This window comes from Mugil cephalus, chromosome 7 (assembly GCF_022458985.1).
Source record: "Mugil cephalus isolate CIBA_MC_2020 chromosome 7, CIBA_Mcephalus_1.1, whole genome shotgun sequence".
Taxonomy (NCBI): Eukaryota; Metazoa; Chordata; class Actinopteri; order Mugiliformes; family Mugilidae; genus Mugil; species Mugil cephalus.
In genome coordinates, this window is record NC_061776.1 from 22,451,714 (window position 1) to 22,585,435 (window position 133,722).

The 133,722-nt window shown below is 42.5% G+C and overlaps 8 protein-coding genes across 16 annotated transcripts in view; 5 read left to right on the forward strand and 3 right to left on the reverse strand.

Moving 5' to 3' along the window:
- The first annotated feature begins 6,522 nt into the window (after positions 1 to 6,522).
- On the forward strand, positions 6,523 to 18,581 carry dis3l2 (DIS3 like 3'-5' exoribonuclease 2). 2 transcript variants are annotated; one of them, XM_047590300.1, is made up of 21 exons: positions 6,523 to 6,647; positions 7,159 to 7,928; positions 8,048 to 8,172; positions 8,346 to 8,399; positions 8,587 to 8,688; positions 8,819 to 8,984; positions 9,137 to 9,201; positions 9,625 to 9,854; positions 9,944 to 10,117; positions 10,271 to 10,350; positions 11,194 to 11,306; positions 11,480 to 11,587; positions 11,710 to 11,943; positions 12,501 to 12,580; positions 12,743 to 12,926; positions 13,191 to 13,277; positions 13,770 to 13,917; positions 14,194 to 14,324; positions 15,795 to 15,899; positions 16,249 to 16,353; positions 16,724 to 18,581. In XM_047590300.1, exons 2-21 carry the CDS (start codon positions 7,178 to 7,180, stop codon positions 16,823 to 16,825), a joined length of 3,144 nt encoding a protein of 1,047 aa, XP_047446256.1. In that variant the 5' UTR covers positions 6,523 to 6,647; positions 7,159 to 7,177; the 3' UTR covers positions 16,826 to 18,581. The 2 variants fall into 2 exon arrangements, with proteins under 2 accessions (XP_047446256.1, XP_047446255.1); XM_047590299.1 differs by having other exon boundaries at positions 6,542 to 6,647; positions 7,153 to 7,928.
- Positions 18,582 to 20,096: 1,515 nt separating this feature from the next.
- Positions 20,097 to 39,716, forward strand: LOC125011269 (unconventional myosin-VIIa-like). Of its 3 annotated transcripts, none has more exons than XM_047590392.1 (48): positions 20,097 to 20,389; positions 20,567 to 20,668; positions 20,790 to 20,942; positions 22,021 to 22,089; positions 22,204 to 22,319; positions 22,411 to 22,538; positions 23,368 to 23,510; positions 23,863 to 23,976; positions 24,069 to 24,222; positions 24,685 to 24,761; positions 24,878 to 24,997; positions 25,238 to 25,380; positions 25,497 to 25,707; positions 25,830 to 25,965; positions 26,061 to 26,227; positions 26,987 to 27,127; positions 28,166 to 28,324; positions 28,511 to 28,603; positions 28,756 to 28,850; positions 29,094 to 29,166; positions 29,315 to 29,416; positions 30,117 to 30,323; positions 30,415 to 30,621; positions 30,700 to 30,855; positions 30,959 to 31,027; positions 31,122 to 31,243; positions 31,350 to 31,476; positions 32,012 to 32,131; positions 32,266 to 32,439; positions 32,577 to 32,804; positions 33,970 to 34,137; positions 34,310 to 34,427; positions 34,770 to 34,893; positions 34,975 to 35,141; positions 35,229 to 35,410; positions 35,623 to 35,732; positions 35,981 to 36,135; positions 36,269 to 36,422; positions 36,530 to 36,685; positions 37,268 to 37,373; positions 37,741 to 37,854; positions 38,039 to 38,123; positions 38,215 to 38,321; positions 38,421 to 38,606; positions 38,697 to 38,813; positions 38,890 to 38,973; positions 39,115 to 39,234; positions 39,370 to 39,716. In XM_047590392.1, exons 1-48 carry the CDS (start codon positions 20,378 to 20,380, stop codon positions 39,460 to 39,462), a joined length of 6,264 nt encoding a protein of 2,087 aa, XP_047446348.1. In that variant the 5' UTR covers positions 20,097 to 20,377; the 3' UTR covers positions 39,463 to 39,716. The 3 variants fall into 3 exon arrangements, with proteins under 3 accessions (XP_047446348.1, XP_047446347.1, XP_047446349.1); XM_047590391.1 differs by having other exon boundaries at positions 20,098 to 20,389; positions 30,412 to 30,621; XM_047590393.1 differs by having other exon boundaries at positions 20,098 to 20,389; positions 28,166 to 28,306; positions 30,412 to 30,621.
- Positions 39,717 to 42,692: 2,976 nt separating this feature from the next.
- LOC125010301 (serine/threonine-protein kinase tousled-like 1-B) lies at positions 42,693 to 57,879 on the forward strand. 3 transcript variants are annotated; one of them, XM_047588827.1, is made up of 22 exons: positions 42,694 to 43,402; positions 45,054 to 45,175; positions 45,798 to 45,866; positions 46,044 to 46,082; positions 46,204 to 46,279; positions 46,369 to 46,412; positions 46,495 to 46,584; positions 46,687 to 46,767; positions 46,862 to 46,954; positions 47,107 to 47,217; positions 47,842 to 47,978; positions 48,134 to 48,325; positions 48,402 to 48,468; positions 48,876 to 48,973; positions 49,531 to 49,612; positions 49,722 to 49,813; positions 49,916 to 50,005; positions 51,270 to 51,439; positions 51,645 to 51,780; positions 51,995 to 52,106; positions 52,198 to 52,305; positions 53,530 to 57,879. In XM_047588827.1, the coding sequence occupies exons 1-22, from the start codon at positions 43,276 to 43,278 to the stop codon at positions 53,677 to 53,679; spliced, it is 2,286 nt and encodes a 761-aa protein (XP_047444783.1). In that variant the 5' UTR covers positions 42,694 to 43,275; the 3' UTR covers positions 53,680 to 57,879. The 3 variants fall into 3 exon arrangements, with proteins under 3 accessions (XP_047444786.1, XP_047444783.1, XP_047444784.1); XM_047588828.1 differs by having other exon boundaries at positions 46,501 to 46,584; XM_047588830.1 differs by lacking the exon at positions 46,044 to 46,082 and having other exon boundaries at positions 42,693 to 43,402.
- On the reverse strand, positions 56,915 to 62,344 carry LOC125010302 (Golgi reassembly-stacking protein 2-like). The gene is made up of 10 exons (XM_047588831.1): positions 62,166 to 62,344; positions 61,515 to 61,595; positions 61,207 to 61,410; positions 61,034 to 61,120; positions 60,798 to 60,928; positions 60,494 to 60,626; positions 59,974 to 60,097; positions 59,744 to 59,851; positions 59,244 to 59,366; positions 56,915 to 58,220 (listed from the first exon to the last, which is right to left on the reverse strand). Exons 1-10 carry the CDS (start codon positions 62,226 to 62,228, stop codon positions 57,964 to 57,966), a joined length of 1,311 nt encoding a protein of 436 aa, XP_047444787.1. The 5' UTR covers positions 62,229 to 62,344; the 3' UTR covers positions 56,915 to 57,963.
- Positions 62,345 to 64,242: 1,898 nt separating this feature from the next.
- Positions 64,243 to 79,625, reverse strand: LOC125010537 (glutamate decarboxylase 1-like). Of its 3 annotated transcripts, none has more exons than XM_047589233.1 (17): positions 79,399 to 79,625; positions 77,807 to 77,923; positions 75,915 to 75,968; positions 74,213 to 74,350; positions 73,338 to 73,580; positions 71,999 to 72,089; positions 68,640 to 68,752; positions 68,388 to 68,503; positions 68,115 to 68,194; positions 67,940 to 67,994; positions 67,701 to 67,817; positions 67,533 to 67,597; positions 67,377 to 67,455; positions 66,684 to 66,833; positions 66,471 to 66,578; positions 66,275 to 66,364; positions 64,243 to 66,146 (listed from the first exon to the last, which is right to left on the reverse strand). In XM_047589233.1, the coding sequence occupies exons 2-17, from the start codon at positions 77,880 to 77,882 to the stop codon at positions 65,973 to 65,975; spliced, it is 1,749 nt and encodes a 582-aa protein (XP_047445189.1). In that variant the 5' UTR covers positions 77,883 to 77,923; positions 79,399 to 79,625; the 3' UTR covers positions 64,243 to 65,972. The 3 variants fall into 3 exon arrangements, with proteins under 3 accessions (XP_047445189.1, XP_047445188.1, XP_047445190.1); XM_047589232.1 differs by lacking the exon at positions 79,399 to 79,625 and adding an exon at positions 78,940 to 79,250; XM_047589234.1 differs by lacking the exons at positions 75,915 to 75,968; positions 79,399 to 79,625 and adding an exon at positions 78,940 to 79,250.
- A 1,631-nt stretch (positions 79,626 to 81,256) lies between these two features.
- LOC125011086 (glutamate-rich protein 2-like) lies at positions 81,257 to 85,107 on the reverse strand. Of its 2 annotated transcripts, XM_047590088.1 has the most exons (12): positions 84,872 to 85,107; positions 83,817 to 83,859; positions 83,582 to 83,624; positions 83,467 to 83,503; positions 83,341 to 83,374; positions 83,206 to 83,254; positions 82,465 to 82,501; positions 82,278 to 82,366; positions 82,084 to 82,214; positions 81,905 to 81,962; positions 81,739 to 81,810; positions 81,257 to 81,652 (listed from the first exon to the last, which is right to left on the reverse strand). In XM_047590088.1, exons 1-12 carry the CDS (start codon positions 84,877 to 84,879, stop codon positions 81,408 to 81,410), a joined length of 846 nt encoding a protein of 281 aa, XP_047446044.1. In that variant the 5' UTR covers positions 84,880 to 85,107; the 3' UTR covers positions 81,257 to 81,407. The 2 variants fall into 2 exon arrangements, with proteins under 2 accessions (XP_047446044.1, XP_047446045.1); XM_047590089.1 differs by lacking the exons at positions 83,467 to 83,503; positions 84,872 to 85,107 and having other exon boundaries at positions 83,341 to 83,355.
- Positions 85,108 to 105,519: 20,412 nt separating this feature from the next.
- On the forward strand, positions 105,520 to 110,974 carry LOC125011190 (kidney mitochondrial carrier protein 1). The gene is made up of 9 exons (XM_047590276.1): positions 105,520 to 105,763; positions 105,879 to 106,026; positions 106,367 to 106,461; positions 106,687 to 106,772; positions 107,514 to 107,609; positions 107,719 to 107,843; positions 109,006 to 109,129; positions 109,570 to 109,650; positions 110,179 to 110,974. The coding sequence occupies exons 1-9, from the start codon at positions 105,700 to 105,702 to the stop codon at positions 110,218 to 110,220; spliced, it is 861 nt and encodes a 286-aa protein (XP_047446232.1). The 5' UTR covers positions 105,520 to 105,699; the 3' UTR covers positions 110,221 to 110,974.
- A 19,857-nt stretch (positions 110,975 to 130,831) lies between these two features.
- ednrba (endothelin receptor Ba) overlaps positions 130,832 to 133,722 on the forward strand; it is a 5,866-nt gene continuing 2,975 nt past the window's right edge. The window contains exons 1-4 of the mRNA XM_047589066.1: positions 130,832 to 131,084; positions 131,614 to 132,096; positions 132,815 to 132,927; positions 133,565 to 133,722. The exon at positions 133,565 to 133,722 is cut by the window's right edge and continues 47 nt beyond it. Coding sequence (XP_047445022.1) covers positions 131,683 to 132,096; positions 132,815 to 132,927; positions 133,565 to 133,722 — 685 coding nt within the window. The 5' untranslated portion in view covers positions 130,832 to 131,084; positions 131,614 to 131,682. The remainder of the gene's footprint in view (positions 131,085 to 131,613; positions 132,097 to 132,814; positions 132,928 to 133,564) is intronic.

Consider the following 133,722-nt stretch of genomic DNA (forward strand, 5'->3'; position numbering starts at 1 on the left):
TGGTTGCTGTATTAGAGTAAGAATGACGCAACTCATGGATATCAACTTACTTCATTAGACGTGCCATTGCCTCAGACTAGTTGTCTCTGAAAGGCCAGAAAGCATCTCCAATGTAAAAGACAAAAACAAAGGCTAGGATGAAGAAGGGTGACACATGGCTGTTTTAAATGCGATGTGAACTGAAGTTCTGTTCTCCATCAGGACCAGCTCATAGCTTATAACTCCAGTGTATAGACCCCATTTCCCCTGACTACAGAATCAGTCACAGTTAAATGCCAGAGCTCCGGCTGCCAGATCAGCTCTAGCTGATAGAGATGAAATAGCCGACCGAAAATCTGCTCGCTGATTTCCCAAGGTGCGCTCTGCCAAAAATGGGACAATTTCTCAGCTGGTCAAAAAGTTATCTGCCAATATCATTGCAATGTTCCAGATTAATGGCCAAAGTATATGGTGCAACCAAAAAAATGTGTCAGTGAGGATTTTGCTTGATGTCTGTGTGGAGCGCCTCCAGTTTCCCAAAAGCGTGCATGTTAAAAGGGTTTTGTTCTCACCTGGTCTCTGGACATACAGACAGTCAGGTCCATTCATGTTTGGACACTGTTCGATTCTTTTGTTACGTTCTTGAATGACTCTCAGCTTTAGTTTCAGGCTAGGGTTTTATGTTCCGTTCATTAAGTAGCTTAAAATCTGGAGTCGTTTCCAAGTGTGACATTTGTTGCCATGATTTCACAGTGCAGATCTTAAACAAGTCATCCATAGGCTGCAGTTCAGTAACACAAAAAACAACAACAACACAATGGTAAGCTCAGCAACATGAAAAATCCACAGAAGACAACAATAGAGGATGATCACAAGATCCATTTCATGGATCAAGAGGAGCCTCTTCACAGCACCCATCTAAGTGAAGAACACTCCCCAGGAGGAAGGCATGAAATTATCCAAGCCTTACACAAAGAGAAGACTTCACAAGAGCAAACACAGAGGCTTCACCACAAGGTGCAAACCAACCACAACAATCAAAAATAGAAAGAGAAGATTAGACTAAAAAGGCTTAAAAGTATGAGCAGTTGTGGAAGTCAGATCAACCCGGACAGACAGACAGACAGACAGATGGAGGTGTGTGTTCAAATCTTTTGCTTTGAGCTGCAGCTGAATCTTGATTTCTCTAGTTTCTTTACACTTTCTCCACATACATTTTCATTATACAAGCACAGAGCAGAATTATCTTACTCTATATCTACTCTTTAAAATAAATATGCAAGATGTGTGCCACGAGTGGATATTTTTCTCTTTTTATAGCTATTCATTATCAGTTATACTGTGTCGTGATGAGTTACTGCACACAACTGATCTTACAATGTTAAATAAAACACTGAAGTAAACATTAATCAGGATCAACAATAGAAAGGCCAGATTAGACTTTGTCCAAAAACATTAAAAGACACCAGCCCAGTTCTAGGACAGCGTTCTTTGGACAGATGGAACTAAAACCAGGGTGATGGGAAGAAGAAAGTATGCAGAATGCGTGGAACAACTGATGATCCAAATTAGTCTGCACTACGTCTTCTATACAACATGGTGGTGGCATGAAAATGAAGGAGCTTCCAACAGTACTGGGTCACTAGTGTTTTTTTATTTTATTTTTTTTTCAAACTTTATTTATTGAAAGGATTTTGTTTCTCTTCCCCATACCCTTGTACATCCTAACAGTTATACATCTACACATCAATTATCCTCTTGTCCCCTTCCCTTCCGAAACAGATAAAAGAAGGAAGCTAAAGGAGAATATAGCGTATAGAGAAGCTTATCCTCCTCTAGAGCTGGTGATATCAAGAGAGTTTACCACGGCTAAAAAGTCACTACTGTTTATTGATGTTGTGACAGAGGCGATGAAGTGTATAGGGATATATTTTCTGCTCAGATTCAGCCGGATGCAACAAGGTTTATTAGACAGTGCTTCACAGTACCACTGGACAACCCCAAAACATACTGCAAAAGCAACCCAGGGGTTTTTGTTTAAGGGTAAGTAGCGGCATATCCTGCAATGTCTGAGTCAGTCGCCAGATCTCAAGCCAATCGAGCATGCATTTCACTTGCTTAAGACAAAACTTAAGGCAGAAAGACCCACAAACAAGTGACAACTGGAGACAACTGCAGTAAAGCTCTGGCAAAGCATCACAAAGGAGGACACCTTGCGTTTGGATGCCCATGAACTCCAGACTTCAGGCAGTCAATTCCCAGCAATACTTAAAAATGAAGATTTTAGTCATGGCTCATGGAAATGAGGAGACTTTGTTTCAAAATGGCTGCCATTGCTTAATGTTTCACAGGATATTTTTGTTTAACCACTCAAATTAAACCTGAATGTCTGCTCTTCAATTACCCCTCAGTTATTTCATTTGAAATCTAATGTGGTGGCATGAAGAGTCCAAATCATTAAGATTGTGTCACTGTCCAAATATTCCTTGGCCTAATTGAATGATATGCTCTGGTCACATTAGTACAGCTGTGATGCTGATAACAGCCATCTGTATACGCTGTTTGAATCCCACTTACATCTAATGGTGCAACAGCAGGTGAGACTTGTTTAATTCATTTAAAGAATCCAATCACATCATCCCTGCTTTGCAAACGGAGCTGCTGAGGTGGTATAGACCAGATGCTTCCTCAGTAAGTGGTACTGCTGTCAGGAAATGTATGCATTGAGATGTAAACAGCTGGAGGAAGTTAAAGAGTACTCGGGACGTTGAGCAAAACATTTGCTATCAGGTGTTTCTTCTTTGAGCCCTTACTAACATATGCTGTTATGAGATTTAGCTGGCTTAATTGCCATCTCAGCCAAAGGTATCTGTGAGTGTGTGCCTGGGCTGCGTGAAACTCTGGGCCCCTGTCAAGTTTAGATGTGACAGCCTCATTTACGTGACACACGCAGAGGTCTGAACGCTTTCTCTGACTTCCTTTGACTGCACACGTACACTGAGCTTGTGCCATCCCCGGGGAACCGCACTGACAATGTGCGTGAGTTTGGAAAAGCCTTCATAAGTTGTCTTGTACCGCGGAAGCGTGAACAGACAGGTGTGAAATAAGCTCCTTGGGAGAAAGAGGAGACTCTCCAGCTGATAGTTCTGCGGTGTTACCCTAGATCCTTCATCCTGCGATAAAACACTTCACACACACTTACACCTAGACATTACACATGGCCGACTATTTGCTTTACTGCCTTCTTTATCTTCTTCATTACACAAGAGGAGCTGTTTACACAACTGACACAGGGAGAAGGCCAGTTTAAACACATGATAAAACGCTGTCTCTGCTGCCATCTGGGGGCAGAGCTTCGCTCAGTGGTTCAACAGAAGAATCACAGAGCTGACAGGAATCCCCAAGTACAATCACTCTCACACCCAGTCGTTAGAGGAGAGATGATTTCTCTTTGAATTGCCTCTTCCCCTGATCCTTAGGTCACTCTGAGGTTAAAGAAACATTTTTTGAATTGTTCTAGTCCAAGGGTCACCGACCTTTTTGAAACTGAGAGCTAGGGCTACCTGTTTGATACAAACCTCCTGAAAAATACAGTGACATAGTTCACCTTTACTAATAATAATATCAGGAATTATAGTAATAATAACAAATTATGTGTGACGAGATTGTCTGCTCGCATTAGTGATTGTTGTCAGAATGAATGAATATAATAAATATTAATGATTTACATGGTAAGAATCTATGCATTTAATTGTATTTAATGCAGCATTTCTCATTCTTTATTTTTGTTCATATAATTCAAGATCACATCTCTGACTCATTTGTGACTGCACTGTATGAATGAGCTCATTTAGAGCATTTGGTTTAAATATTTTATCTTTGTTCAAATTAACAACAGACATTTTTGAACGAATCATGAACCTTTTCCCATATCCTCATAAACAGTAATGTTATATAATTATTAAAAATATATATATATCACATTTGTACCAATCTTCAGATCTGACACAAAACACTGTGTTTAACTCATGGACATTTTCCGCCAGTAGCTGCTGCCAGGAGGGGAGTTAGCATGGAGGCTAACGTGAGACGTATTGAACGGAAGTATCTCTTCACATACTGCTTCACTTACTTACTGCTTTTCTGTTACTGTTGTGAAAAAATAACGATAATTCAAAATCACTGTAAGCTTTTCTGACATGTTTTTTCCACATCCAGCTCCTCAACGTGGCAGCGCCCACCTCCATATATCGGTAAAAATAGACACTGCCGCGCAATATTGAACTTTGACACCAGATGAGTTCATATATACATTTAAAAATGTATATAATTTTATATAAACTAATGCCATGTTCAACTCTACATTAATGCAGGTGTTAGTGATACAAAACGAACAGTAACACTGTTAAACACAATTTTTAGAGGAGCTCCTTGGTGACAAGTGCTATTTTTAGAACATACCCTGCAGGCGACCACTGAGATGGTTAGGTCATAGATGTGTGGTTAGGTTAACCCTGTCCATTTGTAACATATTCCAAAAACATTAAGTTACTAAACCTCATGCAGACGCGCAGCTTGTGAACAGGCAAGGCAGGCAACTGCTTGGGGCCCCCTGGCCCATGGCCCCCCGAGAGTCGACGCCCGAGGGCTGTTTTTATGTACCGAAATGTCTCAAAAATATATATACTTGAAAAAAAAATTATGTCTGAAAAAACAATGACAGAGAATTGAAAAAGCCATCTTGCTCTCAACCGACCTCCCTGTTAAAAATAAAGGTTAAATCAAATAAACAACAATGGGCGATTTGCAATGACATCTTCTCAGTAGGAAACCTCCCGAACGGGGCCCCACATCAATCCCACCTCACGTTAACCTGTGTGACGTTAACGGACTGCAATACAAAAGAAACTCAGGGAAAATGAAGATGAAATAAATAAAAAAGAGAGTGAAGAAGAAAAAAGAAAGACAGACAGTGGTAAGTGGAGCAGATAATGATATAAGCATAACATTACCAGTAAATGACTACTGTTATTGAACAAATGGTGTTACTTTGTGTGAGACCAACCTGTGCTAACATTAGCTTCAGGACGTGAACACTGTATAAAACTGACGGTTCCAAAAAAAAAAAAAAAAAATGAAAAAATAAATAAATACAAAAAAGGGTCACCTAATGTTACTGTCCTGTCCTCCTTGACAGGAAGTAGCAGCAGTCTATTTCAGTATTGAAATGTGGAGTATTCAGTATTACAATATCAGCATTGAAGCCTCTTTAACAGCTATTTAGCCTATATCGGCAACCGTTTTTCTTAACTTTTTAATATTTAATTATTTATTCAGTCATTGCAGTTCCAGCAACATCCACCTCCAGCAGGACAGCAACTCCTACCCCTCATCATGACACGTCACCTGCTACTAAAACAGGTTTTATTTTATTTTATTTATATTTTTATTTTATATTTATATGATGCCAAATTATTTACAGTGTACTGTAACATCCTTGTTGTTACTTAGTTATTTATTTTGTTTTTGTATTGTTCTTTACCATTTCCTTTTATAGGGCACTCACTGAAATTCTTGGAAATTGTCATTAAAAAGAAAAGTCATCCCTCATCACACAAATGGAAACATCAGAGGCCTCCTATATTGACCAGCTGACTTAGAAGGCAACTGAGAGCAAGGAGATGGAGGTCGATCTGCAGAATTTAAAGGAGAAGCTGGAAAGTCCCTATATCAAATGCAACAGGAGAAAACCTTTATCAGGCAATTGTAAAGAATTATATTCTATTATTTATGCACCTTGTAAGAAACAGAAACCCAAGGAAGTTCAAGGAGATGGACTGGATAGTATAGTAGTAGAATAGTAAATAGTAGAAGTCCCTAGGTTTGCTTTCTTGAGGGAAAACAGTGACACCCTTATTTTAATGAAAAACTCTGATTTTTATATATTTATTAAAATGAAAGTAAATCTTGTACCCTTTAATGTCTTTCATGTCATGACCAAGTGGCGGCTGAGTCACTGATCAAAGTGCTGGAAGATTTATATCTTTTAATCAGTATGAACTGGGTGTCTGCGACAATATTCCTGGAAACAAGCCGTATTAAGTTGAGCTAATCTACATGAAAAGATATCTTGATACAAGTGTGGAATGTAAAATCACCATCAGACAGTTCCAGCAGGGCCAGAGGTTTCTGCTTATGTAAACCCAAAGTTTGATTTTCATTTTACGAGATCACTTTGAAATGTTGCAGGTGTGTAATGGAAAGAGAAGATGAAGAGCTGCCTGCTGTTTACTGACTCATGGTGTATACAGCATGAAATCAGAATACAGTTCATTCCAAAAGAAAAGACAGATTATTATTATTATTATTATTATTATTATTATTATTATTATTATTATTATTGTTATTATTATTATTATTATAAAATTGCAGTTTTACTTACCCCGGTAGCCCGTGACCATTGAACCACGCCTGTTGCCACTTACAAAATGACACGGCGTTATATAATCTTGTACAGAAGGGGGCGGTATACACTATAAAGTTGTTTGCGATCCGACAGAGAGCCGAGAGAAGCCGAAGAAGAAGAACAACAAGAAAGAACACTAGCCATCATTTTATGTGAATGACACAGAAGAGAGGGTTACACAAGTTGTTTCGTAGTCTAAGAGGTATTGTGTAACATTTTCGATTTGACAGTGGCTGTGATTATTTTCGTTATGTTTGTTTATTGATGTTAAGATCGCAGCCTGTCTCACGTCCAAATTTTCTGAACGTTAAACCAACACCTGCCGTTAGCTGACTGGTGCTAATAACTGTTGTTGGGTAACGTCAACTTACACAGGAGGTTAATTTAGACGTTAAAGCCGTTAAAACACTGGACTAACACAGGACTTTTGTTTTCTCATACAATTAAACGTAACCTCAGATAGTGTTGCTTTAGATTTCCTGCCATGTCGCTGTTTGTAATGTTTTTTATTACTAATATCGTTAACTATAAATTGTAACTTCAACAAAGCAGCCAGCGAATTGCTTCCATTTTTGAGCTAAGAAACGACCTATTCTTTCGTTCGTATTGTCAATTGTAGCCATTGTTTCTCTTTGAAACATATGTTTATTGATTCACGAGTGAAGGGCAGCACTCAGTGTTTTTTTGTTGTTTGTTTGTCTTTCTAGATACAGCATCTAGAGGGACTCCCTTATGGATTCACCAAGGCAATCTAAGAAGCCTAACGTCGGCCGAGAGCCAAAGCGTGGCCAGAATCAGTCAGGCATTCCTCCTCAGAAAGACGCCTATGCCCGGCTTCTAAGCCAGCACCGCAGCCCCAGGTTCAATCAGTATCTGGAACAATATGCAAAGGACTTGTCATGTCCAAAGGAAGAAAATGGGCCAAGCCCCCCACTCAGAGCACAGAGTGAAAAGATGAATATACCGCAGCAAAAATGGGACCACGCGTCCAATGATTTCTCTGACTCAAAGGACTTCTCCCCGTCTTATATGAAAAGTAAAGGAGAGGAGAGCTCGCTGTCTTTGTACATGGAGAAGCTAAGCCTTCGTAACGCACAGCAGGATTATGAAAGGAAGCAGGGTGTGTCTGACAAGCAGCGGCGGGGACAGAGAAGGGACACCACCACGAGCCATGATGGAGACATCGAGTCTGGCGAGGAGCTCGGTTCTTTCAAACCTAATGAAACAAAGAAACACCAAAAGCAGCAGAAGAAGAAGAAGGACTGTAACAGAAATGTGGCCTCCAAAGACGCCGACTCATTCGTCGGACGTCCCCAGTCCCCGCAGAAGGCCAGTGCAAGTGAGCAGGAGCATGACAAAATAAAGAAGTCGAAGAAGAAAAACTCGCCAAAGCACCCAGAAGAGGGGACGGTCAAGTCTGGGGTTGATGCTCAGGTGTTGAGGCCCAAATCCCCCAAAGACAAAAAGCTGCAGCAGCCCCAAGGTAAGGTGCAGGTCATTTTTATGGAATGTATTCTCAGTCACTATAAAATATAATATATATAGTATATATAACACCTTTTACTCATTTATGATTGCTTAAATTCATTATTTTATTTTCAGCTTCAAGTTCTCCTGCTGACAAGCGTAAGAACAAAGGAGGAAGAGGATCTAAGCAACAAATGTTTGAATCCTACCTGAGCTTTGAGGAGGTTTCCCAAGGCCTCAAAAGAGGAGAACTTATTCAGGTAGAAACATGAGACTAAATGAGTATGGATTAAGTCACTCAAGATGATCAGATGTTGTGGAAGTATTGGCTTTATAATGTGTTTATTTCATGTCATGTACTAATAAAATGTAATAGTCATCAGCAGAATAATCTAGTTAGGTTATTTCTGACAATTGTATATTTTCTTTACAGGGGCAATTAAGAATCAACCCTAAGAAGTACTATGAGGCTTTTATTCCATCTCCTGTAAGTTTCATCCCATCTCCTCTAAATTCCCTTTCATTTTTTTTTTGTCCTGCTAACCAGCACAGATTCTTGCTTTTCTCTTCATTTGGTTTTTCAAAATGGCCGCCACATTGGCATCCATCTTTGATAGGTTCATATCAAAAGTGAAAGTCGGGCACAAGGCAAACCTTTACTTTTATGCTTGCAGGATGACAAGCGGGATATATTTCTGGATGGGATTGTGGCTCGCAACAGAGCCTTGAATGGAGACGTAGTGGTGGTGCAAGTCCTCCCTCAGGAGCAGTGGAAGGTAAACATTTGTCTTTACTTTCACTTTGCGGCAGCATCAACCTAATTCCATTTTTAGATGTGCCTCCACAGGACAGTGAAAATGAGTAGGGGTGAGTGGATCAGCAGATGATGACTGTTTTCCTGTCTAGGTTGTGAGGTCTGATACTGACTGTGATGGTGCCAGTGAGTCCGAGTCCCAGAGAGAAAACGCTCAGAGGAAGTCAGAGCGCGTCCGCAGGCCTGATGTTGTCGTGGAGGACCAATGCACCGACCGTGATGAAGTCAACAGCAAACGTCAGAATATCACTGACACAGGTATTATTATACATGTATATTAATCTGTTGAATTTGGTAATGGTGAAAAGACTGTTCGTTTGATTATGTAACGCACTGAAGCAACCACAAACCTAAACGGTTGTGCCAAAGTTCTGCTAATACATCTTAATATTTTCTTGTGATGGAATTAGGGGAACCTCTGGAAGACCCCTCAGCCCCAAGGTCCAATGGGGAAATCCTCCAAAAGACAGCTAAAGTGAGATATCTGAATATGTGTTGTGCTGTATTTCTTACTCTACTCTTCTTTTTCCAAAAAGATCAAAACAACTAATACGTAAAACATTACCAGGAGCCTTAAAACCACTTCTAAATGACTAAATGCGTGAACAAGTTTAATATATCTCTACTGAACTCCTCTAGAACCCCGCTCGTTGTCTAACAAAAGTCTTTTGTGGAGCTGTAAAGTGAAACGGTGTGACTAAAAGCAAATAAAATCCAAATAGGTTGCACTAACTTGCTACAACAACCAGATTTGCATAAACATTAGCCTGAGATCACAAAAGTGCTATTTATTTATTTTTTTAAGCAGTGATTTGTAATTTGTTCTCTTGTATTCAAGATGTATATAGAGAGGCAGATTTATTTCCTTTTCAATTTTTCCTTCTCATTTGTCTATCAGGTGGTGTACATTGTCGAGAAGAAACACTCGCGAGCTGCGACTGGTTTCCTGAAGTTCCTCCCAGACAAGCCCTTCGCCATGTTTTCCCCCGTAGATCACCGGGTGCCGCGGATCAACGTTCCCCTTGCCGACTGTCCCCAGGACTTCTGTTCCCGCCCCGGTGACTACGCCAACACCTTGTTCATCTGTCGGATCACAAACTGGCCAGCTGAAAGCACCTTTGCTGAAGGGTGAGCGTACTCATTTTGTAATCATCTCACAGGGGACTGTGTACTCTGGTTTGCCGTCAATCGTTCTGACTCCTAATGTGTTCCCTCAGGCACCTTGCTAAAACGTTGGGTCAAGCTGGAGAAATTGAGCCAGAGACAGAGGGCATCCTGATAGAGTACGACGTTGATTTTTCCGAGTTCTCAGATGAGGTGCTGGACTGCCTCCCTAAAAATCTCCCCTGGACCATCCCACCTGAGGAGCTGAGAGAGAGAAAAGACCTGAGGTAGGACGCCATAGCCCAAACCCATTTATGTGGTTCTCTTATTCATGTGTTCTTTAAGTGAGATCATGTTTCGTGCTTGGTAACACATGACATCTCATATTCCTACACATGATGTAGTTGATGATCTCACAAAGAACTGTTTATAATTTTTAGGAAGGAGTGTATCTTCACAATTGACCCTGCAACTGCCCGAGATCTGGATGATGCCTTGTCCTGTAAACAGCTTCCAGACGGTAAACTACTTTTTCATGCATAATCATGTGTTCACAACATTTTCTACTGGTTGACAGAGGAACTAATGCAGTAGATTGACTATGGATGGACTATTCTACTGTGACAATGAGTAAATATTGTAGAATAATCCAACACTTGTAGTAAAACGGGTTTGCATGGCCCCGTGTTAGCGCTGTGTGCAGATGTGGGGACCAGGGACCAGAATATCACCTGTGCACTTTAATGTAGAAGAGTAGATAAGTAATAGTAATGTAGACCTAATTCTCATTAGAATATGAGTCTTTTGCAATTTTATTAAGAGGCGTGTTCCAGCTCATACAGACAAAAAACTTTCTATGTGATGGTCTTACAACCAGTCAGTCATTTAGTTGTAAAAGAATCTAACTCTACTGTGCTTGGATGATGTGCGTGACTATGCTGTCACTCTCTCGTCCTTCGCCCCTTAAGGCCCACCCAAATGATTTGATTGATTATGATCCAGCAAAGATCAGCCTGGTTCTTTGCTGGAGCACAATCTTCTCCCAACGCAGTGATAAGGCCACCTTTGTGACACAAACGGAGGAGGAAGTTTGTCTGGCTTCCTTCCAAACTAGGGCTATCCTGTAATGTCTGCCCTCGAACTTTCAGAGTAAAAGGCTAGGATTGTGGTGTTTTTAACCACCAGATGGGGACAAAGAGTAGTATTTGATGTATGTATTTTTTGAAATTGGATTGCGTGAACATATCGATCAAATATATAATTTATCTTCTCTTGAAACTTTTATTGACGATATAACATTTTACCGGGAGTGGGGAAGGTTTGGTCATATTTTTGTTTTGTTTTTTTGTTGTTTTTTTAACAGGCAACTTTGAGGTTGGAGTTCACATTGCTGATGTGAGTTATTTTGTGGAGGAGGGCAATGCTCTGGATCACATTGCCAGTCAAAGAGCAACTAGTGTTTACATGGTTCAAAAGGTGAGTTAAATAAAAATGTTGTGTATTTATTTAATTTGATTTATTTTGTTTAGTTTTTCTCGTTCCATCCTTTGTCAGTGGGACATTTTGTTGATCAGACTGATGATGTTTCTGTGAGTACTCACCTCTTCTTCAGTTCTCAGTCTCAGTCTCTGTGTTTTGTCGTTCTCCAGGTGATCCCCATGTTGCCCAGGCTGCTCTGTGAGGAGCTGTGCAGTCTGAACCCTCTTACGGACAGACTCACTTTCTCCGTTATTTGGAAAATTACACCCGAGGGAAAAGTACGTTCATATTAAAATGGCACATGGTGGCTCGTTGATCGAACTCTTCTTTTTAGTGCCTTTGGTTCCATGCTCTTGTCTGGTCCATTCATTTAGTTCCTCTTCACTTGCCCGTCCCTCAGATCCTCAGTGAGTGGTTTGGCCGCTCAATCATCTGCTCCTGTGTGAAGCTGAGTTACGACCATGCTCAGAGCATGATTGAGGCCCCTGAGAAGTTATTCTCTGCTGAAGAGCTGCCACCTGTGGACGCCCTGCACCCAATTGATGAGATCCACCAAGCTGTGCTCAACCTGCACTCCATTGCAAAGAACCTCAGAGCTCAACGCTTCACAGGAGGAGCACTCAGACTAGACCAGGTTAGTGCTGCTGAATAACACACGCTTTCTTTAACGTAGGTAGGACATAATCTATAGAAAATGCTTTTATATAGATTTTTAACTATTTATCATTATTATCATGATTTTAACCTTCCACACACACATGCTGGCTTTGGTCCAAGAAACACTAAGTCAACAATTAGGCATTTTCTGACTGGTTGTACTCTGATTTGCTCTTCAGCTTATAGAAACCAGAGCACAAGAAGGGAAGTGAACAAAGTGACCAGGTTCAAGGGCAAGCAGAAGGCGTTTCTCATTTTACATCTTTTTCTAATCAGAACATTGAAACACATTGATTTATCATCTAAAATTAAACAACTGATCAACATCATTCAGAAGAGGTTAGCCCTCTATGATGAGTTGTTGCTCTTTCTAGCTCCTACTTGCTCATCGGCTTAACCCAAAAGAGTTATTTCCTTTCACTCACAAGATGGCTCAGCGACATTTAACAAGCTCCTCTGAGACAAGCTCATATTCCCACAGTTTTATCTCCATGGTATTTTCTCTACATTTTATGGTTCTGTTGTTTCTTTCAGATGAAACTTTCCTTCACACTGGACAAAGAGACAATGATGCCCCAAGGCTGCTACGTCTACCAGTACAGAGACAGTAACAAGTGAGTTACATGCACCCTTCAGTTCAGTCTGTCTGTATCATCTCATGCGTAATTGATTTCACAGATAAATTATTCTAGAGTTCATAAATATACGTCATTCCCTCTTGCTGCTGTTAATCTATAAGGCATTAAACTCTATAATGCATTAAAACTGTCCTCTAGATTGGTGGAGGAGTTCATGCTGCTGGCGAACATTGCGACAGCCAACCACATTTACCGCAAATTCCCAGAGTTGGCCCTTCTCAGGCGACACCCTCCCCCAAAAGCCAAGCTGGTGGATGAGCTGCAGGAGCTGTGTGACCAGCTGGGGATTGACATTGACCTGTCGTCTGCAGGAGCATTACATGTAACGCATACGTCATCCCATTTCTACTTGGACAGAAATTATTTTCAAAACTATATATTTGCCTGGTGTTAATACTTACATCAAATCTTAGGCGTGATAAACCACTGAAACCAGCGAAGGATGTTCTCCCTTAATATTAAAACCATTTCACTTTGGAGTAACGTTTGTGCTGTAGCAGATTACTGTTGTGTTGTGGCTAGTTCTGCCTCCCATTGCAGTAAGTATTAATAAGTAAAATCTCCTTTGTACGTCTTGAACATGCAGAAGAGTCTCAATACCATCCTCGGGAATGATGAGTATTCCAAGGCCAGGAAAGAAGTCCTCACTCACATGTGCTCCAGACCAATGCAGGTTAGAGCTTTTATGTATTTGTCATTACGTATGTTTCTCTGTTTACCAAGCTTTCTTAACTACTTTCTGCGGTATCGAGAATTTCCCCATTGTGGGATGAATAAAGGCTTATCTTATCTTATCTTATCTTATTAGGAAAATGATTTGCCCAGTGGCATGTAATAAATCTGGCCATTTCAGTCATCAGCAAGTAAATAATTGGGATTTGAATATGTGTTCAAATATGTTTTGTTTAGATAGAGCTTTAATATTAACCTGTTAGTTAAGGTTGCTTTCACACCTCGTTTGTTTTTCTGAAACCAGGAACTTTTCTCTGTGAGGCCTCTTTGTTTGGGCTGGTGCATGTTACACAGCTACTGCTTCTGAGTTAATAATCCTAGAACCAAGCAGTTTATTTGATATGAAACAGGACGTCATATGCTTTCAGGGCAGTTTTGAAGTGTAGTGTTGAAGGTGTTTACTGGATTTATTTGGATTATTGCTTTTTCCCAGATGGCGATGTACTTTTGTACTGGTGTAATGAAGGAGGAACAGTTTTTTAAGCACTACGCCCTCAACGTTCCTCTCTACACACACTTCACATCACCCATCAGACGCTATGCTGACATCATTGTGCACCGACTGCTGGCATCTTCACTGAGTACGTCCTTTTTTCCTTTTTCCTTTTTTTTTTCTTTTACAAAACGCTCTTTGACACGCAGAAACAGGCTTTTAAAACAACAAGACAGGGTTTCTGTTGTTTCAGAAACTGCTTCTGTTGTTGCTGTGCTAAGACCGAACAAAACGCCCTCAGACCTCGCTCTCAGTTGATTCATTGTTTGCTCTGTTGCCTTTGTTATTTCTAGCTCTATTCTGCGTGTGTTAATTACTGTATGTATTATTTAGCTCATACTGACATTAATGACTCTTCATACAGAATGCGGGCCTCATTTAGGCCTGTCGACACAGGACGTTCAAAAGCAGGCATCACACTGTAATGACAAGAAGACCATGTCCAAGAGGGTCCAGGAGCTCAGCTCTGAGCTCTTCTTTGGAGTATTTGTAAAGGTTTGTAACCAGATCTCACCATTCTAACAACTGTACCCAATGAAAACAAACGCATTCACTGTAAAAGCTCTTAGTATTTGTTTGTTACAGTGGTCACAATTTAACAGAACAGTTTACTCTGACATTATATGCTTGACTACTCAACTGTCAACACAACTCAGCCTTTATTTCTAAATCACCTTTAAGACGATAGCAGTCGGTCAATGTGCCAGTTAACAATTGTTTATATTGTGAGTAATTCTTTTAGTTATATTGTTATAAATGTTAATTGTGCCAAGTTATAAACCAGTTCCAAATTATACCTCTAAATTATTTTTTCTGTTAAAAATACCACACATATCACATTCTGCAATGTCTGCCATGCCCTACTGATAAGTAGTTTCAGTGTTCGCAGATTTAAACACCAATGAAACAAGACAGGACAACCAAAATGTTTATTAATGGAGAAGATGTTTTGTGTCCCCATATGATGCCGTAAGGGTCAGGACCTGAATTCTTTGATTGGACATGGTTTTCGATTGCGTTGGCTGTAAAATGTAGGGTTGGGCAATATTGGGAATTGTGGTATCGATCTGATACCAAGTAAATACTGGGCTAGTATCGCCGAAACATAATGACTTGAAACGTCATGATCATTGAATAACTCATAATTTTGTCTTTAGTTAGTTGATTATGATTATGAAAGAAAACAGGACAAATATTTAGGCAAATAAACATTTTTTTCTTAACTAATTACAGAATAAAACAATTTAACAGTATACATTTTAAATAATTCCCCTTTTACTACACACAATTGTTTTAAAAAAAAAACACATTAGTGCAAAAGAAGAAAAAAGAACAATCTCTGTCCATATCCACCGTTTACTACAAATGGGGATGGAGAAGGTCCTGCTGCGCACAGACTTGAAGCTGCACTCATATGAACTCTGTGAGGAGTATCGGAGATCCGATACTTATATATAGATATTTAGATCGACACGCCCAGCACTAGTAAAATGCCCATGCGGAATTGCCAAAGACTGCAGTTCCTCTAATGACCACTTGAGGCTTTCTCAAAAAGCAACTAAATCTGTGTTGATGGCCATGTTAAAATAAAAATGGTCATGACAGCGTGGTTAAAAAAAATGGTCATGACAGCTGTACATGAGGTGAATTTAGACTTCAGGTTACACGTGATTAACAGTGCGACTGCATTTGTGTACGTAACATCATGGGTTGCTAGCCATCTACCCAGGCAGTACCCACCAACCTCACTTCCACTTGTTCTCCACCTCTTCGCCCAATTTTGAATTGGCAGCGAACCCAGCGTTGTCAAGATGCCGATGAGACACACCCTGAGAGTCACAAACAGAATCAGGATTGTTACGGATGATGCAGGATTCTTTATACAGTCACCACTGAGCACAGGAACAGGCTTTGCCACAATATGCTGCCTTTTCAGGTGAAACTGTCTTGGTCTGTTCTCCATAGGAGTGTGGCCCACTAGACTCTGAGGCCATGGTGATGGGGGTGCTGGACCAGTCGTTTGATGTGCTGGTTCTCCGCTACGGAGTACAGAAACGCATCTACTGCAAGGTCAGCTCCAGTAACCTCATCTAACATCAACAGTTTCAGTCCTAAGATATGTGCATACCTGCTTTAAAGTTCAAATCTACTCACTTAGTATTTTCAGCTAATATTTTTAGTTTTAAAAACTCAACTAAAAAGTGTTTTTTATTTGGTAGTTGATCTAATTAGAGCTTGAGTTTTGACTGTATAGGTAACATTCTGTTCAGCTTTGTCTTTTATCTTACACAACATGATTATCCACAAAATATGATGAAATGTCATTCAAGAGAGAAATGTAATAGCCCAAACATTAAAACCATCCAACAGGTCACAATGATAAGAGAAAGAGTTTAAAATCATTTGTTTCCATCCTTAGTCTGTTGTGGGCCTGGACTCATTCCACCATCGTAAGGTGGGGAAGAAATCAGAGCTGACTCTGGTCTGGGCACCAAAGGACTCAGAGAGTCCCGCTGTAGAGCAGGTGAGGACCACACACACTGAAAATTCATTCCATTCTTTGCTATGGGATTATTGTTGCAAATGAAAACTGTACTCAGTGTATGTGGAAATGTAGGTCATGTTTTTATAGTTCTTATCGAGGCAGTTTTATTGTTATGGTGGTATAGATAGATCAACAGCAAAATGTTCTAGAAACATGGTTAGCAGTTCCAAGTTCTGTGTGTTAGTGGGTTACACTTAAGGATTAAAAAAAATAAAAAATAAACGACTTTTTCTGTAGAGAGTAGGGCAGCTAGAGGCGGTTTAGATGGTAAAATAGTGTCTCTGATGTAACAAGTGGACAGCTAGTTACAATAACACAAACACTCATAATGGGTTGTTTCTGTTTACAGGTCATTTCGATCTTCACGTTGGTGGAGGTGCAGCTCCAGTCGGACAATGCGCCCATGAAATACAGCGCGGCGCTCAAGAGGCCTGAGGACAGCAGGTCTTAAACACTTGTGTGTTTCCACCGATGTTTACATTGCACATTTTCTTTAGTTGGATGAAAGAAATGGCCAGTGTCAACAGTGGTAAGCGTAGGAATTACCAGTCAGACCTGAGTCAGTACAAGTCCCTTGAAGGTTTGGTTTTTCATATTTTAACTCACTTGGAGCACATGTCTGTTCATTTTCCAGTGTTTATTAGATTGTTTCCTTTGGGGCCATCCAATTAATATATGGAAGTGTGGCAAAATGTCTGAGTAAGTGTCTGGTTGGAATATAAAATATATAGTAAGTGGTTTAAATGTGCAATAACCAGATCCTAATACTGCTGTTTTGGCTCAGGTCTGAAGGTGAACAAAACTGCAGCAGTTTTATTTTGCTGTTGATTTATTGATCTAATGAGGTCAGCTTAGATGTGATTTGATTCTTTTACACAGTCTAATGTGTGACAACTGACTTTTTAAACTATTTTTAGTTTGATATTACTGACTGGCTTCTTGCTTTTGCCTTGCAAAGAGACCAGTGTTTGTGTTTTTGCAAAGCAGTGTGCCACACTATTGAATTTTACTTCTTTACTACTTTGATTGGCTGTGGTGGGTTTTAACTTGGCCTGTTGTGGCACTAGTGAAGCTACGTGGCTCAGAGGATAAAAATGCAGTAGTGAAAACTTTATTTTTTTTTCACTTCACAACAGATGCGTGTTCACAAAGCAGAAAAGTTACAACTGCTATATGCCATATATGGCAGCATCGGTTTGATTTGACTGTGTTTCATACAGGACCAGTTTTCTTTAGATTTCCCTCAGGTGTCAGTCATGTGATGCAGCAGCTGAGCCGCTTCAGGTTGGTCTTGTCACAGTCACAGAGGAATTTTCTTTGATTTCACTTCTTCTAAGGAGGGTGTGCTGGATCCAAGTTGTTGTTCTAGTGTCAACGACGCTACATGGTCTCTGTATTTATTGTGAAAACCGACGCCAAAGCTTAATATTTTATTTACTCATTAATGTTTTAATGGGAAACATAGGAATAACTTGAATATGAATTGCTGCTAAAGTTGTCGGTGGCCTTGATATCGTAATGAATTTTGTCCTTACTTTTCATCCTTCAGATTGCTTCCAGCTGCATCTTCTTTGTTTCATGTTGTCAAATTTCATTTGCACGGCTCACATACTTAGTGGACTTCCTTAATATCAAATGTGAATTTCATTATCTTCAGTAAATCTGGACTAAATACAGCTGCACAATTCTTAATGCGTGTCGGTCCCACCTGGGTTGCCGCTCATCTAACTCTGAATAAACAGTGCCATGTAGTTTCTTATAGTAGCTGCTACGTCTTCACAAATTATTATTATTTTTTATTTGAAATTTTCTGATGTTTCAATTCATTTTTGTCAGATTGGTTTTTAGTATTGTGTCAGATTTAGTTTGAAACCCCACCGAACTATTTTTTAGAAATGATTTTGTATTACGTGAATTGACATGATCTTTAGATGTATTTTAACCCAATGTCTCGAGTGCTAGATGCTAGATTGATGTGTATTTGTGATGAGGGTGGAAAAAAAATATATAACCTGGGACCCTTCAAATGCAGTTAACTAAAAAAAAAAAAAATTCAAGTACAATTTCTTTGGATCTTTTACAAAGTTATATTGTTAGTGCAGCGTTTGTCAGTATTCACAGTGGATTCTCTGTATAGTCTGTTGTACCTCATACAAAGCAATAAACAGTCGTCTGTGTCTCTAGGAACGAACGTCATGAACCACAAACGGTGTGTTTTGTTTTGTTTGTTTTTTTTGTTGTTTTGTTTCTTGAAAACTACTTTTTGCCATCGGTGCAGTGGTGCCTTCTGTTTAGTATACAGCGCATAAACACAGATAACGTCTGGGGGTTTCATTGCCAGCTACACAGAGTTATTCCAGCATGACAGGTCTTATAGTATAGTCCACACCCTTTTCAGTTGAAATGATTCTCAATTAAATGTGACGTTTGGGAAACATTTTTCCTGATATTTCTCTTCAAATGTATTTATTTGGCTGTTAAACAATAGCATGTTCCAGTCAGTCATTTATGTTTGGGATATCTTTTTTTGAACCCACAAGGGCAGAAAATATTTATTATCTGTTAATTCAGATTTACCTTGACAGCAAAAGCTCCCTTTAAATCAAGTCTTGGATAGATGTAACGTTCCTTAGTGACTTTTGCCACAGGAGCTACAGTAGAAGATCAAATAAGGAGGCGCCCATAAGCCAGTGGTCATAGTAAAACCCTCACCTCCAAAGGACTGCTTTATAGCTCATAAATCCAAAGGTTTTAGTTGGATGTTTGAGATATTTTTTCACTTCAAAGTGAGACAAACCTGCTGCTTAAGATTGCGTCAATGATCTTAGGCTTAATGACGCAAAAAAAGTTATACATTATATACACAGCAGCACACACAATGAAGCTGTGTTTATGATCTTTTTATTTTCTGCCTGAACTCTGTTGCAAGGAGTTCCTTATCAGAGGCGAACACGCCGACGTCACAGAATAATCAGCGGTGACTCCCACCTCCGTCTACTATGACTTAAAATCCAGAAATACGTGTTATTTCTAACCTTGCAACTGGGAGAAGACAGAAGCTGACAATAGAATTACTTGCCTTATCACGCACCTGTTACTGTGAGACCTGACTGAGCCACAACCGCAGGCTCACTGCAGTTCATCAAGCAGACTGTGCTGTCAACTACAGCTGCAACAGGAACAATTGAGGTTCAGTTTGATCCACACTTTCATTTCCTCCGTCAATTAAAAAGATGATAAATTTCATAGTTATACCTTTATTGCATTGACCGTCATCTGCATTCCTGGTTAACCCAGGCAGGGTCCAAAGGTTGCACATAAATTCATTACCCCTCTCAGTGACCCCGGTAAATTTATATCAAGGGCGTGTGTGCGCAGAGCTGTTTTGATATCAATATCTGATATGTCTTGTCGTCATAATGTTTTAAAATAGCTCCATATATATAGTCAGCATGACTGCGTATCGCAGTGCTTCACTTGATAGTACGACTGGCTAACACCGTACGAGAGAGAGTACTCTCTGCGTTGTAAAAACTTCCCGACAAGCCAAAACTCCATTATTGTAGAGAATAATTGTAGAAGAATCAAGAAGACCCCCCCCCCCCACACACACATTTAATGAGCTGACAGATATTCACCGCCGTGTAACTGATCACTTAAAAGGTGGTGAATATCCGTCTTCCTTGATCGCAGCCGGTCCAAAGTCAAAGTGCCATAAAACCTCAGTACAGTGATAGTTGGGCTGCGTCCTCCTTTCTCATTCTGATAGGAATTTCATGAGACATCGAGACAGAACCAGAACGGGAATTAATGAAGATCACGGGCTGAAGAGATGTTGGATGTGTTACAGTAAATGTTGTTTTGCATCCACCTTCACAGGCGGCACCAAGAAAAACCGTGGATTATATCAAGTTCGTTTAACACGGCTGCCAGAAAACCTTGGGGACTGGGAGTCAGTATTCGGATTTCACTTTTTTAGGGAGTAGGACAGAGGCAGAGTGGGATGCTGAGGAAGGTAAGGCTGAAAAAAGACTCGACACTATGAGGTGTGGATTTTCTTTAAGCGCCTGGTAGCGCTTGCTTTGTGTCATTCAGTTGTTTTTTTACATATAACGCTCATAAACTGTGGACTCTGAAGCACGGTGAAGACTTAATGTTGACGCGTCACGTTTATTGTGTGTTGCTTCTGAAGGGGGACTGGGTTTGGGTGGACTCAAACATCGGGGTACCCATCGGAGCCAGCGTCAAAGAAACATCGTTGGGTCAACGGGTGCTGGTGGACGATGACGGGAAGGTAGACACCCTTTTGCTGGTCTTAGGGCAAAAATGAGAAAGAGTGTTGATCACGTCACACGTCAGATAGCGCCAACACTTGCCACACCGTTTATTGTGTTGCCCCTTTCGACCCGTCTCAGGAGCACAGGCTGTCCCGGGAGAAGGAAGCCTCTCTCAAGATCATGCACCCAACGTCGGTCGAAGGCGTGGACGACATGATCAAGCTCGGGGACATGACGGAGGCCGGCCTCCTCAGGAACCTGCTGATCAGATACAAACAAGACATCACCTATGTGAGCCACATGTGCAACACACACACACACATACCGCTTCAACAGTGTTAACATTTTTTCTGACACACGTGTCTTTATTCGTAAATCCCAGCATTAATGTTGCGTCATATTTCACAGTCAGGGGAAATCAAGTAGACTTATCTCACACTATGTCCCCTAGTCCCCAAAAGTGAAAGTGAATGTCTATGTTTAACTTTCAATATGTCTTCCATCTTGCACTTTACATCGATCAGGCATAACATTATGACCATCTGCCTATACTGTGTAGGTCTCTATTGTGCCTCCAAATCAGTTGTGGGTCATCAAAAATGGACCTTCTGAGGGTGTCCTGTGGTGTCTGGTAACACAATTGTGTTACTGGGGGTCTCTGGGTCCTATGGGTTGAGGGGAGGGGCCTCTGTGGATCATCCCACAGATACATGGTCAGTTTGAGGTCAGGTCAACGCCTTGCGCTTTTTTTTTTTTTTGTGCGTTTATTACGTTGTTCTAGAACTCTTTTTTTACGTAATCCTGATGGGGATGGCTGCTGCCATCAGGGAGTGGCATTCCAATGGGGTGTGGGAGCAGTAATATCGATATGAATGAATGCCAGGTTCAAAAGTTTCCCAACAAAACATCATGTTCTCACAAGATGGCCAGTGTTATTTACTACTCCTGTCAGTGGTTTTAATGTCGCGGCTGATCGGTGTACGTGCAGAAATGTATATTTGACAAACTGAAACTGAAAAATCACATCACAATACCTCACTTAGTCCCCATAAAATCAAATGTTTGTTTAACTGTTCTTATCTGTTGTGTCTAGCTCTGTTTGTCTGTGTATATGGTACAATATGGTATAATTTTATAGGCGTCCTCAGTGGTATTTTGTTGACTGACTTGAATCAAACGGGCAAAATATCTAAATTGTTGACTTTGTTGTAAAATGAATCTTTCTAGAGGTCAAGAGCAAATAATTTCTGTGCTCAAAGAGATATTGTTTCTGGGGAGTTGTATTGTTGTTGTTTACTTTACATGTCAGACGCAATGATATATGATGAAGTCCCGGATGTCTAATGCAACAATCACCCTCATTGTGTAGACCTACACAGGCTCTGTGCTGGTGGCAGTGAATCCATACAAGGATCATCCAATATACTCACCTGAGCAGGTAAGGCCGTGCATGACGTGGGACTTTCAGCATCACGGACCTGCACCCGTTGTAGGCCACCGTCATTTAAGCTGTGGGCTCGACTGAAGACGAAGGCTTCTTGTCGTCCTTCAGGTGAAGTTGTACCACGGTCGCAGGCTTGGGGAGCTTCCGCCGCACATCTTTGCCATCGCTGAAGCCTGTTACTTCAACATGACGCGCCACCTCAGAGACCAGTGCTGCATAATCAGGTCAGAGCAAAGCGCATGTTGTATAGTCTTACAATACGTGCTGTCAGTCAGTGCTTTGCAGTCGCTCATTTATTCTGTCCGCTCCTGACAGTGGGGAGTCTGGGGCAGGGAAGACGGAGAGCACCAAACTAATCCTGCAGTACTTGGCAGCAATCAGTGGTGAGCTCTCTGAACAGCAGATTGAAAAGCAGATCCTGGAGTCCAACCCAATTCTAGAAGGTACTACACAAGCACAAGACACTGACGTACATGCATTATACTTCTTCCATCCATCCATTACCACTTATCCTTAGAGAGTCACATGGGGTCGGAGCCTGTCCCCAGACTGAAGGTGTAAGGTGGTGTACACCCTGGACAGGTGGTCAACACAGAATGACAAATGACCCTTCACACTCACATTCACATCTATATCTTATTTAGAATAACCTAACAAGTGTGTCTTTGGATTGGGGGAGGAAATTGGAGCATCTAGAGCACAGGTGTCAAACATATGGCCCGCGGGCCAAAAGTGGCCCACCAGAGGGTCCGATCTGGCCCGCAGGATGAATTTGCAAAGTGCAAAAATTACACTGAAGACATTAACTGCACATTTTCCAACGAAATTTACTACTTTTCCTTTCACATAATTTTAGTAAGAGCTGTGGACATAACATAACATTGAGACATACAGAAATTGCACTACTTTTCTTAAGAAACATCTGGTTGTTCAAAGATTTTGTAATAGTGCAGGTCATTAAATGTAAACACTTTCGTTATGTACTTCTTTGTGCTAAAACAAAGGGAAACATTTGTAGTTGTCATTATTTGAAGGTCTGGCCCCCTTGAGATCATGTTGTTCTGTATGTGGCCCCTGAAGTAACATGAGTTTGACACCCCTGATCTAGAGTAAACCTGCATGGGGACGTGCAAACTCTGCACAGAAAGCCTTCAGCTGGCCAGCTTAAACCCACAAACGTCTCGCTGTGATGTGACAGTGCTAACCCCTGCAACGCCGTGCAAGCCTCCAGCAAGAAAAGCAGTAACGTTTGCCCTTTGCCGTCCCTTGCAGCTTTTGGAAATGCCAAAACAACCCGCAACGACAACTCCAGTCGCTTCGGGAAATACTTGGAGATCTTCTTCAACAAGGACGGAGTGATCGTAGGTGCTCGCGTGGAGCAGTATCTCCTAGAGAAGTCCCGTGTCTGCCATCAGGTGAGACAGCCCTGGCCAAACAAATCTACAGTTGTTATCTTTACGACGAGCAGGTATGTACTGTAAAACTATAAAAGCACAGAGCTTTATCTGTCGCAGTTTTATTATTTATTCATATTTATAGAGTGGTGGACACAATTAAAATTTTACCCAGTCTAATATATGACATATGTGTGGAAAAGTCTTTTTTGTGCTCCAAAAGGTGTGGCTACAAGGAAAAAAAAAAAAACTGTGTTACTGTGATCTCAGTAACTACACAGAAGGATATTTCACTGTTAATTTACATCATCAGAAAACGCCTTTAATTCGTCTTTTTGCAAAAATAATAATTAATTATTCATCACAACTTCAGGCCCCGGAGGAGCGCAACTACCACATCTTTTACTGCATGCTGAAAGGAATGTCAGCACAAGAGAGGAAAACTCTGAGACTTGGAAATGCAAAGGAATATGCATTCCTTACCAAGGTACTGCAAGTCATTTTGGCACAGTTTCAAAATTAGATGTTGTTTTATGTGTAGTTGTATATCATCCAATAACTGTAAAACCTGTGCTTTAGGGTGACTGCACTGTGTGTAAGGGCAGGAACGATGCAAGTGACTACATTCGTGTTCATTCTGCCATGAGACTCCTGATGTTCTCAGAAGACCAGTGTCAGGAAATCCACAAGCTGCTGGCGGCCATACTGCACCTGGGAAACCTCTGCTTTGAGTGTATGTAGTTTATGATAATGTGTATTTAAGGTTATTATAAATGTATGAAGAGACAAAGAAATTAAAGGCAGCGGTGGATGATGATATTTGTAGATCACTTGATTAATCAATGAATTTTTTTTTTCTCCCTAGAAATACAATTGAAATGCATAGGATTGGGTCATGTTTGGGAATTATTTGTTAAACACATCCAACGGCCACCTCTGATAGAACAATACATCAGACAAAAGAAATAGAAAAAGAAAAGACTGAGTAAAAGTATTAGGGAATAAAAAAAAATGTTTTAAACAAGTAGCAGAAAAGCTTGACCTGTCACTTTTACTCACTCTTCTGCTAATTTTTTAGCAGCTTTATTACATTCCACTGTTGGATTGAACATCTGACACACACACATTTAATGAAATATCATCTCATGGGTCTGTGCTTTGTTGTTTCTGTTCTTACATGTGGTGTTCCCATCAGCCTCCACTGAAAATAATGTGGAAAAAAGCGATGTCAGGAAATCAGAGCATTTCGGCATCGCAGCATCACTACTGGAGGTGGGGTTTTCTTTCTCTATTAATTAATATGTGCTTCATTATATTATATAGTATTAAAAAAGACTCTAATTATTACTATTATTGTTGTTTTTATTTACTGTGTCTGGTCCCTGCAGGTCAATGAGTCTTCCCTGGCATCCAGTCTGACTAAACGCTCCCTCATGATCACCAGAGAAAGTGTGACAAAACCCCTCAGCTCGGAGCAGGCGTCTGACTGTAGAGATGCTCTCGTCAAGGTAATGAGGTCGAGTTAAGACAGTGGATACTTCAAGGCATTATGTGTTTCCTTAGTGGGCTCTCACACTGGATGAAAAGAAAGCAGCCCGGTAAATGCTTCACATGCCTTTTGTATGCAAGTGCTGTATTTATGAAGTCAAGCCGGATCCAGTTGACACTGATATTGTTTGGTTAAGTTTAGTTTGATTGATGGTGCATGTAAGACTAAATTTGGCTGTTATCACTGGCTCCCCTCTCAGGCCATCTACAACAAGCTGTTCATATGGATTACTGGGAAAATCAACAGTGTCATCTATAAGAAGGTTGACGACAACCCCAACGCCTCCTACCTGTCCATTGGGCTGCTGGATATCTTCGGTTTCGAGAACTTCCAAACAAACAGGTCAAGAGACTGCCTAACTTTTTGATGACCTCACAGTGATAGTTTATTCTAGTTACTTATTATTAGTTTACAGTGAGTTTATACTAATGTGGACGTACAATGCTCTATTGTTACAGTTTCGAGCAGCTTTGCATAAATTTTGCTAACGAGAAGCTGCAGCAGTTCTTCGTGGACCACATCTTCAAGATTGAGCAGGAGGAGTACCTAAAGGACGATATTGTGTGGAACAACATCACGTATACTGACAATCAGAATGTCCTCGACCTCCTGGCAGGGAAACCCTGTAACCTGCTGGCTCTGATCGACGAGGAGAGCCATTTCCCAAAGGTAGCGTTCTATTGGGATGCTTTCTAGCTCGTTGTATTACTTCATTAAAGTCTTGTGCTTATACCGTCAAGCCTGGTAATGAAGAGAAAAACTTTCAATAGAAATCAACATTTGTTTTATAGGGATCAGACTTGACTTTGTTGAACAAGATGAACCAGCAACACAAAAAAAACAGCGTCTACATCGCCTCCAGGAGCAACCGCGACACAGGCTTTGGGATTTGCCACTTTGCAGGCGTGGTTCACTACGAATCAATTGGTAAACAGACAAACTGCAACTGGAATCTTAACCAATGCAGGAATCCAGCAATGTACTATATGAACTATATATGCTTTTGTTTCTTTCTTTTCCAGGGTTCCTTGAAAAGAACAGGGATGCTGTCAGTTCTGACATCATCAAGATGGTTGACAACTCCACCAATGAGCTCCTGCGGCAGATATTCGAGAAAGAGCTTACAAACAATGAGGCGAAGAATTCCAAAAACAGCAAGGTCACCATAACGTACAGGACCTTTCAAAGGGTAACACTGCAATACATGCTTGTTGCTGAATATTATTTTTGTTAATGTTTCTTTCTTCCCGGCTCAGGAAAATGATCTTAGCAGATATTTAAAACATCTGCCAATTGTAGTTGGTTCTTTTATTTGTTTTGATTAGGGATGTCCGATAATATCGGCCAACCAATAATATCGGCTGATACTAGTCTATTTTTGTAATATCTGTTCATATCGTTATTGGTTTTACCACCGATAATGAAAACAGATAACATAATGCCCGGTTTGTGCTGCTGCTGCTTGTTGTGGGGTCCTGAGACATTTACTGGCGCGCGATTGATGACCTAATCAAACTGCACATGCAGCCAAAACAACAGAGTGTAGCTAGTGTGGCTAACAGGTTGCTTGCTACCTAAAATTAGTCTGGGCGAGAAAAAAAAAAAACGCCTGCATATATCAGTATATGTCTGTGAAGGTTCTCAGTCATCCAGGTCACGGTAATCCAAAAAAGCGTTGAATAAGGTCAGCTGGACTTGTAGAATATATACATATATAACATATATCGGTATACCACATCGGTTGATGTCGGAATCGGAAATTAAGAGTTAGGACAATATCGGGTATCGATAAGGCAGATCACTATTGGACATCCCTAATTGTTTGATTGATATTTATTGTACAGCTGTATACTGTGGACCTGCACTGATAATGGCCCTGCTGCCACAGTTTCCACTGAACCAATGGCTTGGTCTCATCAGTTTATTCCTCTCTCCGCCGTCATTGCAGGGTCAGTTTGACAACCATAAACAAGTGCCGACGCTCACTGGACAGTTCCGTCAGTCTCTGGACTCCCTCATGAAGGCCCTGTCCATCTGCCAGCCTTTCTTCATCCGCTGCTTCAAACCCAACACTGGCAAGAAGTCTAAGGTAAAAGAGCAACTACTACAGTATAGATGACCACAGCAACACACGACAGTTGTTATGTGCACTGAGTAATCTTGTGCTGGATATAATCAGACGAGATGAAGGGACAAAGGTTAACTACACAGAAAGTATGACATTTCCTCCACCTGTGTTGTTTCCTGGAACGATAAGGATGTTGCTGTGAGTCTGCCTCTCCTCTTAGCTTTTGTTTTTATCCCCTTTGAAAACAAATTGTCAAACAAAGGGGATTTTCCCATCTGCCTTGCTCTCCTTATAGCATCAGTCATTGCGCTGGATAATTAAAGTTCCCTTCCTGTTCTGTGCCGTTAACCAGCAGAACGAATTTCCTGCACGGTGTAAAGTGCAGTGCTGTGGTAGTAATCAGAGATCTCTTCCTTTTAGATTAGAAAAATGAATTCTTTTTGTGCTTTTATTGCGCTATGGTTCTAGGTTGTTGGTCGATCCGGCGCTTTAGTCCTGACAGAAATATCTGTTAGGTGGATTTACATGAAAGTTTGCACACTCATTATCTCCAGAGGATGAACGTAGTAGGTTTTCTGAAGAGTCACCAGTTGGTCAAATGTTTGTCCTTCACTAATGTTTGTCCTACTAGTAAGATTGACATAAATACAGTCATGGTATGTATGGGCCATTTATGGTTTTTAGTAAAAAGTCGCAGTAACTGTTTGATGGAACCCCATGAAAACTGCCGCACATGATCATTGCCCATTTGGCAAAGCGCAAACCCAACCTTGATCCCTAGTGAAAAGCTTTGTTAGCGCTGCCACTATTGGCGAGTGACTGTGTAGGAAAATAAGGAGCACTCTGGGAAATAAGAAACATATTACTCACAATATACAAAAAATAAAGTAAGTAAATAAAGTAAAGCTTCAGTAAAAAAAAAAATCAGAAACAATATACAAAAAAAAAAGAAAAACACAAAGCCTGGTTTTAATTAGCACTGCTGAATTTGACATTATTAAACATTCTGGATGCCAACATGCGTTACTCACAACCTCTTTTTTATCTCCTTCACTCTAGGTGTTTGACAGAGAAGTTTGCATGCGTCAGCTGAGATACTCAGGCATGATGGATACAATCCGTATCCGGAAACTGGGATATCCCATTCGACACACCGTTACGGAATTCCTGGCGCGCTACAGGGTGCTCCTGAAGACGCCCGTGTGTGACCCCAAAACTGTAATGTCACAATGCTGTAAAACTGCTGACCGCTTGAAATCTATTTGGTGTTTTTATCACAGCAAATGTTGCCCTAATGGTCAGATGGATGAATGTGATTCTTTTGACTTCTCCTTAAGGGATCAAGGGCAATGTTAGCTTCTCTTTTTTTGCACTTATCAAATAAATGTTTTATTGTCTCTCCAGGCGTCGGCTATGGCTTGTTGTCAAGCCATCTGCAAGGCAGTGATTGGACAAAAGGATGAGTGGAAAATAGGCAGGAACAAAATTTTCCTAAAGGTACAGAAAAATTAGAATTCAAAACGCGTGCGTGCTAGTTTGTGTAATGTATGTAACAAAATCAATCGCACGTTACATTCCTTAGTAAATGATTCCATTATTAGCGTACACTGTAGTTCACTACTATGAAACGTTTTCTTGCTTGATTTCAGGATGCTCATGATGCTTTGCTGGAGCGGCGGAGGGAGCAAGAATTCAGCAGGGTCGCTATGGTGATCCAGGGCGCCATGCGGGGATACAGAGTCAGGTGCATTTGCTAAGAACAATGGAGTGACAATGAGAAAGACAAAAACATAAACTAAGATCTGAATAAGCCAGAAAATATTATCTCTCTCAACATTATCTCTCCCTGTGAGAATGGGTGTGTGAGTCACTTTAACGCAAATGCTGATAGTGTCATTTTATTGGCCTGCGCGATGCCAGTTCATAAAGTGCTGTATCAGGCAAATCATGGCAGTGATAGCTGGGTGTATGTCACTTCTTTTTTTAGGAAGGCTTTTCTGAGAAAGCGGTGGGCTGCCATGGTGTTGCAGAGGTACTGGAGAGCTTTCAGGGAAGGGAAGGTACGGAGAAATGTCTGACTTGATAACCTTGTATAATACTCAAGGCATGCTGCTGATGTAACACATAACGCTTTGGCCTTGGTGTCAGAGGTGGACTTATCTTAGGGTCACTGACCTTGTCCTGTGTTTCCACTCCTGTTCCACCTAGATCCAGCGCGGCTTTCAGCGACTGGCATCGAAGATCCGAAGTCGGAAGCTCCAGTCAATGTACCAGAGACAACGATCAGCAGTGCTCACCATACAGGCTCAGGCACGTGTACTCAAGACACTGCAGCGTAGCATTCGTTGTGCTTTTGTCATATGTTGCCTAAAAATTGTTTGATGTGTTAGAAAATATCTGTACTTTCACGAGGGCCTTATTGAAGCGCATTTTAATGTGCCTTTTAACGTATTTGAAATATTCATGGGGGATATTCCGTCATTAGTAAAATGCATCCAAAACGGGGCTTGAAGGGTTTATGGAAGATGGCTCACCAAGTAGCCTCCTCAGTTCTAAAACACTGGTGGGGAGTTTTAATGGGAACCTCTGTGGGAGATCTGAAACCCACACGGCTCGGGTCTATCAACAACACGATACTCCATCTGTAAATGGGGGAATCAGTTTCTGCTCATGTTATTCTTTCCCAATGAATGGTAGAATAACAACCCATTATTGACCAGAGACTCCAGTCTCGAGGTGTGAACAGGGCTGCAGCTTTTCGGCAGATGCTAAGACTGTGTTCTAAATTGACTGATAGATTATACCTCAGTCCACCTCCCCTGTTCCAAGAGCCTACCTCACCTATCTCAGTCGGTTAGAGTTGAAAAAGCTACTTGGATGAGTGTTACAAAAAAAAAAAAAAAAAACATTTTCAAAAAGCTGATTTTTGCATATACCATGTCAGGTATTACATTTAGTGCAAATTTAGCACGCATTTGTTATTTACCTTAAATTGCGCAACGGGGTGTAGGTACGAGGCCACAGCGTAAGGAAGGACTGGAGGAAAATGAGAGCGGCAGCCATAGTGATCCAGGCTCACGTCAGAGGATTCCAGGCCAGAAAAGCAACTGAGAAAATGAAGAACGACATGGGTGACCAAGACGGCTGGAAGATTAAGCAGGAACTGGACAACTTGGTGGAGGAACAGCTTCTTGAAGTGCAACGGCGGCAAAGCGCTGTGCGGCTGGTAGAACTGAATTTGAGATTTCCTGTCAGTCCTGGCGACTTGGTTTAACTGATTTAACGTATCTCTTTTAACTGTGAAGAAGAAGATCCAACGCAACAGAAAGTCGGCCACATCGACGCCTGCCCCTTCGCTGGATGGAGACGATGATGACATGTTTGACGATGACAGCGATGAGTATTCGTTCTACAAGTTCAGCGTCCTTCACTTCGAGAACAAAGCTACGCACACTCACGTCAGCCACAGACTCAAAAAGCCCCTCCTGCACCACGATGATGAGGGCGACGTTCTGGTGAGAGGACACACAGACGGCTGTCTTAATGTGAACTCCAAAGACTTCTGTCTCACGCTTCTCTTCTCACTCGTCCAGGCATGTCTGACCGTATCGTGGATTATTTTGCGTTTCATGGAGGACATGTTAGAACCCAAACCCTTGGACCCGTCATCTCCGGGGATAAACAACATCTCCCGTAATCTGCCGTCCAGACAGGGCAGGAGGCTGAGCAACCTAGTGGGACTTGACCAGGTAGACTGTTACAAATATTTCAGTGCCTTATGCTGTACACTAAAAAAACACAAAGAGCAAAATGAATGCTGTTACTTATCCTCCACTGATCAATTCTGAACAGAAAATACTGAGGAGGAGCAAGAACATGCTTGGAGGAGGGATCAGAAAAGCCTCAAGCACTGATGAGGAGGTTGCTACAATATTCACCTTTCAGTCATTATACCTCTGTTCATTCATAATGTCGACTGTGTCAAAGCTGTTCTTATTCTTGTCTTTTTAACCAGCTAATGGAAATCTCCGAAGAAGACGTTTTGATTGGAGAGGGTCCGACACTGGACCGGCCACTTTCCCCTTTGGAAAAACTTCACGTCATTGTTGGATACGCTCTGTGGAGACCAGACATACGGTAAAATGGCCTTCTTGTCTTTCGTGTCACTTTGCATGAATAAAAATCTGGCATACAACAAAGTTGAAAGTTTTTTTTTTCCTGTTGCGTTTCTCTGCCCGTGAAGGGATGAAGTCTACTGTCAGATCTGTAAGCAGCTGGTGAACAATAACAGGATTAAGAGCCGCAAGCTTGGCTGGATTCTCCTCTCCATCTGTCTTGGGGCCTTCCCTCCAACAGACCTCTTCTTGAAGGTCAGACTGCAGGAAGTCGTATAGTTCACCCTCAGTTTGTTGTCAAAAGTCTTATTCACATTATTGCACATTGTAATTTGACGAATAACTCTATTAATTATCACTGTGAAGGACGACTTTGACTTTGTATTGTTCAAATACTTGTAGAAGTTCAAGTCCGCCTGGTACTGTATATATTCCATAAACTGAAATATTCTGGGTCTGCTTGGATATGTATTTTATTTGACTAAATACTATATACATAAAAAATATTTGCCTTTCCTCTCAAAGTCCTTGTACAGTTTGTGCACTGCTTTAGTTTCTGCAAACTAATACATGGACAAAACCAGCCTGCAAAAGCTTAGTTCAACACATTTTCAACAAGTTTCCAGTTAAAAGTTATTATTTAAATAGCTGTCCATCCAGTCCTTTGCTGCACTAATCTTGTGTTTATTCTTAACCTGTTCTGAGCCAGTTTTTATCAGTCCTCACTATATCTAATTTGGCCAGATCCTGCCATCCTGTTCACTCTGTCCTGTTCTCCTCTGCCCCACAGTATTTGGAGAGTTTTGTCCGCAGAGCCCCGAGCACCTACAGGGAATACTGTATGAAGCGCCTGCGTCGGATAGTAGCCACCGGAGAAAGGAAGGAGCCGCCCTGTTGGGTAGAGCTTGAGGTAAAAACACACCCAAGCTGTGCTATGCTGCTGAAGTCGCCATTTAACTTTGATGTGTTTTTGTGAGCAGTGGCCGAAATGAAAGATTTTCTGTGGTCTTTATATTAACCGTTCTCCCTCCTCCATACTGACAGGCTGCCAAGTCCACGAAGCCCATAGTTGTGTCTGTGGCTCTGCCGGACGGCCATGCTGTTAGTTTACATTTGGAGTCCGCCTCCACCTCTGCTGAGGTCTGCCAAGCTGTGGCTGACAGGATTGGTCTTAAAGACACCTATGGGTTCTCCCTGTACATCAGCCTCTACGACAAGGCGAGTGACGGCTTCTTATTCGATCTCACTCTTGATTATTCCGCACCTTTCGATTCCAGCTTCTGAACTTGGTGTTGAAAGTGGAGTACATGCCGACAACCACACCCGCTCAAACCTTGCTGGTCTTTTGTTTCCAGACGTGGTCTCTGGGCAGCTGTGGGAATCACGTGTTTGATGCAGTGTCTCAGTGTGAGCAGGAGATGAGGAGCCAGGGCGCCGAGGAGGGGCACGCCCCCTGGAGGCTCTCCCTCCGCAAAGAGCTGTTCACACCCTGGCACGACTGCTTCCTGGACCCAGTCAGCACTGACCTGATCTACATGCAGGTCATCAAGGGGATCAAGTATGGAGAGTACACCAGTGATAAGGTGAGGAGTGAAACTGCTTCGTTTACTTAAGCTGTACTCGTGGATAGATAATTCCTAAAGTGTTATGCAAAGCCACTTTTGTCTCAATTCGTTGTGAAATTTCCTGTCAAATACAGTGCAAAGAAAGCAAGCGGTGCTCTTTGCAGTTAGATTAAAATTTAAAGGCTTTTTATCAGGAGCAAATAATGAAGGTGTGTGTCCAGTTCTTCTTCCTAGCTGGCTGAATTGTGTTGACCTGGTTGATTAAGTCTCAGGGAGGCTCATGAATAATGAGCTAGAATTTTGAAAACCTACTGTATATAATCTTATGAATATTTTAACATCAGCGCAATGAAGATTTTTTATATTAGAAATAGCACAAATAGCTGTGTGTAGTGTGAGGGTTACACACGAAGCCTTTGGACCCGACCATGCAGTTCTCCTGAGCTGTACAGAGAGCACTTTAGTGTCTTTCAATAAATGGCAGACAGACACATTGTAGTTAATAACAGCTAAAGAGTTGGAACAGAACTACAAGGACATTAAATAGAGTCAAACTGGGTTATACCAGGTGGGAGGATATCAGTTCTCAGGCTCTACTGGAAAGCTACAGTATGTGGGAAACTGTTTTCTGACTATTTTGCCAGATCTATGTTAAAGGTGTAAGTATTGTGTTTAGAGGAGTCTTACTCTACAACAAACGAGCGTTGATCATTCATTTGCTTTGCTCAAGACAATGTGGAAATAATTTCATCCTTATCCTTGACTTGTTATGTATTTACCAGCCAGTTCATTAGGTCCATGTATTCTAATATATCAGTCCTCCACTAAATCTTGTCGTCATGAAGGTTACGGTGTTCAACATTTGCTTAAAATAACAGAGATCTGTTGATTCAACATGTGGAGGCTGTGGTTTGTAGTACTGTCGACAACCTTTTCTCACAAAAGAACTTGCTGCTGTTCTTCAATCAAAGCAACAGTAGAATATTTGTCTATAAAATCATTTTCAAATATCACCCTCTGCTCAAGGATATGGCGATAAGCGTTCTTGTTTTTCAAGGTTTTACAGACCAAACTTGTAAACTGATCCATTATTTCTAATGTCTTCTTAAATGATATCACGCTTGAATAAGCATTACAAAGAAAGGCTGGTTTGTTTCAACTGTGTTAATTAACTCCCTCGCAGGAGGATGAATATGTTCAGCTGGCTGCGAAGCACTATTACATCCAGTTTGGCCTGGCGTACAACAGAGACAACGTCCGGAAGGTGGTTGAGGAGTGCATCACCACAGAGCTCATTGAGAATAAATCCATGTCCAAATGGATCCAGCTCATCAGCACAGAACACTTACAGGTAAATAATAATAATAATAAAGAAAAAGTATGTGTCCCATGTCAAGTGTAATATAGAATCTCTTAATTTCCAGGGCGCACATTTCATTTTCTGTGTTTACTATTTATACCCTTATTCTATTTTATTTCAAATGAGTAGAAGCGAAGCACCTTTTTCCTTTCTGATCTTGCAGAGTCATTATGCCAAAGGGATGTACACCACTGACAGAGTAAAAGGAGAACTAGTCGACAGCGCCCGGGAGAAATGGCCAGTCCACTTCTCTAAGTTTTACGAAGTTACGGTGATCTCAGGTCAGTCACTGTACAGCTTGGCTGACATGCAGAATCTTTACTACCATCACAGGTTGTGATAAAAACCCATATATATGTGTGTTTTTATATGACCTAAAAATGCTTTAGTTTTATACGTACCTTTTTATTATGTTAACAACATTGCGTGCGCATTTAGATGCGTATCGCAGCTCACAACATTTCTGGCCCGACGCCACCATGTAATGCAGTTAATATTTTAAGTATGTAGTCTATGTCTTGCCACGCAACACTCTAATTTTAAAGATCTGTTAAATTTGTAGACATGACAGACCACACACGACTCTGCTCCTGTAACATTTACATTGTGATGTTTGTTTACAGGACCTTTGCCCAAAGGCAGGTACATCGTGGCTGTAAACTGGAGTGGAATCTTTTTCATGGAAGGAAGAGACAAGAGTCTCGCCCAGATCTCTTACATAGAAGTAAAGAAAGTCCAAATGATGAGGTACTTCCCTTGCAAAGCATTTTTAATTGTACCTGAAAAAGAATAACAGTATTAAAACCTTGATGTTTCTGATCTTTCCAGTGATGGCCACTTAGGTGCCCAGTTCATAAGTTTGTCCACAGTCAGATGGGACTTTGTCCTGAGGTGTGTGCAAGCTCTGGACATGAATGCCCTGATAGAGGAAAATGTGGAAGGGCTGAGACAGCGTTCGGTGTACGCTATCGTTCAGCGGGACACCACCAAACCATGTGAGAGTCTGCAGCACATACAGCGTAGGTAGCGAGACTCACACCGAAAACACTCCTTCATTTATCCGTCTCTTTCTGCTTCTGCAGACGACCCCGCGCTCCTGGTTTGTAAGCGAGGGGACCTGCTGCTGGTCGAGAAAAATAAAGAATCCTTAACTTATGACGGACTATTCAGAGCAACCAACCAGCGCACCGGCATCAGTGGCGTAGTCAACAAGGACTCAGTGCAGCTTCTACCAACTCTCCACAGGCCGTCTGATAAAATGCTGGTACAGTAACACTTTGATCTTGAACGTCTTAGTTACTGCTAGACAGCACACAAGATGGCAAGTGTCAAGTAGGAGAGACTGAGACCACGTAGTGTAAAGATATGAAACTGTTCCATTTTGAGCTTTCAGGTCTGTGCAGCAATGTTATTATAGTCCTCCGCTTCACTTGAGCCCCACCATGTGATGTAACCGACACCCTTCTAACCCTTCAGGAATTGCTCAGTCTGAGCCAGAAGAGACCTCCGGTCACAAAGATCACAACTCAGGGAGAAGACGTGGTGGCTTCCGCATCTTTGAAAGACTTCGCACTAGAGAACTTCAGGTAATTCTTAAGCCGTACGAGAGTCGCTTTTCAAAATGGCACCTCTCCAAAACAGAATATTGACCCACCCAGCACGCTTGGATCTAGACTGAGCTGGCAGCGAGAATGAAACCGCAGTGATACAGAGCACATGTAAACAAATATATCATGCTGATTCCCTGAATGTCTGTGCGAATGCCAGGCTGTTTTGAATATTGCAAACCTAAGAAAGAAACCTTTAATCACTCTGCAATGCTCCTGTGTCTCAGGCCTGCGGGCAAAGATGCCGGTCGGCATAGTGCATCCAAAGGGGTCAGCCAGGAGAAACTGTGGGCCTATACCAGGGAGCCTCTCAAGCAGCCACTCATGATGTACCTGGCCCACAACGCCGACCTCAGCAACGTGGCCTGCAATGTTTTCACTGATATCCTTTGTGCAGATTAGGGTGATGTTGTTTTTTGATTGACAAATATCTGCGGCTAAGAGCAGAGAGGAAAGAGCTCCTCCGGATCAGGTAACTGGACCTGCTTGTTTTTGTCCTTAACCTTGGCTGCTACCTATCCTGAAGTACATGGGCGACTACCCCATCAAGCAGGACCGCAGTGTGATGGAGCTCACCGACGAGATCTTCGGTCAAGCCACCCACCACATAGAACTGCACGATGAAATCTACTGCCAGATTATGAGACAAATGACCAACAACAACAGCAGGTGCGCCTTTCGTGTGTCGGTCACATTCGGATATGAACGTCGCACCGAATCAGTAGCCAGCATGCCTAATCTTCTCTCTCTTTAACCTCGCTCTGCCTCGCTCCCAGACTGAGCATGGAGCGTGGGTGGCAGCTGCTGTGGCTGTGTTCAGGCTTGTTCCCGCCCGGTCCGAAGTTGATGAAACACGCTAAGCGCTTCCTGGAGACGCGGCCCAGAGACCCACTGTCGGCCGGCTGCCTGCAGAGGCTGGAGGAGATAAGCAGGTCAGGATGGAGATAGATAGAGGAAGTAGAAGTAATGCGAGGAGATGAGAACAAATCATCTGATCACAGAATCTGAAACTCGAGGAACTGCTTGTTCATATTTGGGTAATAATGATGTGGATAAACTCTGAATTAATTGCATAAATACAGCAAAACGGATGGAGCTCAATTCTGGTCCAGAGTAAAGTCTGACGGCAGAATTAATATATGCAACTTGGCAGTGTCTTTAGGATATCATTTGAAACAAGAAGATTATTAAGATTATAAAGCTATTTGAGGTTGAGCCCTACTTTTTAAGACAAATTAACAACACCGAAACTTCTGTCTTTGGAAAAGAAGTAATGCTTAAAATTAGAAGTACATAAAATTCAGAGCACAGCAACTTGCAGTACATAAAAAAAGCTGCAGCCTATGTTTAAAATTGATTATATTTAATGAATGGCTTTTCTGTTTTTAAGCGTTAGCTTTATGTCACTGAAATGTCACTTTCTGTCACCTTTTTATAAAAACTTCACTTCAGGTGTATGTCTGTTTTAGGGTGTGTATGTGCAATAAATGAACATGGGTGCTCTGTATCCACAGAAAGAAGTCCAGGAAGCTTCCTCCCCACGTGGCAGAAGTGGACGCCATCCAACAGAACAGCACTAAGATCTTCCACAAAGTCCACTTCCCAGATGAAACCAGTGACGTAAGAAACAATGACTTCTGTTCATTCTGAGTTATTATTCGTACACCTGGTGTCAGTTGATTGTCGTTTTTACTTCTTTTTGTTTACTAATGGAAGAACTAAACTTATCTTTGTCTCGCTCTGAATCTGTGAATCTGTCTTTTTCCTTTTCTAATTCTGCCTTTTTTATTAATCCTCTTGTTATTAATATCCATTTTTTATGTATCTTTTATGTATTTTTGTATGTATGTAGAAAAATATCTCATTCTGCATGTAATATATGAATCTATAGCCAGCTTTAGCTTTGCCAGGAGGACACATGGGGAAACAGCAACCAGGCTGTGAGGACTTTCAGCCCAACACTAATACGTCTTGTCTTGCTGTGCAGCTATTCGAGGTGACGTCAACAACCACAGTCAAAGAACTGTGCGTCAGCATAGCCTCTCAGCTCAAACTAAGCTCAGCTGATGGATTTGGCCTGTATGTGAAAACAGCGAGCAAGGTGGGGTCGGTTAGCATTCCAAGTATATTTGTCAGTATCCGTTTCATAACCACTGCCTACATTGTTCTGTGACAGATGATGTGATATGCAATATAACAATGATCTAAATCTGAAGCTATATGAAAAAGACATTTACTTCTTTTCCTTTTGTACATGTTGATTTTATTTGAATTTCAATGCTTAGACAACCAGCCTGGTCGATCGGAAGTATTTCTTTGACAGTCTAAGGCACGCGACAGACCCCAGAAAATCTAAAAGAATGAAAGAAGGTAATGTGTGATGTTGACGCCTTGAGATTTTTTTTTTTTTTTACATGCCAGTGCCTCTCTGTATTTATTCAATTCAAATCTTGGTTCTCAGTCTATCAGGCCAACACGCCGTGCCTGGTGATCTTTAAGAGGAAACTCTGGTTCAATGTGACCCCGGGGAAAGACCTTATCGCAGATGTGAAGTTCCATTTCCCCCAGGTATGTATCGATAATCACACTCTCTATTCTGACATTTTATTCAAACTTATAACATGCATATTTGTCATGATGTATGACGCGTGTTTTTCTTCCATCCAGGAGATGCCCAAGTATTTGCGGGGATACCACAGGTGCTCCAGGGAGGACATGTTTGATCTGGGCGGGCTGCTGTTCAGAGTCAGAGTGGACTCAGACAGGTCTCAGTTTGTCATGATCCCCAGAATGCTGAAAGAGCTGGTTCCTGCTGACAAGCTAAAAATCACATCCTCTGAAAACTGGAAGAAGGTAAAGAAAGAGATGCACAGATGTGTGAGAGACGCTAGTTCCAGTGTATGGGAATACCCACAGTGAGTTCCTCCTGTGTTCTGCTTGCAGCAAATCATCTCCTCGTACAACAAGCAGAGTGGCATCACAGTCCAAGAGGCCAAAGTTGCCTTCCTGAAAACCATTTCAAGTTGGCCCACCTTCGGCTGTTCCTTTTTTGAAGTTAAAGTAAGTTAACATGTTAAAAAGCGACAGCTACATTAACAGACGGACAAACTAATTTGTCCTGTTGTTTCATTTGCAGCAAACGAGTGATAGTACCTATCCAAGTTCACTTTTGATTGCCATCAACAAGCTAGGGATCAACTTAATAGACCCAAAAGATATGGTATGTGTAAAAATAATTTCACACTGTTCTTGCAATTTAGTTACATTCCATCTCAATTTTATGTATTTCTCTGCTAGGTCTTTGTGGTTTGTTGTCGTATAATTAATGGAACATATTTAAACCGTACTGAAACTCATTTAGGAGCCGCTGGTCCTGTATCCGTTCAGCCGCATCGCAGAGTACCACAGCAGAAGCAGCTACTTCATGATGACTGTTGGCACCGTAAGCAGAGGCAACAACTTTGTCTTTGAAACTACACAGGTGAGTAGATTGCTTTAACTCTTATTTTATAATTATTTGAGTATGAATTTCATACATACTCTAGACGTTTCTCCCAGAACGATAAGCGCGTTTGAGGGATTTTCTAACTAAAACGTTCTTTTCCTCCTTTCTCAGGGGCACACCATAGAGGACCTTCTCAAATCGTACGTCAGCATGTATGAGGAGCAGAGGCAGGCTTACCGATCAAAGAACCAGACATTCTTCTGAGGCTTCAGCGGCAGAGCGATACAAAGGACCGTTGCGATTATAAACTTCACATGAATGCATGTTTCAAATGACAAAATGGTCTCAGAATGGTGAAATTTCAGCTCTGAGTGTAACATTTTCATTGTTATATTCTTGATTCCAGTTCTTAACGTTTACCATCTTAAGAACTGTTATGTATCTAGAACCTAGACTAGAGTTTATGTATATTTTCTGATGTTAAACTTATTAAACATATTTACCAGTGATTAACTGCAGATTTCACAGACGTTTGACTGCGTTTCTCTTCTTCATGTACTGAATTATGTCTGATCTTCTATCACAGCTTTTTTTCCCCTCACAGATTATTATTAGATTCCTCTTGACCATTATCCCCACTGTATATTTTACCAAGACATATTGTCCACTTTTCTTCTTATATTTTCTTCTGGCAGTGCAATTAGTCTTTTACAATGAGCCCTTTTATGTTTTCATTTGGAGACATGAACTGCATGCTTAGTCGTGTAATGGAACTACATTATTCTGTACACTACACATATGTAATCCAACTTAACCAGAAAATCATGAAAAGTGTATGGTCTAAAAGATAAAAAAACAAACAAACAAAAAGGTTATGCATTGTTTAACCTGACTGAGAAATCCTGTATGAAGAAAATTCTCATCCAGCTTCAATTAGCTTTACAATTAGTGATTTTATCATTATGCGAATGTGTAAATAATTTGTGTGTGTAAATACTTATCGTCCACCAACTGGAGGGCTTCTACGCTACTTTGTATGTTACTGTTGCTAGATTACACTAGCAACAGCCATTTTGGGGGTCCATTCAGAAAAACATTGTGATAACAGAGTGTGGAGGGTCCAGCGTTTACATGGAGGTTTTTAGTTTTTGTGTATGGTTCTCTCCTCTGCTGTACCCACACCTGACTGTGTGTTTTTGAAGAATCACAATTATGAGTATTAATGTTGACCAAGTCTACATGACAAAGAGAAGGAGCCCTCTGGTTGGGGATCAGCAGACAAATTATGATGCCAACAAAGGTTCAAGTGGAGTTTTAGTTATAGTAACAATGTAGATTTAATTTTTAAAAATAAGAGGGAAATAACATTTTTTCCCACGATTGCTTCTACAATACAGACTTTACCAAGCTGAATGTCGAACATATTCCGTGCTGTGTGGCAAAGGTGTATTTATTTTCTTGTGCTCTCAGAGAACAAAGAAAAGAGCCAGGTGGTGGAGCTTGAGTCCCTCTTATTGTTAGATCTGTTATAGCAGGAGCCGCACCGGTGTAATTATTGACACAAATTACTGTTTGGGTGGGCCACTTCTAGTTTCAGGGGTTCTGGACTTAATGAATGTGATCAGTTACGCCTGTACTTTGCTTTTTAAGACGGGTCGAACTGAAGAATGCCGATAAGGGGCAAGCTAACAATGATAAATGTATTATCATTCACATTATGTATCTTGAACAATTGTAGTATAGCAATCCTATTTAGATGCACATTGTGTGGATTATTTAGAAGGTATAATCTTGCCAATGTCTTCTGGGCCTTTTGTGAACAAATGTTACCATTTTATTTAACTAATAGCATTCAAATGTTTCTGTCTTCTGGAGGGACTCTACGTGTTCATTTCCAGTAATTAATAACCTAACAAGATGACACCTATTGAGATAACTTTAATCAATCTTTTTCCATATTTGATACTGTCTCAAAGTTAATTGTCATGCTTGATGTGTTGTAATTAAATCTACATCAGTCATTATTTGATTGATGATCATACATCAAGCTGAATTTAATTAGCTCATCCATTTACGTCAATATGGGAGGAGGAGGTGCACCATGTAAAATTCAGCAGAAATCCTTGTAATTAATATATAATAATAAAATAAATAATAAGTCTGACACTTGATGTTTTGGTGTATTTAGCTCAAGGCTAATTCATTTATTTCGCATAATATGTAATTTTCAAATGTGATACCTTTCAAGCTGTGCGATTTGTACACATCCACTTCTCTTCCTCTTTGACTTTCACTACGTGTTTTAACTTTTATTATTATTATTTTAAAGGCCATTTTTGAGGGGGGGCCTAGCTGTGTGTCTGATACACAAGCTGGAGGCAGTTTTCAAAATGTCAGCCAACATTCACCGCTTTCCATCTGGCATTTGATGCTTGTGGAATGTCCCGACTGCTCCGTGCGCACCAGCCACCCGTCACACCTTTACCCCAAACACAACTCCAGTTTCATAAATGAAATTACATGACAAACTCCCTGTGTGTGTTTGTGTACGTGTATGCAGTAGTAGTGTAATATAGTACACTGCTTATACAACTGGCCTCATTGCCTGTCAAGACTATTGCATGGTTACCATGGAAACCGTGTGACCAAAAAAATCAGGTTACCATGGGCAGGTGCATATGAGGTGCAGGATGATCGTTTGTGTCTCAGTCTGTTGCCTGATGCAATCAGACTGCAAGGGGAGAAGTCAGGCAAAATACCTTTTACGGTGTGTTTACTATCACTTTGAATGTTTATCTGAACCAATCACACTACATTAGAATTGACTTTTCAAACATTAGAAGTAAAGAATCTTGCCAATTTAACGAAACACACATGTTTGTTGTGTCTCATCACGCAGCATAGGCACCGAGATGGAAAAAAAAAAAGGAAAGGAAAGTGTAATGCAAAGAAGATGTAGGCCAAACAGTTGAATGTTGGGGGGAGAAAGAGAGAGACTTTTGTGTGTGCTGCCCTACAAGACGGCGAAGGCATTTTGATGCACTGCACCAAATTTGGAACAAAAGACCTTATAGCCCAGACCACATCACTATCCTCCCACCTGCACCCCCCTCCCTGCAACTTGTATTTCAAGACTGAAAAACAGCATATCAAGATCACAGCTCTACCTAACACATACAGTATTCACTGCGCTCACACTCTCTCTTCTGACAAACTCAATTGTGCATGTTACACTTACAGGAGTGTGCCTCATTAAATAGTTGCTATTCTTCTTCTAATTACTGTATTATAATGATTATTGTGAATATTATTAATAATAATGTTATTAATACTAATTATTAATATTACATTTACATATGTGTATGCATAGAGGGAGAAGAAATAAAAGCATACATGCATACTACACATTCAGTATACTGTATATAATTGTAGGTATTTATTGTAGATATAAATACAATAAACTGTTTGTGTGTGTGTATATATATATGTGCTGTACTGTATATTGTGTGTGTGTGCTGTACATATATATGAAGTGTGCAAATATCTGCGTGTCCGTTTTCCTTCCTTCTCCCAAAGCACGCAAGAACTTTCGGCCATTTTTTCGGGGTGTTTGTTGTTTTCACCAAAACACGGAGCTGTTCTGAGGTCGACGCTGAGTGGAGGCTTCCGGTGAACCTTCGGCTACTTTGGAGGAGGGTAAAATGATCCCAGATCAGTGTGTGTCTCGGTGTCATGCCATCCCCCATCGCGCTGCTCAGTGCTCGCCAGCCTCGCGATAGCCTCGCCTACCAGAATCAAAGCTCCGCTCGCGAACTGGATGCTGCGAGCGAGGAGGCGCGCGGTGCGGTCACCATGCAAAGGTTACACTGGATCCGCTTCAGCGAGTATCTGAAGAAGCCGCTCCTCCGCAGGACCCGCACGGCTCACAAAATGCGAGACGTCTAGCAACGCGAACGCGGACTACACAACGTTTACCGGCCCGTTTGCCTTCGCCAGGTGTGAAACGATGGTCGCAAGTTTGGGATTTCCGCGAACGGATGTGTGTACGCTGGCTCCTCTCGGCGGCAAAGTGGCTTCATGAGTGTCCAAAGTAACAGTGGAAGTGGTGGTGGAAGTTTGGAGGCGACGCCATCTTGGTCGCAGCTCTCCTCGTCCCCAACGATTTCTCAACAACATATAACGGCGACCGCAAAGACCAAGGAAGGTATATCAGCTCACCAAGTGCACGACCTACTCTTATTCTCCTTAAAGTGTGTCCTTCGCGGTAGACGTGGACCGTCGGGGCCGTGTCGAGCTAGCGTTCGTAGGAGTAAAAATGGATGTCAAGTTCACTGATGCCGTGAATTGGAAGCCAAACGTCAGCTGTCAGTTCAGTTGATGGCCAGTCTGAGTAGCAGCAGGCTATCATGTTTGGACAAAGGCAGCGCTAGCTTGTTGTTTTCTTGGTGTTACTGCCAGGTTACAAGGTTTCTTCGTCGCCACAGATGCGACTGTAGTGTTTGTTGTAGCAGTTGTAACGCTCGCCTCTTATCAACAGCATTTAGAAGAATATTAAACAACGTAGCTGTGCATGCGTCCATTAACGTGAACGCACAGCTATAAGGTGCCCGAGAACTAGGAAATGGGTCGTGGATGTTACTTTTTGACCAGTTTGGATGCATCTGTTTTTTTTCCACGTAGTTTTCAACATATTGTTGACATGATGTTATTTACTCCTGCATTGCCGAGTTGCAGGGTGTGTTGTGACATAGCAGTGATAAATGGCAGCTGTCGGTTATAATGTTCCAGCTAAGTCCATTAGTTATCGGACATGGCATGTCACGTCAAAATGTTTAGACAGAGACGGTGTTAACAAGTTGAGTCAAAATCAGCGTTGTCAGCAACTGTACAGAGGATATATTTTAAAGAGGCCATTTGCAACTTGAAAGTCGTATCACCGCTGTGCTAAGGAGCAAAACTAATACTGCAACGTGAAGCTTTTACTGCATCTATAAATTAACCCAAAACATTCTTTGCTCTGTCCTCAGACAGACAGAGCAGACTCACATAGGCCTTTTGGTGAGCTCACTGTTGTACTGCTCAAGGGTTTCATAATGTCCATTATGCCTTTTAAGGCTTGCCCCTGTGCCAGAAGCTATGTAAAGATGACAGCCAGGAAATGTCCAATAAGGAAACAAAACAACACTTGGAGCAGTAGTCATAAGGGAACAGAGGAGCTACATTCATTTCTCCCTGGAAACCCTGTGTTACAGAGCAAGGCCCAGTCAGGCAGCAAATATGTGTAATACTATGTTAGTGTGAGTCTCATTTGATGCATGTTGAGGTTCTGATTCACTGCTTAAAGGGTCTGGCTCTGGTACTGTAGCCGTATGTGGATACAATTTAAAGGTAAAGTTAGGTGTTTTCTGACCTGGTTCACCACTGTGAAGTACACCCATGCACATGTGTGATTTGTCATTTTAATCACACACGCACCTGCTGACACTGACATTTCAACGTGTCAAAGCATTTCACTTCGGCATAAAACTTGGCATCAAAGTCACTGTCGCAGCTCCTGAGGTGCTGAGATGTAGACATTTTAGAGACGGGTTTGTCACCTGTGCGGTGAGGCCAGTGACGCCGCCAACCTGACAAAATAACATTGTAGTCAGGCTGGTTGTAAGATTTCTGTGTTGACAGAGTGGTAGATCCCAGTGTTACAGTGAGCTGTCTATTTAGGTTAGAAGCCGTATCCTCTCCACTATTTCATTACTCGTGTGTTAATGTGATTTGTGGAATGTCGTCGTACTCGTCGAGTGCCAGCAAAGGTGATAATCCGTGTATCTTACCCTCCTATGCCGATGTGCTCATGCCAGGCCCCATGGACGAGCTGCACAGTCTGGACCCCAGGAGGCAGGAGCTGCTGGAGGCCAGGTTCACAGGGGCTGTCAGTGGCAACACGGGAGGCAGCACCGGGAGCACCAGCGGGGGAGCTAAGGTAACCGGAGCACAGGAAGTCTAAAGCCTCCATTTTGAAATATGTCACATGCAAACACGATTGGCCCGGGAACTTAAAAAGTGCCATGAACTTCCTTTTATGGATCCCTGTGTCATGACTGATGAAGGATTAAAGGTTAAACTCTTTCAGACATTTTTTTCCCCCCTCATAACCAGAGAAGTTGGCTTGGATTTCAACGGGAACAAATGCCAAGCTCTCTTTATCAATGCTAGCAACAACAAGCTGTTGCTCGCAGAACAAAGCAGTCTTGCGTTCATGAGTGACTAAATCCAGCATGACCACAAGTTGTGAGAATATACCGACTACGTCATGCGCACGATCATTTTGATGCCAGGAAATAAAAACCCAGCCTAGATTCACAGGGTGGAAAAACAGGTACAGAGTTCCTGTTTTCCTGTAATGCATTCAGTGTTCCTGGAAATTTATGTGGCGGATAATAATAACTAGATGTCTGAATTCCTGTCAGATGTGGCAGAGTAGAGGCCTACCTGCAGGCTTTGTGTCACTGTTTACATTTCATGAGGTCATTCAACTTGAATACCACAACACACCTGTGCTGGCCCTTTTCCTATATCGTTTGTCCGCTTGTTTGTTTTTGTAGGGTCTGGCCAATGAATCCTCTAACCACAGCTATGGAAGTCTGGGCTCATCGAGTGATAAGGAGTCAGAGGTAAAACACATACACAGCCGTTCAGTCTTTCAAAAAGACAGGAGAAAAGCCGAAAAATATTTTTTCACCAAGTGCGCTTGTATGTGTATCCATACTATCGGTATTTTTTTCTCGCACGGCCCACTCCTCTTTCTGCTTGTCCCACTACCTCCACCTCTCTCTCTTGTCTCTTCCCAGAACTCTGATTTGAAAAGAGGGAGCTCCCCTGCCTACTCAGTATGTACTCTTTCTTCCTGCGGCTCTTTCCTGCTGAACACCACCTCTGGATCCTGCTTTGTTAAGTAAAACACAGGGGACTTAGACATTTTTTTTTTTCTCATTTCATATCGACTCACAGACCCCGGAGAAGAAGCACTCGGAGTCGTCCAGGGGGAGGAAAAGGAAAGCTGATACCTACTCAGAGAGTAGTCAAGGTACGATGGGTTTCTGTAAGGAAACAACACCATTGAGGCAAATATAAATTGGTGATAGCTTACATTAAAACTTTTTTTTTGTCCCCCAGGGAAAACCTCTACACGTGGACCCAAGATCAGCGACTACTTTGATGTGAGTTTTATAACATACCAATGTTGTTCTTGTGATTCTTATCGTTTTGAACCACATTTTTAAGTGTGTACTTTTTGCAAAGTTTCAGGGTGGAAATGGCTCCAGTCCAGTCAGAGGCCTCCCGTCAGCTCGACGCTCTCCGCAGAACTCGCACTCTGCCCCAGGCTCAATCGTGAGTATTTCACAGACAGTTGAGTCTGACTCTGAGTTATCTGTATTGAGTGGATGTGAGTCTGTGTTAATAAAGGGTTTTCTGATACTTTGGTGTCTGTAGATCCGACAGAATAGCTCCTCTCCCACCAGTCTGTGTTTTGGGGAACACAATCCCAAAGCGTCCTCGAGCAAATTTGTCCAGGTAATAGATCACACACTGATTTGACTTTTTTTTTTTTCATGATTCAAGCACTGTACATTATACATTATACATGATACATATCTGGGTCTCTTAGACGGAACTGACAGGCCTGAAACTTGCTGCCCTGGAGAGCAACAAGAGTCTGGACCTGGAAAAGAAAGAAGGACGAATAGATGACCTGCTCAGGGTGAGTCCAGCGTCCACATCCTTCAGTCAGTGGTGGAGAGTGTACAAGAGACCAGAGCTCTCGTATACACGTTACCATGCCAGTGTTGTATTAAAAGTAAACCTATACAACCACATGACATGTTGTTCTTGCTGTATGTTTTTTTTTAACAGGCTAATTGTGACCTGCGGAGACAGATTGACGAACAGCAAAAACTCCTGGAGAAATACAAGGAGCGACTCAACAAGTGCATCACAATGAGCAAGAAACTGCTCATAGAGAAGGTTTGTGTTTTTGTATGCGTGCACACTTTTCACTTACATACACTAAAAGAAAACATCAGAACAGTAGAGCTGCGTTATATGTTTTTTGATCTGTAACGTGGAAAAGAAAATGGGACCCGATACTGCAGCTTATCATCATCTCACAGTTTATGTTACAGAGTAAACCAGAAGCTTATTTCCAGGATTACAGAGGTGCTGACATTCAGTAGAAATAATGTAATAATAAGTCTAGTGTTCTTTGGTGTTTTAGCTTTGCTTCGCTGCAGAAGTGCTGATGGAAAAAAACTCTTTTGCGGTTGGTAGGTTTTTAAAACAGTTCACCAGCCACATGTTTTTGTCTGGTCTCCACTATTTCGGCCTGGAGATGCACATGGCACCAAACTAGTAGTGGTGGCGGCTAAATGTACGCACAGTCTTTCTCATCACAGTCAGTCATTTCATTTAGATATATTAATGTTTAATGAGGACTGTCCTGAGCAACCACTAGAAATCTCACACCTGATCCAGCTTTATTCTGCGCAGAGTTATCACTGTGGTCTGGCATTGGCGATGGAAACTTCAGTTGGATATTATTGAGACAATCCCTTTTCAGCTGTGTGCGTATGCCTACCTGATTTTGTTCAGAGCACCCAAGAGAAGCAGTCCTGTCGGGAGAAGAGCATGCAGGATCGCCTTCGTCTCGGTCACTTTACAACTGTCAGACACGGAGCCTCGTACACGGAGCAGTGGACTGACGGATATGCATTCCAGAACCTGATCAAGTAAGAGATCCCACACACTGGTTTTCATCCAGCTCAGTTAACCTTCACTAAAGGTATTTTTGTTTGTGTTAGGCATGGTGTATTCCCACGCAGGTGGATTGTTGGGAGACTGCTTCATTATTTGTGGTGTAATTCATTCTTTGTGCCACGTGCAGGCAACAGGAGGGCATCAACCAGCAGAGGGAGGACATAGAGCGACAGAGGAAGCTGCTGGCCAAGAGGAAGCCTCCGAACCCCGCGTCTCCCTCCCTCTCTGTGGCCTCCACGTCTGAACCCAAGCAACGCAAAACTAAGGTGGTCAACGGCAACGATTCGGACCCCTTCCTGAAGCCCTCCTTGCCCCAGCTGTGAGTAAAACACAAACAAATGCAAGTGATCAGTTGGGAACCGATTTATGATTCGTCCTGGTCCATGTTTTGGCAGACTGACCCTTGCTGAGTACCATGAGCAGGAAGAAATTTTCAAGCTTCGCCTTGGACACCTGAAGAAGGTCAGTGACTAAACACGTCAACCGGTAAACAACCCATTCAGTAGAAGACTGATTGGACATTTCAACTGGTGAAGTGGTTATATGGCATCTGATTAGAGCAAGTTATTTGTGCTTATAGTTTCTTTCTTTCTTTCTTTCATGGGCAGCTTGTAAAAAGAGACATTCATATTGATGCCGGTCTTTCTAATTGCAAGTCATTATAGTCTCATGCTTCAACTGTTTTACCGCAACTCTGTATTAAATAGACAAATGTGTGACAGGATCAAAGAGGTATTTCTCGTGGACGACGACTGCTCTTATGGCTGTTCAGCAGAAGGGCCAGACTTCTGGCATCTCTCAATTGCCACACTTTTCAACAAACAGAAAAAGAATCTGAAATGCCTGCCTTTTATATTGTGTACGTCCAGGAGGAGGCTGAGATCCAAGCAGAGCTGGAGCGGTTGGAGCGTGTGAGGAACCTTCACATCAGAGAACTGAAGAGGATAAACAACGAGGACAGCTCGGCGTAAGTCCACTCCACATTATGCACGGAGTGATCTTGTCTAATAATGGTTCAGTCTTGAACAAGGGCTGCACAATAAGTGCCAATTTAAATGTTTACTTTCCACAGTCAATATGGAGCAAATATTAGTAGACCAGTTAAACAGAACACACATAATGATCCATTTAGATACAGGTCTAAAGTGACACAGGCGGGAACCTTTTGACCTTTCCTCTTGACCAGTGCTGTGATGTGGGTTTTGTGATGCAATTTTTACATGAATGAGTTGTTGACTTAAGTTGACATTCAGGAAACTGATTGATTGTCTTATGTGGAATACAGGTACAAACATGTACCCAAAAAAAATGTAGATTCACAGCTTTGAAGCTGATTGTGGAGCATTACTTGTTGTAGTGATGTTTCATAAGATGGACTCAACAATGAACATTAGTCTAAGAAATAAGTTCAAGCAACGATGACACATTTTTATTGATGTCAGATGTGATGGCCAGAGTTCATAGATCAAAGTCGAGCACAAATGATACAATTTCCGTTCTGGTGAATATTTGTGCCTCATGCAGATTTAAAGACCATCCCACTCTGAACGAGAGGTACCTGCTGCTGCACTTGCTGGGCAGGGGCGGCTTCAGTGAAGTCTACAAGGTACTGGCTGCACGGCTGGACGATTATTTTCACAGTCTCTTTCTATTTTTCTATGAAGTCAGTGTTTGAACTCAAAGTGTGTGTGTTTTTTTTTTTTTGTCACATGTAGGCTTTTGACCTGTTTGAGCAGCGCTACGCAGCTGTTAAAATCCACCAGCTCAACAAGAACTGGAGAGAGGAGAAGAAGGAGAACTACCACAAGTAGGTCTCCTCACAAACACGTACGCACACGGTGCTTCAGCTACATGAAGACATAATGTTTCTTTAGTTCCTCACACTGTGTTGACACTTCTTCCCTTGCAGGCATGCATGCAGGGAGTACCGGATACACAAGCAGCTGGACCATCCCAGAATAGTCAAACTATACGACTATTTCTCTCTGGATACCGACACGTGAGTTACCTTTGACCTCTGCCAGCTGCAGCCCTGCTGGGTTCACATATCCTGAGGTTGTTCCTCTCACAGTAGTGCGTTAAAAAGCTTCATCCGAGCTGTTTGCACTGATGTGCACCATGCGGCGTTTAAAGCAGCGTGGTGCACATCAGTTAGTGTCAACCCTTTGTGACGGCTCAGCCCGGTGAATACTGAAATAATGCATGCATTGTTTGTGTCTGACTCAGGACTATGGGTCAGTTTGCTATTAGAAAGCAATTCCTAGAAAGAAAGTGTCGGCATGTCCTGACTTACTGACCGTAATGTGTATTTGTACACATAGTGCAGATAGACACATTCTTTACGCTGTACGTAGGCCCAGCTTATATTGTACCAAAGCAGCGAAGCACATACATGAAGGGAAAGATAAGTCTGGCTTGTTCATTAGCAGAGGGTCATGACTCTGACCTGTGACATACATATATGGGGGAGGGGAAGTGTCTGCCTCTGTGTTCCCAGCTCTCTGGACGTACCATCCAAGAACTACTTGTAATAAAGGCCTCAAGTCATCTCTTTCTGGAGCAAAAAGTTGCACTTGAACACACCATAGAAACTACAGCAAATGGCCAACTTGAATACGAGTTCTGCACCTTTGTTAAAAGAAATAAATGTCCTCACCAGCAGGTGGCAGTAGTCTGTATTTGTCATTCAAAAGGGGAAACTGGAGAATCTAGAAGAAGCTAGAAAGCTTCGTGCAGGACTGGCCTCTCCTGATCTGTCCTGATCTGTTGTACTGTATTTTCATCTTCATGCCGTGAAAGTCTGTGTATTTACACGTTCAGGTGTGATGAAGATGAAAAGGGAAAAGAGTGGTCTCTGTGCCCTTTTGACGTTGCCATTTGTTTTCTTTCATCACTCTCTTGCTCTTCTTGTGCACTGGTTCACTAAGCTGAGCAGACAGTCGGACTGATCTTTCTCACCAAACACGCTCCACCACTGAAAAGCTGCCAGCAGAGGTCCGATTAATGCGAACAGTGCGGGACACACCACTAAAATTAGAATGAGGGTCACAGACACTCACGGACTGTCCGGCGCTGGCAAACCACTGTCATTCTGATGCGTCACGGCCCTTAAGATACATAAAGATGCTACACAATCAAGTTGTCTTCACTAGGAGTAAACTAAAAATAAACACAAGTTGCAAATATCGTATTTATTCATTTGTTCATTGTCACCAGCTGATGTATTTCTCTGTATGTGACCGTGTGTGTGTTGTGTTTGTCAGGTTCTGTACAGTGCTGGAGTTCTGTGAAGGGAATGACCTGGACTTCTACCTGAAGCAAAACAAGCTGATGTCAGAGAAAGAGGCCCGCTCCATCGTCATGCAGATCGTCAGCGCCCTGCGTTACCTCAACGAAATCAAACCCCCCATCATCCACTATGACCTCAAACCTGGTGGGTCACGTTCCAAAGGGTTTTGTCACAAATTCAGTTCGAGATGCTGGAGACACACGTTACATGAGAATGAGATTACCTTCGGTGTTTTCATGATTAAGCTGCCGTATGTTCACTGATCTTCCTTCAGGTGTTTCTGTTTGAATATCACAAAGCGTCGACCAAATTTTCAACTTTTTTCAAACCGAATCTCACTTGGTAACAGGAAACATCTTATTGGTGGATGGTACCGCATGTGGAGAAATCAAGATTACGGACTTTGGCCTGTCGAAGATAATGGACGACGATAACTATGGTGTGGACGGGATGGACCTGACATCACAGGGAGCAGGCACCTACTGGTGAGACTACACATCTCTCTCACACCAGCAGACTAATGTTAAGTTTGCAGCTTAATTAAAAGAGTCAACACACTATATCTGCTAAATGCCCTGTAGTAAACAGGATAGACCAGAATATTAAGACATTTCCTCTCCTTTCTCTGCCGTTTTGTGGTCTATCTTTCAAAAATATGTGCAGCCTCAATAATGCAGTATTTGATGTGTGTATACTCAGGTACCTCCCTCCAGAGTGTTTTGTGGTGGGGAAGGAGCCGCCTAAGATCTCCAACAAGGTGGACGTGTGGTCCGTAGGAGTGATCTTCTTCCAGTGCCTCTATGGACGCAAAGTATGACGCTACACGAGACATCCAGATACAGCTGGCACCATTGTCAACTCTGGTTTGGGATCGGTGGTGATTTTGCGTTTTGTTTTTGCAGCCGTTTGGTCACAATCAGTCACAGCAGGACATCCTGCAGGAAAACACCATCCTCAAAGCCACAGAGGTCCAGTTCCCAGCGAAGCCGCAGGCCAGCACAGAGGCCAAGGTAACACGCACTCGCTGACAAATTTATAGACCATCACATCCAGCCGCTAGAAAGTGTTAGCAGCATTGGTCAGTTTTACTTCTGTGACCATTGTATGAAGATTGTGTTTGTACTGAATACGACACGCCAATAAATATTTAATTCTTATCGTACAAGTGACATACAAAATATGTATAGAACAAACTACTACTAGGTTAGTTTTTGGTCAAGGTATTTATTTAATATATACAGTTATCAGTTCTGCAGGGCACAGTCCACACGAGTTACAGATGATTTATCCTCGAGTTCTTCCCTGATGACAGTAATCTGAAAAACCTGGTCAGGACCTCATTAAGTATTGAGGTTCAGCCCAGATTATCTGGTAATGTGAGGGTTTACAGATGTTCTCTTAAACCTTGTAAACCGCCAGCAGACTCATCTCGGCCACCGCAGATGATATTAAACATGTTTAGAATTGAAAATCTAAATGACTAAATCGGTGTCTCCACAATAGCCTTTGAGCAAAACCAGCTAGAACAACACGGAGCAGCCGGTGGTGTTGTCAGGCCGTGGTAAACATCTAGACCTCAAGGCTGACGTTAGCCAGTAGCTGTTACATCCTCACTTCTAGTCCTGACTGAGGACAATCACACAGTCTCCCCACAGTCTAATCCACAGTTGTTTAGCCTTCTCTGTCTAGTTTTTCTATTTTTTTTTCGCTACAAAGTCCTAAAACGTTGGGACAGCTTCTTCCTCTACTGCTCTGTCTTTTGGTTTGGATGATGGTTAGCGAGCTCGCAGGTGCAGAACTGAGATTTAGTTGTTGCACCACAGTCTCCATTTCCCTTCCTCTTGTGATATCACATGTGATATCTAAATAATATCCTGTAGAGTGCGTTGATCGATCTGTTCAAATATTTTTGTTTGTGCAAGTTTGAGAAGAATGACATTTCATAAAGTAAATGATGACCTAACACATTGCTAAACAACAGATGAATTCATAGTGTTGGTTGTTGTTGACTCCTATCAGATCGTCGTTTCTGCTTAGTTGAGTTGAAACATGTGGTTTTGCAATTTTAGTTACAGTTATAAAAGGCTGTATTTGTAGTTTGCCAATCTTCCAGCGACATGTTGTCACAGGTTCAGCCGCCCGAGTCAAACATAATGTTTAAGCCACAGACGGTGCAGGATCTTTATAGAGTCGCACCACCACACTCACACAATGTGCTCTCCTGTGCTGTGCAGGCGTTTATCCGGCGCTGCCTGGCCTACCGCAAAGAGGACCGCTTCGACGTTCACCAGCTGTGCTCGGACAGCTACCTCCTCCCTCACATGAGACGCTCAAACTCCTCGGGCACCCTCCAGCCCTCGGCCTCATCTCTCCCCGCCTACTGACTCGCGAGCCTGACGGGACCCACCGGCCGATCTCGGGGCTGGATTATTAGAATCGGAGGATAATAGACGTGGATCTTTTTCCTTTTCTTTTTTCTTTTTTTTTTTTTTTTTTTTTTACCTGAGCTCGTCCCTCAAACGGATGAATAAGCAACGAAACGAAAACGTCTTATGGAAACGAGAGAGAGAGCGCGGGAAGGGAGGACGCAGCCGCTGCGTTGTACAGAGTTGTGCCCTTGAACTCAAGCGTCTGAGAGACGGGACGGAATACGAAATGAGACTGAAAACTAGAGGTGGAAAGAGAGCGGGGCGGAGACGACGGAGGCTCGTTGTTGTTCGGAGCGAGGACAGAAAGTGATGAAGCCAGTGGATTCGTTTATGGACTTAAAAACTCCTTAGGAGTCATTACAGCAGTATAGGACCTCCTAGACGCCCTGTCCAACACCACTTCACTAACATGAACACATATATATGTCATTATACACCTCTGAGGTGGTTAAGAATTATGTCAACATAAAGCTGCAGTAACAGTTTCATTACTTATGAGGGTGGAGGTTTAACAGAAGAGTGGTGCAGAGGAGGTATGAGTGTTTGTATATCAAATATTGACTACCTGCCATTAATGTTAATGAGGCACAAAATGCTACTTAAGATGCTCACTGAGCTGATTCTTTCAGCCGCGCCTGCACGAAGCAGGGGCCGATTTAAAAAGAGCTGGTGGAACCTTGACGGGACTACGTTCCAGATTCAATTTCTGGGGTCGATTTTTGCACTTCCAATCAAGTTCATCTGGTCTCAGATTTGGTGTGAAGTACCACAATGTGGGCTAGCTCTCTCCTTATCCACGGTCAAGTCCTCCGTTCAGATTTTAGTTGTCGCCAAGCAATTGTGGTCCGCAGAGAGTGGACCGCTGATTCTGTCTTAATCCAGTTTTTGTCGTTTCGAGGGCAGAGTGTCAGTACCATGTCTTCGTAGATGTGCCCGTCAGCCCGCCTGAAGAACCGGACTTTCATCAGAGGCTGAGTCGGCTGTTACCGGGCGACAGTAGCCGTCGTCCGGGGGCACAGAATTCAATGTACATTTCATGTGCAGGAGACATTACTCACTAGCAAATATATAATAATGAGGCTTTTCCTTGCTTCTCAGTGTCTCGGTTTGCTCCGTTTATTTGTGTTTTTCCTCCTAAAAAAGCTGTTCTCAGTTTGCTGCTATAAATGTTGCTTTTAGTTTGTAACGTGTGAATGATCTTCACCGCGCATATGTGCATACTTGAACTGTGTTAAGAGGAAATTTCCAGAGCCTCTTTTGCTGAAACAGACCACCCTGCTGTGCTGTTGGAGGGAATGCCATGCATTCTCCTGCCACCGACATCAAGTGTCTATGTATTTTTTTTTTTTGTTTGTTTTTGTTTTTTCGTTTTGTTTACGTCCATGTAAAAGTCCGACAAACGTTATGAGGAGCAAAGTCCCAGTGCACAGTGGCCACGACCTGTAGAAGTGTGTGTGTGTGTGCGCGCGCTCGCTCCGGAGCTGCAGCTCGACTCCGCTGCAGCCAGAAGTTAAGTGGATATATATCCAAATGTTGTCATCCTGTAAATAAAACACTTACCTGTATGTTGTTGTGACATGTTAAGCCCTCTCAAACGCAGGCGTCCTCCCCGAAGCACTCCCCGAGAAACAGGCGCGTCCTGGGCTGAGAAGTCAGATGAAAGACCGGCGGGAGCAGTTCACAGCAAGATGTGGGCGTCACTGCTTTCGCTTGCTCCCACCTGCTTTAAAAAAACAAAAACAAAAAAAACAAAAACAGCAACTGTTGATTTCCTTTTGTGCGAGTTGTTTGATGATGAAAATACTCCATGTAGTTTCAGTAACATGACAGGTGCATTAAATTCTCACAGCTCGCTGTTCCCAAATGAAAGCAAGTGATGAAGTGCAATGAAACGTAAATTGTGTATTTTTTTCTTTTTCTTTTGGTGTACTATGGCACAAACCGATCCCCTCCTGTCCAGTCCCCCCCCCCTCGCCCCTTCTACTTGACACAACATCAGAAAATAGGTGCTAGCATCAAGTGCATATATCACGAGACTGACGACAACCCTGTGTGGACAGATGTAAGTACAGCCATTAGTGAGGTACATGTCGGCTCACATCAGCGGTGGGGGTGCAACGCTAAGCCGTGTCATTCACATGCAATAAAGATTGCCTTTCAAGTATTAATTCCTGTAGTGTGACCCATATTTCCTGCGGAGGGTTATGCAACCTTACTGGAAGCGTGGCAAGATGGAGCGCAGAGGTGGAAGATGACAGCCGCGTGCAAATGAACACAAACGCAACGTCAACATAATACAGATTCTTGTATTTGCAGATTTAGAGTAAGTTACCTGGTCTAAATACAACTTTGAAGTGTTCCATGTGTGGTGATTTCAGATTTCTCTTCGATTTAGAAAGCGAAAGAGGTTGAATTCAAATGAAAACCTCGGTCCCATCATACGCCAGATGAGCCGGTTGTCCCTCCAACATCAAGAGGACGCACTATCCCGTTCTTTGGCAGCTCCAGTGTTCGAATGCGAGATTTTCATCTTAGATTTTTCCTTCAGAAATCTACACAGAGCATCCCAGTGTCATTTATTTTAGTCAGTTGCTCCGTTGTAAGTTTGCACCACTTCAAATTATGTTTGAGGCTCACGCTGTGATCACAGTCTCAAGATGACACTATTTTAGAGTATGTGGTAGTTCGGCCTTTATTTATGCATCAGGAGGAAGCCGCCACTGTGTCGTTAGATGAGAAATCAAACCACATAAATTAAGACCGCTGATTTTTCCTTTACTACAGGGACACATTTCCACGCTGCAGTGGCTACATTTAAGAGAAAAGTGTTCACTTGTTGAATAAATGTGTATTACTCTGACCATGATCACTCATATCTTAAATACATCCTTCAGGTTTTGTCCACTCTCACCTGTATTTCACTGGAGTCTCGTGTTTATTGACATGATTATTTAGGATCATTATCAGGACTGGAGAGGTATTTTACCCCCATCTGCTGCCATGAGCTGATGCAGGATATGACCCTCTTGGCTTCCCGTAGCATCGTCTTAACTGCTTCCATTTTACTCCCACGGCTGCTTTGTTCTTCATCTTCCAATTAGTTTTTATTTGCGTGAAGCTGCACAGAGGGCGTAGAGGAGCCTTTAAGATGAGCAACAAACTGCACATTAAGACACAGAGAGAGACCATGTAAAATTCATTTGGCTTTATTGCTTGCACTGTGCATACTGTAGATGATTTCAGAAGGTTCAGTAACAGTGACACCTTGTGGCTGTACTACAGCACTGCCAACCGATGCCATCGACTGAGGCTGAGCTGTGTAATCAATAACCTCGCGGCCATGTTTCAGCCTAAACTCAGTCACCCAACACTCCGCTCAGTGGCTCGTGTGTCTCCTCTGGCATGGCCCTCAGGCTGGTATCGACTGTGTGGCTGAGATGGTGTTTACTATAGAGTTCCGGATATACATGGATACATACAGGGAGACTAATCATTTCAAAACACAAAGCTGGTGCAAAATAATGCAGGTTCATTCATTGGGTGGAGACATACAGCAATTTCAACAAAAATGAATCAAATAACCTACAGGTCAGGGGTCTAGTAACTAATATAAAGGTTATATTTTAGAGCTGGATGATAAGACAAAGTCTAAACCTCGATGAAGTCATAATCAAGTTTAAATTTTAATATTAATCTCTGGATTTCTTCTAACACCACAAGTTATATAACTGCTGCCCTCATCTGAATTATGTAGGATTCAGTAAATTGTGTTTATCGCCCAGCTCCATTAACATCCACTGGTTATAAAAACAGAATTGAAACGGAGCATTTCCAGATCAGAAAGGGGGAAATCATTTCTTTGCCTCACTGTAACCGCTGAAGTGCAAAGCAAACTACAAACGAAGAGTAGACCTCATCCTCATCATACAGTAGCTCAGACAAGCTGCAGTGCTACCATTTCCTCAGCCTAATGACAATGTGGCAACGCAGACACGATGGTCAGACCGGTCCACCCCCGTCCCCCACTCTTCACATCCCTCGTCCATCCACACAAGCTTCCTGACCACTAACCGGAGTGTGCTGACCCATGTGTCTGAACTGTAGCGTCTGTCTGCTTGTCCCTCTCGGCCAAATAAATAAAAAAAAAAAAAAAAACACACACACACACAGAAAGACAGATGGGAGAAAGAGAGAAACCAGGTGTGTTTTTGTTTGATGGCGATTACGTCGTGTCCCACATTACGACGACGTCGTCGTTTCCGTAGGGGCGAGGGATTCCGTGTTGGCGGGGAGAGCATCTGTGGGGGCTGTGACGTCGGCCGCGGGCGCAGCTGTGACTGTGACGGAGGCTGCGGGGGCGGAGGTGGAGGTGGGCAGGAGGGGGGTCACGCCCTGAGAGAGAAGAGGAGGCAACTGGGAGGGCAGCATGGTGGGCAGAGGGGGCAACGGGGCCAGACCGGGTATGTTCAGGGGTGGGAGTGGTGCCAGAGATGGGACTGGTGGAGACACAAAAACAGAAAAGTTAGGATGTTTTGATTATTTTTTTCAGGCTGGAGTTTTTTTTCAGGCTGATGTTCATAGCCAACCTCACAGTCTCACAGTCATGTTAACCGCTCACACTTAGACAAACCAATCATCGCTGAGAGTAATTAGCGAATAGCTGTTTCCAGAGGTTGCATAATCGGATCCATGTTATGTGGAAAGCAAGAGTGTGGTTTCGTAAACTATCTGTGTATGAAGTGTATGAAGCACAAAATGTCCCAGACACCAGCGGCACCTTGGATCATCATGGATCATCCCACAGATACTTGATCAGTTTGGGATTTTCAGTTTTTCCTAAATGTATGTCAGGCTGCATCCTGCTGGGGATGGCTGCTGCCATCAAGGAGTGTCACTGATATGAGGTGAGGGTGACTGGCCTGGTCTAGGTGGGTGCTACATGTCTAAGTAACATCCACTCAAATGTCAGGTCCAATACTTTTCCAGAAGAACACTGAATTGTCACAAGATGGTCAGTGTTATTTACGTCTCATGTCAGTGGTCATAATGTAGTGGCTGATTTGTGTATATACATTCCAATATTGAAAAAGATAAAAATCAAAGCCCAGATTAAAATAAAAATAAAATACACTATAAGACACACTGGAAGCCACTCATATGGAGTTCAGTATATAAACACACTCGCTGCAGTTTAGTGGAACGAGTGATCCTGAAGCGATAAACGTCCACAAAGGCCACATTTATGGCTGCATCAACCAGGGGTTCCTTTTGGAGGACGCAGTTTGTCGTACAACACCAGTACACATGTGTTTCTGTTAATTTGTCCACATCCTTTCAATCGCTGAGGCCAGTCTAAACATAACTGAAAAACGAACGAGCACTGCAGTCGCCCACTCTCTTAAAGCTTTGCAGGGCTGCTGCATTAGGCTGCATTACTTTGCATGAGGTGTGCCTGATAAAGTGCCAGCCGTGTGTATATGGTCTGTGATTTCCAATGGAGGTGAGACTTGTTTGCTCACCTGTGGTTCCTGCTGGTAAGGCGCCGGCGCCCGGTAGTGACACGGCACTGAGGTCTGGGAGTGGCAGGTTCAGGTTGGGAAGGTGAGGGAGTGGAGGTAAGCCGCCTGGGAGAGGCATCAGCCCTGCAAATACACAAACACGCACCACACTTGTTCATTAGTTAAACTGACAGCGTCTTATTTGAAATAACGCGTGCTGCATTAAGGCACTGGAAATTAAATTTAGGCAAATATCACAACTGAACACATGTTGATGACATTTCATGTGAGGTAGCAGGAATTTAACATCAATAGTTTTGCCAACAGTGTGTACTCTGCAGACAAGGACTTAATATGGGCTAATGCATTCAAGGTAAACCTTTCTTTTGTGGAAGGATGTGAACATATCCTCAACCTGCACATAACCTGCACATAAAGAAATGTGTGCTGCTGAAAGCTGACTGGCTGAGCCGGCAGGGTCGTGACATGTGTTTCACACGTTTTAAAAAACAACCTCTCACCTGGTAGCGTGGTGGCGGGGTTGAAGCTAGCGGCAGCAGGATTGAGCGGAGCGAGGGGGCTGAGGGAGGGATTCGTGGAAGAGGGCAGCAGAGGGACAGTAGGCAAACCTTGAGGGTTGACAAGAAACCAAAAACACTTTGAGTAAACACAAGATGTGGTGACAGTCGTTCATGCGAGATCGAGCTGAAACTGCTGCAGCTAATGGACGTCTATAAAAGCTCACAAATACCCGTCTGCAGCTCGCTGGGCATGGTGGGCGGGGCTGAGCTGATGGACAGGCTGGAGAGGGAGTCTTCGAGTCCAGGTGGGACAGCGGACGCGGTGGTGGGGGGGGTCACCGCTGAGAGCTGGACCTGAAGGAGTTAAAAGGAGAACATGAGGGAGGCTGAGGAAAAGATGCTGCTATCAAACAGATAAGGTCACATTCATTCAAATGTGCAATTAAGGCCAACGGAAAACATTGCTCGTCTTCCCCGCTGCATGCCTGGCTGCATACATAATGAGGACACTTACATTCATAGAGTGTGAACACTTGAAAAAAGAAACTTTTCAGTGCTGCTGTCTGCGCACGAAGCATATTAATGGTAAAGTTTAGCTTGAAGCAGACTGCAATACTGAAAGTATGTGGTTTTCTTAGATACAGGTTGAGCAGGTGATAGTGTTGAGAGTCAATGATTTCAGTGAAGACAGAGTGGTAGAGTAACGTAATATGAGTTTAAGGAAGATGCACGGCGTCCGTCTGTCCTAACCTCGGTGAATCCATCCTTCAGCGGACTGACAGGTTCACTGGGAGAGTTTCCAGGGAAGCTGATCTTCTTCCCCTCCTCAAAAGGCCGGGTGGGGATCCTGTGGAGGTATCCGTAGCCGATGCCACACCCAAGGCTGAGACGGGAAGATAGACGGTGTTTATTATCCAACCAGCAAATATGTAGTTGTCAGCTCAAAATACCTACACAACTGTAGGTTACACAAACTCAAACCGGCAGGAAGAGATGTTAGATATTTGCTTCTTACAACATCCATAAGTCCAACAGAAGGATGTGCATGTATTACCTGCCCTCTCCTCCCCAGGCACTGTTTGGTGTGATGACCACCTCTCGGCAGTTGTCTGTGTCTGTGTTGTACACATAGAGCTTCAGACCCTTCCCCTCGTGGCTCTCTATCAGAGAGAAAAGGTCCTCGGTCTGCAGAGAGTCAGAGAGAGGTGGACAGAAACAGGAAGCACAAAATCAGCATCACTTCCAGGTGACGCAATGAGCGGCAGCAGCGAGAACCTCATTCCAGCCCACCTCATTCATAACTGTGTCCGCTCCGATGATGTAGTCAGTGTGCGGCCGCAAGCCAGCGAGGGCCGCTGGAGAGTTAGGCTCCACTTCCTGTTTACAGAGAATATTGAATGGATGTTTACGTGTCACATAAACGGAGACAATACGACGGAGATGAGGCCTTTGTGGATACCCACCAGCACGTGCCAAACATTCTCATTGGCCCCCTCAAAGCTGCAGAAGCGAATCGACACACCGAGCAGACCCTGGCCCCCCCACAGGTTGCTGGGCGTCACCGTGGACTCCCGCAGCTCCAGGGTCTTTGAGGAGTAAACCAGCATCTTGACTGGTTTCTCCACGCTGGCTTTGAGCAAGTCCTTCAAGGTGTCGTTGTCTTTGTTCTGTAGAAAAGAGGGACCGAGGGGAACAAAGAAGGGGTTAGCAGTGACATTAAGTAGCCATCCCGTGTCACAGCCGGTCGTACTTGATGCAGCCTCATCTTTACCAGTCTGGTGTTATTGATGGAGACGATGAAGTCGAAGAAAGGCTCCAGTCCTGCTCGGTGTCCAGGCGAGTTCTCCTGAACCTGAACAAAGGTGAGACACAACCTCAGCTGCATTGTGATTGAATTTCTAGCCAACAATGTGGGTTGGACACACAGGTGCAATGCTGTCAACTTTAGCATCTACGTTAGCCAATGTCACTTAACGTTAGCTCCAGCTTGGAAGCTCTGCTAGGAGGGGCAACATTAAATGGCCAGAGTTAGCTTGTCAGCACAAGCCACTTAGTCCAGAGCAGCCGCAAATGCACAGGAAGCGCGTCCGATAATTGATGCACCAGTAAAACCAGCTTGGCAGCTGTCATTCAGTAGTTACGTAGCTTCAGTTAGCTCCAACACTACTGATGCTTAGCTAATGGGTTGCATAGTAACTATTAGCTGACAGGCAGACACAACCAAAACATGGGAAACGATGCGTGTAATTGACACAAGTCTTATGAGCAAAGCATTTCGGACACACAATGTTGTGCTATCCAACAATGGAGGCCGCAGCAGTCATCCCCGGCCTCTCGTCAACACAGAAAGCCGGGATTCCTCCGCCTCTGACCGGATGCTAAGCTAACGGCTAACAGCGGGCTGTAGAGGTTAAAAACTCACCCGGAGGACGTGGTAGCCCTCTGAGCCTCCCCCCGGTATCTCCACGCTCTGCGATCCTCCCATGGTCTCGCTGTTTTAAGGCCGTTTGGGTTTTTATGGCAGCTTGTTTACCCTGCAGAGGTGAGATGCCCGGACGCTTCCACACACCGGGTACACGTCGCCAAATGACCAGTGATGCGATGCGCATGCGCCGTTACGTGGCAGGAAATAACGCCTTTTTCGAAATCAAATTCCTGTTATTGAACAAAGAGATATTAATATCAAAAAGAGGACACAATCCGCTGATAACGACACATTTAATTACAAACCAGTCTTCTGCCACAATAAATCCATTGAGTTACACGGTTCTGATCAATATACTACTGTTGCTATTTTTTTGTGTCTTAGCCGAAAATGTTATACTAAGAAAGTGGGCTTTGCTGAACGCTTTCTGATAAATTAACTATCTTATAAAGCTTTTATTGAGCCCAGTGTTTCAGTTTTTATGGTCTGCTAATTTGACAGCATCTAACTGTCTAGAACTAATTAAAATGGTGCACTGAAAATCACCAGTAGCATTGAGGGCATAAAAGAAACCGACCGTTGTGACAGTCAAAAAAACATGTCTGCTTTATAGATTAAAAACTGAAGCACAAGAAATTGACTCAAAATTAACTAATTAAGATAGAAATAATTAAGAAACTGAAATTTCCTTTAAAGGCATATGTGCAGTCTAACAAGAAACCTAGGTCAGTGTTATGAGCATATCCTATTGTATTCCATGTGTATAATGTTTACTTTTCTAACATACAATGAGGTGTAACCACCTCGTGAGGTGAGGTCATCTTTTACCCCTTGAGCAGCTTTTCATTCCCTGACCTATATAGAGCAAAGGACAAAGCTGCTCTGTGCAACAAATTCAATATACTCTGCATTCTGCATCATCAGTAAAGTGTGGCCTTACTGTAGCATTGAGATTCAAGCTCTTGGAGCTTAAAGACCTTTAACTGAGTTGTGAGCACAGCAGTTATGTTCTCTTTTCATTAGCTTTTCAGCTATTTTTTCAGCCTTTTTTGTTCAAGTTATCAGGAATTAGAGGGAAACACCTGCCACCATACCAAGCCATGTGCATATCAGTGTCCTCTCTGTGCAAGAGCTTTCAATATTATCACATCGCAAATGACGTTGTTCTAAAAAATATGACATTCATCTGTATCCGTTTTGAATGTGCAGTGTCACATACTATAGCAAACAAATCAGAAGGGACCTCTTTTACATCCTGTATTAGTAAGGTTTTCTTCTTGTCGTGTGTTTCCCGCAGATTAAATTGTATTTTGAATGAACACTTCCATCCATCATTCTTCACAGTGACCAGAAAACTGATTCTCTGTTTTATATTTAATTTTCTTCCTCCTCTTAGATATTCCTCACAGCAGATTTAATGACGTCTGATAGAGTGGCACTTGCAAAAAGACTGGTAGATGTAAACATCCAGCTGAGGCCTTCTTCTCGGTCTGTGGGGGATTGTACAGACAGAGAGACACCACCAGATGGTGCTGGCAGCTCATCTTGATTGTGGATCTTATAGGAAGTTGAGCTTCTCTTCACAATTTCTCCTCTGATATTTGTATGCCCTCCATTCAAACGTTATGAAACACTGGAACGTAATGGTGTATTATCATTGATGCTGAAGCACATCACACACTGATATGTTATTAAAATCAAAATAAACAGAAAGCTAGAGGGTAAAATTAAAGAAAGGTTAAAGGTAAATTGTGTGGGAGACAGAAGGGAGTTAAGAGATGAAGTGAAAAGGAGCTGGGGAGCTGGGTTTCCACGCTGGAGAACAGCCAATCTGACACACAGCTGGGGGGCAAATAAAGCCTTCTCGAGGATGATTAGGCAGAGCGGCAAGAACATACTTGTGTGTCTGTGTATGCGTGTATGCAAGTGTCGTAGAACAGGATCCAGTAGAGAACAGACCATAATATGGGCACATTTTTAAAGGTACATTGTGCAGACACAGCAAGGGATTGGTTTTGTTGTGAGGTCCAAACTCCTTTGTGTTTGTGTGTGTGTTTGAAAAAGTCGGACAAAGTTTTCCCTTTAATAGCCTTTATTAAAGATCTTTTTAAACATGTTTTGATTCTGTTAAAGTGCCTACTGAAAATCTCCTGGGAAACGTTCCCTTACAGCTGATTTCATCAAAAACCAGCCAAGGGACGCGCACAAGAGTCATTGGCCACATACAGTACACAGATTACTTTAAATATGATTTATGCAACAGTGCCATTTAAATATGGTCCCTAATTACCTTAAATACTTTGTTAACATAAGTCTTATATAATATACATACATTTACAAATGGAAGAAAGAAAGGTGAACATTGTGCAAAGACACAAGCAGGAACTTTTATATAAGATATTCCATTGAGCTCCTGCGACACTGAGGATACAAGTAATATGTATTACAATTAATATACTATATTACAGTTATGCATTAGGATTCAGACAGGTACAACAATGCTTTCTTCCTATTCTCAAGAGGAGAGTACATTCTCACATCCTTGTGCTTCTCGCTAAAATAAAAGTCCGGCATAAACCAGAGGATCACATAGACTTCCGTCTCAATCTCATCAGAAGGCCAATCAGTCATCTCAAAACATTCAGTTCAAAAGACTCACAACACAAAAAGAAACACGCTATAGAAATTGCATCAGTCCATAGGTAACATTTTACAAACACCTATAATCTATAAGAAGTTATACGCAAAGGACAATGGATTGCTCTGTTCCCGATTCTCTTTCTTTGGCTGACAAAATCACTATAAATACACTTTACTCAGTTTCCGTGATTACATTTACAAATGTATTACCATGTAATACACATAAAGATACATTTACAATAAAATACCTGAATCTGCAAACAGTGGAAATGCAATAAAGAGTTATTTCTATATAATCAAATATTCATCTTTTAATGTTAAAAACACATATTGGCACATGATTGCATGGAACAGACAACGAGCCAGCGTTTTACAAGTTAAAGGTTGCCACAGACTGGGGATGTCTGAAGACGTATTAAATCTTAATCTTAAACTTCTATGAGGGAGACTATTGCAGACTACAACTCAGTAGCTCTGGAGGTCACTAAATCCTCACAGATTAACACACTTTGCACCTATGCCGTACACTTTAGCTTATTTTTAACACAGTGATAGCCTAAAACACATGACTGGAAACACCCGGTGTGCTACATGCACATCTGCTCACACGCTGCTTCGAGGGACTGGACACTGGCTTAGGACAAAAGGGCCGGTGCACTAAGATTAAATATATGTACAGCCGAAAGCACCACTGATTCAATTGAGTGTAGCAAATGTATGATACAGCAGATTAACTTGATGATCCTTGGAATATTTAGATTTCTGTGCTTTTTTCCCTTTTTGTGTTTCACACACTCGGACACACACATACAGACATTAAAAGACAAAGCACATTGTACAAGAAACTAGATCACACACATGACAAGTTTCCAAAGCACAGTCATACATTAGAGCATGTCTGCTGTACTTTAGAGACTTAAGATGCTCTTTATATATTATGTCTAAAGAGAGCTAATAAGAAACTCGGGGGTTCAGTGTTTCTCTTCTGTCGTGGAAACATTTAGAATGCTTCAGACAATCTGGAAAGAAAGAACCTAAAACATGTCCTATCGTTCTGCTGCGTCTGTTGCACTGTGAATGTTTCATCCCACTGGCATTTTCCTTTGAAATACAACAGCGAAAAGACTATCGGTTCGCCTTCCCTATCAGCTGTGGCAGTGAGGTCTACAGGTCCTGACCCAGCCGCTCGATCTCATCAATGAGGAAGTCGATGTCAGACTGGGTGGCCGCAGGATTGGAGACGACCATACGGAAGAAGTTGACTTTATTGCCCTGAGGCTGGTAACCCACCATGGTGGTCCCTGACTCCATCATCATGGCCTTGATCTTCGGTGCCACCTGGTGGAGTCAAACAGCAGCAAATCAGAGCCGTCATTAAGGTAAGCCTAAATAATAATGAATGAAAAAATTGTGCAATCTCATAGGCAAAACTGTCTGAAGTTGGTAGGAGTGATGGGAGTCTTTACCCTGTGGAGTTTTTCTCGCCTCTCTTCACTGTGTGGCATTCCTCTCAGGCTGGGTGGAATGTACCAGAAGCATACGTTGGTGTGCTGGGGCTACAGACAGAAATGAACGCAGTCAGTTTGTTTTGTTTATCAATTCAAAGTGGACTGTGAACTGTCGTGATAAACACAGATGGAACGAAAAATTAGGTGAACGCACCACTCCATCAAACACCATCTCATATCCCTCCCTGTTCTTGATCTTGTTGTACAGGTACTGAGACAGGTCCAAACACTTGTCAATGTGCTGCTCAAACCCGATGGTGCCCTGCAGGGGAAAGAGTTGGCCAGGAGATAATTACAGTTAAAAAGACACAACCATGACAACACCTGCTGCTAAAGAAGGATGAGTGTAACTCTCCCTCCATCTCACCTTAGCTTTCCACATGAGCCAGAACTTAAAGATGTCGACGTGTCGGCCACACTGGATTGCCTTGTCTCCTGTGTCATACGTGACGTCGTATTGTTTGTCTGGCTGGAACAGGTAGCCGGCGCACATGGAGTTACAGCCCCCCATGATCCCCTGCAGACAGAGATACAGCACAGGCACTGTTGACATTTTTGTCCAAGGGATGCTAACAGTATATACAAACGTGTAGCCTATAGATATGATTAAACATGCACAGTGTAAAGCCAAAGTTAAAAGGGTTATAAATCATCAAATGTCTTTAAAGCAGAGGTTGAGCCTGTATTTTATGAGGACAGAAAGACGTTTTTACGAGATATATTATAACATTTTGTGGTTTGATCCAAGCAGCAGTTAATTTAATCTATTACCTATGACAGGGATGGAAACACAACTCTGTGTCATTCAGGTCATGTTAATCCGAAAACAATTTAAACTTCAATTTCTCACTAGTCCCTTAGAAGTGAAGAAGCTATTCGGATGAGTGGTAAAACATCTCTTCGAAGCTCTACAAGTTCAGTTGTGTTTCTTTAAATCGACTTTTGGATTTGTGTGCGTGTGTGTGTGTGTGTGTGTGTGTGTGTGTGTGTGTGTGTGTGTGTGTGTGTGTGCGCGTGTGTGTGTGTGTGAGTGTCTGTGTGTGTGTGTGTGTTTTTGTACCTTCTCTCTGACCAGGATCGCTGAACACTGAAGAGGCACGCCCATCATCTTGTGTGGGTTCCACGTGACAGAGTTGGCCCTAAGACGTTTGACACGTGTGTTAATGAACTGACTGGAGGTTTTCATGAAGTAGCTCATCTGTTCTCATGTACTCACCTCTCAACTCCGTTAAGCTTGTGGCGATGCTTCCTAGACATCAGCAGTCCACCACCCCAAGCACCCTGAGGAGAGAGAACAGTCCCATTACAGCGGGTGACGAGACAGCACAGCTGCCACTGATATCAAACACTACAGCAGCTGATCCAGCTAGCGTCAGCCACTCACGTCGACATGGAGCCACAGGTTGTACTTCTCGCAGATGTCGGCGATCTCATTGATGGGGTCAAATGCACCGTACACGGTCGAGCCAGCTGTGGCATTCACAAACAATGGCACGTAACCCTGGAGATTGGCCAAACACAGCACAGACATTTTTAAGAGACGAAGAAAAATCAGCAGAAGGATGCAAAGAAAAGAGAAAAGGAAAATGAAAGAGAGAATATGAAAACGAGAAAGATACCCACCTTCTGTTTCGCATCGATGATCTTGGCCTCTAGATCTGCAGGAATGACTCTCCCCCTGAAAACGGCCAAAGCAGCAGGTGATGATCGAGGCTATACATTTTGCACGCATTGTATTTTTATACAGTTTCACTACTGATTGTGGCTTCACATTTCGAAAATCACTCCACCTACAAACCTCTCGTCTGTGCTCAGCAGGATGACGTTCTCAGTGCCGAAGCCCAGAGCTGCTCCGGCTTTCTTTATGGAGTAGTGGCTCTGTGGGGACACACGTTTCATCTGTCACTAAAACAGCAGCCAAATTCAAAGAGGGGGAGCTTTGTGTTGCAAGATAGAAGATGTGATAATGGCAAATATGAATCCATTAAAACATGCCTAGTGTTTAGTGTTCGTTGCCTCACTAAAACTACAATTGGTGAAACATAGGGCTGATGTGTTCAAGGTTACGTACATGTTCAGATGTGAAAAGGACGAGGCGGGGAGCAGCAGACATCCCTTTGGTCTTGACTTCAGGGAAATACTTGTAACGTGCAATCATCACACTGTACATGTTGGAGATGGCACCGCCTATTGAACAGACACACAAGTCAGTACCCAGGACAGCAGCATGCGCGCACACACACACACACACACACACAGCTGCAGCAATATTATTTTCAAATGGGAAGATTGTTACCACGACAAAACGAACCGACGGACTAACCTGGGGAAAAGAGGCCGTCTCCCTCTCCGCCTGGCCAGCCAATCATCTCTCTCATTTTCTTCAGAGTCAGCTGTTCCATCAGGACAAACACTGGAGCGATCTCGTAGGTGAACCTGCCAATCATTTCGCCAGTTTATGAATGCGGCTTATCCTTCGCCAGCGCAAAAAATGTTTGAAAAATAAATAAATAAATAAAGGAAGATTCTTATGCATTTTCTGATTGAACACACAGTGATGGTTTTTAATTAGCCTCACTATAATTCCATCCACAGAGCACAAAGTGGAGTTTGTGCTGACTGGGCTAATTAAAAGAAGGTCTGATAGGAGTCAGCCAGCAAACATTCATATTCAAATGCCTTCTAGAATCACTCTGTGGTTTAATTAAAGCGCACAAAGCTCCGATGGCTATCTGTCAATCCTGCCAATCTCAGCGGCAAGCCTGAATGGGGCTGATTCGATGGCTGAGAGGACCTGAATGTGTACATATGTGAGTGTGTGTGTGTGTGCGTGTTTTACAAAGATAACACCCTCTGTTGGAACGAAATTACACACATTTAAGAGGGCATTGTGTCTACAAATTTCATTCTCTCACCGAAAATATAAAAAAATCTAGTATGAGCTTTTAATGCTAAATTAAATGTGTGTGTCTGACCTCTCTGTCATTTGATTAAAATGCTTGGTGGCAACACGGACGACAAAGGGGCGCAACTTCTGGATGAACTTAAGTAGGTTACATGTGTCACAGAAAGCCAACTCTTCCAGTGAGGACTGAGCTTTTGTTCTCTTCCCCAACTGACAAGCCATCTCACCACATCCCACGCACCCTCAGGACTGATCCCTGTTTACCCTGCTTCCAATGAGGCCAGTTACACAACACTCCTCCACTTCCATTACTGCAGCCCCTCCACCACCTCAATCAACCACGGCATTAACTCTCTAATTCCCTGCTCGGGCTGTCTCCGTTTTTCGAACATAAAGGTTTCCAAAAGAGGGCAGGAGCATTTTGTAGTTTGGGCGAAAGAGAGGGATGCTGGGAAACAATGCATTGAAGGAAACTGTGACAGAGGAGAACAAAGGAACAGGATGATGATATGGAGGCAGAGCGCGCAGAGGAAAGCGTTCAGAAAAGAAACAGGACAACACACGACAAAAAGAACTATCTGAAAATAGGTGGAGAAGGAGTAAAAGCCATGGACAGAGGAAAACTGAAGGGAAAATGACAATAAACTAAAGAAAGGGAGACATTTATCTTTTTTAATGATTCCCAGTGAGAGCTCATCTTATTCTAGTCAATGCACCAGACCTATTCTAGGCTTTGACTGATCTGCAACAACAAAGGATAAAATCACCTCGTCTAATTTTCAGTCTAATTTCAGAAACATGGTGCTCTTTGATATGTTGGATTTATGGTTAATATATAACCCATTCAATATCCTGTTTGTTGCAATTTTCTTTTCTCCTAAAACTGGCCCCACCCTCAAAGAGAAATAGGACAAAACCAATGTACCTCTTTAAAATTCTCCTTCTCTCTGAGTCATTTCACGCTGTAATGACAATAATGGTGATCATTATCACAATCAGAGCCAATCATTGGTCTTTTCAGGGTGAAAATTACCCCTCAGTCACCTGCCTCTCTCCAGGGACGGCCCCTAAATGCCCTTATTATCATCATCAAGGGCACTCAGTGTGTGAGTCTGTGTGTGTGTGTGTCTCTATGTGACTAACCCTGTGACCCCCCCAGCCATCCTCTCCTCTCAGCCCCTCAAAGGACCACTGAGTCAGTCTGTACCCACAGGGACAATAGAGCCGGAATGAGCACTCCGCGGGGAGCTGCAGCAGCCAGTTTCCACAATATGACATGGTTTTCTGTGCAGCCGGAGGACATTGTGAGTCAGTGTGGGGCCCAGCTGGTCTATCTGCTAAGACCAGCTCACAATGAGCCTGCAGTCAATGGACTGGAAACCTTTGCTGCCATATCTGGGACAGCCTGAGCTGGTGTGTCTCATTATGAGAGTGTGTGCAAGAGTGTGTTGGAGTGTGGGAAGGCAATGGCCCTGCCTCCTGGGGCATTCTTCAAACCAGGGGATGAGATGGAAAAGTTTTTTATAGGAGGGGATGGTTTCATAAGCTTATGTTTTTTTAAAAAAAAATAAAAAAAAAGATGGATAAATTAAGCTTCTAGCTATCTTAATTTCTATCTAGCTTTTGTCGTATTATATTCACACTTCATGTTTTCTTCATCAGCCAGTTTGCAGAAAAGACAGTAGCCATAATAGTTAAGGATATGGTTTGTACATGGTCTGGGGTGCAATGTCTTCTGCCCTCCATACCCAGTGTGTAGCATAGGCACTGGTGTCGCTAAATTTCTGCCCAACTTGTCAACTTGTAGCGTGAATCAGTCATATGTCAGCGTTTCTGTCAGCTTTCCTTCTTGTTTCTAGGGCTTCCTTTGCTTTGTCTGTGATTCATTTTTGTTTTCATCCTTTTATTCATCATCACATTTATTTTCAAGCAAAAATGCTTGAAAAGGTCTTTCCTACTGCAGCTTTTCCATTTGCTCCCCGTTTTCACTTGGGTAAATGATGATGAAGCAAAGATGAAAAGTTGCACGCTTGCTTTGATATAGGGTGAAAAAAAATCTTAATTTGTGTCGAATTGTCATGTTTAGGAAATCAAATTAAAATAACAGATGTATCCACTGAGAAAAGAACTGATAGCGCTGTAAATATTAGACTGGTTTATTGCCAGTAAACCAGTGTGCGTGGTCTCTGTTCTGATATTTCTTACACTAGCATTGCTCAATTTATTCAGGTGATCATATCACATAGTTGTAGTTTATTTACAGCATGTGTGTGTCAGAGTTCGAGTGTGTGTGTGTGTGTGTGTGTGTGTGTGTGTGTGTGTGTGTGTGTGTGTGTGTGTGTGTGTGTGTGTGTGTGTGTTGAAGCCGCGTGATGGTGATGTGGTTCGTGCCCTCTATCAGACTGGGCCACCATGTAACTGTGACTTGAGATCAATATGCAATCTAACCATCCCTGGGGCTTGGCTGCCTCTGATATACAGTACAGCGTGGCAGCAGCCTAGCATCTGTCAATACACAGTCTCAACAGGACAAACCAAACACTTTATATAACTGTCCTCAAAGGCCACCAAGACCAGCGCCGGTGTGATCCCAGGGGAACACCCTAAACACTTCCACTATGCTCAATATATGATGATCACCAAAGGGTATTTCCAGTGGCCTACAAACAGGAAATATCCCTTGTCCTCTACTGGCATATAGACGTGTCCCCCCTGTATACATAAACATGTCATGCAAAAGCACACAAGCAAAGAAACCAATACATTCAGTGACTCACATGTTGGTGTTAGCAGTGGAAGTGAGCCACTCTCCTGCAAGACCAATGATGTCCAGCCCGGAAGATAACTGGTTGAAGAAGCGTGGGTGACCTAAAGGTTAAAAAAAAAACAACAACACAAAAACAAACACACTGTCGTAATGCAGGAAATGATACTTTATTTAAACGGACACACATTAAGAGGGCAGTCAATGGTAAGTCTGCCTTAACTTGAGTGCATGAAATTGTGTAGAGATTGTGCTGTGGAGGTTAAATCTGATAATGATGACGCCTTAATAAATAGGTGTGATCAGGGAGAAAATAATAGCGATCAAAAGAAATGTTTTTTTTATTTCAGTATTCATTTAGATTTCATTTTGCATTTCCCTGGTCAACCCCGGCACCTAAGGGAGCTGACTTAGGTCTGTTCAGCGTGCAGTAATTACACTGGAAACTGTTAGATGACAGCCAGTTAGACTCTATGCTTCTTGCACACTCAGTCACCATGAATAGGCCTGGAGCCTGTATGCAATCGGTACAAGTAGCTTATGGATGTGGTGTTACATGGCTCAGATGATAAATATAACAATAATTTTACACAAAAAACGGGCAGGATGTCGAAATCAAGTTGTATGGGTATGTCGGATAAACTGACATGGCTACAGGCAAGAGGTAGCAGAAAGCCACTTAATGTTTCAGCACCGCGGACAGTTCCTCCAGACGGACCACACACAAAATCAAATTCAACCACAAGTTGTTCCGCAAAGTAATAAATAAAATGGCACCGAGCAGACACTGTGATATATGAACGCCAAGGGATAGTTTGTGCGTTGTCGTTTTTAACAGCTTGAAACAGCCCGTGTTAGGATCCCCTCAGGCGACACTTGCTTTAATAAGTCGGGGGGTAGAGAAAAGGAGGATGTCGACTGAATTACCAGGGGCACAATAAATAAGGCAGTCATCTTAATAGGCTGTATGCACTGTCTAGCAAACAGCTTCTTCTCTAATAGCGCATGTTGAATTAATGTGTGGGCGATCAAATGTTTTTGAACAATACGTCGTCACATTATACTATGAATATTAATCGAGGTATAATAGGAGACTCGTACGATTACTGACTTCGTTGATTTGTTTGCACAGTAGGCATATATTAACGGACTCTATCTACAACTACCACAGCTCCTTTTGAATTATGACAAACTAAAAAAAATATATTTGTGTTTCATCCACACAATGGTCACAGCCCTTTGGGCTATTTAAAGTAGCATTTGCCATGGTATGAATAATTCAGGGGGCCGCAGGAAAAGACAGTTTTTAAAATCCCATACCCCGGCTGTTCCTGACTGGGACTTGTCTTTACCTGTCCGGACGCCATATTTGAGCGTGTCCCTGCAGTCCACCAGGATCTGCTCCAGAGACTCGGGCTGGTCGGACAGCTCCAGGTTGAAGCCCTCCATGCCCTCCAGCAGCTGGTGAGGGTGGTGGAAGTCCAGCACCTTGGTGGAGCGGTCGAAGGTCTTCTTGACGTAGTTCGTGAGGATGTCGACCACCTCCAGCAAGAACTGCATGGTGGGCTCCTCTCCATTTTTGGCTGGCAGCAGGTCTAAGCGGAAAGGCAGCGGAGATTAAGTCTGTGTGATGGACTCAAGTAATTCTGTAGCTATCGTGGCATGTTAACTGAGACGACTTAAATAAAAGCTTCTATGTTCTAGTCGCATAACGCAGTGGCTGCCACTTGGTAGGCTAGCAGCAACATCAGCAACCAGGCTTTAGGCTGCGGTGTAACCTCGATTTTACGATAAGCTGTTGCGTGCTAATGAAAAGAACACAGAGAGAACATAAGTTTCACTTCCTAAAGCAAATTATTCAGCTTTCCGCTTTCACTCACGTTTAAACAACTGAACAGACAAAATGAATAAATCCAACATAGCTTATTTTTTCGATATTAGTTCTATGCGTAAATCCAAATTTCACACGACAATGGCTTAGCACAAGCCTGCATTTTTATTCTCCATTCCTCAGAATGGTGATTGTAAGTAAATGCAAAATGCTAAAAATATTGCGTAAATTATCAAGCAAAACTATAATGTAGTTACAATTATCTCGGAAATTGTCAGTTCAATTTGAAAAAACAAAACAAACAAACAAACAAAAACAAGAAAAAATGAAACAATAATAAAATGTACTCATGATGTACAACTAAAATAAATAATAGTACAGGTGTGAAGCTCTCACCTCTGGCGAACAGGTTGGAGAAGTCGGTCTCCGTGCGGCGGAAGCGCGCGTCCCTGTCACTGTTGTCGCAGGAGAGCAGGTTCTTGTGGGCCGCGAGCCTCCCCCTCTCCTCCAGGCTGTTGTTCTTCTGCAGGAATCCTAAAGCGGCACGCGACGACGAGAAGGAATTATCACCAAACACCTCCATCCCACTCACCCCAAAAAGGACCAAAAGCGTAACCCAAACTGATTCAAAATGAAATTAAAAATAATAGTTATAATAAATTAATTGATGAATAAAACACCCCAAAGAAAAATGAACGAATGTTAAAATTTTTTTGGAGAAAAAAAAATCTGTTTTCCAATGCCAGCTCCTATTTGCATGAACAGTTTGAAAAGCTACTTCAAACTGGCGGATGGCAAACTTTTATACACCCACTGGGCACACACAAATGCGAGAAAGAGGAAGAGGAAGCACCGGTGTGTTCGCGTGTGTGTGTGTGTGGGTGCCCGCCTCGCACTCTGACTGTGACATCACAACCAGGAAGCACCCTGTCCCTCCTGTCCTCACAGACGGATCAGCGTCAGTGGGCATGGCGGCCTGCGGCGATGACCCATGCAGCCAATAAGTACACGCCGTGTAAAGAAAGGTTAATGGAGGATGCACAGACCCCCGCTGCAGCCTCACTCTGCAAGGCCCGTGTGTTCAAGACTGCACGCGTGATCAGCGATTTTTTTTCTCTTCTCTCTCATACAACCCGTCTGTATCTGCAGAACAACATGTGGGCCTAATTGTGTCACACATCTGTCAGCGTATAAAAACTCTCAAAAGTCTTATAGTTTCTCTGAAAACTTCTAACATCTCATTAAATCCTAAATGACACATGCACAATCAATATTTGAGACTATGCGACCTCAGTAGCCTCCGTAATATTTCCACTCCATTTCCATTCTACCCCATTAAAATGTCATTTAACCGATCGAGATCTAATGATCAGTTCCTTAAGAAAAAAAAAAAAAAGATGAGACCTCTTCTGCCTTTTAATAGACATGTGCTGCAAACGATAGGTAAATAATATACAATTTGAATGGATATCAGAATAGCATGCATCTACATTTGCAAATCTTATTTATTTAAATATCTGAAATAAGCAAATTAATTCAAATATAACAAGTATGCCTTCCAGGCTGACAAAAATAACTCCAGGAAAAATAGGGGATGACATCAAAATACTCTGTTATTTTGACGTCATCGTTTTAAGACGCTCTCTGTTCCATATTTCCAGGCTTGTCCACAGGATTTTTCTCCTGGGGGTGAAATGGGAAAAGACACGGGGGCTTCCAGGGGTGGGAGGGGGCCTGATCCGGGGCTCTCATCAGCAGAACTACAGGCTAATGTCCACTGACCTTTTGGAGATGGAAACGCATAGTGACAGTCGAGGATGGCCCAGCTCTAGCAGCCAGCACTATGGCCTGATTTAGAAGGCCTCGAAATGCATACAATTATTAAAATGGTAATAAAAAAAAATAGATGCAAGCCAGTGGCGATCTTAAAGAAAAAATGTCAAAACTGAAAATCTGTTCCAGTGGAATTTCATACAAAGAGAGGGTGAGTAAATGCCAAAGTTGTAAATGGCAAAAATATGTTGTTGTTTTTTTTTCACAAATGGCATTTAGAAAGTGATAAAATACTAGAACGATTGATGCGCCCCAAAAAACTTACCACATATCTTCATCCCCAGTTTCCGTGTGCATCCGTGCATCCACGCATATTCGTCTAAAACAGAATGAACGTTTGAGTTTCTGAGATGTGAAGGCCGCGGAAAACGTGGAGAGGCGGGTGATGAAGCACACTGAGCACATTGGAAGCGTGATGCGGGCGGCTCTTGGCCAGGTGTGCCATTCTGGAAACGGTTTTGATATTTCTATGTGTGTATTTGTTTTTTCTTCTTCTTTTTTTTTAAGAATCAGAACCGAGTTCTTTTGTTCGCCATGATTTTTACCCACATTTGTATTTATCTTAACGTCTCTGACCACGAGACATGAGCCTTATAACATTTCCGATTTAGGTTCAATCAATGGGGACAGACTGTGGCCCGCACGGCAAATCCGCGCCGGCTCACACACCCAGCCAAGGGGCGGACTAGAATTAACACCCGTGAAATGAGCTCACGGAGGAGGGCAGAAATTAATTGAGTGAAACACAGTATGTGACTGGAGCGAGCTGGAAATGACTGCGGCCTGTGAGTCTATAGCAGACTCGATGCAGAAACTTATAGCATCACACACACACACGCATCATGCATACACACACACACATATACACTGCTGCGAACAAACCCGAGCGTGGACATGCGTGAGCGGAGATGGAGCAAGACGCCGGAGGGAATCAAATGCAGAGCGCGCAGCGGCAGAGTCAGAAGCGAGGACGTACACCTCATGGAAAACTTTCAAAAACAAAAACAAGTATTTAAATTTAGTGGAGTAATCTCACTCCGTGAGAAGCAGGTGCCGAGGCCCAGGCGCAAACACACAGTGACACATGCACGCACGCACGCACGCAGGCACGCACGCACAGACACTGCAAGCCGCCGGGCGTGAGATGGAGCGTGGCAGAGAGATAATGGCAACATCCAGCAGCAGCAGCAGCAGCCGTATACGAGCAGGTCAGACACAACAAACAGATTTAATGGACTTTTTCTTGGTACAAATTCACATTTGAAATATGTCCGAGATTTGTTTAAATGTTTCTCGGCATACAAGGGCCACAAATGAAGGATACAATGTTTTATTCGATGTGTACAAAGGCATCACAAACACAACATAAATCGGAGCGCTGAGTCCTTGTTCTTTAATGTTCGGCTGAAGACAAAAAACTGTAATTATTTCGCTGCGTTACACTGCAGATGACTGCTCAAGTGTGCTATAATGGAGTCGATTCTGAGTATGCGACAAAGGCTTAAAATGATCAATTAACCCGGGGTTAATGCACGGGTTTAGCTAATGGCAACCACAAAATTAAAAAAGAAAAACCCAGAGTAACTTAAATACAAACCCATAAACTGTTTGGAAGATCGGATCGGACGAATTAAAACAGAAATTAAATCCCTACAATCGTAGGGTGATTTCTTTGCTTAAATTGTACAAAAGGGGATATAATATTCAAATCCAGAATATATTTAAGAGGTGGTGTGGTGAAATGAAATGCTACTGGATCATTATGAATACCAGCGCTTTCACGGCACATTATTTCTGCCAGGTCTACTGCTCGGCGCGCACTGCTGATCCGCAAGACAGCGACAGGCAGCTGTGATGGCTCTGTTTTTAACCGGAATGATTAACGACGGAGCCCTCACAGCAAATGGCCCGGGCGAGCCTCGCCTTTATCAGGCAGAGAAGGAGGAAGAGAGAAAGAGAGAGAGGCAGACAGAGGCTAAGAGAGGCGTCTGAGGGGCTGATCTGGGTTTAAGCCTTTGTGCTGCCAGTGGATCGCACTGCAGAAGTGTCCTTGAGCAAGGCACGGAACCGGGCATTTTCTGTAAGCGCAGGGAGTGGCAGCCTTAACGAGAATTTTGCCTCGGGGATCGATACAGGGATGTTAGTGTGAGGACCTACTTGCAGACGGAGGTCTTAAATTATCTGCGTTGGGGTCTTGGTCCCCGCCGGTGGCTCTCGGCTCAGACGTGGCCATTAGTCCTCCGTTATCTGATCTCCAGCCGGGAAATAATTCAGCTGCAAACAAAGCGAGTCAGTGTTACAAGAGGCTGCGGATCAGTGTAGTTACTTTAGACAGAAAACATAAAGGCCAGGATTTTAATTTCTTTCTTTTATTCCTTTTTTTTCTTCGTTTTTTATTATCAGAAAATTATTTGCCAGGAACGATTCATTCCCAAACGGAGCCGAGGGAGCGATGGATCAAGCCGCACAATTTGGAGCGAATTGCGCACGACGCGCAGGGAAGTCGCACAGCAGGGTGCATGCTTTTGGAGATAACATAACTCTCACATACATATTTATTTTGAAGACGTTTTTACAATATTTATCTGTAGGTTAGTCTGTAAATATTGCTTCTAACGCGGTTTTCCAGAAGCGGGTTTAAAAGTTGTTGAATATGTAGGAAGGGGGTTTCGTTTACAATGAATTATCCTGGTCCTTAAAAGATAAATGAACATTTCCGTCTAAATGTCTGTGTCTATGTCTATGAGCTAGTGTAACAAAGCCAGATTAAATATTTTAGCTTTATGACTGGGATAATCCACTCAGCTCGCAGCTAACATTTTAAAAGAAGAAGGACATTAATATAAAACAATAATACAACCCTCGCCGCTGTTAAGTTGATTTAGTCTGATGAAGATAATAAAGAGCAAACGACAGCAGGTTTCACAGGTGGTTTTAAGCAACAAATAACAAGAATATGCAGCGATGTCTGCGTAAATAGCCTCCGTCCCTCAACTATTGACTCATCAATCGACGTTTCAATTAAGTTTTGAACAAGCAAACCACCATCACTGTCATCGTCGAGAAACAGACCGAACTACTGATTAATTCGTTCTGTCACTCCTCAAGGACTAATTTCTCTCAGAGCGACACCGAGTATTACTCTTATCATTTTTTTTTTTTTTTTTTTTTTTTTTAATTGTTGTTAATATCCGAAAACAGCTTCACGTCTAACAAACAGCCGACTGCCGATGAAGAAATACCGATATCTATGAAGGGCGCAGCTGAAACGGAAGGAGGATGCATCTTACCGACTCACAGGTTGTCGACTCCAGACAAACTCTAACTAAATGTCACAATCGCCACCCAAAGGCACGACAAGAAACAGTCCAGTGGCGGCGACGACGGAATACCAATAAACAGAGCGCACTGATAAAATCCCAACCAGCGGCGCACAAGTGACCCTTTCTCCCTCAAGATTATATATATATATATATATATTTCTTTTATTCGTTATTTATATCTCGGGCTCTGTCTGCCCATTGGTCTCTTCACGCAGGCATGAGTCAGAGCCTTGCCTCCCTCTGACGACTAATGAAGCTTCCCTGAGTGCCAGTGACAGCCACAATCCACTTTAAGAAGCCAAAACAGAAAAAGGAAAAACACCAGTGACGTATCCCCAACCCCGTGTGTGTGACCAGGTGTGAGGGTGTCACAGGAAGGAAGGTGGAGACTGAAACGTGTTCGGTGTTGGTAACATAAAAACTGACCTTGGGATGAAAGACACAAGTGGGTTAAAGCAGCAACAGATGCAGAGAATATCTAATCAGTCCTTTTATGGCGCGTTGAATAGGTTTCTGGGGACCTGTAGAGGATCTGTGAGGGTCCAGATTTCCTTAGAAATACATGACATCACAGATGAATGAAAAGATACAGGATCCACGATACCATCCATCCAGTTTGTGCGGCTCACCCCCATGAGATGAAAACGCTGCACGCATCATAATGTTTGACCTACACCGTCGCTTTTCTAACCTTCACATAACACTGAGACCTCAAAGCGAATCCAGCCTCACCGTCTTCCTCACGCCCGTGTCCCTGTCCACTGAGTGGCCACAGACCAGCCCATTATGTTCATCCAGCCGCTGCAAATTATACAGCCCTTATCAGATGGCGCTCATACTTTCTCCTTTCACAATTCGTGTGAAGAAAAGAGGCATGAAAATGAGCTCATGATAATGAGTCTAAACTTTCCACTGGCTGCTGCTGCTAGGATGGCTTAGCTGCATTCAAGAGTAAAAACACGCTTGATTGTCAACTAAGAACTTGTTTTGTTGGCGGATGGATCTTAAGTTTAGTAATAAGTCATGAGAAGAGTCCAACTACATTTATTTAAAACCTTAACCTTAAAACAAGACGCTGTCAGAAGAGCTCTAGTCGAGCCTCAAAAGGTGCAAAACCATGTTAGTTTCCACAAACTATGACAGGAAAACACACAATTCCCTGTTGTCCAGTATTGACTAGCATCTTTAGATCAATACATACGGTGACTGACCCAAACATTTAATTAATACAACTCAAACTGAAATGCTGAAAGCAGAGATTTGATGGATATTAAAACCACAGTATTTTTTATTTTGGTTCCTTGGCTCATTAGAAAAAGATTGTGAACATTCACATATCACCACCTTTTAAGGGCACAAGCACAAATCTAATTTTTCTTCAGCTCTGTTTTGTTTTGTCTCCACTAACTCTTGAAGGAAATGTCTGGCTTCAAAAGCCTCTTTTATGTTCTGCGGCTAATTGCTAACTGTGTCTGTCTGCTACTTGTCAGGTGCTGAGAAGTTTGTGTTCACTGGGTTTATTTGGAGCCGCCTTTTCTCTGAGAACTGGTCCCTGTTGCAGCTGAAAATGTGGTGAGAGTAAATCAAAAGAATTAACACACGCCACACATTGATACAACAAACACATGAGAGACATGAGAAAAAGCTCAGTAAAGCAAAGTGACACTTCACATTCAGCTGATCATTTTCATGTTTTTGAATAAAAAGCACTGTAGGACATTTCTTCACAGTGTACATCCCAGAATGTCTTGTTTAAAATTTTCAGATAACGCTGTAATTCCATCGGCCTGTTTCTCACAAATGGGACAAATGTTAATGGAACAGGAAATGGTTTTGGACACCAGGTGCATGAGGTGTGTAATGCAGTTGTCATACATAACACATACATGAAAGTATAGGAGCGTTAACATAGACCAAAGCTCCAGCTGGAAGACTCACTTTGAGTGTCTGTGTTGTGTTCAGAAGCTTTCACCATCGGGACCAGGATATAGAATCCCCCACCGTGAACGTAATTGATTTCAAAAACTCATTTGGGACTACCTCAATCAAACTTTGAAATAAAACTTTAAATAGGACTGCCTAGGCTGCTGGTACTGTGGTGTTTTATTATAGTGTGTGTAAAATCTACTCTGTGTATTGTTCAAAGTGTGGCCTATGTGGCCAATTTATTTACTGTTACCATTTTGCAGTTTATTGCATCTGTGGAGGCATTTATACGAATAGCAATTGACAAATTTCCCTATAGTCACAGTAAAGTATATTAAAGTAAAAGTGAAGCATTGACTTTGTTCAAACTAAATATTTTATTTGCAGGTGAAATATGAAGGGATGCATAAATCGACCCTTCTGTATTAACATAAATACATCTTTAGGGTTAAATACTACTAGCACATTTAAAGTAGCTAGCTCAGCCCTGCTGGTTTACTACGATAGTTCTAGGGAACAATGTGAGAAGGAGGACAAGGCTTGTGTCTGTTCATTGGCTTTTCATCCTCATCGTCATCTGATGCTGAGGAAGAGGAGCAAGATGAAGAGGAGCTGCTTGAGCTATAAGACGACTCCTCAGCATCTTCCTCGTCATCATCGTCATCGTCGTCATCGTCGTCGTCATCATCATCATCATCATCATCATCTTCTTCTTCTTCTTCATCCTCATCATCGCTCTCCTCTGCCTCTTGCTCTAATAAAACACCATATACACAAACATATATTTCTGCTGGACTCTGGAATATGCGTGTTTGTGGTTGTACAAACAACGACTGTCACCTTCCACCATCTTCTTCCGGATCAGTGGGAGGAACTCCAAGGCCTCAGGATTGTCTGGTTCATAGATGAGAACTGAAACAAGAAGAGAGAGTCACCACTTGCTGATTTCACCTGTGGCTCATTCACAGACTGACACACATACAGCTGACAGATGCATGGTACATACTCATCTCACACAGTTTAGTGGCCAGCTGGAAGTCTTTGTCCAGTAGAGCTTTGAGGAACTGAAATCATGAATTTTCATTTTAGTTTTTAGTTTCTTCATTGACCGTTTTGGGCATTTGAAATACACAAAGCAAAAACACCTACAGCATGAGGTGTGGAGATTTCAGTCAGTCAGTTTACCTGCATTATCAGCTCCACTGGAGCACTAACGTCTTCTTCCTCATCATCCTCTTCCTCGGCCTGTTCTTCCTCCCCATCTGCCTTATGCATGGGAGTAGGTTCAGCTGGTGGGGGAGCATGTGCTGTTCCTCCTGACAACCATTATAATCAGCTTCTTTCCTGCTACCTTTTGTATTGTATTCTTTACAGCCTACCTGTTACCGTTGAGTCCGTTGAGGCACGTGACTTCTTCAGGTCTTTAATTTTCAGCTCCTCAACAGGACCCATAGCCGGCTGTCCTTGTCTGTCAAGCCAGACAGACACCACATATTATGTTCAGAACAGTGTGTAGCTAATATTTCATTGGTCTGATCACTATCTTTGTGAATTTTGAGTACAAACCTTGTGATTATGCTGATGGACTCCCTTGGAGCACACTCTAAAGGAGGACATATAAATAAAATTCTCAGTAGCTCAGTAGATGTAAGTATTTATGATAATCACATATGATTATCAATGATAAGTAAAAACTGTGTGACTGTCTGTAATGATCTGGAGGGAAACTAACATACAGATGATAATTTTTCAAGGAGTTTACTACTCCTGCCCCTAATTATCTTAGTAACTTACTAAATTTCTAAAAATGATTTGACAAATTCAGGAGGCATACAGACATTTAATCACATGCTGCTTGAAAGAGACAACAACAACCACAATGAAAGAAAAACACTTTTTTTCTAACCCTTTTCACCACATGGTGAAGCAAACATGCCTCATTTTATTAAGCTACTTCAATCTTTGTTTGATTCATAAATTTACTGATTTTTACCTGTGTTGAAAATATCTTGTGGAAAAATGTAAATGGTTACTAAATATAAATGGTTAATGAGATGATGAGTTGTCAACCAAAATATGTAAGTGAAATAAATCTTTTTTTAAGATGTCTGTCTTCAACCTTTTGGAAAACACATTTTCAGTTCACCACTCTACGGAGGATCATATTGTTGGAACACAAGCTCTTCTTGTGAAAGAGTTTAGTATTTCCTCAATGAGGAAATACTAAACTCTCTGAGAGAGCGGACTGACCCGAGGCTGAGGAATCCTCAGCCTCGGGTCAGTCCGCTCTCTCAATATGACACATACCTTTTGTTTTGACCTCTTCCTCAGACTTTTGTGTCTTCTTGATAGAGACCTGAAGAATTACAAAAACAGAATTTCCAGCTATGATACGAATAATATTTGTGTCAATCCAATTATCTCAAAGTGTCCATGACCCACCTTTACAGAATGATCCTGTGCACAAGCAAGAATTCTGCAAGAGTAATAAATAATAAATAATTGAAGGACAACAGGACAACCTTAACCGAGTTATGACAGAAATATGTATTTGCCATAAATTCTTACTGTGGTTTTTCAGTGGCTGTGGTTTTCCCCACTGCGTCTGGAACATAGTCAGAATACAACTACCGTCACCAGACAGATGTAATGTTTGTCACGCTGATTTTTAATCACCTCTTACCATCAGGTTTATGAGGTTCAGCAGAGGTCAGTTCTACATCCAGCTTCATCCGGGTACAGTGATCAAAGAAATAAATAAAATGGTCAATATTATTTTTAAATGGGATGTGTGATCCACTTAAAGTATCATAGTAAGCAAATGCAAAGAAAACAACACATACGAACTATTAATTAAAAAAAAAAAAAATAATATTTACAGTGTATAACACTAACCAAAATGCAGCTCTACTGGTTACCTGTGTCTGTGAAATGGTGGAGGACCTTCCGAAGCACTCTAACCTGGACACAAAATGAAATCATGTTAACTGCCTTTAACTTTGATTACAGTAGCATTCACTGTGGCATTGTTTTCGATAAGAAGCTTCTGCACTGTCACCAGATTTATTTCCATTCATTTTTCACCAAGATCTTGTACTGATGATGGGAGAGTCTGACCACTGAGCAAAACCTTCTCCAGCACATGACAAAGATTCTCATGTCTCATGCTCCCTGAACCACTCTTTCACAGTTTGAGCCCCATGAATCCTGACATTGTCATCATGCCTGTGCCACCAGGGAAGAAAAACTCCATTGGTATAATAACCTGGTCATTCAGTATATTCAGGTAGTCAGCTGACCTCATTATTTGGACTGAGTAATGTTGCTGAATCTAGACCTGATCAACTGCAGCAACCCCAGATCATAGCACTGCCCCTCAGACTTGTACAGCAGATACTAGGCATGATGGTGCATCACTTCATCTGCCTCTCTTCTTACCCTGATGCCCCATCACTCTGGTGTCTCTGGTCTGACCACATTTTGTTGTGGAAGACGATGGTTTCCCACCATCCTTCCAGTTTTTAATAATACGTTGGACAGTTCATAACACAATTTTAGAAATTTGTGCTTCAATCTCCTTAGATGTTTTCTGTTTGATGCATGCCAATGATTTGACACTTCTCAAACAGACCAACATCTTTTCCACGACGACAGGATGTGTTTTTCCAGGATGTGTTTGTTTAAGAAAAGAAAAGCCAGTCATTGCATCAGCTGGGGTTAGATAACTTATTGCCAGCTGAAAGATAATCGCCTATGCAGTAATTATCCAGTAGGAGGCTCGTACCTGTTTGCTTAGTTAAATACAGGTGGCGAGTTTTTTTTTTTTTTTTTCTTTTAGGCCAGGCTGTGTACGTTGCTGATTCAACGGACGACTCGCTAGATTAAGCTAGTTGATAGCTCTAACTAATGCCGTAGTAGTTCGTAAGTTATATAAGTTATCTGAACTAAGGTCAGTGTAGCTCGTGTAACTCACCTGCTCATTGAGGAAAAAATAACGAGCAACTTAAGTACTCGTGTATGAAATATTTTCAAGAGTTTCTTGTCCTTCAAGCTAAGGCTTTCTCGTTTTAATATTAATTTAGCTTATGCTAGCTGGCCGCTAACGGTATAACGGGCGACGGTTGCTAGGTAACAGGGAAGTAAACCAAAGTCGTTACTACAGCAATGGAGCGACTACTGCCGAGTGTGACCTTCAGAGTTGTCGGAAATTTAGCAACTACCTGCAAAAAACAGGTCAGGGACGGTCTGGATGTCGCACTACTTTTAGATAACTGTTAGACAGAATGGAAAGCATGTGAGCTGACGAATGAAATAATAAATCATCGTTAACAAAACCTCAATTTGAAACAGTGCTTCTCAATAGTTTTGTCTGTCTCATTTGTGAAAAATATGTTAAAAAGCTACCAAAACCAAAATTGAATGCAGTCCCACTAACTAAGCAGATATACAACCTTCTGAAGGCTTCTTTCTCAGTCTTTTGAACGCTTAAGTGTTTCTGTCCACCCTCCATGTCAGCCATATTTCATCCAATAAGTAGCTGTAACTGCTACATTAGCTGTGCATACATCGAAAGAGCTGCCCTCTGTCTTGAATGCGTGTGTGTCGATGTGTGTGTGAGAGTAAATGTGAGGAAGGAGGTGTGTGTGTGTGTGTGTGTGTGTGTGTGTGTGTGTGTGTGGTTAATAGGTCGCTCTCCACAGCACTTGACTGCATTGTTTCACGGTTGTCTTATAATCTCAGGAAAATATAAACTGTCGGACTGACAGGCCCAGCTCTCAGACGTCCAACAGAGCCTGAATTAGCGCATGATTGACAGGATTGTTCACTTCCTGTCATTGTTCAGAGAAAGGTGAGGTTAGTCTGGCCGGTGACATGAGTGTGTGTGTGTGTCTCTCTCTCTTCGTATTATGCACTCTTTCTTTCCCTCTCTCACACACGTGCACAAGCTCACATTAATTAGGCAATACAATGAAGATGCTCGGACTGAGTGCTCCCTTGGGACCTCTCCCATGCACACCAACATGCCGCTGAACCATGTAGCCTAGTGGCTGTGAAGGTTTTCATGTGTGTAACAGCGGAGACAAGGCAATCAGTCTTTTCTAGAGAAGAGTTTGTTGAGAGACGAACAAGAACAAGGACTCTATTTTACAGTCAAAAGTAAAAGCAATTTGTCATCTTTTTGACCATAGCATCCTTGACCATAGCTGTGTCAGTTGCACAACCATGTAGGGTAGTTATGCAACTGGTAGTTTGTGAATTTTGAATAGGCTATGACTAAAGGCTTTTACGTGTCCGTCTATGATGAGAGGAACAAGGTGTATTGTTCAATGTTCTTTCCTGCACGTACACGTTGTGGGTTAAATAAAAGGCAAATGCCCTGCATTCACCCAGAATAAATACCCTTAATTACATGCAGCCTCACAGGTGGGTATAAAGGGTCAAAGAAATAAAGGACATGAGTCAAAGCAGAAATAAGCACAGTCATTTTGAGCTTAAACGATGACAAAAGGTAAAAGAAAGTTTTATTTTAGACCAGACATTTTTTTCCATTTAATGCATATTAATTTCAAACTGGCTACAAAATTGCTTTTGTTAGAATCGGCTTGACTGGTGGCATTTGCATTGTACAAAACTCATTCCAGATACATAAGGCTCAGTTTGGAGGAGAAGGTGAAAATTAAAAAAAGAGAAATAACCAAGGATAACATAGACTTTCCGTCATACACCATAAGATTTATTTTTTGCTGCAACTGCGAGCCTCATTATGTCAAATGGTAAACATCAAGATGGAATATGAGTAGCTACAGCTCCTCTGACACCGTCAACCTTCTTTTAAAACCTTCTTTTAAAACCATTCCCTCAACTCCTTTGGCCCAGTAATAAAAGACAGAAGCAGATACAACAAAAACATACACACACACACAAACTTAGCAGCAGCAGCAGCAGCAGCGGCCCATCAGCCACACACAAGCACACCTGCCATGGGAAGGTTGATGGGAAAATATATTCCAGGCAGACGACATGATAACAGAATCATTTCACACTTCACTGGTCCTCGGCATATTCCCTCTGTGTGCACGTGTGTGAGTGTGAGCACCGGCGAGCACATCTATTAGGATGCTGGTGGGTTGCATGTACTGTATGTGCCTTGAGAGACTGCGCTCCTCACAAATTTTCATTCGATGAGCCCCGAGGTCGTCCTGACAGCCAAAGGGGGATGCAGACAGAGGAAGGGGACAGGAAGATGTATCACATTCCTCCAGGACATCACAGTATGTAATGTGAAGCATGTATTTCTGAGGCAGGACGCCACCGAACAGACTGTCCCCGCTGCAGCTTTATTAACGGCGATCAGTATTAACAAAACGAAGCAACATCCTGCTGTCATAATGGCTTCATCTGGGGTGCACGCGTGCGAGTTTGTATGGAATATGTGTCTCTCACAACGGTGCTCATGTTGCCGTGTCCTCGGGCACACGTGTTTATGAAGCATCTGTGCAGGTCTATCAGTGTGATGTGGCGTATGACGGTCCATGCTCATGCCTCACAGCCTCTGGCAGGCTGAAGGCTAATAATAAATGCAAATTACAATCAGGGTAGCAGATCGGAGCTGGAGAGGATAATTGCTCCATTATGGCCGGGTGTGTGAGAGGATGTGTGTGTCTTGTGTAAGAGAGAGAGAAATGCCCGGCGGTGACGTCACAAACAGCCTGCATAATGGGACAAGTGAGGTGTTACTAGTATTGATTTATTTGTTGGAATAATTCCACTTTTCCAGTATGAGGGCCAAGTAAAGCTAATTAAATTCTGTGATATAATCACAAAGTAAAATAAACAAAAGTCTGGAACCTGCATGGCTAGTGATTGGCACAGTGCTGGAAATGCGAGTGTATATCAGGTGAAGGCATATGTGGCTCTGATGGCATCAGAGCAAACGATATTCTTTTGGGGTCAACACTCAATCGCCTGAAAACAGAATAGAAGTATTGATACTGCATGGAACCTTTGGACAGAAGCAAAGTTTCCCCCGTTTCCCTATGCACATGCAATAGTGGAAGTCTCAAGTTAGTAGACAGATTACGCAAGCGGTTCCCTCTGTTATAACACAGTACATCTTGCATCAGATCTAAAACTTGAAACCAGGATGAAATAACGCAGGAGATGAAGGTGAAATTTTCCACACTTCTCCAATTTGTTGAAAAAGTAAGTTGCCGCTGGCTGACACATTTCACTCTTGACGTGAGACCTGACACATCATCGTTGGTGTAGAGAGGATGCAGAGAGTGCAGTCCCCATGGTTTTTGATTCATAACAACAAATAATGATCGGACGTGCAGAGACTCAAACACTTTTTAAGTATGTTGGTTTTGGGCTTGGTTCACTTTGTTTATATCACAGAAAAGTTTACAAAATACAACTTTAATCGGCGTTAATCGCCAATTAATGAGATTCGCTAGTAATAAATAAAATCTGGGTTTGACATAGTTTAATAGAGTTTAAAAATCTAAAGTTTAATGTGTCTTCAACTCAGGCGGAGTCACAGATGTTTGTTAACTAAATCAAATTAGGGCAACAGCTTAGTAATATTAAGACTAGTGTCATATCATTATATGTTTCTTTAGTTAGATTTAAATAGAATGATCATGAATAAAGAAATGAAGCAAGAGGTTGAGTGCCATAACTGTAGTTCCTCAAATGAAAACTCAAAAGCGAGTCAGTCCTAGACCTTCATGTTGAAAGGCCCAACTTTAGAGCACAAATAAAAATGTTTATTTGTGGTGTGATGCTTTACGACGACTTCACAGGATGATTTTATAACTAGTTCAACCTTTTTAAACCAAAGACTGAAAGATGTGGCCGCTTTGGTTCACAGTTAGGTGCCTTCACAGGTGTCTTCCCAGGCATCACCCGTTTGATCAGCTGCACACTCCACATTTTTTGCATCAGACAGGCCTGAGGGAGAGTCAAGCAGCGCTAAGACGGTGACGGCCCGAATCCACCACTCTGAGCTATAAACCTGCTCTCCAGGAATCCTGTGGATGTCATCAGAGAGGACTTGTCTGTCTTTAGATGCAGTCAGTGGGTGACACTTGATTTTTGCGCATGCCGTTCATTGTCATGACTTACAGGAGCTGAGCCTTTATTAATTCCACCACTGCTTTCCCAACTGTGTCAAAATGTCTGCTGCGAGGAGGGCCCAGGAAATAGTCTTCGCCTCCTTCTACTCCCACTGACAGAATCTGAGTTGACACGTGAGTTTATTGCTTTATTAAATTGCCCTCTTGTTTGTGTCATCGTAACATGAGCCGAGGGGTTTTACAGCTAATATTCATACCATTACACATGCTTTGCTTTTAATATGAAACCTATTTAAGAGGATGACTCCAGCCTCTGGGTACATCACTGTGTCTGTTTGTGATCATTCTCATAATCATCATCATGTTTGGCTCCTTTCACTTACTCTTTCCATTTCCCTGCCACACAGCTCACCGAGGGAGCCGCCCCATCTGTCTCTTTTTAAGCCCATTCATCATTTCCTCATTCATCAGCTCTGTATTTCTTCTATTTCTTCGCTCACTCCATCTCTGTCTCTCCCCGATGAGTGCGTCGCCCATTTCAGGGAGCTTTCGGTTCCTGCTCTTCCCTCCGTTCCATCTATCTGCCTCCTACTTTTGCCCATGCAGCCTTTTCATGGCTTCATTTGTGCTGGCTGTCCATCCATAGAGGGAGATATTTCTGTGGATGAGCCCATTACGTGTGCAGCCGCCGAGCCCTCGGTATGGGCTCATTTCATCAAAGAATCACCTTATTAGGAGGCCTGTAGGCCGGAAATAAACGCATCAAAAATGTGGGGGAAAAAATGATGTTTTGTGATCACAAAAATGACTGAATTTATATACTGATGATTATTTAACAAGCAGAAAACAACAAGAAGCAAGTAGTCTGATGTCCACTCTACAGCAAAATGATGATGTTAAAAAGCAAACATATATATACACCATCTTAAAGTGTGGTTGCTTCATAAACCAAATCTTAAAGTTACGTAAGTGTCTGGTTTATGAAGCATCCATGCTTCTGTGCAGCCTCCCTGATGATGACTTTTCACTGTCCCTTTAAAGCTGCTATGCTCTTTAACTCCACAGCAACAGAATGATCGTTTGTGCCTTTAGAGAGGTTTCTTTGCACCTGCGTTTTCTCTTTGTCTCTTTGTGACGCACACCTTCAAAGGCCCCTTCTCTGAAATGAGGTCTTACAAAAAGTGATGAGCTTTTACATGAACACTCCATTGTCTGCCAAATGCTTAACAAAGATCCTGCAATTGTGTGGCTGTTTGCACCTGTAACCCAACCCAGGCGGGGAGGTGCACCGACGTGCACTAGAGCAGCGGCCTCCACTTTGTTTTTGCGCCGCAGGCCCATTTTTATCGCAAACAGGTCAGCGTAGAGATAATCGTACAAAAATGAAATAAAGAAATGTATTTAATGTTAACATATCATAATAAAGTGACTCCGCTTTATTACTCCAGAGGTCTATATTTTAGTGCACGGTGCTTTGTGTCTCTGTGGCAAAGCAGTTTTGAGGGCTTTATGGCTTTGTTGGGTGGCTGGTCATCACATATTATAGAGAGGGTTTAGAGCAAGAGAATCACCTGTTGGGATAAACTCGTAGTTCAAGTTTATTTTCTTTAAATGCTTAAAAGCTTCCTTTCTATGGGCTTTGCTGGGGCTCACTTGATGGTTCCATCTCCCAGCATAACAACTGTAACAACGTGTGGAAAAGGTGTGGGAAAAAAAGACAGATGAAAGTGACAGGTAGACAAGCTTTTTTCTCCAAAAGAAATCACCCTGCAGCGATAGAGAATAAAATAACAGATGCAAACCTTTTTATTCTTTCAGGCCCAATACAGGTCCGAGGCACGGTGGTTGCACTAGAGTGCACATCAGCATTACCACTGCAAGGCTGGAGGTTACACCATCGTAAGACCACTGAAAAAAAAGTTCCAAGAAGTGCTGAGTTGCTCTGTCGTGATAGATAAACATGGATGCGTTGACGGGTGTTGGGTTGCTGTCTTGTATTGGTGACACCTCTCCCACAGATATCTTATTATCTCATCCACACCTGCCTGAAGAAGTGAATTGGATTTTTATTTTCATTCATTTTTGGCAGCATGTTGGCAGCATACAATTCTCAAGAATATTTAAAGCAAACATTTGAACTTACACAAAAAGGCAGGTCTGGGGCCAATACGCTGCAGGAAAAACAGAACAGAGCAGATTTTTATTTCACTCATGTCAGTTAGTATTTGTCATATCTCTATGACAACAATCCCACATTTTTCTTTTCCAGCTCAAACAGCTGATCAGTCACGTCAGTTAAACATAATAATGAGCTGTTTCTCCCTTAATTGCGTAACTCTTTATAGAAGAAAGACGGAACCCAGAAGGAGCGTCAAAACTTTATTGGATCGTATTTTCTCCTGTTTTGCTGTTTCCATAAATATTTCCTAATGTACTACGAATACTTCAAAATGTGCCTCAAAATACATTATGGAAACATGGTTACTGCCATGGAATTGTCATGTGTTGAAGTAGATACAGAGTAATGTGTCTTCAATGTAGCTTTTATTGAGCTAAATTGTGTATCAGCCACCTGAATACATCATATCTAATAGTAGCTGTAAGAGTAACTCCAATTGTATCTTTGTTTTGGACTCTACAGGCCTGGAACAGAAATGGATGGTTCTTTGGGGCCCAAACAGCTGTTTGACCAGCATACATTTGATTCTGCTGGAGATGTGGGCGCTGCTGTAAACGCAGTATCAGCAAAAACCAAACAAGCTAAAAGAAACGGGACTTTTAATGTATCTTCTTGAGGGTGAAGAAGAGCCCGTCAGCTGACAGGAGAGGACAGCTCCACTCGCACTGTACTTGTTTTCATAAACTGCTTCACATATACTCGCGTATATTCGTACTTCTCATTTAATCTCATTGTTTATGTAAAAGAAATGGAGGCGCAGTGCAGTTTTAAAGAGAAACCCTATTTGTAGTCCTTTAAAAACGTTTACATCTGTCTTCAGCATGCCTTCACTCATGAGTCCCCACGGCCTGACATGAGGGATGGTGAGGTTTCACCTGAGGAAGAACGCATTCTCCCTCATTACTCTTCTCCTTTTCTCTCTCTCTCTCTCTCTGGGTTTATTCTAGTATATCGTCCTTATCCAAGGTTTGTGAAATGTGGTCATTGATTAAGGGGATTAGGTTAATGGTTGTTGACTAGTTGTTGGTTGTTAAGTGCTAAAGCACTTCCTTTCCAACTATAGTTGTAAAAATACCAGCTGATGGTTGTAAAAATACCAGCAGTAAGGGATCAAAAGTCTCTTTGTCTGTAATGTGGAATTCTCTGGGAAAATAAACCCTATACAAGGAGAGCGTTGGAGCTGAACGAGGGGGGATTCTACAATTGGAACCTGAAGCTCCGTCAGATTCAGCAAGAGTTTCTGACGCTGTTCTTTCTTTTGATAAACCTTTTTAAATGCCGGAGAAGGCTTGTCAGCGGTGATCATTTCTTTTCTTCAGCGCATCAATACACAACATTATCCTCTCCGTTCATGACGCGGTCGAACGATGGGGTAATCTGAGTGACAGCCGCGGTTGCCATTTCAAACGGCAGGAGATGCAGCAGTCAGCTGCATCTCCTGGTGTGTCACGTGGCTAAGGGGTGGGTGGGTGGATGGTGGGGGGGGATTAGAGCGATTTATTCCTCCCGTGCTCCTTTGGCACTGGCATGATTATGATACCATAACACAAGGTGCCATAAAGAAAACGCTGTCAGCTAAATGAAGAGCAGAGTCCTGAAATGTGCTCCGCATTATGCAATCAATCACGCCTGTCAGGCGTGTGGCCCTCGATCAAGACCGCCGTCACTGTCAGCTGTTAGCTGTTTCTCCCCGGTCTCTGACTTTCTTTTTATTCCCGTCTGGTCTTTTCTGTAAGCTTCTGGGCCATTTTGGCTGTTTTCTCAGGCGGCCACAAGTCTCCCACCTACAATACCTCATGTGAGCGCTGATAAGAGGTGAGGAATTACCAAACATGCCGGCCACATGCTGGCTGAGATCACACACACGGGGCTTGCCTCTAATATTTCACAGGGAGGAAGAAAGGGATGCATGCATCATCCTGACAGAGCCAGAATGGAGAGAGACATCCCTCTGTTATCTCCACACACACACACTCTGTCAGAGATTTATAGTACAAGGCTTTAATGGTACCCTCGCATACCTCGTTCTCTCTTTCTCTGTATGCCTCTCTCTCGCAGACACACAAATCATCCATCAATCATTCATCTTCTTCTTATGTTTTGTAAATCTTCCCCTTATCTTCTGTCCGTTTCACACCTCCTCTCCTTCTCATTCTCTTTCACCCTCCTCCTTCCCCTAACCCCCCCGACCCCCCCTTTCCTTTGCACCGTTTAATTTAAAGAACGGTAAAAATAAAGATGTCAGATTCGGCACCGAGGGGGAAACGGGACTTTTAATGTACCTTCTTGAGGGTGAAGAAGAGCCTGTCAGCTGACAGGAAAGGACAGCTCCACTCGCACTGTACCTGTTTTCATAAACTGCTAAGTGTTCCCAATAAATGACATGCTGACAGCAATAGATGACTCGCTAATAGGGAGTGGTTAAACCTTACACACAGACCGTTTACCCATGAGATTTATGGAGAAGTGCAGTCAGAAAAGGCAAGGCTGAGCTCCCTTTATCCCCTGTAGAAAGTGCCTGCTGTGAGCTTGCATTCTCATATTGTGCATGTGCAGGTAATAGGTTTGCATTCCTCCATGTCCGTGACTGAGGTGCTGGACTAAGCTCCCAACCCTGGTCCACTGCTGCAAGCGTGCACACTTCTGTGTGAACAATAGATGGGTTAAGAGCAGAGAACAAATTTCCCCATACGGGATCGATAAAAAGGAAAACAAATCCGGGGTGCAATGAGATTTCTAATTTGAAAGGAGATTACCCGCAGATGCTGAACTTCAGAGATGGTCCACAAATTATATCAAGTTATAGGGAATAAACTCCATCACACATGCCGAGATCCACCCAGGCAAGACACAGAAAGAGCTTTCACAGTGGCGGCAGTGAGCCGCTGGATGGGTGGAACAGCAACAGGCAGCGATAAGAGGCAGCCACGATGAGCACTGGTGGACAAATAAAATGTGTGAGACTCAGCGTGAGGACATTAGAGACAATGTGCTTAAAATGAAAACTAGTTTGTTCTGAAAAAGAGCATTTTCGCATTTTGAACAAGTTAATGTAAATGGTAGTATGCATTCAAGTTATAGTTACACTCACATTGACCATACAATGTTCTTCTGGGAAACATTTGGACCTGATATGTATGTGGATGTTACTTAGACATGTAGCACCCTAACCCTTAAACTAACCCTAACCCTAACCCTAGACCAGACCAGGCACCTTAGTGAAAAACCTACAGAGAATCATCATTACATTTAGATGTGTTGTGTCTAAATGTCTTGGTTCTCTCCACCCCTGTCTCCTCAGCAGGCAGCTGTTTCAGCACTGAAGCTGTGGATAGATCCATTGCTGTCCAGTTACAAGGCTCTGCAGCACGCTGACAAATGTGTCCCCTAACTGGTGGAGCATTTAGCAGCTAAGAAGCCAGATCCCTTGCGAGTCTGGGTTAAACTGGGGTAAAAGGAAAGTCAATATTGGACTAACATTCATCAACGGGACACAGACATTGTTCCAAATGAATGAAAACGCTGCTCCATGCTTTTAGATGTGTAAATACCCGTTTCAACAACTACATTTAAAGGTGAACATTTGTTAAATTGTCTCATAGTCACACAAAAAAATGCATGCAGGGGTAGGTAAGTGCAATTTTAGACATCAGTCTGTTTCAGCAGTGTCTTTAAGTAACTTTCAGAGGGAGCTTTGCAGAATACTGTGATACCAAACCTCCATTAACCAATGAAGATTTGAAGCAAGTTCATCAATAGGTTTATGGCAGATCTGACTAATGTTTTTCAAGGTACATTCAAGATTAAAACATAAAAGTGATATTAATAGGACTGAAAATAAAAGTACAGAATGGAATATAGCACAGTAATAAATCGCAAGGAAAAAAAACTGTCTGTGAATATTAGAAATTTGGATTTAAGACTAGATGTAAATTAAGATGTAAGGAAGAAGTTATCAATCAAGCAGCACTGTCCTAAAAAAAGGCCTCATTCAGCCATTAGTTAATAAGTTCATAAAGGTTTATCAGGGCACTGTACTAATGTCATGAACATAAGACTTTTACATTAAATTCATTTCTATGTTTTCTATATATATATATAGATATATAAATATAATTGACAAAATATTAGTTAATCCAATCAATCTGTGATCGAAATATGGCTATTTATTTATTTATTTTAAATGTCTGTGTGTGTGTTGGTAAATGTACCCTGGTGAATTATGCTGATGCCTGAGTACACAGCACTGCTTGCAGCTAAAACAGCTGGAAGGGAACAATTGCTTCCTCTTGACCTTCTTGCAGAGGGTTTATATAAGAGAGAGGAGGAGTGTTTTTGTGTGTAAAATCTGTGTGATTCCCCGTATCTCCACCGAACACACCTCGGTTACTTCAGTGCAAAGAGCCGCCCTTTTGGGGGGAGAACATCTCAACGTGCTCTCAGAGTCTGATCAGTGACCCAGATTGTGTGTGTGTCTCATTTCTTCTGTGAATGATGTCTTCACAGTTATTGATTATTTGGAGAAAACAATAACTGCCCATCAATTTTTCCTTTTTATTTTCCCCCTGAACATCAGTTATTTTCTGTATGCAGGAGACGTTTCGCCCCCATCCTACAATCACGCGGCAACACACACTTTGCACTCTCACATACGCACACCCTCTCGCCCTTCAATACAGCCCTATAATTTGCCAGATGCGGTGAATCGCTGGTTACTATGGCAACTACAAGAGGGAGAGTTTTTCGTTTTGCTCAATTTTGGCAATAGGGTTGCACACTGACACACACATAGTCATCGTCATGTGATCATGGCCGAGGCACTGAATGGAGGAATGAATCAAAAGGCAGCTCTGCGTCTACAGCCAATGGATTTTGACTTTAGGTGTTGGTGACAGCGGTGATTGGCCATGTGGAAATCATCCCATGACGAAGTGATGGTTGTTCATTTTCACGTGCAGGTGGACGGTAGGAGCCTGCTGAACGCAAACACACCCTCAACCACAGACACACAACTGCACAGCATGCAGGCCATCACAAATATGGATGAGCAAAGCAGATTATTTGAACGAGGAGGCTGGTGAGAAACAGAATGAGCTGAACTGACACTAACGTCCTCAGACAAGCTCTGTGAGTCACAGTGTACAAACACACACGCGCACACACACACACACACACACACACACACACACACACACCAATGTAGGCAAATGCATTGCTGGATGCAAATACATTCTGATTAACCAAGAGTTAACAGTTTATAATGGATTTTCTGAAATGCCACTCTAAGATGCTCCACGTTGTAATTACTGCGGTGCCATTTAAAAAGACACAACCTTTTAAAAGCTAAATGAAATTTGCCATTTCCAAAATAAAGCCCAAGTCATGCACAAAAAAAATGGGTTAGTGCTGAGCCAATGAAAGGAGAAGGATTATCCTCTCTCTCTCTCTCTCTCTCTCTCTCTCTCTCTCACACACACACACACACACACACACACACACACACACACACACACACACACACTGCTGCGTCTGGTTGGAGCTGATAAGAGGAATTTTTTTCCCCCCTCAGGGAATCAAGCGAAAGGAAAACACGACGGAAGGAGATGCAGAGTGAGGGGTGGGCAGGCGGGGGAGGCTGAGAAAAAAAACAGTGGGTGGGTGACAGTTGAAAGTTGAAGCGCGTGTGTGAGCGCCGCCCCCACCGTCGCCTACAGTAACTACATGATGCTGTTTTGTTTGCAACCCATGAACATGGCCGTGTGTGTGTGTGTGTGTTGTGTGGTTCCAGCTGCTTTACAGGCTGCTTTAGGGAAATGGCAGCTAATCAATAAACAGCATGTAGACACGTGCACGCGCACTGCTGCATCCTACAACCGATCAGTTTCTTGAGACCTTGCCACAGTGATCTCAGTTCAGAGATGCCCTTCTTCCCAAAACATTTTATTTGGAAGGTTTGAAAGAGTCCTCTTTTAAATGAACCTTCAGAGCCCTATATAGCATATGTTTGAGTGGAAAACAAATTGAAGTCTAAACTTTGAAATTCATTCGAGCACCGGATAAAGCTTCTCATCTGGAACTCTTTCCGCTTTCCACAAAACAACAATATAGAGGAAACTCTTTGTCCTTGATTTAGCCTTCAGAATTCACCGCACACCCCCAAAGCCTCTGTATCCCATGCATGTCTTTGTCAGAATGGTGCGTGGGCGTCTTACGTACGTCTGACGACTTCCACCCTCACCACGTCACACTGTCAGCCTGACGGAAAGCCTTCCCTCCCTGCCACTTCTGCTCCCCGTCAACCTAAGCAAATTCCTATTTGGACGGGGTCTGCTTTGCAGGGGCTGGAGCTCTGGCCAATCAGAAGCCAAACTTTGAGGCAGGAATTTGCATAAATCTGCATGGCTAATGTAGTGTGAAAATCCAAGGAGTGACAGTGTGACTTCCCCTCTTCCCGGTGATAATATAATAGAACAACTGACCTTCAACTAAAAACATTAATGGCCTGATAAATCCATCCATTTGCCTTCCAGTCAGATCGTGCGTAAAACAAACTGCATTTGTTTGTGTAATTGCCCATGAGCAAAGAAGATGGAGGGAAAAAGAGGTGAAGAGAAAGTGTGTGTGTGAGAGAGAGAGGAAAACTAGCGAATAAACAGAAGAGAGATGGATGAGTCTATTAAAGAAAGAGCTAATCCAGGCTATTAGGAATCAGAGTGAAGGAGTGTAGGAGAAGGGGATACATACGGTGGGTTAATGGCTCTAAATACAGACCTAAATCGTCTAGGAGACTGTTGGAGATTATTATGAATGCACCCAGGGGCACCACTAGGAATTATAGGCACCAGAACGACTCTGAAGGCAAACTTCTACTTTAGCCAGCGCGCTTTCACACATTCACTGATGATCATACAGCTCACACACTTTATAGAAAACACAGCAACTGACCTGATTAGTTATAGTAGCACATTCACTGACTGTTATCTTTACAGTCCAAGAATGACTAATGTTGAGGCTGCAAATCTAGCTGCATGTTACAAACACCGCAGCATTTCATGTACCACACACCGATTAGACATAACAATATGACCACCTTTGTAATGTTGTGTCCCTTGTGCTTCCAAAACAGCTGTGACTCTGCTGCCATCAAGGAGTGTCATTGCTATGGGGTGGGGATGTCTGGTCTGGTCTAGGTGGGTGCTACATGTCTAAGTAACATCCACATGAATGAATGCCAGGTCCAGAAGCTTCCCAGCAGAACACTGTATCGCAACAAGATTGTCAATGTTATGTAATTAGTTTGCACAGCTGTTCTTTTTTTTTCTACATACAAACATTCATTAACTTGATTTCATTCATCATAAAATTAATGAAGCTCAAAAACAAAATATACCTGGGGTACAAGAGTCAAGTTGTCATCTGAGAAAAGATCATGTAAATGAAGCAACAATAATGTGTGAAGGGGACTTTGACCTTAGCTGATGAAACTGTATTTTTCTCCTCAATTTTTGTGCTTGTTCTTCTGAAGTTAAAGTTGTACAAATGTTTTCCACGGAGTGTCTTGCACACCATCAGTCTCTAATATTGTCTATAATGTGTCTATAATATTATCCGTTAGCTGTTGCCACAGGTGACGCTCTAGTACTTCTAGTGCTTCTGGTGCTTCATCCTAAATTTTCTAACTTTTCAAGTGCCTCAGCGAGGCTTTTTTGAGGCTGAGTAATTTCTTTCCATGTTCACATTCCAGATCCAGCCCCCACATTCAAAATACTGATCTTGCTGACGCTGGTGGTCTTCCGTTTCTTTGTGAAAACAACAAAAACTTATCCCTATGAGTAGATCAAGGTGCAGCATGTCAGCTGTTCTTTCTGAGGTCAGTCTCTAAGGCCTTGGACAAGTTAGACTATCTGCACTCTAATTTCAGCTGCATTGACATTTCCAGATAACTTTCTATCACAGAGAGACCTTCCATCTTCAGCTCTTTGGAGGCCTTGATGAGGGAATCCTGCTGACAGAGCAGTAACCCTGGAGAGGCTGGCTACACATGGATACTGAGGGCTCTCAGACCTTGGTAACATACACATACAAATACTATACGTGTACACATCACTGCAAACCTCTGCAGGTGTTCATGTTATATTGGGACACTTCCACACAAGACATTTGGTAGCAGGAAGATTAACAGTAACATCACTGAGTCATTTTAGAGGATGTCTTATGCAAATTCCTTATAAGGCACAACAGGACAAATTCAAAAGATGGATTTCTGAAAAAAATCGAATCCTGGAAAACAGTTTTCGCGTCACTGTGATCTCACTTCCAGCCTGGTTGTGGATTGGGTGAGCGGCCGGGCCAAAGATCACATTTGGCAAATCAGAATGCAGCGCGTCACATTCATTGACGCAGAAATGAGTCCACATCCTCAGAGCTGGAGGTTGTGAGGAGTACAGTGAGAGGGAGCACGGTAAACAACTAGGACAGACGTACACACACACACAAAGACACACACAAATACATGGTAACCATAGTGGACAAGCTTTCGCTTTCCATTAAGTTCAATGCTGCCCTGAGGTAGGGGTAAAAATACTTCAGCGCAACGAGAGGGGCTGAAACAACACCATTGTGTGTGTCTGCAGCAGTGTGCGCTTACGATGCGCTGGTTATCCTCTGCAAATTATTTTAATTGAGAAAATGAGTGCTGTTTTGCGTTAATAAAATCCTTAACAATTTCTTAAAGAAATCAAAACATTTTTTGGTGGAAAAACATCTGAAAACACACTGGTTTAGTCACATAATCTCTTTAGCAAATTAACTGTATATTAACAGAAACTGTTGCAAGAAGGATTTCTAAGCCCCTGAGTCACTCTGGAAATGTTTGAGAGCATGTGTATGTACACAGAGGCATTATACAGAACATGTGTGGGTGTTTAATCCCCTTAAAGGCAGTTCGTGCCTAAACACCCCTCCTGACTTAGACGTGCATTACACAATCTGTGTATCTTATGCCAACTTTTTATAAAGAGTATTAGCTTCTTGTCAAAAGTTAGATGAGACACTGCTCTCATGTCTTAAATAAAAGGTTAGTGTTGGAAAAAGAAAGAGGTCAAACTGTCACACAAGATATTCTCTGTTATCCTGTCCACACAATAGCAGGAGGAAGGTCCCACAGATAGGGCATGGAGACATGCAACCTACAGCTCCTTTGTTATGACTAGTTAAATTCCAAGGAAGCTGACAGCCTGTCTCTCTAACAAGGTCGTCTCCCTTCCAGGACAGGATCTACTGTATAAAACTAAAAGCAGCGTCACTATCATCAGTCGATTCTGTACTTGCTGTTGTGCATTTATCAACTCTTTGCTGCAAGTAAAAATTTGAAACAAGACTCTGGTGACTCTGTCGTTCTTGATAACGAAAAATTCCCTAACAGTTCATACCAGCGGCTTAGTGTTACAAGTTCAGAAAGGAGGATTCCAATGCAAGACACAGCGGGAAGGTGATACTTCACATCTGGAGGAGGTATCAAGGGGCGAAACAGAAAAAAAAAGGGAAAAAAAAGATGGAGTGAGGCCTTGAAGAGGCTGGTGAGCAGGACAACTGGAAACCCTTAGTGAATGTCTGGAGCGTAACATGGACACTATTGAGTCTTTCCCAGATGTCCAGTGTGCTGGACTGAATGGCTGATTGGCACACTTGAAGGGTATGGAGGCAGCCTGGGCATTGATCGACTATGGAAGAGGTAGGGGTTTTGGAAGGAAACCGAGGATATGAAGCTGGCAGGAAGTTAGGCCATTAGATAAGAGAATGTGTACTTATCAATCACTTGGTCAGATATGTACTTTGAACTGGAACAGTACTTGGGTACAGTCAAGAGCACAAGTACAGACAAGAACATATTGAGAAATGTCCATTGTCTGACCAACCACTAGCAGGCTCAAGAACAGGATGGAGCTCTAGGCCAGAAGGCCAGGAGCTGACTAACTCGCAAACTAAAAAAAATTGCCGTTTGTGTTGCTGCTGTTAGAGCTGGTGGCTAGCTGAACTCACTACCCAATAGTTACTGAGTCAGGAGCTAAGGCGTGTAGGCTGCAGTGGTGGTGTCTTTATGTAAAAGACACCACCACCCAATTGAGGTCAATGGCTTCAAGGCAAGCTGAGAGAACAAAACGTTTTCTTCTTCAAAATCAGGTAACAAAACTAAGTAAAGTATAAAGAGAAAACAAAAGATAAAAGGGGGAAAAAAAAGAAAATCAAACAAAGACTAGGAACAAATCATAAATGCATGAGGAACACAGGCCAGGGGGACTCACTAGGAACACAGGTGAGGGTGAGGACTGACAAACTGACAAAGACAGACGCAGAACCGCAGGGCTACATACACCAGCCATCAGGAAACCACAGGCATAGAAAACAAGACAAGACAAAGACTAGAAGTAAAACATGACATATAGAGCAAGGAACTTTCAAAATACAACAGGAAAGTTTCAATAAGAATCCCAAATCAGTAAACCTGATTCATTTAAAACAAGAAGCAGGATAGGCAGTTTTTAACATAACGTAGCAAGATCTACCTACCCTTTAAATACCACTAATTGACCTGGTATGTTCCTTTTGCCTAATCTGCACACAACTAGTGAGCTTCAGACGTAAAGGCAGGCATTTTGTTGCCTATTGTCTGAGTCAGGCTTATCATTTCCTTCATTTAATCTACAGATATTCAGTGGTATCAGTCTTCTAACAACTGTACGTACTTCCAGTACTGGTGTTATGTAAGTCAAAACTTCCTGAGTTTGCATGCATTTGTGGTCATTTTGCCCACACACACACGCGAGCACAAACATGCGCACACACACACAGTAGAGATTTGCCAGTCACCAGTAAATTGATGCACTGTGATTAGAATGTCCCTACAGTCACCCATTGCAAGTAGGAACCAAGTGCTCCCTATTTAACTGACACAGTAACATCACTATGTATTTATTTACATGCGTATTTACATGCGTACGGAGTATTTTTTTGCACTTGCAAATTTTCTTTTGTGCACACCTCACTTTAGCGATTGTCACACTGTTTCACACTGGTAAATATTAAATACCTACAGTATACCTGTGATGTGATGCACACAACAAATAACACAGTAAGGTGGCCTTCTCTCACTTCCTTATTCTAAATAACACAGCTGTATTCTGCTTCCTTATTTGTACACCACCAAACACAGATATATCTCCTCCTCTTCTATCCCAGGTCTGTTCCCAGGCTCCTTTTGATGAATCACCACATTAAATGTAGCCATTCTTGGCGCACCACACTTCCCTCTGCTTATTGGTTTCAGATAAAACTGCAATATTTCCATTCATCTATTTCCGTTTGTCGATGTTGTGCGCAGCATTCGACCACGCACATGCCACACACACTCATATGCGCACGCAGGTCTGTGCACAGTGATACACACACGTCTTCTTTCTGTTTGGTCGTTAATAACATGCTGATGGCAATACTGGGGTTACTGACCCATAGCCAACCCATTAATCAAACAATACAACAAGCATATGATCATAATAAATATGCTCAAGATGAATGTCTTACAGTCAGGAGAATGGACCCTCTTCTTCCCAGAAACTGAGGCCAGAGGGACATAAGAGAGAGAAAAGATAGATAAGATGAAGCTGAGGCATTTGCACAAACAATACAGTCTCCTCTGTTTGACAGGTCAGTGGAATTTGCCTCCAGACAAAGATGACATCCTTGCAAAATCAAATCAAACAACAGCTTCTCTGTATTCTCCATCTCTACACATGCCAGCTAACTACTTGCTGCTGTCCATGTTCACTCATTAGGCAAGGATTGATTGGCTTATATGTGATATAAACAGGTCTGCACACTATCACTGGACTGCCGAGTGCCTTAAGTAATCCATGCACTACAGTAGATTTGGTGAAATATTAAAGTGGTGTTCTCCTGACCTCTAAAGGCAGAGTGGTAAAACTACAACACCCTTCCCATTTCACTTCCATTTATTTTAGAATTTGAAGGTGTGGGAAATTATTCTAGATTTTCTTCCAGGCTGCATACCATTGTGTTCAATCAGACTTGTCATGCATTTATTTTTGTTGTTTATTACATACCTGACATACCTGTACAATACATCTATGTATGATTCGACACTGGGGCGCATGCTTTGTTCTTGTATCTGTTCATCAAAAGAAGAAGTTACATTAAAATGAATGAAAATGAGCTTAAAGTGTAGTCTTTGAAAATAGGACACTGTGTATTGGCACAGTTGTCACTCCTACACCTTTCATCCACTTTGGATGTATGTCAGACTGCTTTGCTGTGTTTAGCCTAACAGGAAGAAATCCTTTTGTTGTAACTGCAAATGACCAACCTGATGTAGACTTTAAGACATATAAGTATTATTATGAAGAAATAGTACAATAATAAAGAAAATAGAAGCTTGTGAGCTATCACCTCGCTGTGACATCTCTGTGTTAGTGTCCATAAAGCACAAGCTAAAAAAAGAAAATATAAAAATACACAGAAACACATTACTTGTACAAGCGCACATAGTGACATAGCAGAATGACACAATGACCTTTTGTTAGAAAGGACATACTGACATTATAACATGCTGACTTGATGTCTGTATGGTACAAAGGCACATTAGTACACAAAACTGCCAAAAAGATGCATGACGTTGTCTAGACTGAATAACAGGAAGTGGTATGTTTTGTAAGATAGCCAGTGACAGTTAGGTTAATGTCTGAGGTCTTGAGCGGAAGAAAATGAAGACAATGAGCAATATAGACCTGTTACTTAAGTGTTTTATTTAAGACCTTCTTTCTTTCTCAGTTCTCCGCTGAGCAAAATATCCATGACAGTACATTTGTTTTTTAGCTGTTCCTTCAAATTCAGCTGCCTCCGGTGAGTCTAGGGTCATCAGTAAGAGAACTACAGTGTTTATCCGTCTTTGGGTACGAACTGAAATCACATTCCTTTTCCAACTAGGCAGAATATTGGAAGGAGATGACATACTTATTGTCATGACATACTGGCACAACATGTGTAATAAGTAATCTGAGACAACAGGATTGGGACACTGATGTTCTTTAAGATATATAAATAGACAAGAAACAACAAGCAGCTGCTGCATGAATATGGCTAGTTCTCTAAGCTTCTCAATATTTCTGCTCTGAAGAACTCATAAAGATACAGTCTTGCCAAATATTGTAGTTATGTCTAATGCAAAAAACAGATATATAAAAAAGATAAAGATATAAAATATATCACAGAGGGAAAACTCTGTGTTGAAACCATTATAGCTCAATTTCACATTTGTGTAGAGTTGTTTCAGGTACTACATTGATTAACAGGAAGTTAAAGGAAGAAACATTCCAAATAAGAGAGTTGTGTAACAAGACAAATCCAAAAACTTTACTTGTGATACATACACACATTTAGATATGTAGCATGCACAGCACTGCACCACAAGGTGATGGGCACGGTCATGTTTAAGGTAATAACTCACTGTATACAGTAAAGCAAAGGTGTTTGGTATATGTTATGTACCATGCTCAGGTCAGATGTTTACTATAAATATAAGTGTACATCAACCCTCTGCAGCTTACTGATGAATGCATGAGGTGCGAAAACAATTTTCAGCTGGCATTGATATTATAAGTAAATTAAATGTAAAAGTACATGCAAATAAAACATAAATGAAAACAACAGAGGAAGGACAATTAAAAAGCATTAAGGATGTAAAAAAAAAAAAAAAAAGTAAATACAAAATTCCATTTGACCTGCATCTTCTGCATTTGACAATGCAGAGGACAAATGAAGAGATTTATTAGTCTATTTTATTTTATTTAGGGGTAGGGTTAGATACAATAAATAGAACTGCATTGATCAAATAGAACACTATTGTGTAATTATTCTTCATAAAACAAAGAATCGACATATGGTTCCATTACCTAGGTATTATTAGGCATACTTACACAGTTTGTTTCAGTGAATAACTCTGCCCTTCTTTGCGTCTGCGTATCCCATAATGCATTTGGTATATTTTTATTTTGTGCCTTTTTAAAAATAGTTACGTCTTTCGGGGCACGTTTGCATTTTTAACAATTTCAAAACAATTGCATTGTGCAATTGTTTAAAGAAAATCTCAGAATTTTAGAACAGTTTCTAAATTCCCTGGCAAAATACCAGGATTTATCTAATTATTACTGGTGGGAAGTTAAGCAGCAGTCTCTCTCCTGCTTCATGTTTCAGTTCCGTACTCCTTCCTGGCACTGTTGCCTGGCAACTGGTAGTGGGCGGGGACGGTGGAGGCCGTCAATGCTGGTGAAGACAGTAGGCGGAGCTCCTTCCGACAACCCCGGGGGAAGGAGGAGGGGAGACGTGTACGCGGGGCTGGCCTCCTCCAACGCCGGCTGAAATTAAAACGCTGCACGCTAAGGTACCAGCTGTCGACGTTATATTGCCCCCACCTCCTCCAATTGCTTGTTCGCCGGGAACATTTCACTGTGACTCGGTAAAGGAAAGGAGAACATGTCTACCGTAAACTGGAAGCCCTTTGTTTTCGGCGGACTAGCTTCTGTGACAGCGGAATGCGGTGAGTGATGCATGGGGAGGCGTGGAGGCCGAGCCGTGGGGATTACTGTTAATTGTTTAAATCCTGGTCGACGTATGTAGCGTTATAAGCATGTATGCAACGCTGTGTGTTTCAGGGACCTTTCCAATCGACCTGGCCAAGACCCGTCTTCAAGTCCAAGGCCAAGTGGGCGACATCAAATACCGAGAGATTCGCTACAGAGGCATGCTTCATGCTATGATGAGGATAGGAAGAGAGGAGGGGCTCCGGGCACTGTATTCTGGGTCAGTAGGCTATAGTGAATTTGTACCTTTGTTGTTGCGTGTCTCGTATCCCAAACTTAACTAGATGCATAATGGACTCGCAGTTTGATTGTGATCCATCTGCACTTCTGGTTTATGCGAAATGTTTATGCTTCCTGTTTCTATCTTGTAGACTTCCCATTTTTCTAACAGCCTTGTCCCACCTCTAACCCCCTCGCACTCCTATCAGTCCAAAGCCGAGAGTCTGTCTTAGATTAACCTATGCCAGTGTTTTATTGTTGGACTGCTCTCTGAGGGTCTGGAACCAGGTTTTTTAAAAAAAAAAAAAAAAAAACTTAGTCTTTCTCTTTCTTTGTTGCAGAATTGCTCCTGCCATGCTGCGACAGGCCTCCTATGGGACCATAAAAATTGGCACATACCAAAGCTTTAAGCGACTATTGGTTGACAGACCAGAGGGTGAGTTCCACACAAGTTTTGTTGTTCGGGCTCCAGGCCGACACATGTGCATTCCTTCTGAAGGTCGCAGACGAGACACAGATGTGTGTGTGTGTGCGTGACCTATTTGAATATAACCTGCTCTCCAGTAAAAACGCTGTAATGGCAAACCCTAATCCTAACCCTTGGTATCAAATGCTGCCTGTTCACAGTTACATTTGGCCTCCTGCTCTTCTCCTCTTTCAGATGAGACTTTGCTGACTAATGTGGCGTGCGGAGTTCTCTCTGGAGTCATCTCCTCCTCCATTGCCAATCCCACTGATGTGCTGAAGGTAGCTATATTCACATGTGACCTGTAGCCTCAACCCGTAGAGCAGGTTTGGCTGTTTTTGTAACGACAGCGGGGCCGCTGCTGTAATTACTCATGAGTGAAGCCCTCCTCTTGTGATGCCAATATTTTTCTCAAATCATGAGGGATTGTTATTGTGTTCTTTCTGGATGAGTGAGTTACGGCTCCGGGCTTTAGCTGACGTCTTTTGGTGGCACGCACAGTAGAGTGAAGAACTCGTTGGTCTTAACAAAACCACACTTGTGGATTAAAAATAGACAGAAACATCACAGGCCTAACATAGCGTTCTGTAAATGACACCAACGCTTTTGCAGAGTGTACTCATGATGTTTGGCCTGGATTCTTTTGAGTGTGACGTAACAAAACCCAGCAGTGTGTGCGTTTGTTAAGCTTTTAACAGGCTGTTACATGTGGGCCCAGGTTTCCTGACATTGCGTTTCAGGACATTGCATTCTTGACAGCGTGTACTGGCTGCACCCAGCAAGTCTTCTCCAAGCGAGGAAACAGACCGAGGCTTTTTGTTTTGCTCTTTCAACGGCAGCCAATGTAAATTAAACAAGTCAAGAATGGGCTGAAGAATTGCACAGAAACAAGGCTAAAGAAAATACTTAAGAGCTTGCCAGAAATGTTTAACTTGGATTTTGCATTCTAGTGCGAGCCTAACCCACACCACCATTGCCTCAAGCTCAGGTTTATAGACAACAACTTCTGTCTGTTCTCCCAGATCCGCATGCAGGCTCAAGGAAGAGTGATCCAGGGCAGTATGATGGGCAACTTCATAAACATCTATCAGGAGGAGGGAACGCGAGGACTATGGAAGGTACAAACAATATAAAAACTATAAAAACCCGCCACGGTGTTGATGAGTTTTAGGTAGAGCAGGCTGAAGACAATAATGTAATACTCCTCTCTTTCCCTCTCTGTTTCAGGGCGTCTCCCTGACGGCGCAGCGGGCAGCCATCGTGGTCGGGGTCGAGCTTCCAGTCTATGACATCACCAAGAAGCACCTGATCATGTCGGGTTACATGGGGGACACCGTGTACACACACTTCTTGTGAGTTCGGATGACCTTTCACTGTCATGTGACGGGATGTTTGTCCCTGGAGCAAAATCGCTTGTAATGTCAAGATTTTTGGGACACGTTCAGTTGGTTCTAAGCCAGAAAACGAAGACGAGAAGCAGACCCTGAGTACATCTCATAAACCGCTGGGGACACGAGCCAGATCTGTTACAACGGGGGAATCACATGGTCTCATGAACCTGTAGTCGTGCTCATTTTGTCCAACTTTTTAAATTGATTAATCTGTTGATCCTTTTGTTATCAGCCACTAAATAATAACCAGAACATCTACCATAATTTCATTATATCTTTTTCTTAAAATAACATATTATATTGTGAATTCTTTGAATGGAGAAAGCGTTAAAAATTTTAACTTTTACCTCTTATACCTAAATGATTCATCTGACAGGTTTAGACTTTGGTAGTGTAGACCTGTAAGAAAGGTGTTACTTACTATATTCTGCCAGGAAGCAGCTTAACTTCAGTAACTGGAAATGAAGCTGCAAAGGTTACTTCCTTCATTTAGAGCGTAATGTTCATGGAAACAGCACTGCCACGATCAGCATCTGCTCTCCAGAGCCATTATTGAGTTTTTGTCTGCGAAGCAACCGATAAAGAAGCAACAACAACATCCCAGGCACTGACCGCCGGGAGCAGAACTGTAATGCTCAAAATATTGATGCTACTATCCTGTTGTTTTGAGTTCTGAAACACAGTGGGTGTTTGCTGCTGTGGGAACCTAAGAGGTCCTGCACTTAAAACAACTGACTGACTTTTTTTTCTGCTATCTTCAACATGCCAGACAGTGGCAGCTGCCATAATTAGGCAAGGATGTGAACACAGTAACTCGTCTATATATATCTTGACACTTTCAAGTTGATCTGTGTGTGTGTATGTGTATATATATATATATATATATGTGTGTGTGTGTGTGTGTGTGTGTGTGTTTATATTATACCATAAGTCTTATGGTATGAAACAAAATATACATTTCAGCCAACTTACAAAAGCTCATTTCGTTGCATGTATTTTGAGCAGAAGGTGTAGTGTTGATGTGTGGATGTGTTCTTAGACATTTCCTTTCATATTTGTGGCAGCAGCGTTTGCCACAGCACGACAAAGAAACACGACAAACATGAGCCCTTGTGTTCCACAGGTCCAGCTTTGTGTGCGGTCTGGCTGGGGCTTTGGCCTCAAATCCTGTGGATGTGGTCCGGACGCGCATGATGAACCAGAGAGGAGGAGCGCTGTACCAGGGAACAGTAGACTGTCTGCTGCAGGTCAGTCTGAGCCACTGAATGAAGAATATAAACCTCACACATCTAGATCTCTTGATGCACGATGCGGGCTACGATACAACACAGCATGTGCTGGGCAAAGTGGGGGTTGCAAAAAGATGAGACTGGTTGCACTCTGGTAAATATAGAATCCATTAGTAGGGGCTTTGGTTGTCATTGGTCCTCCCACTTGCCAGTACCGCTGTGAACTCAGACATCTTAATGACTTTTCTGTGTGAACGACAAATGCCGACTTTTAAAGCAGTCAACTGTATCTTTTGACGTTTAGATCTAACAGTTAGCTTTGTATCACCATGAAGAAGTGAAGGTGTGTTTGATGATAAATATCTAGATTAAAAATCAGTTAAAGATGCGGAGGATGCTCATTACAGGATAATAATATAAAATAGAGGTTTTTAACATGTTTGTTTTTCCTGTTTCAGACGTGGCGCTCCGAGGGCTTTATGGCACTCTACAAAGGTTTCTTTCCTAACTGGCTCCGCCTGGGACCATGGAACATCATTGTATCCTTTCAACCATCAGTTTACACGCATGGACATATATCCTCTGTGATGCAATACCTCCTGAGCTGGAGAAATCAGCGAGGAGAAGTTGTAAATTCTGTTATGCGCTTGGTGACGTATGACATTCCAAGCCGGTCGTTCTTAATGCCAGCTAAACTTGTTATGTAACTTTGTGAAACTGTCGTCTCGGTACCCCACTGCCCGCCGTCATACTGAACGTAAGAAGGTCTAGGTGGGGAAGTAGAGGAAGGGGGAAGGAGGGTGAACTTTATGAAAGCCTTTCTGCAAAGGTTAAGATCTGATTAAAGATGACTGAACTGGAAAAAGCACTGCTTGCAGATGCCCCTCATGCCCGACCGGGCTTGAAAGAAGTAATGTGATTATTGACTGTTTGCAGCAGACTGAAGTAACAAGAGAGCCTTTGAGCTCAACTGCAAAAAAAAAAAAAAAGCTTAAGTTCTTCAGTGTCCTTCTCATTTTGAACAACAGAAAATATCCACAACTACGTTCCTTTACTCACCCTTTCAGTTCTTCCTCACCTATGAACAGCTGAAGAAGATCGATGAGTGATGTGGGGGAAAATGGCAACTAGAAGAGATGACTGTGAGGGAAGCTCCAAGAAGAGCTGTGAAGACCAAATTCAGGAATGGCCGGACGATGATGGATACTTGATGGAAGCAACGAGGACAGTGGGTAGACAAATGGCAGAATGAGAATTTGTCTGATTCCTGTTTTGGCTCAATGCCTCCTGAAGCCTGCAGCAAGTGTGGAGACTGTGACACATACAAACACGCAAACACTCATCTGATGTTATAACTCGAATGCTTCTTAAAGCTTAACCGCTCATTTAAATTTGATATCCCTGAGATTTATGTAATCTGATTGGCTGACAAGGAGCTCGGTGAGAATTTTAAGATGCAGCAGCAGTCAGTCCCAGACACTTGCTTACATCAGTCAGAGGCTGGATCTGATGTCACGAGGAACACACAGGCAGGCTTCCAGACGTCTGCAGTCCAAGTGCTCTCCCGACTGAGTGCCTTAGTTTGTGGTGCAGCCTGCCCATGCTGCATATTGACTGAGAATGTAAGACAGCAGCTGACAATCGGCACGACCATTCCCTTTTTAAAAGACAGATGTTTTGTACGCAACCAACTCGGGACTGGATGTGGTGTCTTTTTTTTCTTCTTTTTTTCTAAATTGAAAGACTAGTGTGTGTGGAAAGGTGAAATTATTCATTATTCTAAGAATCTCCCATAAGTATTAACAGAGTAAAGAGCCAAGAAAAGATCCTGATGTACTGTAATAAATAACAGTCACATAATCAGCCAGCGGACAGATATCATGTCTCATGTCTATATATACATATATATATACAGTGGGGGAAATAAGTATTTGATCCCCTGCTGAATTTGTAAGTTTGCCCACTTCCATAGAAATGATCAGACTCTGGTTTTTATGGTTGTTTACTGGTTATGGGTATAGACAGAATATCAATCGAAAATGCATAAAAAACACACAATCTAAAAGTTATAAATTGTTATGTATTTTATTAAGGGAAATAAGTATTTGATCCCCAACAATTCACTTAGAATTCAGGCTCCTACAGATTGGCTGGTGCGCATGTGGCACACAGCTGTGCTCAGTCAACTAATTACCAATACTCCTGATCTTAACTCGTCATGTATATAAAGCACACCTGCTCTAAGAATCAGTTTCTTACATTCCAACTTCTACAGCACCATGGGCAAGACCAAAGAGCTGTCAAAAGATGTCAGGGACAAGATTGTAGACCTGCACAAGGCTGGTATAGGTTACAAAACCATCAGCAAAAGGCTTGGTGAGAAGGTGACAACTATTGGTGCCATTATTCGCAAGTGGAAGACCCATAAAAGGACCATCAACTGTCCTCGGTCTGGAGCTCCCCACAAAATCTCGCCTCATGGAGTGAGGATGATGATGAGAAAGGTGAGGGAGCAGCCTAAAACAACACGGCAGGAGCTTGTTAATGATCTGGAAGCAGTTGGGACCTCCGTCACCAAGAAAACAGTTGGCAACACACTGCGCCGTTATGGATTGAACTCTTGCAGTGCCCGCAAGGTCCCCCTGCTCAAGAAGGCACATGTACAGGCCCGCCTTAAGTTTGCCAGTGAACATCTAAATGACTCAGAGAAGGCTTGGGAGAAAGTGCTGTGGTCTGACGAAACCAAAGTTGAGCTTTTTGGCATTAACTCGACCCGCCGTGTTTGGAGGATGAAAAAACGTGAGTATGACCCAAAGAACACCATACCCACGGTTAAGCATGGAGGTGGAAACATCATGTTTTGGGGCTGTTTTTCAGCAAAGGGTACAGGGCAACTTCACCGCATTATGGAGCCAATGAATGCAGCCATGTACTGTAACATCTTGGACAAAAACCTTCTTTCCTCAGCAAGAACACTGAAGATGCCTCGTGGGTGGGTTTTCCAACATGACAATGACCCAAAACATACTGCCAGGACAACAAAGGAGTGGCTCAAGAAGAAGCATATTAAGGTCATGGAGTGGCCTAGTCAGTCTCCAGACCTTAACGCGATCGAAAACCTGTGGAGGGAGCTGAAGCTCCGAGTTTCCAAGAGGCAGCCAAGAAACTTGAAGGATTTAGAGACTGTCTGTAAAGATGAATGGGCCAAAATCCCTCCTGCGCTGTGTGCAAACCTGGTGACCAACTACAAGAAACGTCTCATCGCTGTGCTTGCCAACAAAGGTTTCTCTACAAAGTACTGACTTGTGTTGTGCTTGGGGATCAAATACTTATTTCCCTTAATAAAATACATAACAATTTATAACTTTTAGATTGTGTGTTTTTTATGCATTTTCGACTGATATTCTGTCTATACCCATAACCAGTAAACAACCATAAAAACCAGAGTCTGATCATTTCTATGGAAGTGGGCAAACTTACAAATTCAGCAGGGGATCAAATACTTATTTCCCCCACTGTATGTATATATGACCTAAGGCAGCTTGGGGTTGACACTGGACTCCCTGGGTTCTTATGTAAACCTACGTATTACTATATCTCCCACACACCTCTAGCTTCTGAGCGACTGGAGCCAGTTAAGGGCATCATTTGATGGCGATTATTTCTTAAAGGCACTGAAGGCCGTTCCACAGTTTACTCTACTTTCATGTACTGTATTTGCACGCGGCTTTATGCTCATCATGTTAAAGTATATACTCTCTGCTGGCTGCCGTATGCAAGCTTCTGTTGAATTGTAAGCCAGTGTAATTTTGCCAAAATTTCTGATTTTGATGTAAATGCTGCTGTGGTCTAGTATATTTGAAATAAAAGGGGAAAAAACCCTCCATGCCTCCATGCCATGAGTTTTGCGTTGCTAGCACCACGTCGTGGCGCTGTTGAGCCGTCGCACTCGCCCACCTCCACTCGACCCAGTTGAATACACCGATAGCGCTTTAAATTCCCAACCCTCGACTTTGAGGCCACAAATCTAGCACAGTTGTGTTTCAGAGGGATTGCCCAGTTTCTTTTTCAAACACGCGCGCACACACACACACATGTTCACTCAGCATCCCACAAACTTATGAATTTTTCAGGGCCGTCTGGGATGTAATTGTTTTATTTCAGTGGGTAAATTCCCAGTTTTCCTTCTTGGGAGCTGTTTGAGGAAACAATGGGAGCTCAGGGGAGCGGAGAGGGAAGCGTTGCAGTGTCTGAGAGGATCTGTGCCGCGCCTTCTTATTTAGGGAGCATCGCCGTGGGACTTATTACTTGTGTGAGAACTGTTATTGTTGTATCTGCTTCATCTAAGCCACCGTGAGTTGTGTTGCCACGTTATTGTTGGTGTGATAAGCATGGCTGCGCGGAATAACTCGATTCCAGCTGTGCCGTGAAGCGTGGTGGGGGAGCAGGTCTTACGTGCACTTGTATACAACTTTAAGAGCAAAACCCCAGCTGATATCTCTGTCAAATCAAGGGAGAAGAGCATCCCACACTTCCCATAAGGGGAGGTCTACAACCGGAATAAGAACAACGTATGGCTCGTTCCAGTATTTGGCATCTATACTTGGCGTTATAGCCCTCTGCCTGGCATCATGTCTCTGGCACAAACCTCTACAAGCTGAACAAGTACGACCACAGGGGATTCCAGCAGTCACAGACACGCTACATTATGAGTATTATTTGCGGCCTGGCCCAAGGGGGTGGAGGGGCTGGCTCTATTGTGTTCCAGGGATCAGAGTGAGCTTTTGTGTTAGAGGGATAAGGCTCTACCCTGCTCCAAACACCCTGCCCCTTCTCCTCTCCTTCGTTTTTCTTCTGTCTCAGATGAAAATGCTGCAACCCACAAATGAATAAATGGAGGGATAATGGACGCGTGCATGGATATGTAGACAAGGAGACAAATCTGTCGTAGTCTGTATATCCATTTGGAACGGGGACTGTGCTGCTGCTTCCAGCCTGTACAGTGCTGACAAAGACAGAAACCACAGGCCTGTTGCCGTTTCTTTTCTGCGCGGCATTACAGCCGAGATACAGGACAGAAAGGTTTCTGCTTAGAGAATGCATGGGTGCTTAGTTTTTGTGAGGTTTTCCCCCTTGAACGTACATTGTTTACAAGCCAGACCTGGCGTAACATCAAAATGGTTTAGGAAGAGAAACATCTTTCTCCTTGAGAAAAAAAGAAAGAAAAAAAAATTGCAGCGTCTTGTAATTTGAAACTGCGCCTGCAGTGAGTATTTTGATGAATTGCGCAGCAACGTCTGACCTGTGAAGAACAAGCTGACAAAGTGAGGATTTCAAACAAAGGGCAAAGGCAGTAGATCCTTCAAGGGTTTGTCAAATGGAGCTCGAGGAATTATTTTTCCAGCAAAAAAATTGTATGTTTCAGAAAGAAAAATCACGGTAGGTTCCTGCAGGAAGAGGTCTCTACCTACATTTATTCTCTGCTTTGCCAAAACCAGATGATTGATACCACTCACATGTTCACACATCAAATAGCCAGAGCTAGCAGCAGGACAATAATGTGAGAACAACAATTTATTGGTTTATAAAGGCCAAATAATAAGACCACAACTCCCTAGAAAACTGTGCAGATCAAGACAGAATGGCATGGAAAATGTGAGTATGCTTTTAGGTGGGCTGGAATTTACATTTGGACGGAGACGGCATAGCATTTTTCTTACAATTTTAGCCATGATGCTAAGCTACGCTAAGTTAAGCTAAACTGCTGCTGGCTGTAGATTAATGCTTAGCAAACAGGCAAGAAATAAAAAGCACATTGCCCATTATCTTTATTTTATTTTGTGTAGTCATGCAATATTAGGAGGAAAAGTAGACCAAACGCACAAAAACCACCTAAAATATTGGATCCTCATTTTGTGTTACACTTGAGCCATCCAGATTGGTTATGCTACTGTGGCCAATCGTAAAAAGCATGAATATGATCCAGCAACAAACTGCAGCTGCCAGCGACCACAACTACTTTCAGCTACTTACTACCGAGCCTCTTCCTGCTTAATAAAACTAAAAAATCACCCAAGATTTTATGCTGCGCACCGCATGAGTCTGAGAAGAGAGTTACCTCTAGTTGAAGGTGTGCAGCTCTTCATCTAATAGCTCACATCACGGTGTGTCAGTCAAACTCAAAGCATTGAAAATTAAGTGGAAATGGTGTAGTATTGTCTCTTCTGATAATAACAGAAAGTCACATGCATGCCGCAGTTCATTTAAACATGTTTTACTTTCACTTTTTCACTTTCGCTTTTTGTTTTAGTCAATACTCAAATGTACACTTTAACCAACTGTAAAAACTTTGTGACATTTTAACTTTAGTATATACTCACTGGCCACTTTATTAGGTACACCTCGCTAGTAACAGGTTGGACCTCCCTTTGCCTTCAGAAATGCCTTAATTCTTGGTGCCATACTTTCAACAAGGTGTTGGAAACATTCCTCAGAGATTTTGGTCCATATCGACATGATAGCATCACAGTTGATGCAGGTTTGTTGGCTGCACATCTATGATGCAGATCTCCTGTTCCACCACATCCCAAAGGTTCTATTGGATTGAGATCTGGTGACTGTTTAGGCCACTGGAGTACAGTGAACTCATTGTCATGTTCCAGAAACCAGTTTGAGATGATATGAGCTTTGTATTCATAAAGGGACATGGACAACAATACTCAGGTAGGCTGTGGTATTTAAACTATGCTCAGTTTGTACTAAGGGGCCCAAAGTGTGTCAAGAAAATATCCCCCACACCATCACACCACCACCACCACCAGCCTGAACCGTTGATACAAGGCAGGATGGATTTCATGTTGTTTACACCAAATTCTGACCCTGCCATTTGTGTTAACAAGCAATTGAACAGGTGTACCTAATAAGGTAAGTGAGTGTATGTACACATGTATAAAATGTTAAAGCTGACTATTGCTGCACACATATGCACACTGATGTGTTGTGTTCTCAGAAAGGTGCCTCCAGTTTGTGTCTTTTACACCCATGAACGTGCTGGAGTGCCTGAGGCCATAATCCGTGTTGACTAAAACTCCAAACAAACAACAGCCCCAATAAATCACAGTACTGTCGACCTACATTTCCACACCACTGGAAAGGGGACAGGGACCCTGGGGAGACAGGATCACAAGGATGAGCCGCTGGTAATGCTGCTCCATTGTTCCATTAAGATGGGAACAGGCCAACGGAGTGAATGTTAAAGGAGATAACGTGAAGGGAGATTTGTTCCACATGCTGTTTTCTTTGACTCCGTGGCTCCAAGAGTCAGGCAGAGTTAAGTCGTGCTACTTACCACGCCTCTCTAATATACTTTGACATCTGTATGAAAGTTAAATGACCTTTTAGTGCGCTTTGCTAGTTTGAAAAGAGCAGAACTGTTTGTCAGCTTGATAAAATGCTCACTGAAATTCTTAGGTAGATACTGTTGTATCGGAACCATGAACAGCACGAGGAGAAATGACACCAGTTCTGGAACGAGATGTATCGTCTCTCCCACTGAAAGCATACAGACACTTTAATGTGTTATTTATTTTTTGATCTCTGCCCTGACATTGTTTCCTGACACCTGATGTGATTCAAACAATACATCCTCTTTGCTGATTGTGTTAAAAAAAAAAAAAACACTGAAGTGTGATATTGAGCAGACACAAGACTGGTTTCGTTCTTCTCATTTAACCCTGGAATTTTCCAAAATATCTTTATGCATCTGTTGGGATTCAACTTTGCTGTTTTGTAATTTAATTTTAGTGTGTTCTTTTACATGACATAGCAATTTCTGTTCTGGTGTTTTCCAGAAGAAGACAAACTCAGTTATAAAAATGGCTGGACTGCATCTTGGAGGGAACTGCTGCCATAATAACATCAGTCAAGTCCCTGGCAGATGCAGTTCCAGAGAATAAACACTAGGCAGAGCTCATGCGCTTTCTACCCGCTAAGACCTGCAAACAGAGCCCTAAACCTAAACACACCATCTGTCTGTCCCTCTCTCTGCCACTCTCTGTCTCTCCCTCCATAACCCGCTCAGTCACAGCTCCCTCATTAATATCCCAGCTTCTGATAAGGAATAAATATTCAAATATTCAGCGGTATCGGTTTCCTTGGACCCTGATTTAAAATTCCCTGCCCTCTGGCACAGCAGGCGCAGCGTGTCGGCACAGCATGCGCAATCCACACAAACATGTTCACACGCACAGGGGCCTCTGATGTGTGCCGGTGACGTTATTGGTATTGCTCGCTGACACCGGAGCCCTCCCACACACATTACAGTGTGAAGCTGCTGTTCCCCACTTGTGTTTATCTCTGGCTCTTACCCATTTTTTTTTTTTTTTTTTAAAGAGGGATGGAGGATAAAACGGGAGGAGGTGGGAAGGAGAGGTGAAAAATTTAGGTGGCGAATGGTGGTAAAAATGAACTGATGGAATGAGATGTTAGATGGAGTCAAGAGGGAGATATGGAGAAAACTTTGCTGGAACTCGGCTGATGTGGAAACCGGGATGAGTGCGTGAAGAAAGAGAATAGAAGATGACAAGAGGGAAAGATATTGGTAGGAGAGAGGAGAGGAGGATGCTGATTCTCTGCTGTGCTCCAATTACCATCCATATGAAGCCTTTAAGACAGTGGTTGTCAACAGCTATGCCAAGTACTCAACACACTAATGGGCTCCAAGACAGAGGGTTATTGGTGCTGACATAATTTGACTTCCGAACAGACAGACAGCAATATTTACTTTTTAGCCCAAAAATTGGGGGGAAAAATGAATACAACAATAACCACTCATTGAGTAATAACACAGAGCTTGTAAAATATGCCAGCTCTAACCATTAAGGTTAAAACCAAGAACTTTCCGCTCATGTAGCACTAACTAATTATAGGTTGTTTTGCAGCATGAAAGGATTGTGAACATTCACAGGGAGAGTCCACGTTCACTTCATTATGAGAAGTGCTAATCCATCGGTGGTGTCATCTGGAGACAGGGCATCTCTTTGCCCTCACCTATGCTGAGGACACACAGATTTATGTGGACGTTTCCTCTGATTACACAGCACCAACTGATGCCCTTTATAGGTGGATTTCAGTTGTCAGTGCCTGGATATCACCACCTTTCTTATATCTCGGCCAGAATAAAGGCAAGTTTCAGTCAAAGGCTCACAGGAGCAAAAAAAAAAATATATATATATATATATATATATATATATATATCAGAATAACCTTGAGCAAGCAGAGAAAAGAAATTGCTGCCCAAGGGTACACTTTCAGGAAGGGCAAATCATGCAATTCCTAGGTGTTATGTGAAACAAACGTTTGGACTCATAAGAAACTTACGTCTTTGACAAAAACCTGCTGTGAGACAGTCTTTAGTTTAATCCATATGGCTGTTCTTGTTTTGAATATTTTATGAACACTATGAAATCTTTTATCTTATTGTATATACAGTGGTGTGAAAAAGTGTTTGCCCCCTTCCTGATTTCTTATTTTTTACATGTTTGTCAAACCTAAATGTGAGACAAAGACACACAAGTAAACACAAAATGTAGTTTTTAAATGAATGTTTTTATTGTTAAGGGAAAACAAATGCAAAACCAAAAGATCCTCCAAAGTTAGACATAATGTTGACACACAAAAAAAGGAACAAATCAGAAAGAAAGTACTTGAGATCTATCAGTCTGGAAAACATTCTTAAGCCATCTCTAAAGATATGGGACTCCAGTTAACCACAGTGAGAACCATTATCCACAAATGGTGAAAACAGAACAGTGGTGAACCTCTTCAGGAGTGACTGGCCGACCAAAATTACCCCAAGAACTCAGCGATAACTCATCCAAGAGGCCACAAAAGACGCCACAACAACATCCAAAGAACTGCAGGCCTCATGTTCCTCAGTTAAGGTCAGTGTTCATGACTCTGCCATAAAAAAGAGACAAAAATGGGCTTTACGGAAGAGTTCAAGATCAAAACCACTGATGAGAGAAAATAACATAAAGGTTCATCTTAGTTTGGCCATCTTGATAATCCCCAAGAATTCTGGGAAAACACTCTGTGGACTGACAAGACAAAAGTTGAACTTTTTTGAAGGTATGTGTCCCTTAACATCTGGAGTAAAAATAACATCATCCCAAGAGTAAAATCTGGTGGTGGTATTAGTGTGATGATCTGGGGCTGGTTTGCTGCTTCAGGACCTGGAAGAATTGCTGTGATAAATGGACCCATGAATTCTGCTTCTACAAAAATCCTGAAGGAGAATGTCCGGCCATCTGTTCATGACCTCAAGCTGAAGTGAACTTAGGTTCTCCAGCAAGGACAATGATCCAAAACACACCAGCAAGTCTGTCCACCTCTGAATGGCAGAAGAAAAACTAAATGAAGCCTTTGATGCTGTTGCACGAGATTAAAAAGTTGGTTCATGCTGGAAAACTCTCCAATGTGGCTGAATTACAACAATTCTGTAAAGATGAGTGGGATAAAATTCCTCCACAGCGCTCTAAGAGATTCCTTCCAAGTTATCACAAACACTTGATTGCAGTTGTTGCTTCAGGGTGATTGCAGGGTGAATCAACCAGTTATTAGGTTTAGGGGACTTTTTCACACAGGACCGTGTTGGTTTGGATTTTTTCCCCTTAATGATAAAAACCTTCATTTAAAAACTGCATTTTGTATTTACTTGTGTTTGACTTTGACTAATATTTAAATTGGTTTGTGACAAATATGCAAAAAATAGGAAATCAGAAAACAGGCCAACACTTAGTTGAATGTTTTAAAATTTGACATGAACATGCATCTGTTGACATCAGGGTCTCTTTGCTGCTCTCATTTCTGGCGGGTATTAAATAATATGAATCACATGCCTTGGCCCTGAAAGATCTCAGCATACTTGAAAACCATTAGCACACTTTTCTTTTTTTGTGAAAGAATGGCATTCCTTCCTCTAGCAGTTTAACAAACTTAAAGAACAGAGGCAGCCTACAACGTCATGACATTTTTATGTTTGTTTTTATTCTCAGTGGTGCCTTTGTACACCACGTCAATCTAAATTCAAATGTTTGCTGACCCAAAATCGTGGCTAATCACAAACAGCTGAAGTCTACGTCTGTGCACGTCTGTGCCTGCTGTTAAAGTTTGCACAGCCATGAGAATGTAAGTCTTCACCATATATTTACTAAAGGCGTTTAAGAACTCAGTAAAGATTATTTATAGAAAATACAGAAACTGTATGAGCTCACAGCCTTTAAAAATGTAACTGTTGTCGAACTGAATGTATATCCTCAGAAACAAATGATTTAAGTCTTGCTGCGTCTAAGGAATACGTTTGTGCCACATGCTGCCCTGCTGTTGCAAAGAGATCCACACAGGTTCGTCCATGAATTCACCTCAGTGTTTCAAATGAGCTAACTAGGTTCAATGTGGCCACTGAAGAAAAGAAGAGACATAAACACTGTATAACTCTTCTCCTATCTCAACCAAATAAGAGTCACATGTCTTCTGAAGGCATGAGGCTTCATATCACACAGTAATCTGCTGAGGGAACAATGGCGCTACTGTTGCTGTCAGAGGTGAGAGGCCCATCGCACACTCTCTCCCTCACCCCTCCATGGGTGCATGCAATCTGTGGCAGGTAACTCACATTTTTGAGGAGCATGCAAACTGGCATCTTGAAAAAACCCACGGTTCAAGTCCTCCCATTCACTGTATAAAGATATACAGTGAATGGGAGGACTTGAACGCATAGCGGATGAGTAAATATTAGCAGTCATGTGGCACAAAAAAAAAATATATGAGCAAAGATTAAGAATTCAGAACTGGTCTTTTTGCCTTTGCGAAATGGCAAGACAAAAGACACAAGCCCGCTCCTTCAGAACTGCTCCGCTCCACAAACCTCCATTCATTCAGACACAGAAACGCTGGCAGCAATTGGATTTATTGAAGCAGTTTTCCACTAAGGTCACAACTGAAATTAAAGTCACACAAGTAAGTCCTCAACAAGCTTAACCATCTGACCTCTGCTCACACAGAGGGGGCCCTGTATTGTTTGAGCGGTCGAGACAGAGAGACTCACAAAGAGCAATCTGTCACACACACACGCACACACACACACACGCACGCACACACACACACACTACCTGTGATGTGTTAATATTTAAGTCGGGTGCTAAAGCCAAATACAAGCCTACAAGGCTGAGTCATTTGGGGTGAGCAGCAACATGTGAGCAACCGGTTGTCAAATTTGCACATCCAGCACGCATACACGTACATTAGCATATAGTCATTTCCATCTAACGTCTGATACTGTCCTCGTCTTCTGGCGCCTGTTTGGGGGCCACCAACTCCTGAGGGAAGCTTCTGTATATTTAGCCGCTAAAAGCTTCGCTTGGTTTGCTAGCTACTTGCGACCTCCTGCGACCTGCAAACTTCTGTGATGAAACAAATAAATAAACACTGTCTGCTGCTCCTGGATATTATGCTGCAGACAGCTGTGTGAGGACAATTTACATAAATTTCTGATGTCCTTATCAAGCTGTCGTATACCTTGGTGTAGTGTCTGTGTTGTGTAGTGCAGTGTAGTGTGGTGTGTACATCGCTGTTTTTCTTTCTTTCTCCTCAAGATAGATAGGAGACTAAAAAAACAACAACAAATGTGTTCACTGTCACTCAGCTGAAATATACCAGCAACAATAAAAACATCAGAATAAATGGGACAGACGTTGGGATTTCATTGAGTTAACAGAAGAGAGAGAGAAAAAAATCCCTTTAGGGCACGTAACTGTTTGGCAAAATTCATTTTTTATTTTGTTTGTTTTCCCCCTGCTAGTAGTGGTTTGCTTTCAGCTCGCACATATTCATGCACATAGATTGGTAAAGCAGTGCCGATAAATATGATTCTCTGCCATATTTCTCTCTTCTGGGCTGCAGATGTTCTAATAATGCATGTTAATTTGCAACACACAGACTCAGCCTGGACTCAGTGGATTTTTGTCCTCATAGTACAGAGATATAATGCGAAGCATGCATCACCAATCTTGGTATTAAGACCCCATGCCAGTGAAAAACACTAAGTTCCTTCTTAGTGATTTTTCATAATGTCCGCTCTGTTTGGATCAAAACTGCGCTGGATCTACAGACATGCAGAGGGGAGGCTCCCGGCAAAAGCATCTGTTGGCGTATTCGGTATCGAAAAATGCTAACAGGAATGATTAACCTACAGTCAGTTACTGAAACCTTCTAAAGTCACTGTTTAAACAACCAGTGTCTGATGGATCAATTTTCCCAGGCTGCAGGGCGAAATAAAGAGGATGAGCTCAGAATGTTGGGGAGGGAGAAGGCGAAAAACAACTGTCCAGCTTAGCATATATGGATTCAAGAGCTGCACTACACATTCAGCAAAAACCAGAGTATATTCTAATGAAAGTAAAGTATCTGCTCTGCATTCAGACAACACCTTCCTTCAATTTGTACGAGTATGTAATTACAACACAAACTCGCCTTTTATGTGACAATGCCATACTTTATTTATTTATTACACCAGGAGCAAAGGAGGAACAGAGGGAGAGTTACAGAAGCACCAAGTCTGCATGCTGAGGAGGTCAGGGCGGATGGACGGATTGACAAAACGTTGACCTTTAACACAGAATATTATGCTTGTTACCCAGAGGAACTTCTCTCCTCTCTGTTAAGTCAGTATCTTCCCCATATTTTCATGTCATGGTGATGGATTGTGCACAGTGCACATCTGCTACAAATGTCTTGAATTTACAGTTTAGAGAAGCCTCCTACCACAGTAGCGGGTCAAGTTCAGGTCTTTCTTATCTAAGTTTCTTTTCTCATTTCCATACGAAGTCTGCCATGAAACTGTTGTGTTAAGAGGCGCACAAGCAATACCGAAAAGAGAGCAACAACAACTAAAGACGGCCTGTGTCTACAAACACACGGTTTTACGCAGGCAAATCAATATCAGAAGCCTGCTCCTCATACTTGATGCCCTCAGCGTAATAAACTCCCAGAAGGAATTCAGAAAATGTATGAACATTTGGTTTGTATTTCTGCGGTTCAGCCTGACTTTCTCTGTCTCTTCTCTCCATCGAGGTGTGTAGTAGATGCCTGAACCTGAATGTGTTCCCCACCTGCTTTGCTGTTAGCATGGCCAAGATTAAAAATGAACAGGAAAAAAAAGGACTGATCGGGCATTCGTGGGCACTATTAGGGGTCTCTGATATTTCAGTGAAAGTAAAATCTGGGGTCCATGCTGAAATCTGGGTTAGACTGCCATGAAACTTTGCACAGATTTAGCTTTTAGCTGGTCACCTTCCAGGACCCTGCTGGACCAGGGTCTGTAGGTACTTATTTCAGGCGCGTGAAATTAAATTGAAATGCTTGCATTTCAATTGACACTAAAAGCACACAAAGGACTAATGACACTTTCACTGAATGTCTAAAAGAAGATAAGGTGAAGCTGTGCTGTGTGTGTGAAAGCAGTTTCTGCAAACGAAGGTGACAGCCTGATAACAGCATGTGTGAGAAACAGAAAGAGACAGAGACGGTGAGAGACAGAGAAAGAGACTCCTTTGTGGCATATTACATGCTCTAAGATGCTCTAACGCTGCATACACCATGTGAAGACTATCATGCGTTAAGTTTCACTGCTAGCGGGATGAATACTGTAATAATTACTTTTTAACCGCTTTAATTAGCGCGAGGAGGTTACTAAAGGATGAGAAACAGAGAGGGAGATTGAGGGTGGAATTGAATTAGGAAAAGGAACGTCCCCTCACAGTGATTCCATTATATCTCTCCTCTTCGCAGACAGTTATGTCCAGAAAACATGTTGACACAGTGGTAGAGTTGCTGTTGCTTTCTCCAACGGGGTGAGCCCGCGTTATTATCACGCCTTCAGAGGCGATCCAGACCTCAGCCGAGGTGAAAGTGTGTCTCGAAGTGCTGGCGGCGCCGTTGATTGTGTGCGAGTGTGGGTCCACATGTCAAATAAACACGGCCGATTTCTCGGGTGGAGAAAGGAGAGCTGCAGCATTGATAAAGAAGAGTATTTTTTTTGCTCTTCGGAGGGAGTGAACATGTGCACAAGGGAGGCAGGCGGTGTGACATCTTTAATGTGAAAGAGCCCTGAGCCCTGAGGTTAAAAAAATACACGTAGCGCAGGAGTTCATATGTGGAGGAGAGATGCAACGTGGGAAAGAATGAGCGTCATTGTGGGAGAGAAAAAAAAAAGTCCTGCAGACAATTTAAATCACTGCAGACAGGTTCTGTTTAGATGGTCACATGGACGCTGGACATCTGCTACAAGTACGACACAAATCATGCGAAAGCTGAGTATGTGTCGGTACTTTCCGCCAGAGACCACATTTTATTCGGGGCCTCGACATGTGTTTTCCAGCCCATGTGTGCACTCTGTGCATTATGTGGAATATTTCAGCCTGAAGCCCTAATACCTGCTGGAGAGCAGAAAAACAGTCAAGAGAATAGAACAATATTTCCTCAGTGATCCCTCTCTTTGTGTTTTCTTTCCTGAGTGTGCCGCTCGGAGAAAATCAACACCCCCCACCCCACCTCACCCCACACCCCCGCACCCTCCCCCGTTTGGCTGCGTTGCTCATGCATAAGGTCGTTAGACAGTAGGCACACATAAGAGTGTGTGATGCTGACGTCTGGAGGGGTCATTACAGAAAGAAAGGCAGAGAGGAAGATGGCCCGGGGGGTCCTAAATACATGCACACACATCATGCAGCTGCAGTAACCTGCGTGCACAGATGAAAAGACAAAAAAAGAAGAAAAAAAAACATCCTGCGGGTTGGGGTAGCCTGAGGGCAGCAGTTCAGTCATTTCATCACAGCGTAATGTTGATGAGAGGGCTATCAGTGGGTGCACAGTCTCTCCTCTTTTTTTTTTTTTGCTCTGGAGATGGTTAGAGGGGAGTAGAGACGGGGCCAGAAAAAAGAGAGAGAGGAGGGAAGAGTGGGAAGAGAAAGGGTGCGGCACATAAAAGACACATGAGACACCCGGAGCAGAGAGAGGGGGAAGAGATGTGATATATTTTTGGTTATTCTGTAGTGACAACTACAGTATAACAGCACTGAGGAATGTGACTGTGGGAGTACCTTGTAAATACAATATGTGTGCCGGCCTTTCAAGTAAAATCATTAGTCATTCAGAGAGCCAGGGGAGAGCTCAGACTCTAGCCGTGGTGAACATGCTGCCAAACGGTGGCTGAACATTCCTAAAGCAGCCCAGCACATCCCAGTCCCCCTGCACCTCTCAGATGGCACTGGGGTTGGTCTGGGGGCAAACTTCTGCGACACTCTAAGCCGACAGCCATCAGGTGGGCACCCTCTCAATATCGCATGCCCTGCTGAGCTGCACTCACGAAGCTGAAGGTCGCAGGGTTCACAACACGCTATGATGTTGCCCCTTCCCAACATCAGTCATCAGCACCAACTTCGTTCCTCTTTTCATTCTTTATACATTTCACTCTTCCTGTGTCCTGCCGAGAGCAACGCCATGAACTAGTCTTCAAGAAGAATCCTTGAAAATGTATGCCCTTATGTTTACGGTTAATGATCACATCTCGCTGTTCTCCATCCAACTTCTCAACTTGTTATGAATTCTTAGCTGATCTGCAACATCAGTCGAAACCCTTAGACCCTTCAGATGACGGCAACATGGCTCACGCTTCCATGTCCACACAAACGCAAACATGTGAAGCCTACGCTATGCAGCCTAAATGTCCAGACACACTAAACATCAAAGACCTGGAAGTGACAAAGGCAGACTGTGGTGATGCCTCATGTTGTCTGGGCAAATGAGGGTCACTTGAACTCACCACAAAGAGCATGCATGTTGTGCGCCTCCGTCCACTGTCCAGTGGCCGAGTGTTGCTTTAGTGCATCTGAGCCTTACTCTCAAATAAACTCAAGCAAATCAGTGGGAGAAGAGAAACATTCCTCGTTAGTGCGTTAATGTAAAATGAAGAGCGTTTTGAAAAGGGCTAGAACTCTTTGCACGTGTTTTACTTTAAAAAAAAAAGCTCTCTTTATTATGTGAGAACAGAATGACATATAGATTCTATCCAGTCAAGACGTTTTGTTTGCCTGAATCACTTTTGAATTATACAGATGAGGTCAGGAACAGATGAAGTCATCTACTAATGCTGTGAGAGTGAGAAAAGCTGTAAAACACGATAATGTTCACATGAAGTATCAAATCCCTGTGACGATTTCCTTTATAATCCACAGTCAGTGAAAAAAGTATACAATAATACTGGAAATATCCATAAAAATGGAAATTCAAAGAAAAAGGGCAACATGGGAGCAAACAGAGAAACGAGGATTGATAGAGTGAAGAATGGACTCTACCAGGAGATGCTGGTTTTATGGATCTAATATAGTGGCAGCTAACTACAACTAGTTAACCGACAACTCGGTTGATAAGGCTGCAGGGCAAAGGTCACTTGGCCTTTTTTTTCTGACCTCTTAGGACAAAGACACGCACATACATCAGGGACAGATAACTCAGCTGTAAATCAGCATACCCTGCTTCTAACAGAACAAGCTAAGAGAGCGCGTTGTTCGTTAGGTAGGATGCCCTCACGCTGACACGGAAGGTGGTGAATCTTTGCTTGTTTAAAACAACTCACCTCTTTGTCCTCGCAGGGTTTGAGGATAAGTAACCACCTATGAGAGATGCTTTGAGAGATGGCGGAAGCTCTCCACACAGGAACTACCGCAGGCAAAAAAGAAAAAAAAAGAAAAAGGGACAATAAAACATGTGTGATCAGTTGAAAGTTAAAAGAACATATGCCTGAGATTACTTAATAACAAATAATAATAAATTTATTTCTTGCTGGAAATGCTGGTAAAGGAAGCACCTACATTTTTTAAAAAAGGTCTCAAATACCACTACAAAATTTTTACGCTCTCATGAGGTGGTTTTTCAGACATATCAATATTAAAGTGTATCACAAAAGTGCAATAGAAACACTCTTTTTTGCATTTCCCCATCACTGGAGATAACGCAGGGGGTCATGTGATCAGTTCATTTGAAGTCCGTCTTCCTCAAAGCGTATGCAGTGCGATTGTACTTTATCGAAAATTCAGAAACATTTCTTTTATTTTGCAAAAAACTGTAATGGAAGCGCAGCTAATGTGAATTACTTCACTTAACACACTATTCAGATTCAACCAAACATCCACACATTTTGTGTACTTGTCACAAAATGTGTCAATGTGTCATGTGTATATGTACTGTCTCCAGATTAAAGAGGGAAGAACCAAAGAGCTGGTAGTGGAGTTCCACTGGCACAAAGTCAATCCTCCCTCAGCAGTGAACCACTGACATAAGAAGGGCCCTCCTGAGGACTTTCTACGACTCTGTGGTTGCATCACCCATTTTCTATGACGTGGTCTGCTGAAACAGCAGCATCACGGCAGCAGAGACAAAGAGACTCAACAAGCTGGTGAAGAAAGCCGGCTCTGTCCTGGGCTGCAGCCTCGATCCGGTTGAGGTGGTAGAGGACAGGAGGATATTGGCGGAGCTGTCGCCAATCATGGGCTACGCCTCCCACCCCCTGTACGAGACTGTCAGAGTCCTGGAAAGCTCCATCAGCAACAGCTTTCTTAATTCACGCTCCGGTCCCTCCTCCCCTCTGCTGTCAGACTCTACAGTTAGGTCTGCTCCCAATAGACCAACAACAACTTATGTGCTGCAATATCCTGCTTCATGTGCAATATTTCTCCTCATCCACAACTGCACTGTTCTGTATGTAACACATGTACATGTCTTTATATAATTATACCTGCGTTTTTGCACTGTCTGCATCCTTCCCAAAGGTATATATATGACAAATGAACTCACTTTCCACTTTCTTAGATAGTATTGTTGCTGACCATGTCCATCCCTTTATGACCACAGTGTAACCATCTTCTGACGGCTACTTCCAGCAGGATAATGCTCCATGTCACAAAGCTCATATCATCTCAAACTGGTTTCTTGAACATGACAATGAGTTCACTGTACTCCAGTGGCCTCCACAGTCACCAGATCTCAATCCAATAGAGCACCGTTGGGATGTGGTGGAACAGGAGATACACATCATACATGTGTAGACAACAAATCTGCAGCAACTGCGTGATGCTATCATGTCAATATGGACACCTTGTTGAAAGTATGCCACCAAGAATTAAGGCAGTTCTGAGCCTTTTATTAGCAAGCAACCTTTTACTAGCAAAGTGTTCTTAATAAAGTGGCTGGTGAGCGTATATTTTATCTATCTTATGCAGTAAAATCAAAATGAGTTGTCATGCTTTGACAACCAGCCAGGGGACATTTAAGAGAGATATTTACTGATAATTAACAGCTACTAACCACCAGCCCCAGATTTACCATCCCACCCCCTACTGTGAGCACAACCAAGTGATTTGTGAATGGAGTGTTGCCAGTAGGTAAAGTTAGCAGGCTCCACTTCAGAGGCGACAACATGCAACCCTAACCCTGACCCTGAGGCTACTACAGAGTTACCTGGAGGCACATTTCTGTCCTTTGTTTGGTGGCAAACCTACTAAGATCGGAGATAAGTATCAAACATGGAAATGTTCCTCAAGGGCACACTAGGAAACATGCTGGCAACCTCCTGACAGCAAGAAGAAGAAGAGGTTCTTTGTTTGTTTGTCTTTTTTTTTTGGTTGGTAGAAGAAAGCCAAAAAGGGAAAAAGAGTGTTCGCCAAGACTAAGGCTTGGGATGTGGAAGACATATATCAGGCGCCAATGGAAGCATGGATTGTTAACTGTAATGTAATTACTGCACTTTTAATTGCATGACAATCACCATGACACATAACAGGACAACATAATCACAATTTCAACATGTGTGGACAACATACTCACAGAGGATGTAAATGTTATGGTCTTAGACTCCAGAATACACGTGGATCCATAGAACTGTATTCTGTATAAAATAAACTCAAAATGATATCTAAAACTAGGGCAACCTTGTTTCATATTTGGTATTTAGCGGCGTTTCCACATAATGAGTTTGTGTTACCATTTCTCCTGAGTCATAGAGGGGTTTCAGCGTTGGACGCTCGTAGCCTGGGGGCCTTGAATCTGAGCCAGAGGACTATCTCTGTACTCACAAGGCTGGCTCACTGCTCCTCACATTTTAGGCGTGATGGTGTGATAGCTTTGCTGTCACATGGTACGTAGCGTTTCAGCTTCGTACGTGGACGTAGCTGCAAGGAGGAAAAGCACCTCTAAATGGTGATAATGTTGAAGACAAAAGAGCGTTGGAGGAAAGTTTGCGGTGGGCAGGTATTTATATATTCAACAAAGCCAAGGAATGAAGGGAGGAAGAATGTGTAAAGAAAATAAGTGAAAGAGGTGAATTGTTGTACACATCCAGGGGGGGACACATTTAGAAAAGTACATCTCTGTGTGTCATTTTCATATAAGGCTTAAGAGCACAGGTGTTTTTAGTTAGAGGTTTTCAGCTTATCTTAACATTTTGACTTTCTAACTTCTTACTTACTCCATCACAGTACCTTAAGAATTCACAAAGACTGGAAACCTAAAGTAAGATGAAACCTGTAACATGAAGACAGTAGTTAAGGATGAACAGAAGAAATCTGAGCAAAGCTAAACATCCCTTTCCCTTCTTGCACATATAGCAGGCGTAACAGTACACAAAGGTTGTACCTCAAAGAAGTTCCTAAGCCTACAGTGAGATGGTAATCCATCAACAGAGAAACACATCTGGTGCTGACGGCCAGCTGGGCTCCGAGTAAGCCCCTTCTCAGAGAGAATCTGAGCTTCTCGAATTCTTCTCAGATTGGTCATGTGCAGAAATATAAAAACATCAGCACATGGGTGACAATCCTCCAACATCTTCACTCATGTCATTATGGTCAAAGAGCAACAACAAATGCACATGGAGTGACACTGAGGTCGGGAGGGGAGGGGACGGAATGAGTGGTGGAAACCATCTCTCTATGACAAGAAGCAAAGTGTCATTGTGTCGAGTATGGTTTTAGGTTATTATAATGAAAATGATCACAGTTTAAAACAGAGGGACTACCTTTCCATCTTTAACATCGCCCCTCTTGTTAATAATGTCAAAGTATCAATATGCTGGTGAGATTTCAATTATTGCAATCAAAAGGCTAACAAACGCACAAATATCATCAGGCATGTCTCTTGATGTGGTTTCTCAAGACAATACCATCTTCAGTCGGCTACAAGCTGACTGCACACTGGCAGTGTGATAACATCCAAGTGATGTAACAGTTGTGGATGTACAGACCACGTATGAAAATATCTCAAAAACAAATGCTAGAACTGGGTTTTGTTTGACTATTTACCTTGCGAAAGAGAGTTGTGAAAAACAAAATATGTGTGATGAATCACAATAAGGATTTTAATGAATTATGTCTTTAAAGGATGAAATGTAATAGCAAAGCCCCAAACGCAAGCTAACAACTGAGTACAAAACCCCACTGTAACTCCTGGTGTGGGTGAGTGATTTATGATTTTACCATTAATTTAACCTCCCTTGAAAAAAGAGCCCTTTGATGAACACTGAGCAACATGTGAACCTCTGTCTTCCTCCAACTCCTCCTCTACTTAAAAAGAGGAGGGGTTGAAGGGCAGGGATCAACTCAGCAGACTCTTGAGACTTTGTACACCGAGACTCAGGCAGCCAGTTCTGAGGAGGAGTGAACTACCGAAGCAGCTGACTGGAGTCCCTGGATCACAGATCTGGAACTTTGACACCCTTGACAGAGATGACTGGGCCGTCACAGCTGGAACAACGTCCCTCGGCTTTGGGAATCCTTGACTGTCATGAAAGTTTGAGAGTTACTGGGGAACTTTGATCAAGGAGGCACAAATATTTGAGAAGTTCTACCTCTGTTTGGAGTGGAGTAAGGTAAGTAAGAACTTCAACAGCAGCCTGTGGAGATAACTGTGTTAAACTGTGTCACACTTACTGTGTTGAAGAGCAAGGGCCTTTAACACATTGTGTTTTTTCGACCCTCCCCTTGAAAACTGTAACCTCTTATTTACAAGGTGACAAAACAATCTAATATCAGTTGGTACAAGTTTTTGCCTCATGCAGACAATTTAAACCACAAGACATGTATGGTAAATATTCAAATAACAATTTGTGTCTGCTATATTTCCTCTTAAACGTCCGCCTTGTTCAACCTGTTTAACTTGATCTGTTTTCACTATAAATATGCAGTTAGATATCTAACTTGATATCACAAATCTCAAGAGACAATATCACAAGAGACTGTCCTCTTTCAGCAAAAGTATAAATGCCTTCGTTTGTGAAACTCTGATGACATCTTTACAGCCGTATAGGAAGTGAGGTTATTTGCCTTTATGTGGCGTTAATATTCCTGTAGTATGACAACAGGCCTGAACACAATACTTACCTGGAGTTTGTATTCCAGGCGCACTCAAGAGGATCAGCAGCAGGACCATTTGTTGGATAAAAGCCATATTAAACATCAAATTCCAGGATGAAGACTAGTCTCCTCTACTTGGAGTTACTCCTCTTGGCGACTCACCTACTTGTGGCCAGTGGACAGCTGGAGCCAAAGAGACCCTTGCCCCAGGCCTCTGTTTCTGTTACCCAGAGGCTTGGGCTCGTAGAGAGAGATGTGCAGGGTCCGGTGAGGTCCAACCTCACCATGCCCCGCCGCCGCCTACCCCCGATGTGCACGGGACCGACGGAGATCCGAGACACCTTCAAGTACATCAACACGGTGGTGTCCTGCCTGGTGTTCGTCGTTGGTATAATTGGGAATTCCACTCTTCTGAGGATCATCTACAAGAATAAGTGCATGCGAAACGGGCCGAACATACTGATCGGTAGCCTGGCACTGGGAGACCTGCTGCATATCATCATCGGCATTCCTATTAACGTTTATAAGGTGAGGCAAGGAGCGAACCTTACCAGATTAAAAGGCCATGGCAGCAGGTTAACAATCATGATTTTCTCCTTAACAGCACTTTTACTTGTAGTCAATTTAATCTAGTCAGTTTAGACAGAACTCCATCATAGCTTTTCAGTAATCTTATGCTGAACTCTATTGTTTATTAGAATATAATGGGCTATAAACCCTTTACACACACACACCAATCCCCAATAGATATCCTTAATAAAGCACACATACACACATGTGAACAGTTCCTTTAATAAACTGAAAGCCCTACTATATCCCCTTATGTCTCTGGCATGTTATTATGTGTTGGACTGTGTGTGTGTGTGTTAGAGAAAGGGAGAGAGAGAGATGGAGCTATATATTTGGGTAAGGGGGCGAGCAGTTAAAACAGTTGCATACCAGAGCAGAGACTGGATAGACACCCCAAGAATTCATGCGAAAAGTCCACTGTGGGACACGCTTATCACTTTATATACTTTACTGGATGTATAAAGGAGGCCCAGAAGCTTCCCCGTGTTATTAAAAAAAGTCCAAAATGTCAAACCCGACGAGAAGGGAAAAAAACAGAGGCTCAAAAACTGATAAGTTGAGGTTCTCGATAGCTTATGCTCAGAGAAAAACAACATCTGTGTAGCCAGACAGTATGCTCCCCTCCCTGCCACTGTTTAACTCAATCATCAGCTCTTTCTGGCGTCGTGTTTCGCAGCTCCTGGCGGAGGATTGGCCGTTTGGTGTGACCCTGTGCAAAATGGTGCCATTCGTCCAGAAAGCCTCAGTGGGGATCACGGTGCTGAGTCTGTGTGCCCTGAGTATTGACAGGTAAACAGCTATAACCAGTGGTATAACCAACGATGAACCCAGACACAGTCTATTTCTCTCATCTTTATTTGTTTTGTTTGTTTTTTTGCTGTAACTGGGTCATAGTGCAACACTGTCAGAGGAATTACAGCTGATCTGACCTTTGACCTCTGCTGGCTGCTTTTAACATGGATGACTTTTAAATTGACACTCACATGTACAGGTTTATTTTCATTCTTGACAATTAAATTGTCAAGAGAAAGAACTGAAACACTTCTTCATTTCTTTTAGCTTTCCATTAATATAGAAAAGAAAAGAAATGAAAAAATAATATATATATATATATATATATATAAACACTACCCGCCTTTAAGGTTTAACCGGTTCACACATTGTGTCTTTTTTGTCCAATCAAAACAAAAAAGCGTAAGAGTTGCAACAGCATTTTGGTTAAGCTCATTAGCTAAATTAAGCTAACCAGCTGGTTTCGTATGTTATGAATGCTATACTGTATTTCACCACAGAGAAATGCCATTGTCATTCAGGTTCTCGCTGTGGGCCACTCTCAGCAACAAATTAAATTTAACTAAATGTGAAATTGTACCCTGAAGACATTTCATATTTTCAGTTAACTGAACAAACATGTGATCTCTTCCAGGTATCGTGCCGTGGCCTCTTGGAGTCGTATCAAGGGGATCGGAGTTCCAAAATGGATGGCCATCGAGATAGCACTCATCTGGATACTATCCATCATCCTGGCCGTGCCAGAGGCGATCGCCTTCGACATGATCACCATGGACTACAAAGGAGAACACC

Excerpts from the sequence above, each read along its gene's own strand:
- dis3l2 (XM_047590300.1), top strand. The coding sequence starts at position 7,178 with ATGGATTCACCAAGGCAATCTAAGAAGCCTAACGTCGGCCGAGAGCCA. Across the intron at positions 8,985-9,136 it reads TCAGAATATCACTGACACAG|GGGAACCTCTGGAAGACCCC; the intron begins GTATTATTATAC and ends TGATGGAATTAG. Across the intron at positions 10,118-10,270 it reads AGAGAGAGAAAAGACCTGAG|GAAGGAGTGTATCTTCACAA; the intron begins GTAGGACGCCAT and ends TATAATTTTTAG.
- LOC125011269 (XM_047590391.1), top strand. Across the intron at positions 28,325-28,510 it reads CCGTGTGTGACCCCAAAACT|GCGTCGGCTATGGCTTGTTG; the intron begins GTAATGTCACAA and ends TTGTCTCTCCAG. Across the intron at positions 36,136-36,268 it reads GGCCTGCAATGTTTTCACTG|CTATCCTGAAGTACATGGGC; the intron begins ATATCCTTTGTG and ends CTTGGCTGCTAC.
- LOC125010301 (XM_047588827.1), top strand. The coding sequence starts at position 43,276 with ATGAGTGTCCAAAGTAACAGTGGAAGTGGTGGTGGAAGTTTGGAGGCG. Across the intron at positions 43,403-45,053 it reads GACCGCAAAGACCAAGGAAG|GCCCCATGGACGAGCTGCAC; the intron begins GTATATCAGCTC and ends TGCTCATGCCAG. Across the intron at positions 46,413-46,494 it reads AGATCAGCGACTACTTTGAT|TTTCAGGGTGGAAATGGCTC; the intron begins GTGAGTTTTATA and ends CTTTTTGCAAAG.
- LOC125010302 (XM_047588831.1), bottom strand. The coding sequence starts at position 62,228 with ATGGGAGGATCGCAGAGCGTGGAGATACCGGGGGGAGGCTCAGAGGGC. Across the intron at positions 59,852-59,973 it reads GCCCAGCGAGCTGCAGACGG|GTTTGCCTACTGTCCCTCTG; the intron begins GTATTTGTGAGC and ends TCAACCCTCAAG. Across the intron at positions 58,221-59,243 it reads CTTACCAGCAGGAACCACAG|TCCCATCTCTGGCACCACTC; the intron begins GTGAGCAAACAA and ends TGTCTCCACCAG.
- LOC125010537 (XM_047589233.1), bottom strand. The coding sequence starts at position 77,882 with ATGGCCACGTCTGAGCCGAGAGCCACCGGCGGGGACCAAGACCCCAAC. Across the intron at positions 68,504-68,639 it reads AGACGGCCTCTTTTCCCCAG|GCGGTGCCATCTCCAACATG; the intron begins GTTAGTCCGTCG and ends TCTGTTCAATAG. Across the intron at positions 67,995-68,114 it reads CTGCTGAGCACAGACGAGAG|GGGGAGAGTCATTCCTGCAG; the intron begins GTTTGTAGGTGG and ends GGCCGTTTTCAG.
- LOC125011086 (XM_047590088.1), bottom strand. Across the intron at positions 82,367-82,464 it reads TCCATCAGCATAATCACAAG|ACAAGGACAGCCGGCTATGG; the intron begins GTTTGTACTCAA and ends CTGGCTTGACAG. Across the intron at positions 81,963-82,083 it reads CAGTGGAGCTGATAATGCAG|TTCCTCAAAGCTCTACTGGA; the intron begins GTAAACTGACTG and ends TCATGATTTCAG.
- LOC125011190 (XM_047590276.1), top strand. The coding sequence starts at position 105,700 with ATGTCTACCGTAAACTGGAAGCCCTTTGTTTTCGGCGGACTAGCTTCT. Across the intron at positions 106,773-107,513 it reads ATCCCACTGATGTGCTGAAG|ATCCGCATGCAGGCTCAAGG; the intron begins GTAGCTATATTC and ends CTGTTCTCCCAG. Across the intron at positions 107,610-107,718 it reads GAACGCGAGGACTATGGAAG|GGCGTCTCCCTGACGGCGCA; the intron begins GTACAAACAATA and ends TCTCTGTTTCAG.